Source organism: Genypterus blacodes, unplaced genomic scaffold (genome assembly GCF_046128005.1).
Source record: "Genypterus blacodes isolate CSIRO-AG114 ecotype Tasmania unplaced genomic scaffold, CSIRO-AGI_Gbla_v1 ptg000021l_1, whole genome shotgun sequence".
NCBI lineage: Eukaryota > Metazoa > Chordata > Actinopteri > Ophidiiformes > Ophidiidae > Genypterus > Genypterus blacodes.
The window spans coordinates 6,840,499-6,980,408 of record NW_027466834.1 but is presented as its reverse complement, the minus strand read 5'-3'; the positions used below and the strand labels follow the sequence as shown (position 1 = coordinate 6,980,408).

At 43.2% G+C, this 139,910-nt stretch overlaps 12 protein-coding genes and 1 non-coding gene across 20 annotated transcripts; 7 read left to right on the top strand and 6 right to left on the bottom strand.

The window, feature by feature from the left end:
* Nucleotides 1-43,989: 43,989 nt before the first annotated feature.
* Nucleotides 43,990-62,374, bottom strand: scaper (S-phase cyclin A-associated protein in the ER). Of its 3 annotated transcripts, none has more exons than XM_076142242.1 (31): nt 62,075-62,374; nt 59,262-59,379; nt 58,737-58,813; nt 58,327-58,524; nt 57,815-57,915; nt 57,359-57,475; nt 56,512-56,639; nt 56,093-56,379; nt 55,243-55,593; nt 54,137-54,304; nt 53,956-54,022; nt 53,750-53,867; nt 53,546-53,657; nt 53,193-53,333; nt 52,873-53,028; nt 52,394-52,536; nt 51,975-52,056; nt 51,734-51,886; nt 51,390-51,497; nt 51,008-51,144; nt 50,405-50,470; nt 50,130-50,256; nt 48,214-48,329; nt 47,898-48,021; nt 47,445-47,653; nt 47,196-47,351; nt 46,787-47,021; nt 45,833-45,982; nt 45,339-45,530; nt 45,023-45,065; nt 43,990-44,718 (listed from the first exon to the last, which is right to left on the bottom strand). In XM_076142242.1, the coding sequence occupies exons 1-31, from the start codon at nt 62,240-62,242 to the stop codon at nt 44,621-44,623; spliced, it is 4,446 nt and encodes a 1,481-aa protein (XP_075998357.1). In that variant the 5' UTR covers nt 62,243-62,374; the 3' UTR covers nt 43,990-44,620. The 3 variants fall into 3 exon arrangements, with proteins under 3 accessions (XP_075998357.1, XP_075998358.1, XP_075998360.1); XM_076142243.1 differs by lacking the exon at nt 62,075-62,374 and adding an exon at nt 60,747-61,206; XM_076142245.1 differs by lacking the exon at nt 55,243-55,593.
* A 656-nt stretch (nt 62,375-63,030) lies between these two features.
* Nucleotides 63,031-66,477, top strand: rcn2 (reticulocalbin 2). 2 transcript variants are annotated; one of them, XM_076141993.1, is made up of 8 exons: nt 63,031-63,095; nt 63,406-63,546; nt 63,648-63,750; nt 63,872-64,068; nt 64,149-64,262; nt 64,656-64,749; nt 64,834-64,973; nt 65,096-66,477. In XM_076141993.1, exons 1-8 carry the CDS (start codon nt 63,075-63,077, stop codon nt 65,237-65,239), a joined length of 954 nt encoding a protein of 317 aa, XP_075998108.1. In that variant the 5' UTR covers nt 63,031-63,074; the 3' UTR covers nt 65,240-66,477. The 2 variants fall into 2 exon arrangements, with proteins under 2 accessions (XP_075998108.1, XP_075998109.1); XM_076141994.1 differs by having other exon boundaries at nt 63,044-63,303.
* On the top strand, nt 65,846-71,252 carry pstpip1a (proline-serine-threonine phosphatase interacting protein 1a). Its single transcript, XM_076141992.1, has 15 exons — nt 65,846-65,971; nt 67,446-67,546; nt 67,636-67,710; nt 67,796-67,830; nt 67,909-68,015; nt 68,122-68,184; nt 68,659-68,763; nt 69,263-69,308; nt 69,600-69,679; nt 69,779-69,877; nt 69,982-70,078; nt 70,251-70,335; nt 70,451-70,527; nt 70,745-70,842; nt 70,934-71,252. The coding sequence occupies exons 1-15, from the start codon at nt 65,942-65,944 to the stop codon at nt 71,063-71,065; spliced, it is 1,230 nt and encodes a 409-aa protein (XP_075998107.1). The 5' UTR covers nt 65,846-65,941; the 3' UTR covers nt 71,066-71,252.
* Nucleotides 71,253-72,029: 777 nt separating this feature from the next.
* On the bottom strand, nt 72,030-75,783 carry tspan3a (tetraspanin 3a). Its single transcript, XM_076141995.1, has 7 exons — nt 75,566-75,783; nt 74,582-74,773; nt 74,343-74,417; nt 74,054-74,155; nt 73,788-73,940; nt 73,599-73,682; nt 72,030-72,891 (listed from the first exon to the last, which is right to left on the bottom strand). The coding sequence occupies exons 1-7, from the start codon at nt 75,635-75,637 to the stop codon at nt 72,799-72,801; spliced, it is 771 nt and encodes a 256-aa protein (XP_075998110.1). The 5' UTR covers nt 75,638-75,783; the 3' UTR covers nt 72,030-72,798.
* A 2,135-nt stretch (nt 75,784-77,918) lies between these two features.
* Nucleotides 77,919-78,455, bottom strand: ch25hl1.2 (cholesterol 25-hydroxylase like 1, tandem duplicate 2). Its single transcript, XM_076142025.1, has one exon. It carries the CDS (start codon nt 78,453-78,455, stop codon nt 77,919-77,921), a length of 537 nt encoding a protein of 178 aa, XP_075998140.1.
* Nucleotides 78,456-79,460: 1,005 nt separating this feature from the next.
* On the top strand, nt 79,461-84,330 carry LOC142992155 (uncharacterized). Of its 4 annotated transcripts, XM_076142472.1 has the most exons (12): nt 79,461-79,642; nt 79,769-80,353; nt 80,979-81,038; nt 81,150-81,202; nt 81,300-81,444; nt 81,547-81,932; nt 82,053-82,281; nt 82,426-82,540; nt 82,958-83,075; nt 83,152-83,263; nt 83,542-83,654; nt 83,739-84,330. In XM_076142472.1, the coding sequence occupies exons 2-12, from the start codon at nt 79,781-79,783 to the stop codon at nt 83,806-83,808; spliced, it is 1,974 nt and encodes a 657-aa protein (XP_075998587.1). In that variant the 5' UTR covers nt 79,461-79,642; nt 79,769-79,780; the 3' UTR covers nt 83,809-84,330. The 4 variants fall into 4 exon arrangements, 3 of the variants coding, with proteins under 3 accessions (XP_075998587.1, XP_075998588.1, XP_075998589.1); XR_012961019.1 differs by lacking the exons at nt 82,958-83,075; nt 83,739-84,330 and having other exon boundaries at nt 82,053-82,313; nt 83,542-83,658; XM_076142473.1 differs by lacking the exons at nt 82,958-83,075; nt 83,739-84,330 and having other exon boundaries at nt 83,542-83,658.
* A 144-nt stretch (nt 84,331-84,474) lies between these two features.
* Nucleotides 84,475-85,415, top strand: ch25hl1.1 (cholesterol 25-hydroxylase like 1, tandem duplicate 1). Its single transcript, XM_076142024.1, has one exon. The coding sequence runs from the start codon at nt 84,573-84,575 to the stop codon at nt 85,413-85,415; it is 843 nt and encodes a 280-aa protein (XP_075998139.1). The 5' UTR covers nt 84,475-84,572.
* A 696-nt stretch (nt 85,416-86,111) lies between these two features.
* kti12 (KTI12 chromatin associated homolog) lies at nt 86,112-88,643 on the bottom strand. Its single transcript, XM_076142263.1, has 9 exons — nt 88,412-88,643; nt 87,930-87,981; nt 87,791-87,843; nt 87,644-87,699; nt 87,476-87,555; nt 87,204-87,363; nt 87,052-87,114; nt 86,897-86,965; nt 86,112-86,325 (listed from the first exon to the last, which is right to left on the bottom strand). Exons 1-9 carry the CDS (start codon nt 88,560-88,562, stop codon nt 86,182-86,184), a joined length of 828 nt encoding a protein of 275 aa, XP_075998378.1. The 5' UTR covers nt 88,563-88,643; the 3' UTR covers nt 86,112-86,181.
* Nucleotides 88,644-90,195: 1,552 nt separating this feature from the next.
* znf592 (zinc finger protein 592) lies at nt 90,196-96,914 on the bottom strand. The gene is made up of 9 exons (XM_076142285.1): nt 96,616-96,914; nt 93,962-96,180; nt 93,682-93,860; nt 93,429-93,602; nt 93,143-93,302; nt 92,740-93,015; nt 92,477-92,589; nt 92,236-92,377; nt 90,196-92,156 (listed from the first exon to the last, which is right to left on the bottom strand). Exons 2-9 carry the CDS (start codon nt 96,158-96,160, stop codon nt 91,635-91,637), a joined length of 3,765 nt encoding a protein of 1,254 aa, XP_075998400.1. The 5' UTR covers nt 96,161-96,180; nt 96,616-96,914; the 3' UTR covers nt 90,196-91,634.
* Nucleotides 96,915-99,364: 2,450 nt separating this feature from the next.
* Nucleotides 99,365-104,275, top strand: slc28a1 (solute carrier family 28 member 1). The gene is made up of 18 exons (XM_076142625.1): nt 99,365-99,406; nt 99,651-99,724; nt 99,799-99,869; nt 100,170-100,261; nt 100,385-100,574; nt 100,680-100,821; nt 101,046-101,159; nt 101,643-101,717; nt 101,821-101,901; nt 102,023-102,103; nt 102,276-102,401; nt 102,581-102,711; nt 102,797-102,965; nt 103,080-103,277; nt 103,382-103,463; nt 103,544-103,642; nt 103,721-103,829; nt 103,947-104,275. The coding sequence occupies exons 1-18, from the start codon at nt 99,403-99,405 to the stop codon at nt 104,062-104,064; spliced, it is 1,956 nt and encodes a 651-aa protein (XP_075998740.1). The 5' UTR covers nt 99,365-99,402; the 3' UTR covers nt 104,065-104,275.
* A 440-nt stretch (nt 104,276-104,715) lies between these two features.
* Nucleotides 104,716-116,849, bottom strand: alpk3a (alpha-kinase 3a). Its single transcript, XM_076142023.1, has 15 exons — nt 116,606-116,849; nt 116,262-116,285; nt 115,755-115,876; nt 115,196-115,313; nt 113,582-115,070; nt 109,758-111,093; nt 108,528-109,169; nt 108,132-108,279; nt 107,509-107,636; nt 107,387-107,422; nt 107,025-107,299; nt 106,831-106,919; nt 106,531-106,748; nt 106,400-106,448; nt 104,716-106,312 (listed from the first exon to the last, which is right to left on the bottom strand). The coding sequence occupies exons 1-15, from the start codon at nt 116,743-116,745 to the stop codon at nt 106,012-106,014; spliced, it is 5,115 nt and encodes a 1,704-aa protein (XP_075998138.1). The 5' UTR covers nt 116,746-116,849; the 3' UTR covers nt 104,716-106,011.
* A 1,645-nt stretch (nt 116,850-118,494) lies between these two features.
* On the top strand, nt 118,495-125,526 carry malt3 (MALT paracaspase 3). Of its 2 annotated transcripts, none has more exons than XM_076142415.1 (15): nt 118,495-118,639; nt 118,877-118,944; nt 119,042-119,163; nt 119,304-119,442; nt 119,557-119,729; nt 119,948-120,041; nt 120,524-120,559; nt 120,698-120,901; nt 121,654-121,831; nt 121,924-121,998; nt 122,137-122,264; nt 123,512-123,661; nt 124,066-124,220; nt 124,740-124,856; nt 124,942-125,526. In XM_076142415.1, the coding sequence occupies exons 2-15, from the start codon at nt 118,902-118,904 to the stop codon at nt 125,257-125,259; spliced, it is 1,932 nt and encodes a 643-aa protein (XP_075998530.1). In that variant the 5' UTR covers nt 118,495-118,639; nt 118,877-118,901; the 3' UTR covers nt 125,260-125,526. The 2 variants fall into 2 exon arrangements, with proteins under 2 accessions (XP_075998530.1, XP_075998529.1); XM_076142414.1 differs by having other exon boundaries at nt 119,039-119,163.
* Nucleotides 125,527-126,173: 647 nt separating this feature from the next.
* On the top strand, nt 126,174-126,245 carry trnah-gug (transfer RNA histidin (anticodon GUG)). Its single transcript has one exon. It is a non-coding gene; the product is annotated as a tRNA-His (tRNA).
* Nucleotides 126,246-139,910: the final 13,665 nt, after the last annotated feature.

The following is a 139,910-nucleotide window of genomic DNA, read 5'->3' as shown; positions in this document are numbered from 1 at the left end:
GTCAAACACACGATCCATGCTTGGGACGCCTGAACATGAATGCTTCTTCTATCTGCAGGCCATAAATACAAAAACATAATAATTATAATATTAATATTGTGCATGATTTATAAGATTCACTATGGACTCTTGTAAATGGACGAACCCGATGAGATGATTGTTTTGCGTTTTTTTCAAGAATATAAGTTATTGTTATTTATTATTAAGGACGGGCATAAGCGATATTATCAATAAAACAATAGATCGAATCGATTGTTGCATGCGAATTTTATGTGCCACGTTTAGATTGGTGTTATTATTTTTTTAAAGGTAAATAATAATGCTGGTGCATTTAAGTGCAGACCCAGGCCCAGGTTGAGTTACGCGACTACTATGTTCGCAGTTATATTTCACTTTTTGACCAAACCCTGCGTGTTTCTCCTGGTTTTCTCTGGCGCCCTCTACGCATGAAGTCAATCCGCAGAACTTGAAAACCTGCTTATATTTAAACCTGCTTCATTTTCTTGAGCAAGTGGATCGATGACTGACGAGTAACCGGATATTATTTACCATTGGCCCCGTGTGTCAGAGGTCATTGAACTATACACTCTCACACACTCCCGCCGCCTGCAGCTTTAATTCGCCACCAATCCAAATCGCTAAAACGGACATTTCAACCCAACACGTATTTATTCAACATTTATACTTTTTGACGATTAAAACAACCGACAAAATCGAACTTATTCAGAGTATAACGTCATAATACTCTTGTCATAGCAACCCGACGGCCTGGTTACAAGTCTAGACAGAGGACAGGCAGCGGCGGCCTCTTATCTGCGTTTGGCATCACCTGCACAGGACGCAGTGAATGGACCCACAACACAAAGCTCCTCGGCTCCCCGGCGCTCTGGAGACTCCCAGCCCGCGGACTCATCCCCGCCGTCAGACCGCAGTTTATTTTCATTCCAGCAGGAATCCTCCAATGGCAAATAGCCGGCGGACAAGAGAGCACACAGGTCAAAGCAGGACCGACACACGACACCTTAACAATTTGTTGAAGGAGGATCGACTTTATCAGCGGAGGACGAGCGGAGTCATGGAGTCTCATTCAAAACATCCAAATCCCCGTTTGTCTGTGTGACACACTGAGTATTTAAGGGATTACTGGTTGAAGGAGTAAGAGATACTTTGGAGAAGAAAAAGGACACATGCATAGTTTATTAAAAAATACTTAAATAGACCATAAGGGAATTTTAGGTCTGAATATTCATAAATAAGGTTTTTGAACGTTAAACACTGAGCATAGTGTGCATACAGGGTGTGTACAGGTGGACATGGTTTGGTTAGATCAGATGTATAGAAACACATGAAGGTCTGCTTTCATCCAGATAAGAATAACACATCTTCATTATCTAAACTCAGTAATGTGTAGCAGTCACACATACAACATTCATCTGTGTGAAGTGGCCATCAGAAGCAGTATTTTATATTTAAAAAGAAACTATACAATAATATAAACTGAACAATTTTAAAACTTTAAGAAAAAAATTAGAAATTTCTGTCATCAATAAAAACAAACATATAGGAATTGAATCTTCATATAAAACTGTAAATAAAAAAACCATTACTGTAAAGTTAAAGTGCAAATTATGCTTTAAAAATCAGCGATACACACAATGTCACAATCGAAGTACAATGAAACCAGTAGGGATGAACGACATTTATTTTTGTGTGTTCTTCAAAAAACAATGACAATGTTGAGAAGAAATTGCAAGGCTGAGTTTGAGTGATGTCATCGTATCCCAGTGGCTGCAACTCTTGACAGCGAGGAAGAGTTCTATGATTAGTCTGTGGCAGACATTTCTTTTGTTTATAAACCAGACAGACTTTTACTAAACTGTGCAGAGAAACAGTCTTTGCAGTTACAAAATGTTGTTGCAAAATAATCAAAGTACTGCTTGAAATAAACCGGAAGAGACAGACTTACAAAAATAAGAGCTTTAATTTACTCAAATACAATTTAAAACAGGATATTAAATTAAACAAATTTGTGATGTATTTGCTTTTTTCATGTTCCATTATGTCTCATGTGAGTTAAAGGGAATTGAAAAATGTGTTACTGTATTGGCACAATATTCTTCATCTCATTTTAATACAATGAACAAAATCATTCCAACAAAATCCAGATTAACAGCAGCTTAACTTCACAGCCAATTCTAAAAACAAGCCTGATGTCTTTAGTGTGATGTGTGACAAAGAATCATCCTGGATCAAACTGTTTGACTGGGTGGAATGTTCACGGGGGTTAACTCAACAATGAGGGCATCGGGGCAGGACGCCATGCATTATTGCTTTGTTTGAAAGAAATGACAATGGCTTGTCTCCCTTGAAAGAAAGCTAATCTGTGTCTAAACAGTGGCGGTTGCAGAGTGGTGAAGGGCATGTTGTCAGAGGAAGATGAAGAAGACAGGCTGTTTACAGGGAGGTGAGCCAGTGGCAGGTAAATCCACTGTGAAGGAAGCAGTTTGTCTTTGTAATGAATGTAAGGAATCCATCACCGGCCTCTGCAGACGGGGGTTCTTTACACTAAAGATAGCTGGATTTGGATATATATGTAAAGATTAGGTCTGTGTTTATAATTGTAATTGTTTGTTTGTGTGAGGTTTACCTGCTGTCCTGCTGTTGTGGGAGTTGTTGCAGCAGACAGGGATGAGGGATGAGGGAGGAGAGGAGCACTGTTGTGAGTCCTGGGTCACCCGAATACCGGAGCTAACGGCAGCTGACACAGTTCCTGCCGCGCACTGGGCGGACGGCCAGACTGCACTATCACCTGGAAGAGGCACATAGCAGAGCCTGTCAGTCACTCAGCCAGTCCAGTCACTCAGCCAGGCACGCAGCCAGCCAGAGCGGTGGCACTGCTGCTAGTAAATCTCCAACCCGCGCCCCTCCCACATGTAAATCTACCGCTAAAACAACACACAAACAGTCATTAGGAGGAGAACTGGGGGGCACGGCCTCCTGCTATACAATTACAGGCCGTAAAACACAATGATGGCACGTTTTGTTCTTCCTTTGTGTCGCTTTGGAGGCGCTGTAAAAGAAAACAAGAGGGAAATCAGAAATGCAAGCAAATGTTATTAATGGTCGGGGCTTCACCTTTAAGTTTAGCTCTGAGCTCTGCTGACTGCCGAGATGCAGAATCAGGACCGTAGGAGTGAAGCTCGGGGTTGAGAGGGCGTCCGCAGTGCGAGGAGGGTGTGGAGAGGAGGGTGGGCGAGAGGCAGGGTGAGAGGCAGGGTGAGCAAACCTCCACCGACTGTGTGGCCGCCCCCACTTTAAGAAATGAGCAATACCATTAATGGAATTTTCACCCCGCCGACGACATCCTGCTCTCCGTCGCAGCCCGTCAATCACACACCAGCACATCCAGGCCGCCGATATTAAAACCAAATCGCTCCCAGCCTCATTTGATTAGAAGAGGGGGTCGTTCCCGAGGAAGAGGTCCTGTCCTAATGCTCTGGGCATCTCCCCTGAGCCTAGGAAGACCATCAGCACTTTGCAGAGAGCCCAGGGGGTCAGCACATTAAATCCCGGCTGCATTACTTTACAGGTACGCTCGACATGACTGAGGCTCAGCGTCAATGGGAAACAGAAGGCGAGGTCACTGAGATGCAGGGGGTTTCCACTGAGCTACGTATTGAAAAGTGTGCATTGGAAACAAACTCAAACTTTTAAAAAAAACACCTTTAATATTTCCAAAGCGTTCGCTGGTTGAGGTGCGTTGTGAGGCGAGTCAACGCAGGATAATTCCACAATGGAAACAGGCTTTGCGACTTAGTGGTTTGGACATGACGTCTAGTCTGGTTTGACCGTGAGTCACATGAAGGACGTTTGCCGAAGCATGTGGAGCGAAGAGGAGACTGAGGGTTCCACAAATGCAATTGGTAAGTGCTCAAGCAAAGGGAGGTGAAACAGCGAAGTATTGGGACGGTGGCTTCACTCGGCTCTGTTATCGACGCTTCAGGTAACGTAGACGTGATTCATTTAGGGCCTGATGGTCGTAGTGCGTCATGTAACCATAAACCTTGCCGATGGCCATTTCTCTCATTATAACCGAGGCGTTTGGTCCGCGAAAGACACACACACACACACACAGATTTGTTGATGTATTATCCACCAAGAGCTAACAGATCAAGGAGACGTCGGTCCATGTTAACTGCTTATGTTGGGGAATGAGAAATGCAAGGCTCATTTGCATAGCTTTACATAATGGAGAGCTTAAAGACGTTTTGCATTTGACCTTTGACTTTTTAATAATTCCACAATCAGAGACAAAATAACAGGATTTTAATAATGGACTCCAACACTTCATAATGGACTCTATGTTTGGTCCAGAAATAAACAAACGATAGTTCCTGTAACAATGTTTAAAGTATCCTGATTGGCCACATAAGAGAATATGAACCACATCTGAGCAGAATAACTCTTCAATGGATTATAAAGAGTATAAAAGCACTAAATTATTGTAGCATGTTCGTCTTTTTTGTGTCATAGGAATGCGGGGACTCGCTGGAGGAATTCCTCCGCTGAAGGAAGGAGAACATGAGCTCTGGTTGATTTCAAAAGAGGAACTGCTTCTTTTCAAAACGTGGAGTTTTCCTACCTCGTTTGACTGAATGCCAGGTCATCATATTCATCTTCTCTCGTTGCAACACCGCGCCAAGACAAAATGGCAATGGGTGGTCATAAATTTAAGACAGTGGCTTTTATTTCAGCTGGAATTTCGCGTTGGATTTTTTCTAAAAAAATTCTACAACGAATCCCCCGGCGATCTCATAATCCTCCACCATCCAAAGTTCCATCTTCTGCTGCCTAAACAAAGTGTCCACCCTCAAGTGCAGAAAGACATAAAACACAAACCTGGTGGCAGCAAACAGACGGAAGGTAAGAAACCAAAGGTAAGGAACAAAGCCTCTGCCAACTTTCCAGGCCTCCATGGGATGAAGAGCAACACCAGCGTTCCTAAATGGTGTTTCCAGTTAGGGATTATGCCGTAGCACTTTTTCTTCCAGTTTCATTTAAGTGTCTGCTCAAAAGCTTGGCGTCATAAAACTAACAACAAGCATCCGAACCCATGCATCAGGCCAAAGTAAAACTCAGAGCCCGTGAAGCCTCAAGTGCCTTGGCTGCTCTGTTCTTTCTTAAGTTCAGAGGACTTGGCTTTTTCCAAACAGCGCTGTGTTTTATGACGCTTCCATGACATAACTTCCCCGCTATCCACAATAACAACAAAGAGTGTGTAAAGTTAATGTTCTGAAACGCAAACAAATTCAAGGGAAAACCCCAAATGTTGGAGTAGAGACCAAGTTAAAACAGGGTTAAGAGCAGAAGAAGAAGAAGAAGAAGGAGAAGAAGAAGAAGAAGACGCTTCATTCAGACACACGAGGTTTAGAGTCACGTGGCCTTAAATTCGCAATGATGACGCAATTGTTCTTATTCTTATTATTACTGAATTTGCCATGTAAGTTTACTGACGTCTCTATAGGAGTCAGGTGAGATTGAGATGTGGGTTGTTTGATGTGTGATGCCTTGCTCAACAAAAAAGGCAGAGGATTAGACTTCCTATACCTATTAAAAATTAATACATTTAGTTTGACATTTTTCTATTTGAATCCTCAATGAGAGAGTCATTTTTTTCTAGGTACAAAAGATCATAAATGATGGCACATTTTCTGATAATTTTTCATTTTCTTCAAGTTCACTCAACCAAAACAAGATTTCATTCACTTTTTAGAGACGCGTGAGGCCGGAAAGCCTCCAAATGCTCCTCTAATCTCCAGGATGTTCATCAATCCACTGTAAGACAATTATTCCTTGACAGATGTTACACACAGAGGACAAGAAGCCGCGTTGCTCGTCTCCCTAAGAGCCGGGACGTCCTGCAAACATCGCACCGAGATCAAATCAGGAGGATCCAGCATTAGAGTGAGGCTGTATATCTGACACTTGAATCCACAATGTAAACCAGATGCATCACGGTCAAACTGCCTCGCTGATAAGCCCAGCGCAGCGCAGCAGGACACACAGAACAGAACACACAGCAGCCTACAGACAGCAAAGTGGGCCGAGTAACTTTACAACACACACCTTACATTTTACAATGGGTTATTGAGACGAGGATGCTCTGCGTCCATTGCCTCAGGACAATGGTATGCTGGTGATGCAGACATTGACATAGACACCCCAACTTGACTCTTAAAGCGATTGTCAGACGCTTTAAAATGTCACACAACACAAAACAAAAGCAATAACTCTTTATTATATCCTGATGAGCCGACCGCCGCTGTCATTCCACCCCAGATCCAAATCCAGATAGTTGCTCTGGAACTATTCTGATGAGGGTATTATAGACAAATGGAAACTCCTCTCTGAAAGGTTTATGGGGATGAAAATGTCCACATCTTCTCTGAAGTCACTTGGACCTGCGTTCACCCTTGAAGGAGAGCGTAAATCATCTGCAGAGTTAACAATCAAGCCCTCTCCTGTCAGTTAGTGGAGAGTGTGTCCGTCTGTGTTCCTCTCTCTCTCTCTCTCCCTCTGTTTACTCTGCTGGGTGATACAAAGTGTGCATTCCCCAGCGCTGGCTCCCTACGGTCTGCACGGGCTGCTCTTACCCCGCAGGCAGCCAGGGCTTGGTTGTCTTGGCAATAATGGACTGCTGAAGGGTGCGTTTCAACATCGGGTTAACAGGAATTACGGGGCCTAGAGCTTGGCGTGGGCCTGCGGGGCAGAGGAAACGCTATCATAGAGAAAGGGAAGGAGAGGAATGACCCCACAGATAAGGCTGAGCTCAAGATGTGTGTGTTGTGGGGGGGGTGAGCCGTAGCTCAGGAGATGCTTACTGCTATCAAGAAGACAGCAAAGAAGAGGCTCAAAAGTCAGTTTGGGCAAAATGCAGGTATCACATTAGAGGGGGGTGTTTGTATGTTTAGTTCACACACTATGCATGTGTGGGGCCGTTTTCCTTGGAAAAAAAAGCAGTTTTCGTAAGACTTTTGCATTTCCCTCTACTTGCCAGCGAGCAAGCAGGAACAAGGAGGGTTAACGTGTCAACAGTTTACAATTACACTTCTGTCAGCTTTAAGAATGCACAGATCAACGCTGCGGATGATTCACAAATGAATCACCGTATTCAAGAGTGGTAAGACGAGGAGATTACCGGCACACATCTCGTCACGGAAAAAGGGAAGTACAGTACAGCATCAGTTACAAAATAGGTTTCGTTTGTCCTGGTTTTTGTGCGACGGTCTCAATGGACTCACCAGAGAGACAATGAAGCATATGGCTGCACGGCTCAGTGGCCCCATGAGCAGAAACACACTTGAAAAACATACAAGACTACATATGTCACTCTCCCAATGGCTTTTTGTGTGACAAGGTGAATTATTCATGCCCCCACTGCAGAGGGAATACATCACTATGTATAGTGCTGCTTCAAAGATCTGCTCTTTATGAGCAGCCTTATTTCTAGAGCGCATATATAAACAAAAGCTGGTGTGCCGACAGTGAATCAGCAGTCTCTGTGACCGCACAGGCTTCGGGTCGGACTGCTTTTGTGTTCTGCCAATGCTTACATTAGCTTGAGAAAAGCTCAAGCTGCTCTAAATATTCTCCTTGACGCCATTCATCTCTGTACGGAACTGAATGGACACATTCCAGGAACCGGACCACTGGCAAAGATCAACTCCGTGAGAAGGTTGTGTGGGATATTGTTTTCCTACAATCTGTGCTATAATCTGATTTCTTACTAAATTCTGTTAAAAAATAAAACTAGTTAAATTTTTCTCCCTCCTTACAGGCGGCGTCCAGCTAGCAGAGGAGTGACAGATACGGTGGAGCGTGACGTTCTGTCCGCTCTGCTGTGATTTTACAAAGACGAATCATCTGTCACCCCCTTAATTTAATCATCACTTGTCCTTCAATTATTCAATACAACATGCAAATCTGCTCCACAATGACCAACAAATACCAATTCTGTGCATCAGAATAATTAAATTAGACGTGAACACAGCGGAGAGCTTAAGTGCCATAGAATGAAGGCGGATCCTTTAATTAGGACTAAAACAGATAAGGCAAATTAGAATCACTAATCAGCCTATAAATTGCCGCGAAGGGGGTTCGACTACAATTGCGAGACCATAAATGATATCTCAGGGGTTGAGACCGAAGCTGTGGCTGCTGCCTGTGTGGGTCAGGCTTAACATAATCAAAGCCCAGCCAACTGTGGCACGGCTAATCAGGGGCCCAGTAGACGGGGCCATGCATGACGGCCAATTACACAGCAGCCAAGTCTGCTCCGTGACATCCTGCTCGCTTTCATACGGCTCCCTAAGTAGTTGTAACACGGCGGCCCGCGCACGCTCGGCCCAGATCTACCGGGGAGGGAACAATAGGTCACTTTCTGGGACAATAGACAGCACAAAGAGCAAAGGCAGTAAGGGTGCCAAGGCATGAATCATTAAACAGGTGCTTTTTGCTACAATTACAATACTACACCCTCTTTCTGACAAATAATACATGGCCTCAACAATGGTGAGATTGTATTACTGAGGTGTGCCAGCGAGAGAGGATGTGGCCTAAAAGGGCTGTGGTGCTTTTGAAAGGAATACTATAGGCAGTTAAAGGGAGAATACGCTAATTTTACACATCAAATTGGGTTAATTGGTTTGCGGGAGCGTCATCCAGGACGTGAAATTAACCGCGTGAATGCTTTTGTGGACGTAGAGGACGCTGGTTAACGAAAATGTGTTTATACAGTTATAATCGTGGTGGTTTCAAACTGGTTTACCTAGTTGTCAGGGTGGTTAACACAGATGATGACTTCATCGCCCAGCTCTTCAGAGGGAAGGAGGCTTACAGGAGCTGATGGTGTGTCGGAAAGCTACAGACAGGACAGACTTAACACAACGCAGACAAATCACATCAGGGCGCACCACAGTAAATTACATATAAATTGCCTGTAGTTGTGATGAGGTCTGCGTAACAGTTACAATGTGACGTCGCAGAGGGTTTTGTGTTTTGCCGGAGGGAACTGACACGGTGTAAGTGTGTAAGCAACTCGAGCGGGGTCCCACCATAAAACACCAACGTCCCCCTCGGAGATGAGACGCTCAAAGACAGTATTTATTAAACATGTCAGCGTGACGGAGCGCCGTAAGATCATCACAAGAGCGCTGGAAGTTTGGGTGCGTTAGGTTTAGAGGTATAGACACATATACCTGAGGAATGAAACGCTACTTTCAGGCCCCCCCTGGTGACCCACACACGAGACATTGCAACATATCCATCAAAACCACCGATCCAGCTGCTGTGGAGCTTAAGCAAAACCACAAATATGGTCAAACAAAGACAGCATTGAATGAAAAGTCTAATACATTTCCAGCATTTTTGTAGATTTAAATGATGCTGCAGCAGAGTGAATTCCGATCACCTCTCCTTCCACTCAAATAGCGGCGCTGTGAGGTAATATGAAACACAAGGTATTTACAACTCCACGCCGAAAAAGACACATTATTTAAAATGTTCATAAAATTCAGGCAGTGAAACGCTTTCATTTCCAGCTGTTTCCAATCCCTGGAATGCGTCAGGTCAGCGAGGAGGAAGTTGCTTCAAAGCAATTACCAACAGACATTAAAATAATTAACAACAGTCTCACTCGCTCCTTTCGCCTTTACGTCTGTACGCAATGACACAGCGAGACGGTTGCCCTGGTGTGTAAAAGGCTAGATGACGTACGGCCCTGGATACAGTGCTAATCACTCCGGGTCCACCCTCCTCGCTGACCTGCCGGAGTCTCTGCAACCCTAACAACTGGCCCTGGGGTCAGAGGGCAGCCGTGTTTATATCCACGGGTCAGATTTATCCTGGGGAGAATAACTCCTCTTCTAGTAGCTCTTAACAAAGGAAATGGCATCCATCTGATTATGAGCTCAGATTGTTTTAATACAGGCAACGTGTTGTAATGCAATCCTGTGTGGCACCTGAATAGTTATTTCCAGCATATGTTTATTAAAATTTGGGGGGAAAAATAAAAAGAGACCCTGGCAACTGACTGTGAATGTGATTGAAACAAAAATAACGCTTTAATAGATCTATGAGGAATTTCTACGTAAATCCAAAACTTTCATTCATTTATATTGAATAGCTGTAGGGCAGATGGGTCAAACAGGGCAAACATGTTCAGGAAGTGGATACCTTGCAGAGCCACCTGGATGACCTCAGGGCTGTAAGGTTCCTGACATAGAAGAAACGCTGCAACAGGAGACAACACAACACAACACAGCAGAGCCACCAGCAGGTCTGAGGGCTCGAGCTGACCCGTATGGCCACAACACTGTACACAAATACACTGGGAGCACTGGAATATGAATGCTAATGCTCAGATTCCAATTGGAAGAAAGACTCACACAGACTGCATGTTTCTGCTGATGCTGTTTGTAAACATTAAAGCTCTAACAGCGGCTTAACAATGAGCACAGATGCTTTTGGATTTGTTCTCCAGACAAGGACAGAGATGTCTTCCCCCCTTAGAAAGCAGCTCTGCCTCGCTACACGGCTGCATTATGTATTATTAACCAGCTGAAGAGGACTGAGCTCAGAGCTTTTTGCATGTGTTGCTAAATGTGGCATTACAGCAGCTCTCTAAATCACCGTCTGCATCTAAAGCACCAAGAAAGTTGCGTCCTTTTTGTAAGCAACAAGCCAAGAAAAAGACGCCAAACACATTTTTGTTTTAACTGGTAAAACTCGCCGTCTGCCAGTCTGGTTGCGGGGTTGTGCCAAGGTTCAAAGATCTACAGCCCCGCCTCCACTGCGGGTACAATACACATATTACTGCAGTGATGTGAGGCTCACAGTGATGACACCATACTGGTGGATTGCACTGAGCTGCCTGACAAGGTGCTGAGTAGTGCAGCATATTTAATCAAGGCCTGTCTGAAAGGATTCAAAGTGAGATGTTTGGTTTGAACAAGACGCCACCCTGTGGGTTAAAGGGATTGGTAACTTCATCCATTCAGTGTATATCACATTTAAGTACAAAGACAGGAACGATGCAGAATGACTCAAGCCTTTACAAAGCCACAACTAAGCAACCTGCTAGGCATTAGAGCAGGAGACTTTACATACTTCAAATACTTGTCCTGCAAGTCCCCAAAAGAAGTGGGTTGTGAATCTGATCTGGAAAAGAAAAAACATCACACAAATAAGTAAACAACTGATCTATTCCACTGTATGACCGTTATAATGCAATACCGACACAAGTCCCAGTAAAACTCCCAGTAAGCTCTCATCAGACGATTGAAGACTGCAGCAGGACGAGCTGTGATTTGCAGCCACACAGAACCTCGGTGTGTGACCTCTGCGTGAAGCCTAGTGTGCGTGCTGATACTTGATGTTAGCCAACAGGCTCTGCATGAAAATGTGCTGCAAGGCAAGAACACCGTCTCGTAATGCCCTTATAATCCCCTGACACAGCAACTGGCATGGCCAAATATTCCAACGAGCCCGCTGCACATTCTCATCTGTGATACACACAGAATCTTGGCAGAACAGAGATAGTAGGCTGGATTATCTGTGTATTGATCATAACGCATAACTCTGCCCTCATTAAACCTGCAAGGTTCCGCACTATGTTTTCTCACAGATATTCAGTGACACTCATAGTCCAACGTGTCCTCTATCATGCCACTGTCAAGCAGCTGCTCACTGTTACGGCAGCAACCTACACCGGGTGACACTGACAACTCGGTGACAGGCTCACGGCGCCAAGAACAAAGAGGTAAAGTTGTTTTGAAAACCCGTCACCGGGTAGAATTGCTACCTGCGAAGTTCCAAGAGATTGAAGAACTAGACCGGATCTGTAGTCACATTTCAGTGTCATGACCAAAATCTCCTCGGTCATACCTCCATGGTCAAGATGTCTTTCCTCTAATTGAAGCGTTGTAGCGTTGATGTCCCTTGGTGTGACTGTGTGCTTAGCCTCTGTCAGCGGCACCACTGAACCTCTCTGAGTGGAGGTCACCTTAGCACACGTGGGTGGGCTCCCCCCGTGCTGCAGGCTAAGGTTTATGGTGAGTGACAGAGCGCTGGGGTCAAGTAGATCTCTATCTGGACCTGCTGTAACGACAGCTTAGCTAGCCAACTCCTGAAGGAAACGACCTGCTGGCTGATTGCAGAGGAGCCACAGTCTTTGTTTGAGGAACCATGAGCCTCTTCTTTATGGATCTGTCTGACATTACAGAACTCACTCACTGTCTGTGTGTGTGTGCGTGTGCGTGTGCGTGCGTGCGTGCGTGCGTGCGTGCGTGCGTGCGTGCGTGCGTGCGTGTGTGTGTGTGTGTGTGTGTGTGTGTGTGTGTGGGGCCCTTGAATCTCTCCCATACAGCTTCATTCATATCCACACAGTTGAGACAAATGCAAAAAATATTAAAATATGACATTTAGGGCCTGTAAGAGGTTTTAAATGTTAAAACATAAGCAGTATAAAAATATGATGTCAGGCATTTCTCCATCCCTGTGGCACCCTAAGGCTCTTGCTTGTACTTCCAAAAAGCTGCATTTGTAATCGGATATCCCAGCAAAGCCCTCCGCCCACTGCCACTCCACCCATTACTGTGATATCCCCAATTTGTCTTTGCCAATGACAGGTCTCCTGATCATGTTCCCTGTGCTCTTTCAGCCACAAATCACTCTTAATTGTGTCATTACTGGGCTTTTGTTGTCCCTGTGCCAACCCAACACGGAGCCATCTCCAGTCTGCTGACCTGAGGCCATCTCATCACAGCCCACTGGTCCTCCTCACTGCTCAGCCCACGCTGAAGGAGCCACACTGACGTACACACTGTATATCCTGGGCCCGGGCCTTCACTCCAGTTATATGATCACTATGAAGACACTAGCCAGCCAGCATCTCCCCCCCCCCCCCCCTCTCATTTATTTTGTTGAACCTGTCACTCAGTGAGGTGCTTTCAAAAGAGGTGATAATTCCTGTTTTCAGACTGCTGCACAGGTCATCTGACACTTGAACCAGAGCCCTTTGTTTTGACTTGAACCTCTTCCACAGCTTTTCTGGGTTTGAAACTGTCTCTCCTCACAATGGCTGCTATGTTAAATGCCTGTGTTGTATTTGACAAAACTACTTTATGATTAGATTTTGCACGTGCACTGGAAACATTTGCGTTAGCGGTGAAAGGGCTGCATGCACTACAGGTGAACCCAGGAGCCGATAATGAGTCGAAAGAAAAGGTGGTCTCCTTTTTATGTGCTGTATATTTAGGAATAATAGGCGAGAGTTTCAGAAGTTAGAAATCTTTTGATCTTGTGCGCTGGCTCACGACTATATACGTTATACGAGGCAGTTGAGGTAAATCTTCGGCTCTTTCTAGGGATTACCAGTCTGACGACACCATTTTTCTCAGGCCCTCCCCTGTCTCCAGGGTTACGACTAGGTCAGTGGATGAGAGTGTCGGGCCTGTGGAGCTGCTCTGACCAGATGAATCATGGTCTGTGGGAGGGATGGTGTAAAAACTGCACTCTTCCTCAAGGCTTCATCGGCTGGGCCTGCCTTTCATCACAGCCCACATTTCCCCAACAAACCCCCCCCTCTCTCCTACGGCGAAGACCAACACGGCCGCTTCACGGCAGGTTCAAGGAGACCTTTCAAATTTTAGGAGTGCTCTTTGTTTATGTTGCTCTGGGGACCCCCAGACACAGCTTTAACTTAAAATGCTGAATGATGTCGAATGTAACTGAGTGCTGAATGTGTGAAATGACTACAAGCTGGAAGGACGCCAGAATACACCCTCATTCTCACACTACTCCCATTCTAACAAGAAACCAGTTGGACCGTTTCCAAGAGATCTGACATTTTGCCAGTCTATTCTTTACTGAAGGCTGCGGAAGGTTAACCAACTCTCAACCCATTGAGGCAGAGTAGACAAGCGATACTAAAAGAGATAAAAAGGTTGTGAGGTTGGTGCCAAGGAGAACTAAGTCAAAGTGTTTTTAAAAAATTCGGGATTGAGTCTTTTGCATGACAGCAGAGGGTGCAGCTCTTGACCTTGGCATCCGGGGAAAATCCATACTCAGAGATATGGGACCCAGCAACTCTGGGATGGAAGCAATAACCTGCCGTAGGTCAAACCCTCAAATGCCTCTTTGTTCACACTGCACACCAAAATGGAACGGTCCTCACCTGGGGAATAAAGCTGCGTGAATGAGGAGACCAGGAGACTTTGAGGCCGGGTTAAATGTTCTATTTCAAAACAACCTGACTTATCAGAGACCCAATGATCTCAAACATGCAATAAACATTATATACCATCAGTTTATTGACATTTTTGTCTGATTAAAATCCTCACAAATGCAAAAAAATGTGCATAAATATGCTAAAATGTTTATATGTGCTTTGGAGGAGAGACTACTAAAGAAAATGCAAAAACATGAATTTCTAGGTCAACTTATATAAAAAGGCAAAAGGGTTCCAGGTTTAAGTATTTGAAGTATAGTGTCGTTATTTAATAAAGCTAAAACCAAAGTTACAAGCATCTCATTTGTTCTAATGGTCTGATGTGTGCTGACAGCAAAGGTAAATCCACAGACATTCTCCACAAATCTAATTAAAAGGGAACAAGCTCAGATGGCTGCGCTACCCCCACTCCCCTTACTCTACTGCTCACACACACGCATACCATAACACAGTTACGCACATAAATATACACCCGCAGTCAAACGCCTAAACACGATAACAAATGCAAAACGGTGAAAACATTAAATCAAAGAACTGCGAGTTAAATCACAACTGGGGGGAGGATGGCATCTGTGTGTGTGTGTGAGTGTGTGTGTGTGTGATTTCACGAGCGCCATTCTTTTATCAACATCTAAACTCTCAAAGTGAGTTTGTCTCATGCAGTGCTGCTGGATATGTCAGTCATCAGAGCAGCTGCTGGGATATGTTTTATATAAACGGAGGAGTACAGGCGAACCTCTCTCCCTGCCTGCCCCGAGGAAATATGACTGCTTTGGATTGGAACTCGGCACTGGAGGAGGAAGCCCCAGTAGAGTTCATGCATGTACCGCAAGCTCTGTATCTGTGCCTCGTCCCCCGTCTGTGTTGTGAGTGTCGGCAGCTTCGGCTAGCCGCCACCGTCAGATGTTTGGAGTGAGCTGATGTTTACAGGCCCTCTTACGGAGTGCTGAAGGATATTGGCCGACATGTTGGCCGCCGTGCCAGCCTGCCTGACCGACTGCAATCTCACATTCCCATACTCGAGAGGCATCTGTGGAGCGGCCGGGGCAACGATTTGTTACTCTGTAGTCTGTGTCTCACTCTGTCTTTAATTAACACTTTGACATAAACAGAGCGGCAAGAAAGGCTGGAGTTTCTCACAGCTCAAGCAGATGGATTCATAGCAAAACGACACGATACTTCATCTGATCACAGCTTTAATACGTCCAAACTTATTAAAACACATTCAGGAGACTAGAACACACACAACACACACACCACATGAGAATAGTGGTAAAGGGAGGGCAGCCAAACATTACTAGGGTGGTGCAGAGAGATGACAAACATAACTAATTACAACAACTACAGCTGCAATACCTGAAGACTCTCTGCTCCTCCCCAACTTATTTAAAGAAACAAGTGTGATGTGAAAGTGTAGCTCCAGGCACTGACAAGTCTATCTCCAGTCATCAGGAAGCTAAACACACTCCCCTGTATTTGTGGTTCCTTAAGGGTGCAGTTCATCTTCACAAGTCAAAAGTGAATCTCACTGATGGGATAAGCAAAAGGAAGCGATTTGAGGAATAAAACACTGATATCAGCTGCTTCTGTTTGAGACTCCCGTCCGCCTGAGCCGCCTTCACTGTGGCAGCCCGGGCGCAATCTGCAAATCTCCGTCCCATCTTGGCCCGAGATGGTGCGGCTTTTCCTCTAGAGAGATAAAACTGTTCCTCTCAGCGGCTCCTCGTAGCCGCCAGGCAGCCCCAGGCATCGTCCAGCGCAGAGCCAGCCGGCGTGCCTCTGTATTATGTCTGCTTTAAAACAAGCCTCCAAGAAGATTAATGCTTCAGATAACTGACCAATCGTTCTGCTATGACTGCTACTCCCCATCACCCCCCTTTCATCAGTTAATATTTTCTGACAACTGTATATTTTAGCCATTGGCGGGCTGGCGTGTCCTATCTGCTCGCTAGAAGAATGGAATCTGCTCCTCCTGTGCCTTAAGTAGGCCATGTTTATTTCAACTGGTAAACATTTTGATATCTACTGAAATGTTCACATCTGCTGCGTGTTTTCCTTGAAACCACGCTGGCAAAGTAAAGTAAAATAGAATAAACTGAGGCAGACCCAAGTCAGTCAATAACTTCCTCTGCTCTTTGCTCTGTTTGCTCGTGGGCACGTCCGCCATTTCCCTGCAGTGCAAAGGTGTCAGACATATTACAGTGTGTGTGTGTGTGCCGTTATAATGAGAGACACTATATTTAAAGGGATGGTATAGTTTACATGCACCTGAAAACAAAAACACTTAGCACTTACATAGCATATAATCCTCCTTACAAACTGCCAGCGTGGCACAGTTATACGTACTGAGAACCTTTTAGAACCTTTTAGAACTTAGAAGCCATTATTGTTAAGTGCAGTGAGTGAGCAGTCTGTGTGGAGGAAGAGGTGAGGTAACATGAGAACCCAACCAAACTCTGCTCTCAGCATCAGACTCTGATACTCCACTGAACACTCAGCTGCAATTTAAAACAGACATACCAAGAAGGATGATTCAGTACAGAAAACAAAGTTTATATAACTTTTTTATATATATGTATTGTGAAATGAAGACTTTGTGAGCTTCAAATTGAATTCCTGCATCAGAGAAGGATTAACTTAGGTGCCGCACGTCACTATTATGGAATGTACGATCATGTCCCTGTTGAGTAGAGCAGGACATAATGATAATAATAGGGATATCACATAACCTATTGTAGATAAAATGACAGGTCAGGACTGACTTGATTACTCACAGAGCTTTATAGAGAATCAGGATAAAGTTGGTCAGTACACTACAGTGCAGTACATTTGTTATTTTTTGTACATTAGTTATTTGCTACTGATGAATATTACATTTTAACAAAGATAACATGAAAGTTTGTATGTATTAGTATTATTATTAGTGGTAGTATTATTAGAAGTAGTAGTATAAGTATTATTAGTATTATGATTAATGCACTATTTATGACTAGTGCACCTGTACCTGTCTATTTTAACTCACCATGTAAATCTCATCAAAGGGGTGAGCATCAGACCCTTTAAGAGATTAACACACATAACTGATTTAATGTTCAGTTAATATACAGTATATATCTTCAGAGTGTGAACAGTGCAGAAGAAGGGAGAAAGGAAAGAAGGTTCGGTTTCAAGACGATATGTATGTAGACATTTTTCAAAATCGTAACACAAAGCAGTACAGTAATAGTTTCAGAGAGTTTAAGTCAAACCGTTCTTATGTTATTGCCTCTGGCCAAACTACAGTCGATGCTACTTAATCATAATCATCTTGTACCTTCCTCTAACTTCACCACCAACTCACTCAGCCGCGTGTGTTGTGTAATAAGCATGCAACAGCTTTTTTAAATAGCTAATCAGGCTTGTCACAGGTTGTGTCTGGACAAATGAACGGCCTGTCAGAGGCACGTCTGAGTTCCTCCCTTACACCGGCTCGTACAATGAACCATCACAGCGATCTGTCTTCGGTTTCTTCCCACCTAATTGAGCTTGGTTAGCATGACACCTGATAATCTGCTCTCTTTGGGAATCTCAGCATGTCATCACGCCTCAATGACAGCTCCAGTCAAAGATTTTGAGGAACAATTTGGTAAAGTACTACACTAACCCGTCTCTTGTTACGCAAAAGCTTGTAGGGACTGATGTGTGCCAGTCCCCACGACATTCCTTCACCTACAGCACAGAGGTTCTCATTAATCTCACAGATTATGCTCAGCGTGTCCCTATTATTCATCACTTTCCTTGTTTCCGTGTTCATCATCAGCTCTAGGGATATCCTGCATTTAAAGCTAAGCACATTAAATTGCTGTCATAAGCTTTGAATGCTGGAGGAATCAAGAATCTTGATTAATTGAGAGAAAAAAGCAAAATGTTAATAACAAGAGATGTAATCCACTAACCTACATTAAACAATTTAACCTCAGACAGCCAGTACCGTTTCTCCCTGTAAAGCTATTAAGATCCATAGAGAAATGAGGCCAAGAGGTAGAGGGATAGAGCACACCTGATACTGTCTCTCCCCCCCACGGCCCTCTGGGGCTCTGCCTGGGTGGCCAACCCAGGGACCCGAGGACCCACGGCCCTTAGAGGGATGGAGTCACGGCTTGGGGGGGAGGGAGGGGGGATTAGAAGCGCAAACATGACCTCGGATATAAAACACTCGAACAAAACGCCGCATTTTTACGCGATGCTGCATCATTTTCCATTGTACGGCACAAATTTGACCAAATAAAATGCAACAATTAGCAAAATTCCATCTGAGGAAGTGGAGAAACACAGTTATCATGGTGCAGACTGGAGCGTTCACAGCTGCTCCAGAAGCCCATTCAGCTCATTGAGTCACGAAAGCCACACACAACTACACAACAAGAAAATTAAGGTTGTTCTATGCATATTATTTGTGTTTGTTTGTCATGTAGATCTATTTAATCTCTGTGACTATAAATAAAGTGAAAAAGACGTGATTAATGAAAAAATATCTCAAATTTTCTTGAAAATTGAGGAAGTTAACGCTGCAAAATCGGTAATATTGATCTCAAAAGTCACAAAAGGAAATTGTGATAATCCTGGGAGGTCTGATGCAAGATTAACTTCATTTGTCCAACTGGCAACATGAACCGTGAATGTAACTGATCCAGCACAGAGATACTGTTAAAATCCCACATGAGATAAGCATTTGCAGTAGACAACAAGATGGATGTTGGCCTTTCCTGCAGAGAGCCGTGGCCATTTGTCACATTGAATAGGTACCTCTCAATTCAAATGACAACAGGACAACAAGCACGTAAAAGCCTCTTTATGCTTTTTGTCACTGGCTTTTGTTATCAAACCAGAGATCTTTGCTCCTCAACCTCGAGTCTCACATTTCTTGCCCTCTCTGTGCGTTTCCTATGTGCGCAGCCAAGCCTGACTGGAGCAACGCTGCAGAAATCTGACCAACTTCCAGATCAGGTTGAGTCCTTGCTTCTTAAACAGGGTAAATTTGTGTCCAGGGGTAGAAAAAGAATCCTAAGCCAAAATAAAAGGTGAGGAGCAAACCCATTTCCTTGTCCTGTCAAACAATCCCTTCATTCACTGCTATCTAAATGACATTTAATTTGATTCTGCTGTTGATCTCTCCGATACCCTGAACGCTTCCAAGACATCTACTCTCCCTGTTGTGCCACACTGGCCGGCTATGAAGGGAGGGAAATCTGATGAGCCGTCACACAGCATCATGCACATGAGCAAGCAAGGACACACACACACACACACTGGAAAACATCCTGAAATAAAACCACAGGTAGCAGGTCTGATTTCACAGGATATACTGGGTCATGTGAGACAGAGGTGGAAATACAAATTGGGTTAACACACATCCAAGGACTCCTCAAGCCCTCATAGAAATCACAAGCACAGACAACTAAAGTAATGCCTCTTCTTTAAATCAACTCTAATGGGTAATATAGGTCAAACATGGTCAAATAGAAACTTAACTATTGCCATGCCAAGTTTTATAAGCTAGAGACTCCTTGGGACAAACGTCTGTGTCCCATCAAAAGCATGAAGTGAGGACCGTAACATTGCTTCTAGGGACGTTTGTCCTCTTTTTCTCTCTCCAGTGACCCCTGTTGGAGGACAGGACAAACCAACTGCAGTTGTAGTCGTCCATCACTGAACAGTAGCGGCCTTGTATGTGTGTATTCATCGGCGTATACAGAAGATACGTGTGATCTTTGATCCAGTTGTCACCATTGAAGGAAGTAAGAAGGTAGGATGCATTCAGGAGTACTACTATAAAGTGGGACAAAGTGGTTTCAAAGTGTACAAAAGTGATTATTACGTTGTTGATAGTATAATGGTGGTACTATATTCATTCTATATATTGCTTAGATCTCGTGCTCACTGACTCAATCAATACACAGCAAAACCAGCTACTGATACTTTATAGACAGTAAAATATTATAATGCAGGTTTGTAGCTATTGCACCAAACTGGAGCTTCAGTTGGTGAACTGACTGACAGTGGCGGCACAAACTGTGTGTCCGGACGTTGCAGCGACCACAGGGTTACGCCAGGACATTAGCAGAGCCTCGCAGAAGAATTAGCTCATTAATGTAATGGTAACAAGATGGGATGGGCCTCCCTGGGGAGAGATGTGGCAGAAGCATCTCCGCAGCTGCCTTTTTTTCTTTTTTCTTTTTTTTTTGTAAATCACTCTGCTTATCTGGCAGGAGGAGATGATCAATACAGCAGCATCACTGTAAACAGATAATGTAGCGTACCCTGGGGTTAGCGTCTGTATGGCAGCCCATTAGGACACACAGCCATCCAGATGATGGATAGTGATAAGTAGACAGGCGGGCTGCGTCCTTGTGTTGCGTCTCGTCACCAGCTCGACTCCGCTGAGCTGACAGAACTACACCAGAAGGTTAAACACGAAAACGGTGCAAGAGGCTTTGGTGCTTACGTGCGGATTGTTGGTGTGATAAGTGAAAAGAGTAATTTATACACTGTAGTGAGGCGATTCTGACATGAATACGAGCTCTTTCAAGATTTGGTCCAGTTTAACTTTAATCGGGTTGAATGGAATGGATAAGCAGAGGATGAAAGACACGTCCAAGAGCGCCACCATCGGGTAGATTTCTTTTCTTTTTTTTTGTTTACATGAGTCATGAGATTCAAACTCATGATCTACAGCAATATATGGCAAATTATAGCAAAGAGTGCCAGGTTGGTCCAGACATTCTTCACGTAGAATTGTGTCAACTGACTTAAAATCGTACCGGCTGTTACAAATACAGTTTTGTTCTGGTTCTAAAACAACTTGATTGAATGCAGGAGTAACTTTTGATTCTATGGCTACCAGATCAAAAGCGATGGGCCAAAGCGTAAACGTGGTAATACCAGGTAAGACCATAGGGTTCTTGCGTGGATCATGTCCAATCTGTCCTCGTGAAAGTCGGTTCATAGGTTTGAAGCCTCACAGTCGGATGTTACAAACGCTACATATGCACAAACTTCTGGTGGCACTTGAGCCTTGAAACTACCAGGCACATATAGTGTAAACAAACTGGGCAAAGAAACGCCACGGACAAACACGACACACTGTCCATTTAAGTTAATAACATTTAGGCCAATTCAGCAGTCTGCTTGAAATTCCCCCAGATTGCAATGATTGAGGAAGAGAGGGTACAAAAAAAATCAATAAACATGTGATGCCCTTTAAAAGCCTTATAAATATAAGAAGCATTTGTCCATTAGTGGAGATTCAGAGACCAGTAAATGCTAATGAATGGGGGAGCGAGGCCATTCTGGTCCATTACAGAGTCCCACTAGTGAGTATGGACGCCTCTCTGAGGTTATCTACAGGCAAGCCATGCAAACGTCAGACCCACAACTCAAAAATACTCTGCACTCAAAATGATAAATGGGACAGATGTGCTTTTTGTGTTTCAGGGGAGAAGAAATGAACATAAATTGATTACTAAAATGGAAACGCTTTCCATTTCTAGAAGAGCAGCACTGTTACTCATTTGTGTATTTTTTGAGTATTTATCGAGATGATCAGACATGAAGTGGGTTTTAGCAGAGTTTAGCTCAGTCAATTTGTGCAACTGCAAAAACGAGTCAGAATGAAGAGATATGAAGCAGCGCTGGCACTGAGGTCAGCGAAAGGAGAGAGTCCAGAGCTAAATGACTGTGAAAACTGAATGTAACAGCTGCCGGGGGTCAGCCAATATACAGACTACAGAGACCATACACACACATTTCTGCCTTTCAGGGTTTACAAAGGGAAACATGTGTGAGGTTTGTTGAGTTCAATCAGAACTGCAGAAACCAAATCTGATAACCAAAATGTTATTATCAAAACGCTGGAATTGTGACTACACTTTGTGTTATTGTTGGGAGATAGAATACATAAGAGAATAGGCTTATGCTTTAGGGATCGTGGAGAATGTCCCCTGCTGAGAGGAATACTAACGTACGTCACACTAATCCAATCGAGACGTTGACTTTTAGCCTGAATTTACACCCTTAGCCGGGATCACAGTCATGACCACTGCTCTGAATAAAGGCAGGTTAATGAATGCTGATGGGTGGATCGTTCTGGTCTGAAACAGTCAGCTCAGCGTTTCAGAAATCAAATTGCACCAATCATAATCTAAAGAGATGGCTCACCCTGCTGGCTTAAAGAAGAAACTCGAATCGTGACAGTCAACTGTGGGACTTAGTTGGTCATTAGTTGAGCTGTGTGTTCAATCTCAGGAGCAAATCCCCGAGGACAAGCCACCAGTTCTTCATCAGTACAGTATGTTTACAAATGTGTAATATGTAAATACTTCAGTTTACTCACTTGAGAAGAATGCATTGAACTGTGATTGGAGTGGAGGCAGCAGTGACCAGCAGAATTTGTTCCAGAGCCAAGTGGCCTCCGCCTACATGAGAGGCCACCTGGTCTGCATTGTCCTTTAGAGAGGAGGGCAGGGGGAAAAAAGAGAGGGATTGATATATGCACAGAGAGAGAGAGAGAGAGAGGGAGAGAGAGAGAGAGAGACTGTCAGGGGACAACACACTACAGGCTGGACAGGGGGATTACATGGTCTCACCAGGGAGGGGATTCTGTCTTTCTCCTACAGGGGTGAGGGATTGAAATTTGAAACAAAGTGATCCCTGAAGTATTCCTGTTTAATCTCAAAAGTGCACAGCCCGACTCCGCCCCAGGAACAGTGGAGTTTCAGGGGAAAGCAAAAAAAGAAAGAAAAGCTCTGCAGGCTCCAGTTAGCACCGGGGTGGTCTGCATACTGAGCATCACACACCGACTGAAACGAGATGAGAAAACGCTGCCGTGCCAAACAAACAAGAAACGGGACAATAGAGAGAGTTTAGATAAAGACCATTGTTGCATTTGATCTATGGCAGCTTAGCGATACAGTATATGGGCGTATGGAGGACACCACACTTATATTGTGACGGCTTTTAGAGGAATTAAATACCAATGCAAGCAGATGATGATGATGAACATGAAGCTGTGTGTTATCCTGCATTTCTGGTTGCAGCATGTTAATCCTGTTTTTTGTTTGACACACTGATACCAGGATGAAGACTTTGCTGTTTAATCCATTGATCCATAGTGTCGTATCAAGAGTGTGAAGTACACAGGAGACTTAAACGTTGCTTCTGAATAGAACATCTGTAAATGGACACAGGTTAAACGTATTCAAATGGATGTATGATACCATCAGATGGACCAAGAGCCACGAAAACCTTTCCAGCAGTACAGCTTGATAAACTGGGCTTTTATCTTATATGTTATTATATTTGTATCTATGTATTCATTTTTAAAACACTTAGTTTTTTTAAACTTTTGTAGGAGAAGGACCATGGTGTCTATATTAATGTCATTGGCAATTTTATTCCTTTAGGACCTATGTGAAGGAAGGAAAGAAGGAAGGAAGCAAGGGAGGAAGGATGGGTGGATGTTCCATACCCAGTGTAGGATATTTATAATTTTTGATGTGGCAATTTAACCACTGATGCACTGAATTCTGTTTTTTTTTTTGTGCCTCTTTTAGAGTATTCTGTGGCAAAAAGTGTCGATTTAGCCCTTTGCCCCTGGATATTCACCACACTGTCTGTACACAAAATCTGCAAAAGAAGAACAGAGTACATTTCTTGTTTTGCACTTCATTTTGAGTGCATTGGTTAGAGAAAATGTGCACATTCAGGTTATGCATGCATGTGAGTTGGATTCTGCACTACCCTGTTGCAGTAATTAGCAGTGGGTTAAACACAGATTCTGAAAAGCCACATAAGAAGTCAAGAAGTTAAGAAGAGTAAACGCTGTTATCAGGCATGTCTGTGCCTGGGCCGACGGGGAGGAAACGGGCGGGAGGGGGAGGTGCTGACGGAGGGCCTTTATTCACACGACTGTAGAAGACACGGACACGTTACACACAGGTCACTCCTCCGCCTAATGAGGCTGCAGACTCCTGACTGCTGTGACAACACCAAAATCCAACCACTTCACCGCGCTTTTGTTCCACAGTTGGGATGCTGCCAACAAGCCCCAACACATTGAGAGAGAAGCGCTTTACCAAATTACAGATAAGCTCTTCATCTGTCATTCAGGCCCGCTGCCGAGGTAACTCCAGGCTCCCCGATTCCGGTGTTACACAAACACAGAGTCATGCTGAACAATCATTTTAAGGGGTTTTGCCACAAAAAACATTAACAAACATACTAAAGGCGGATCATAATGAGGAATGTCTGATAGAGCGTCTGGAGAGACTTCCGGACTTTCCTCTCTTCAATAGCCAGAACCCCCTGTGCCTAATCAATTAGGTCTCAGGCACTGATATTGGTCTAACCCCTCTCTTAACCCTCCCATCAACACACTGAAGAGCTTCCAGGGTAAATGAGAAAAAGCAGCTCTTTCATAGCGGCTTATCAAATAGTATTAAAGGGAGTAACTGGGACCTGCCCAGTCCTGACCGTCTCCTGTGGAAACCAGACTAGTCAGTGCCTTCTTCTGTCCCGCTGACAGACGTATCTGTTGTGATGATGGAACAATATGGTTGACGAGGATTAGGTTCAAACTACCTGACATAGTATCTTTAGGTGGTCCGCGGGAAACAAAAAGCCACCTTAGTGTTACTTTGAAAACATGCATTTCACCGGGAACAAGCAGCTTGTTTTGCCTCGTGCGAGTCGGCGAATGTTCCATGTCTTTGCTGTACAAAGTGGTTGTACTTCTAAGCAAACGGGTCGCTGCGTCTGTGATGATGGATGTTTTCTACATACCTCGCTGAAAAAAAATAAGGCAGCAGAAATCATGTGTGTATGTGATTACAATGACAGCAGTGTACACACACAAGCTGCTAACAGGATGAAAACAATATGTGTGTTTGTGAGAACTGCAGAAAGCACAAATTACATTTGTAGGACTGCAGGGTGCAGAGAAGCCAAATCCAGTCCAGTTCAAATGGGATGAACTATTGATTAAAATATAAATTTGGGATGAGATGCATAGAGAGTACACTTAAATAAGCATGCATTGTGTCTTGAAGTTAAATTGTGTGTCAAATCAAAAAAGCACGCAGAGAAACATTTCTCCATCATTACTATCAAACTCTCATTTCATATAATATACAAATAGTAGTAATTGTTTTTAAACTTGTTAAACTTTTGTGAATTTAATTGATTTAGACACTTTTCATAACAAAATTAGGTCAGACGGAAAAATAGGAAGACGGAAAATGACTCAGAGGAAAATAACACTTAATTAATAACACAGAATCCAGAGATATCAAAATGTAAAAATGGAATGTGAGAAAAATCTTTGGGGTAAAAAAAAAATCATAGGGCCCTGATAAATGTATGATATGAAATCTGTGTGATGTTTAAACAGTTTTTTGGTTCACATGTGAATGATAACCAAGCATTTCAGTTGATTAGTCATTTGACTTTTTGACGTTTTGATCGGATCTCTCCTACATTCTTCTGGAGCTTCAGCATTCATAAAGCCTCTGCCTCTCCTCATAGAAACCCTACAACGCCCCACTATCCCCCTACAAATAAAGACAAAGATCACATTCATTAAGTACATTTTACAATAATTTGTCCATTTGACTTCCCCAGTATAACGAGCAGCTCCTACATATGCAGCAGCTCACTAACACGCCTGCTTTCATCAGCCTTCACCTGCTACCACCCTCTTCCAATGATCATCCAGGGTGATTATTGGTAACCTAGACGGCCTGAGACAGCTGGGAAGTCCCATGTTGAAGCAGGCCGAGCAGACAGCACTTAGTTAAAGCAAACAGGATGGCACAGCACGAGTCATCACAGGCAAACAAGTTGACTGGCTCACGAGCGCAGCCTGACAGAGAGGGGAAAGGCGGATCGCTCCATCTTCATGAGTTTCATGGTGTAGAAAAGCCTGCGAGTGGTAAACAAAGCTCTGTGAATCCACTGTAAACCACAACAAGACTGCCGGAGTAAACATTTGGAGGTTGGAGTGTAAACTTGTGTGTTTACAAGACATTTGTTATTTTTAGTACGCTGTGAGTGCAGAGACAAGGCGGGAACGGATAATACGACAAACTGTGTTTATTCTCTACAATGAAACAAGATTAATCAAAGGCCGACCGGGCTCGAGATCAAACCGGCCGCAGGAACCACAGGCAGCCTGCAGTTTACACCAAAAAGCTGAGAAGCATTTCACTCCCTGTTGCTGTTGTGGTAGAGAAACCAAAGTGAGGAACTATAATGTGTGATAATGTAATGATTGTTTTCATTGTCCATTACTCGCTTCTCCTTTGTTATTAATCAGTTCCGAGTTACATCTGCACAAGTCTGATGCTTCAAAATGGCTATCAGGGAAATAGGCTGTAGATGTAATGAAGAGAGTGATGATGTATAATCAACTAAGAAATTAAGAAAATCTAACCACAAATGCCTAAATAATCAGATACACAAATGATTTCAGCTTTGAATAACATTGCAAGTCCACAGAACAATATCGTCACTTTTGAAATTTCATCAAAACAAATTGAAAACAGAACAATGTGTGAAAAAAAAACGGCCCGTAATGACTTTCTGCTGCCTTTGACAAAGGTCTGACAGTGCTGATCTGGTCTGTGTCTGTCAGTGCGTTAGAGGCCCGAGCAAGAAACGCTGTTAACGTGCCACCATATACACTTCACCAGCCACCCCCACCCCTCACCCCCTCCATGCCCCCCAGATACAACGCCTTACGATCCCATTGGCCGGCCCAACCACGGCCCTGACAGCTGGCAAATGAAAATGTAAATACAGTCTTTGCTTCTCACAGCAGCGTATTTCTTACTATTCCTCACCTGTAATAAACTCTGCGCTTTACTGGACAGGCTTCATTTCAAAGCAGCGGTAAACACTTTGTGCAATATATATATGTAAGTATACGTGTAGAAGACGACGGCGTATTTTCTAAAAATGGGAGCACATTGAGAAAACAGTATTGTTCAATCACCCAATAGTATAGAAAAATGTAGTTTGACACAAAACAAACCATTAGCAGTCACAGGGGGAGAAGCAGACTGGGGTCAAAGACTGGACTCAGCCCAGAAAGAGGCGGAGGGGGGGCGGGTGGAGGTGCAGGAGGGGAGTGTCGGGTGTTGTCTAAGGAATTAGCGGAGAAAGTGGAGACTGAATCAGATATGACGGAGAAAAACAAATGTCTAGGTGAGTCAGTGACATGAGAGATGCTTGTTAGGTCAAATAATCTAAACGGTCCTGACTTGGAGTGACTCAGGGGCCCCGGCAGCCACGCTGACGGAGACTCTATTTATTTGACTCTGTCCGGAGATTAGAGAAGTGGGAAGTGCCCCCCTGCCTCGCCGGGCCGATCGCGACGCGCCGCAGCCACACACACGTCTGGCCGGATATTTCTGCGAGAAGCTGATTAAGCACCGTATTTTGCAGTACAGTTTAATAATGTGCCTGGACGGCCTCCGTGTGCCTCCGTGTGCCTGTGACACCGGGGCTGAACGGAGCTCAGCTTCTGGCACGCTCACCTCTGACCTCCCACTGGGGGTGTGTGGAGCTGAGGGAGGAGGTCTAATGCAGGAGGCAGCTTGTGAGCTACTGACATCATGCTGGTCACCTCCTCTCCCCTTACAGGGTGCCGTGCCACCCACCTCAGCCACCTCTTTCTGCCTCCCTGGGGAAATCCAGTAATGGCCTCTGCAGCCCCCCTCCAGCGCTTTATTGGTGATGGGACACCATAATCTCTCCATCCTCACACTCATAACAGCGCACAGAGGGATGTTATGATGGCTTGAAACACATTTTGGCAGGGAATTTATGGCTTATTACAAGAAGTGGGCTGTATATTCTCCTCATCATAAACATGGTGACAGGTGTTTTCTTCAGTCCTGCTCTTACACTTTTACTGTCGGCAGAAAAAGAGCATATGAAGCTAAATCTCTCAGCAAACAAATGTTTCGAATGATCTAAACTTACAAATGCGGACCATCTGACAATAACATATGTTTATTAACGTGTAAAGAAGCGGCCAAAGAAAACATAAGCTTGAGGAAAAAGTCAAATTCCCTTGTGTTTGTTCAACAATCCACCGTCTGGAGATGCACTGCACTCATTATTGTGCCAGCGACTGACATCTGAGTCCTGCACAGACGTAGGACAACGCTTGCTCTCGTGCTAGGAAGCTCCTCTATTGCAACCATGTGTACAATGAAAACATAGTTAATCTGGTCCTCGTTAGCCTATAACCAAAGGCAAGTCGCTTTGGAGTAAATGATACTCTACGCTGCACCGGTGAGACAGAGGGAGCCACAGCCAAACACAACTCATCACTGCAGACGCATGCCAAAGGGCCGGCCTGACCCCGTACGCGGCTGCACAGTGTTTAGCTGACGGCGAGGCAACGTACATTATGAGCTTCATTTCTGCAGACGAGATACATTATGCAATTCAGCGGATGACAAACAGACATCAGACATAAGAAGACTCAAGTAAGGGAATCAGACAAAGACAACATTTGTAAATCTACAGCTGTGGGATCTCTCTGTCTGATCCATCTGATAATAACTGCAGAAATGGAACATCTATTTTCACTTTGAGCTTATAGCTTTTTTATGATAAGCTCAAAACTTATCAGCCAACCCTCGCACATGCAGCACAAATAGTGTTTGATACCTAAAAGGTCAAATTCATTATGGAGGCAGTATCTCTGTTGGATAAGCCCAACAGTCAGACACTAAGGAAGACAAATAATGTGTGTGTGTGTGTGTGTGTGTGTGTGTGTGTGTGTGTGTGTGTGTGTGTGTGTGTGTGTGTGTGTGTGTGTGTGTGTGTTTCTATCTGTCAATCAGGTATTCCCAGACAAGATAGGAAGTATTGATCAGAGGTAGATAGAGCTTCTTACGGACATCCATAAACTGATAGGATACAAAACTTCCTGGAAGAAGAAGGGGAATTTGTCTCTGGAGACGTGAATGAATCAAAAGGCCCAATCAGCAGATATGAACAGGTGCTGTTTGTTTCTGTTCTTTAGTGTTTTTCTATTGCTTCCTATCTATAGTGGCAAATTGAGTTGCAACATTTAAATCTTTGCTTATTCTCATCAAATTCAAGGTCAAAACAACTAAACAACCATTTTACAAGAACAGTGTTAGTGCTACACAAAGCAGCTATACAGACACACAATAAGATGCAGCAATGAATATCTGAGATACAGTAGAAATGATCAACGAGAAGCCTTATGATGGGAAAACAAATAGAATTTAATTTAAAGAAACCTTCTGTAAGTGATGTTAAATTCTATGAATGCAACTCTGAACTCATTTAGCTTCTCATTTAAACATTTGCCTTCGGTGAGATAAGTTGCATACACACTCACGTACACAACATACAGGAGTGTCTTTGTATACACTCGCGTGCCCCTGACGTACACGTACACACACACACACACACACACACACACACACACACACACACACACACACACACACACACACACACACACACACACACACACACACACACACACACACACACACACACACACACACACACACACACACACCTCTCTGTTCCCTCCTCAGCAACCCACAGGTCACATACACTTTATAATCACTCATCTTTCAACCAAAAACACTTTCATATACCAGAAAGATGCCTCAGTGACAGAATATGAGGATGAAATCACGAGTTATCTACTTAATGACAGAACAAAGTCACAAAGTTGGCGGAGTGAAACAGAGTGGTGTTTAATAGACACCATACAGTGTTCCAATGAAATGGCTCATTTCCACTCTGTTGTGGAGCAGATCACCTTCATGTGTTATTTATGACCTCTGGAAGCTCTTTCCCTTTGAGCGCTCGCACAGGCAGGGAGTGACAGAGAACAGAGTCCGATGATGTCGTCGCTCTCTCTGTCTTTCTCTGTAAATTCAAGCCTAACAAAGCCAAATACAGCAGCGGGAGAGAACGAAGCTGATTATTCTGCTTACAGATGACACATTGAGACAAACACACACAGAGACTGAGCTTCACTGAGGTTTTAGAAAATGTAACATGAGTTACGTTCCTTCCTCTTTCATGAGCCACCTGCCTGTGGATGTGCAGGGCTGGAGGTGTTGCTTCCTGTCTTCCCTGTCAGATGACTCCGATATTTCCCACTATGAGACAGGGGAATGTAACCCAATTTGGACGACATGATGCATGTGCAAGAGACCAATTACACCATTATCCAGTCATCTAGCACTCCAGGAGATAGGATGACCCTGCAGATAACGGCTTTCTATCTGGGTGTCTAGCTAACTTCAAGGTGGGACGTGTTATTCTTTGGTTGATGGTGTTGTTGGTGCACCTGCTGTCTGGGTTTTGGGGAAACAGGTGTGCTGAGGAGATTAACAGCACCCAGACTTCACTACAGGGCAGCACGTCATGATAAATATGTGTGAGGGTAGAATGATCTTGGGTAAACCATGTCTGAGGCTTTATGTAGAATAGATTTTAGAGATTGGATCGGGTTTGGTGGATCCATCAGGGTCCATTCCACGGACTACGAGTCTTCTTCGGCCTGGTGACTGAACACCACGTATGGTAAAAATGATTTAACTTCCAAAAAACATCAGTCAGTGACCTAGTTTAGAGAGAATTTTGTAAAATCTCAGCTGGTTAACATTAAGCTGTCAATTCCAGTCAAAATTCAGACATTTATTCCTGCTCTACCAATCATCATATTCCATTTCGTTTAACCAAGAGGCTCGTCTGAATGAAAGAGCAAGAGACGTTTGAGACAATCAGACTGGATGACAGACGGGTGTCTACCACTGTGCCACTGAGACAAAACAGCAAAGACGTCTGGCCTATGGGCTACTGCACAATACCACAGCCTCTGGTGGGAGTAATATAATACCGCTCTCTACATCTCTCTCTCTCTCACACACACACACACACCATAGATAAAAGGCAACCTACACAAATACACATTCTTAAGGATGTGTTCATACAACACCTCTTTTGTCGCTTACAAAGGACGGAGCGATAGGCTTTCCATTAGCCGTGAAACATACAGCTGTATTTCATGTTCGCAACTCAGCGGGATACAATGCTGCTCTGGATTGAGTTACTACAGTTCATACAACAGTTGACTTTTTTTTGTATTGAACTGGATCTGCGACATTTAAGGAGGAGGGTCGAGGCTTGACAGAACAAAACTGAAGGCAGAGAGAGGGGAGGAGAGATGACTTAGTTAAGATGGCAGCACGGGGGGAGGAAGAAGGTTCTTCAGCTTCAGGTTCTTCAGTCTGTTCAGCTCATCATGGTTCTCAATCTGTGCTTCAACAAGACCATTAGATCTGTGCAGCACCTTGGTGATTTTAGCTTTGGCACATTGAGTCTGACTCATCTCTCGACATTGATGGATCCCTCTGCTGGCCAGGATCGCCACACACTCTCACAGGCTCACAACGGAAATCACTCTGTTGTCAACATCTGCATGTTAGAAGCTTTGGCTCTTGGACACCATCAGCAAAGAGAATCACTTTGCACACACATACACACTCGAGCTGCAGTGCTGATTAGTGACAGCCGCACCGCTCAGCCAACCATTCTTATCTCAATTAAAACTCTTTCCCCGCAGAGAGAGTTATGGAGGTTTCTACTCTCTGTGGTTGGCAGCTGCATGAATGAAATAGTAAGACTGCAAATTGAACACAGAGATAAATAACAACCTAAACAAAGACATCAGAAGCAGAAGACACTTCTCATACATTTAGATGTGGTGCAAAAGTGTAATGTTTAATAACTGTAACTCATTTACAGCATTTAGGGAGGAGCTTGATGTTTTAAAAAGCAAAAACCCATAAAGATGTTGTAAGATGTTCAGGTAAGCTTTCAATGATTAGAATGAAGAGATGTGTGGTGGGGAAACAGTGAAGCATCGTTACCATGGTTACTGGTGATCACACACAGGGATATACTTCATATGTATTCCATATAAATATCAGCTTCTTCCCATTACTTTGTTTATTATTCTGTCAAAAAGAAGAAATTGACAAGCATTTAGACAGGACCTTAGTTACAGGAAGAGGATGAGAGAGTATCAGTTGTTCTCCACTGAATAAGCTTTGAATGAAGAAGGTGCCCGGGCCAAAGGTGCTGTGTATAGCACCGACAGTTGTCAGCCTCACAAAGAGCGCCGCTGAAAAGCCAATCTCATATTGCAGCCTGAGAGGCTACCTTGCATTAACGAGCTGCCTTCTCATGGAAAGCACTCCATGACAAAATAGCCTGGAGACAAGGGGGTGATGTCACCCCTCCACTGAAGCACTGAACCCTAACTGTGTACATTTCAAGGCCTATTTATAATCCTACAAAGCCAGAGACGGAGCCGTGACAACATAGACGGGAGACGCATCGACGATAATAATGGCCCTGTCATAAAACACAATCATGTCTCTTTGTCTTTTTTACATGATGCACGCAGCACCAGTGTAATGTAGTAGTGTATAGTGTGTGTGTTTGTGTTTGTGTTGTGTGTGATACGCACCACTTCCTCATCAGAGAGTTCCCGGCCCTGGATGCTGCTGCTGTCTCGTACTGCCTGCTGGTGTCTCCTGCCCTTGATGTGGCTGAACAGGTGAACCTCTGCAAACACAAACACTGAGGTCAAAGGTCACTGCTGTGGTCACAACGGAGACAGAAAGAGGAAAGGGTCACCAGAGTCCCATGACAGGCTGTTGAAACTATATACTACATTGCCTTTCACAATGGGAAACGACCTGAATCTACTCAACCTCTGTTTGATGCAGCAACGTCTGATAAATCTCCTCCTTCCCTTGACACCAGAAAACAGTTCAACCATATTGGGGTCACAACTGTTTGTCGGCCGGGACATCAGCACAATAAGGTTTGCATCAGGCAACTTGGTTCTCCATGCACTTTAACAAAAGCCCATCTAGGAAGGGTTGTGTGTTCAATATCATTAAATAAAGTGCTTGTTGCTGACCCACCCATGATCTATGATGTCATATGCCCCCCAAGGTCATGTAGCATTATTTTTCGGACCTGCACAACCTCGACTCTGGCCTGCTCCTCCTCCTGTCGCCTCCGTCTCTCCCCCCTGCAGCTCTTACGAGATGCCGCTCTTCCTCATTTAACTCACAGAGGACATTGTGCTTAAATCTACATTCATATATACACAGAGGAGAATCAGTTTGGCTCTCTCCAGCCTTGATATTGTAACTTCTGAAATGTGGGAGGGATGTTTAGGCTACACTCAGCGGGACTAAATATATCTCCAAACCTTACACCCATTTTTGAAAGACACTCTGTGTGACTGCATGAATACGCCACTAAGAACAGCCCACTTCACAAAATTCCCCAGCTGTCACACACACACACACACACACACACACACACACACACACACACACACACACACACACACACACACACACACACACACACACACACACACACACACACACACACACACACACACACACACACACACACATATGGCCTTTCAGGGGATCTCCTCCTCTATCTTCATCTTGGTCCATCTTTACTGCAGCTGCACTAAAGTCGCTACCGTTCCCGTTTCCCTCATCATCCTCTGATGTAGCGACAGTAACTCCTGACTTTATGCAAGGGGAGGAAAGAACAAAAAAAAAACATTGAGCAGAAAACACACACACACACACAGTGGATTGTCCATCTAGTCTAACTGCACCTTCGCCAGTGTGTTCATGGGAATATACACTTCACTTATTTCTCTGGCTAATCCTGATTTATTCAAGCACTCACTCATCTCGCCACAGCCTGGAGAACAAAAACAAACCTGATGAGAGACGGTTAATTTTGGCCTGGGGACTCTCTCTCCCAAACGTCTGTGGCCAGCTGGCTTGGACGACAGTGGGAGGGCTGTAATATTTAGCGATTCTATCAGCCAGTGTGCTGACAGAAACTCTCACTGTGAGCCAGGCTGCGCTGAGCTCTGGATGAGGTTTCTTCAGGGTTCCCTTTGCTACAATTTTAACTCTCTCTCTCTCCCAGAAGCTTTCTCTGCTAAAGCATCTTTTCCTCCTCCTGGAATTTGTCCCTCAGCTGCTGTTGAGCAAGACACTTAACGATGATTGGAAACTGGCTGTGCTGTCTAACAATTATCCTGAGCCGGTCACTGAGAAGATTGTGAGATTAGATTGAAAGCGAAGGAAACCACTTCCTTTCAGTCTCCAGGTGACTGTTCTCATTGTTCCCTCTGGTTAACTGCTCTCCCTCTGCAATAGAACTGGCTACTATCGCCTTTAATGCCTTCTCAAAATGGTTAGAAAGCTCCTCACTCTTGGCAAATAGCCCGGCCATGGCCTGGGCTTAAACACATCAGGTACCATATGTCGGATTTCACACTCATAGGGGACATGAGAAGCAAACCCTGAGGTCCAGAACTGCTCTGAGTTTTATTTTGAAATTGTTTACACACACACCTGCCAGCTCAGCTCAGCTCTGAGGCAGCCGGCCAATCAGATCAGCTGATTGAAACCAAATGTTCAGCCTAATTGTAAAGAAACAATACAATGCAATTATTACCTAATGCTCCCAATATCAGAAACACAGAAGTCTTTTTCTGTGCAGACAACTTAAGTGAGCATAACTGAAACAAGATGGGATTTTATTTTGGAGTAAAACTTTGTGATGACTTACTAAAGCACGTCTCCTCACAGCTATTCTTCACGGTCATTGGTGCTATGACAACACTGCACAGAGACATACAGCCTCTTTGCCTGCACATTTGGTCTGGTGGTTTCTCCAGACTGACTTTGTTTAGGCAATGGAGGACCCGGGGGGATTCCTGACCCCCCTCCCGTCTTCCCTCCTCCCTCCTCCTCCCTCCTCCTCCTCCTGCACCCACACACCCCCTGCTTCTGCTTCTCCATCTCTCAGCACTCACAGTAGAAAGCTCTGTGGGGTCCGGCACACTCTCCAGTTTCACCGCTGCCACGGGAGTCTCAGTCTGTCTGTCCTGGAGCAGATGTGCCTATGCTCCCCCCCCCAACCAAGCCTCCCACCCTCCCTGCAACAGGCGCACCGTCCCCCAAGGCCAATAGTGCACCATACCCATCCATCTGAAGTGGGTGTGGGGTAGAGGACCGAAGCAGGGACCTGAACTGATGCGGTGCTGGCTGTAAGTGTGACTGGGCCTGTGGACACACTGCCCCATGTCTTACTCTCCTCTCTGCTGGGGTCCGTACACAACACGAGCAAACCAACGTGTACGGTTTGGTCCGTTTAACTTAGTTTCCCGCCTTAGAATGATTTATCCATAGAACATTTGACAGATGCTATGAAAGGGTGGGAATGTTTCCTACCTAACACATCTTCAGATCAAAGCTCACATACAGCCGAAAAGACTGTAGGGGCAAATACCAGTTCTCAAGTATTAAAACTTGGGCCTTCGACACAAACTGAAAGCCTGAGCCACATGGCTTCCATGTGGCCTGAAGATAAGCAGAATCCTTTGTCTTCGGACAGAGTCATAAAACATCACCCACCGTACCTAGAGTCAACCCCTTTTTCACACCTTATCGGTGGGGAGCTATAAAGGTTTGAGTTGCCCTCAACACTCTCTCTCTGTCCAACTGCTCCACTGCTGAAGACGTCAAGAGACCTCTCTCTCTCCCTGAACAAAGGCCCAACCCTTGTTCAGTGAACATTCTTTTTCCCTCTCTAAACCCGTGGAGATCCCTTTTTGGTTGGCTCGACCTGAATCCTGACCACACCCGAGGAAAGAAGCGTTTCCTCCTGTTTTCTCCCAATTCCCCGTCGACCGAATACCAGGCCTTCCCACTGGGACCAGGAAAATCAAGGACTTGCAGACTGGCCCCATGATCAACTCATCAGCGCCTGAATCTGTTTAAACCCGCGACCCAACTGGATCTTCAACACCACGGACTGCTCGACTACCTCTACGGTGAATTACAATACGGACGTAATTCCACCAAGTAAGGCTTAGACGTCTGGGCAGACAAAGAGTTAGGAAGTGATATTATGTGCATTAGATATAGGATACCATGTGTTCTTAACTAAGCTTAATATTACAAGTGTGTTCTTTAATTTTTCCTCGGTGTTAATCAACACCGATTGCATGTGCGCCGTTCTCTCTCTCCCTCTCTCTCTCTCAATTCTTTGTTCTGGTAAACTGCTGATGTGCTACATCTCCGTGTGTTTGACTGTAATTTTGTGTATTGTAAGCCTTGCTTGAGCCTCTCAGCCTGCTTCACAAATTCACAAACCCAAGTCTGTCTCTGCCCATCTTCTGCCGCGTCGAGGGGCGGAGCACACTCTCACACACACACACACACGCACGCACGCACGCACGCACCAGTACACACCCACATATAGGGAGCTAGGAAGAAAGCCGCCATCTTGGGACCCCTCCCATTCACATGTGTTTAGCCGCCATTGCTACATAGCCTGCTTCTAAGCTAGGTCCCGCCATTTTAGTTTGATCCAGATCGTACTAGTGGGCGTGTTATAACTCTGCCACTTCCTGTGCATCATCCCTTCTCACACGCACACACACACACACACACTCGCACACACACACACACACACACTCCAGTTTGTCTTCCTTGTATTCAAATCTGTTGTTGCCTGAACTTCTTGAAATTGTTTATGTTTTCCGGTTTGTTTTATTGATAGTAATGACCTTAGTTATTATTGTGAGTAAATAAATCTTTTCATATCTTAACAAGAAGTGTCTGAAATTGTTTGCTCTGAATGTTGTATGATTATCAGCCTCTACGCACGTCAAGTCTCACCCTTCTAGACTGATTTCGAGCGCAAAACTAATCTTTAAGTTATTCCCTTTTTATTAATTTATTAATTAATCTGATAATTTTAATTGATAATTAAACTTATGGTGAATCTTTAAAGTTAGGTCAATTATCTGCTATCTTGGTTCCCTGTGCCAACAAACAGGGTGGTGCCCCGAGAACTTTAATTTATTAAAGTTATTAATTAATTATTTTTATTTTTACCTTCTTTTATTTCTTTTGATAGCAATCTTTGATAAAGCAATATTACCTACAAGACAAATCACCTAAACCCTTAAAATGCATTTATCATCATAATGAGCATACAGTCAGAGTGGAAATACAGATTTACAAAATCAAATCAAAAACCAATGACAAACAAATCCTTATGTTTTGCAGCGTGGACAGAGGATTCATTTCATGACAGTGAAAACAGGTTCTCTGCCACTGAAATGTCAGCGTACAATCAATCGCCTTAAAGTTGATATCCATGTCTGTGCAGTCTGTCTATGAATACCATGGAGCCCAAAACAAAAACAATGTGGCTGATAAAATGATCTAGTGTTACTCTTCTTCATGTGAATAATTGATATGCAGGGACTGATGGGGAGGAAGATGTCAGAAGGTACTGAAGCACAGGACCTCCATCATGGAGTTCTCCTCAGCACCGCCGTTGTCAGGGGGGATACTGAGTATGGAGACGCGTTCATAACAGGTTTGTCTACCAGGAGATGAGGTTGCGGGCTGGAAAGGTTTCAGTATTATTGTTCAATTGTAGCAATTAACCAAAACATTTAACCTCCAACTGTACTGCGTCCTCAAGACAGTTCAACAATCTGAAGACGATGTCCAACCAGCCGCACTTTCCACTCAACGACAGCACAGGACTGTGGAGGGAAACAGGCCTCCATCATGATCAATATCCATTTCCTGCAGCATCCGATTACAGGGGCCCCGGCTCATATCGACGCTTCAGCAGTTTTTAACTGACACGTTCATCCACACCTTTCACTGATTCTGTGTACCAGACTCAACAAATTGCATTAAACAAATGCTTATCGGTCGGCAATCGATTGCCCAAGTACGAATTCCAGTAAAGCCAGTAAAGTAAATATCTAATAAATATCTCATTGGGATGGAAATTTGAAATGCAACCACAGCAGTCAGGTACAGGTGCAGAGACAGAGAGAGACATTCTGTCCATTCTGAGGCGTCCCAAAGACATCTTATGTGTTTGACAAGCTACAGGAGTGAGATACAAATCACCATCACTCAACAAATTAATTTTTCTTTTGCAGCAATTTATACAAACGAGCAACAAGTAAATGTTTGCGGTTGTCCAGCTGATTAACGGCTCACTTTAAAATGAGGGGAAAAAAGGAGACAGGACATACAATTTAATTTATTTGTCAATTTACAGTTACAGTGGTCAGTGTGTTAAAGAGAAGCCAATAAACTCATGGATCTCTTTGAATTAAAGCCAAGGTTATTGATCCGCCCTGTTTGTGACTCAAAGCCAAAGACCAGTCAGTGACACTTCTGGTTTCACCTCAGGGAGCAATTGAAAACAGGGAGTGAATGAGAGGGAGACAATGAGAGGGTGAAGAAAGGAAGAGGGGGAGGGGGGGGGGGGGGGGGTTGTATGGATCACCTGTTCTGAGTATCTGCTTTCTCCTGTTTCCCCTGAAGCTGGATGCAGTCGGTCTTTGAAATCCTGTACATCTCTGTCCAATATCATCAACACCCTCTGGGATTAGAACGACAACAGGTTTACACAGTAGATATTCAGTATAAACAGGAAGTAGAGACTGGAGCTACACGCGGATCACTCATGGCTAATGATGGATGAGTCCACGCCAAATCTTCACCAAGTCTTCCAGATTGATTGATGTTTGACATCCTGTAAAAACTGTATTTACCCTATGAGATCATCACATCAATATCACTGAGGTCATCCTGGACTCTACACACACACGACTGTGCCATGTTCTCACAAGCTCCAGCGGCCGTGGCTCCCTGCTGTTTCAATTTCAATCTACTTGTGCCTCATATTGCCTATTTTACCTCAGGGTCTACGTCTCAAGTTTAACAACAACAATAATAATGATGATACAGCCTTCCTTGTTTCTCTTTTTCTCTCTCTCTCTCTCTCTCTCCTTTCCCCCCTCTTTCTGTATAACAAATGATCTCCAAAATATCCTATAACTGTATGCACACTGTCATGTAAAATGTTTCAATAAAAACAAATAGTAAAAGAAATAAAAGATTGGACCTCAAAGCAAGCGAGCACACATTGATTTGTATGGATATTATGCAGAAAGGCTTATTAGAGAGGTGCAGCCATTCCTCTGAAAGCAATATTAGATTGTTCAATACATACTTAGAGTAGAAAACTGATGTTCCATGAAGACAATTAAACATTTAAAACAATAAAAGGCAGACAGTAGTCCAACAACTTTACTTGCTCAAAACATATACAGCACAATTGATCAAAATGTAACGCCACATTTGAAACCAAACCCTCTCCTCTGCATTTGAACTGTTGCTCACAGAGATGCCATCCTGAGGCAGTGGGACGCTTTTCTTCCCAGAGCTCTAATGAAACGGGCCGGGCTGATTGATGGGGAGCACGAAGGGAGTGGTAATTGAGAGTAAAGCTTCACGGTGCTTTTAGTTAATAGACAAGTCAGCCCAGTGAAAGATGTGTCTAGCAGCATGTCTGATGATTAGACCTGGTTTACAGGCAACAACCGCTGCTGTGGTCCCGTGTTCATTTGGTAATGAAGGCAGACACAGACAGGAGGCCTGCTGCTCGCCTGACAGACAGATAAACAGTGAGCGGAGGAATTGTAAAACTCACAAAACACTAACATACTGTAAGATAAATCACATTTACCTGTGAATTGGTGATTTCCTTTCTTTTATACCTATTTTATTACATTTCTATACTTCCAGAGTGAGTTTTGTGTACGTGCAAATATACTAAATATACTATATATATGAACAGCTACAGCCAAAAGACTACTCGAAAGTAACTGAGCTTAGATGATAGATTCATAAGAAGGCAATAAGCAAATGTAAAATCGTTACGATGTCCAAACAATTTCGCTGAGTGGAGAAACTGTGCATGAGATTGAATAAAGTTAAGGGTCTCTTTCAAAACGACATACAGAAGAAGAACCTTCAACAGAACAACTGCACACAACCACCCAAGGGGATATTAGTTGGTGAATATCAGGGCACTCAGCTTCATCTTCAAAATGACTCCATAAGGCCCAAAGCAGCTGGGATAGGGACGATGAGCAGCGCCAAGCTCAAAGGCCAGCAGAGTGTGGAGAGATGAAACACACCTCGTAGGCTGAGGTCTGATATGGGCCGACTGGCAACAGGCTGATCACAACACGGGGGTGGGGGGGACAGGACAGGGACCCTCACCGCAGGGAACTGAGCTACAGCTCTGACCGCAGAGCCGTTCTCAACATAATGCAGCCTGACAGGAGAATCGATAAAACACATGCCAAGAAGCATCGTTCCAGGAAAGGCTGCGCCGAAAACACAACACACCATTCCACAAAGGAGAGAGGGGCAAAATTATGTGTTTACCTCAACAACAACAACAACAACAACAACAACAGTCCATTAGATGAGTTTTATTTCCTGTCAGCAAACCCCTGGTAACTAATACCAGGTACAGTATATACAAACATATTGCTTACAGTCTGTGATCGATATTCACTCCAGTCAGCTGAGCCCAAGAGAGAGAGAGAGAGAGAGAGAGAGAGAGAGAGAGAGAGAGAGTGAGTCCTGTGATGATTCTCTCACCAGCAAGTCTACATGACGGCCCCACGCAGGGATAGACTGGAACGTGAGCTGGCAGGGAGAAACTGTATTATTATCTCAATGGCTCCCTCTAGTGTTCAGTAATTATACCACCTCTCTGTCTCCCCATCTACAGGCAGGTGATCAAACCCGGTGTCTCCGTTTCCTCAAATAATGATTTTGATCATCTTTGCATTTTTGAGAAATTTAGGCAGTGAAATGGGAAAAAAAAACGTTCCTATTTTGTGGCACATATGCCGTAAAATAGGAAGGATGGCGTTGTGTTAAATTTGTATTTAATTCAAAGTGAAAAGCCTGATTTACTTGAAATGACCCAAGTGACCCAAAGAGGTGGATGAGTTATTTTAGTGTGTGGTGCCATCTACTGGAGTGAGGTAACACATGGAGCAGCTTTAACATTAGGTCACTGTTACCTGACTTTTGTGGAGATTTGTTCACTCAAGCCACTCTGGTGCTTTGCATTGCGGCTTGTGGACAGTGACAGCCGCTTCGATGCAAATGCTTTATCATTGGAAAGGAATTGGGGCTTCTGTTTCTCTATAGAGATGTTCTCCAACATGTTCTCAAAGTAGTGTAGCATTTCAACTGTGGTATCATTCATCATTCAACATCATGAGTGATGTCATTAACGACTGATATCAATAAAGAATTAATTACAGGGGAACAGGTTGTTCCATTCATGATGTCATCAACAGCACGTGATGTCATCAACACCTGTGATGGTTCCGTTCAATTTCTACTTTAATTTGGTGATGAACAAATAAATAAAACAAATGATATTTTAAATTGAATGAAACACACCCTATACATCTGTGAACCCCTGAACAAGGTTTGAACAGGTTTGGAGGTGATTGGAGGAATGGTGCATCTGGTTTATTTGTGTCCTAAACACAAATAAAATAAGTATGTAACAGTAATTTGAGCATTCATGGCAACAACAAAGTTACTAGTGATTGTTGAGCAAATGTTTAAACAGAAAAACACAAGGAAAGCCAGGAACTATATAGTTTTAACATTTAAATGAAGCTTCACAATTATTTGTTTAGAGTGTTTAATGTGTTCCATATTTATAACTTAATGTGTGTTTTTTAAGTGATCTACAGGATGCTTGAATTCTCGCAAGGGAATGAATATAAAGTACACATCTATCTATAAAAAAACAAAAACACAAACGAAATGACGTTAGACGTTAAGAAATGAGGGTTGCTGGCGTTGCTGGCGTCATTGTAACGCACATCCTTATTTAAACAGATACACTTTCCACTATGTCATGCCATAACCCGTTGTCGGGCTGTGTCTTCAGAGGAGATGGAAGACTATAACTACGACTTTGACCGTCGCAATACTTGGACGTGTGAGCACGTACATGAATGGAGCGCGTTCCATGACGTAACCATCTGCCCGAAATGTCGCCAGAGCAGAGCCTTTGTCACCTGCTTCTTTCCTGTGAAATGCACTCACTGCCAGCGGCCTGCGGAGAAGGAGTGTGTGTACTGCAGGGCGGGCTTCTGCTTCCGCCACTCGGAGGAGCACCGCGACCTGCCTAGTGGATCTCCGGGACACCTGTTGGTGCACATCAGAGACCTGCACAAGTGGATCTGCTCCAAGCATTGGGGCTACGCGACACACTACTGTGAGGATGAGAAGCTCCTCCTGTGCAAGCAGTGCGGGACGTCCGCCTGCCTCGAACAGAAGCACAGCGTGAGCGACCCGTATCGATACCAGCACGTCCAGGTCAGTCAGTCAGTCACACTTATTTCACACACTATTTTGTGCACTTTTGGCATTTATCTTTTCGGAATCTTAACTAGTAACGCGCAACATTCAACCAAACGCCTCCAAACTTTCCAAACACCTCAGCTGGGTATTCATCAACACACACACACACACACACACAATTCACTAGATTTATCTCCTTTCTACTGATTCATTTGTTGGTCAACTGCCATAACATTTGACCTGTAGATAGTCTGAACCAAGATGGACAAAATTTAAGTCTCAAATTTCTGATATTCCTTTCCGTTCTACAATAATTGGTTGCGTAAATGTTATTTTCCAGGATTTCGATTTGATGATTTCAACCTTTGTCAGTCTGAAGTGCCTCATTTCAGCTTTTTCAGCAATCTGCAACATTTTCCTCAGGAACTGCATTTCTAGTTCTTGTTACAAATGAACATGGATTGAAGTAATATGTCCTCATGTGTCTTCTGTCCACAGGCCACGATAATGGAGCCGTATGATATTCCAGTTCATGATCCAGCTGAGGATCCTCTCTGGCGCACACAAAGGCCACTGGCCACAGACAATTAATCCTTTCTGGTCCACAGGCAGGCTACTGCCCACAAGCAATCTACATCCAACTCACATCCATCCATCCATCCATAAATACAAATGAGATTGGATCATCCTCTGGAATTCGAACAGTTTGGCTTGTTTTGCTGCTAATAACAAGTGCCTTAACTGCCAGCCTGGCACTGACCTACCGGTGCTATTCATACACCAAAGATGACACAACACATTCAGGACATTTTTACCTTTCCAGCTATGCAATATGAGAATAAGGAAATGAAGACACATTTATTTCCCACTCCTTTGCCTCCTTACGTTTCATATTGTTTGTAGACATATTTGTTCCCAATTTTTAATAAATGAAGTGAAATTAAACTTAACATCACAATTTCTTCAGTTTTTGTTATCACATTTTGATATGGAATACCACTTCCACGTTTCTCAGATTTGAAAGCTGGCAGTTTGTGTCTTGACGCTGCTCTATAACGAATGAACTGTTTGACAATGACAAAGTAAAGCGATCACAGGCTCAGAAACGCCGATGGAGTGAGGTTTGATTAATCAAACTGCAGTAGGTAGCACATTTACAGGTGCAGGGGAAATGATGCAGGGCTTCACCGACTAATCCAGAGAGATTGAAGTGATGTTTCATGCAGCAGAGGTTTTTTACCCTGACACTGAGCTGTCAGACAAATCATCTCACACACACACAAAAGTATTTAACACGTCACCATACGTACTTTATTTCATGTGAAGGAAGGCAAATTAGTTCAACTTATTTTCTAAGTTCTTTCCAACACAGAAGAAAAACGGAACCATATACTGTAAACATGAAAATGTCATATTCTTGCACATAAACAATCAAGGCAGGTAATATAACCATTACAAAAATGGCATTTTGTAGACTTAAAGGAAACATTCTCTTCAGGACATTCACATTCATGAAATAAGAACAATTCAATAACTTTAACACAAACAGTACAAGGAAAAATGTTTGGAAAATTGTAAATTACAACATAAGAAAACGTTGAAGGTGTCTAGTATCTAACACAAAACAGAAAAAATGTCATTCTGTAGACACTAAACAATAATTGTGCACATATTACATTATAACTAAATGCAATAAACAAACGACATTCTGTGCAAATTCTGCAAAAACAACAACAGATTTGAATTCACAATGGAACTGTACCAACACAGGATGGGGCTATTGTATCTCTAGAAAACGTTGTATTTCTTCTTTTATACTTAAAAGTCAGAAGTAGAGCGGAAACAATCACAGACAGAAAACAGTGGATTTCCACGTCTCAAGTTTTGTTATGTAGTGTACATAATGTACTGATCCGTCGTGTTGCTCCCATCATTCCTCGTGATTCTTGAGGAAAAACTGCAGTGCCGAGTCCCACTGATCTCTCGGGAAGCGGTTAGAAAATTCACAGTAATCCAGCGGCTGTGAAACTTTGCATAGAAGACAAGGACAGAAATACTGAGTGTCATAAGTGTAATATCACACAGTTATACAGGATTTACATTCTTGACTTTGTTGTTCTAGATCAGGAGGGAATTCTGTGTCAAACAGCTGCCAGTTTAAGGAGTTACTGAATGATCTTGACTCTGTGTAATATGGAATTATTTATCTGACCAAACGTGTGAAAAGAAAATGATTTTTAGGCGAGGTGCATCATCTTGTCAAATCAAAGCATCATATCATCAAGAAATCAAATGTTTGCCATGCATTTGATACATTTTGAGAGCAACTCACCAGCTTGCTTTGCTTTGTCTGAATCCTTATTTGAGCCACAGTCCTGTGGGAAAGATGAGAAATGTTAGCGTTTTGTATTGGAGGCAGAAGTTTCTCATGCTTAAGAGATGTGACACCATAGATTTGTGCTTTTGGTTGTTTTGTTTTCCTTTCATATCAACCTGGGCACCACAGAATAAATGCATGTAAGGAATGTGTTTTCTCTCCTTCATTTGGTGAGTTGGTAGGGAAATGTGGGTTTTGGTTATAGACATTTTTGCTTGTTGAGTCAGTCTCTGTAATAACGACACACTGTAATGTAACTTTAAAGCTTTACCTGAATGAATGCGGTTAGCATCACGCAGCTCATGTCCTGCTGCAGGATGACCTTGTTCTGGGAGTTGTTGTAGCAGGCAGAGATAAGGGAGGGGAAGAGCACTGCGATGAGGCGCGGGTCGCTGAAATGCCGGAAGGGCAGCTGACAGAGTTTCTGCAGCACGCTGGGCTGACGGCCAGACTGCACAATCACCTGGAAGAGGCACAGAGCAGAAGCCTGTCAGTCACTCAGCCAGCCAGAGGGGCGGCACTGCTGGAAGAAACTCCCCAACCAGAACACGCACGCACGCACGCACGCACGGCTGGAAGAAACTCCCCAACCAGAACACACACACACACACACACACACACACACACACACACACACACACACACACACACACACACACACACACACACACACACACACACACACACACACACACACACACACACACACACACACACACACACACACACACACACACACACACACACACACACACACACACACACCTGGTTGTCAGGGTGGTTGACGGTGAAGTAGCCCACGCAGATGATGACCTCACTCAGCAGCTCTTCAGACGAATGCTGGGTGCAGTACCATAACAGGGAGCTGACGATGTGTCGGAAAGCTAGAGACAGGCCCTCTGCGCCGAGGACAGACTGAACAACACACACAAACCACATCAGTATCACACAGGAAATGAAATATAAACTGCTTTGACTTGTGACACGGTCTAAATACAGTTACAGTGATATAGTCGTAAAAGGTTTTGTGTTTTGCTGGAGGGAACTGACGAGCGCACACACACACACACACACACACACACACTCACAAGCAACTTATGCAGCATAAATCACTTCAGAGATGAAACGCTTGCAGCTGTTCCCTAACAGTGTTTACTAAATATGTCCGTGTGACAGAACGCCACAGGATCATCACAAGTACACTGCAGCGCTTCCATAAACCATGCTGCTCTAAGGCCGCCTCTTCTATGCACCGAGGCACCGCATCCATCAAGCATGCGGCACAATCCAACTCTAATGTCATGCTTAGGGGAACAAAAAGCAGAAGGAGGCTCAATGTACAGAGCTTGAGAACAGCTTGGTATTGGACAGCTGGTGGGCGGTGCCTTACAGCCCTTGGGTCGCTCTCAAATACAAGTGCCGCGTCAATTTTGAATTTGTTGGCTCCTTCCATACTGTGAAGTGCCTCTACAAATGAGCTAAACCAGTGAGCAGAAGCAGGAGTGGAAGAAAAGAGGCGACCAGAGGAAGGACAGATTCCCAGGATGATAGGAGGGATGTGCAACGTGTCCAGGGAGAGAGATTCTATTTGAAGTTACTACCGGCTCATATCAGGGTCCCACAGACGGATGAGGACCTTAAGATCTACGAGGGCAGGAAGTAGAAGTGTTTTCAAACAGACACCAACATTGTATACACACATGAATCGATGTTGGATACCTGGAAGGCAGATAGGTCAAGCAGGGCAAAGCTGTTGAGGAAGCAGATGCCTTGCAAAGCCACCTGGATGACCCCGGGGGTGTACGGTTCCTGACTTTGGGCCGAAGAGTCTGGCACGAAACTGTGCAGCAGGATGCAGTAGAGTGTGTGCACCACTCCCACCAGGTCTGTAGACTGGAGCAGAGCCGTGAGGCCGGTCGGGTCCTGACGCTTGTTGTCAAATATACCGGCAGCACTGAGGAAGAGAGAAACGTACGGCCGTGTCAACCAGACTTCAAAAGGGAAGAAAGACAAGACAAGAAAATGGCAACAAGACTGTCACTATAATAATATAATATAATAATAATGATGTGTGTGTGTCTCGAGGCAGCGCAGGAAAGTCCGAGGTGCGTAACAGAGTAATGCTCACCGTCCAGTTACACCAAAGCACAGCTTACAGATGCTGTATAGCAGAGCTGAGGCTTGCTGGAGTAAAGCAGCGATCTTGGGATACTCATCCACTGGGCCTTGGATGGACAGGAAGCACCCGTACAGCTTGTCAATCAATCCCATGTTTATGACATAGCTGAAAGAAACACAAGAACACAACATACAGTGATCTTTCGCTCCAGTTACTCTCTTTAGTTACACAGCATGTGGGATGGAGGGCTTATAATACCTGATGAGGTCATGTGCACGACTGTTGAAGGACTCTGTGGTTGAGTTCTTGACTTTGGCGCCTGGAGAGATGCCACACTCAGAGACGTTGGGCCTGAGGGAGCCCAGGATGGAGGAAATAGTCTGCAACAGGCCTGTGGTCAAGCCCTCGAACATCAATTTGTTGACACTTCGCCCGAACACAGACTTGTCTTCATCGGGGACATAAAGCTGCGTAGAGGAAGAGAACGATAGACTGAGTGAGTCGTGGTCAGGTTAAATGTGTTATCTTTAAACAGAGATACTGAGATGGCTGCACCTCCCTTCTCTACTACTACTTCTACACTGACACACACGGAGTCAAACGTACCAAAACACATTCAGCATCGTCTTCACTCGTATTTCACAGGAGTGTTTGTTTGTGGTCGTAAAGGAAGTTTTGGTCACGTTGGTTTTGGGGGCTGCTTAGACTTACTGTTAGTTGGTGATACAGCAGATCCATGAGGAAAGCTATTTTGTTGCTGAAGAGCACATAGGAGCAGTTGGACAGGCACTGGGAACACGCCAGGTAATAGGTGTTTACAGCAACACACAGGGATCTGAAACATGACAAAGCAGAATGTACTGAAACTCTCCAGGCCAATCCGCAACCAACAATACGGCTTGACAAGAGGAACCGCATTGCTGTGACGGATGATGATCAGCTGAGAGGTTTAGTAACCCATCCTAGGTTAAATTAACCACAGGATTCACTTCTTCACAGGCCACAGTAATGCATTACATGAACTCACTTGAGGGGAATGCGTGGAACTGCAGTCGGTGTGGACGCGGCGGTGGCAACCTGCAGAATTTGCTCCAGAGCAGAGAGACCACCTGCCACTTGGAAGGCAACCTGGTCTGCATTGTTCTGATGAGAGAACGACAGAGACAGAAAGCAAGTGTTGAAGTGGTGAGGCATAAGTAGGAGGAAGGGGGGATAGGGTTTGGGGTTAGAGGTATCTGGGAGGCTGTGGAGCTTTGGGCAGCCTGGGAATCCTGGAAGAAGAAGGAAGGCAAGGCTGGGCAAAAATACTCTAATCTGGATGACTACCAATAATGTACTAAATGTATAAAATAATTGTTGGATTGATGCATTTGAAAAGTGCCTGTGACGATCCAGCCATATGCACAGACACATGCTATAGCAATCTAAAGTTTGTAAAGCTTTATTCAGGTGCAACGGATGATTTTTACTCACTAAGATGTTATGTTATCATGAAATCTTTTCAAAAGCAAACTGGAGAACAGTGCTGATCTGGGCTGTGTCTGTCAGTCTACAGGAGGCCACTATACACTTCACCAGCCCAACCCAGTTCCAATTCCACTGGTTGGCCTAACCGAACCCTGCCAGCTGGCATTAAAATGTTAATGCAGTCTGCAGTTTGTGCTTCTCACAGCACTGTATTTCCTAAAAGCTGTGCTGTACTGGACAAACTTAATTTGAAAGCTGTGGTAAACAACGTGAGCATTATTTGAGTGCTCAGCAAGAAGGCAAGTGTGGATTTTATTCTATTTTTTCAAAGGGAGGGGGAAATTGGTGAGCACCTTGGGGAAACTGCTCGGCTCAATCACCCAATAGTATACAAAAATCTAGTTTGTCACAAAGCAAACATTAGTAGTCACATGGGGAGAAGCAGCCTGGGGTCAAAGACTGAACTCCGCTCAGAGAGAGGTGGAGGGCTGAGGTGCAGGTGGGGAGTGTCGGGTGTTGTCTGAGGCTTTAGGAGAGAAAGTGGAGACTGAATCAGATATGACGGAGAAAAACAAATGTCCAGGTGAGTCAGAGACACAAGGTCAAATAATCTAATCTGTCCGGACTTGGAGTGACTCAGGTGCCTGGCAGCCACGCTGACGGAGACTCTATTTATTTGAATGTCAGGGGATAAGTCAAGGAAGTTCTCCCCAGGCTGCTTCACTGGCCAGAGCACTGACAGCTGTCAGTCTCACAAAGAGCACTGGTGAAAAGCCAAACTCTTACTGCAGCCTTGAGAGGTTGCCTCCCATGGAAAACATTCAGTGACAATGTACTATGGCTACACACACATCCGCTTTGATAGCTCAGCTTCTGGCACAGTAACCTCTGCCCTCCTCATTGGGCGCATGTGGAGCTGAGGGAGGGCTAACATGGAGGCAGCTTGTGATGACATCACAGTGGTCACCTCCTCTGCCCTTATAGGGTGCTGTGCCCGTTTCCTGTTTTATGACTATCTACTTTTTTTATTGTACTCTTACTATTATCACTTTGTACAAGTATTCTCTTTTTATGTCTACAGTATTTTTTATACAGAAGGAAATGCAGAGTAAGAGTGTGATGTTACAGTGTAGCTGCCAGCTTCCTGTCTACACAGCAATAAGTCATTGATGTTGACTCTCTCTATGCTTGCACCCATAACAATACGGATGTTATTTTGGCTTGAAGCAGTGGAATGGTGAGACAGAGGGCGCCACTGAAAAACAAAATCCATTACTGAAGACATGCCAAAGACTTTCTACAGACTAGAACATTATGCAAGTCAGAAGATGTCAGGATGTTTCATTCCATTTATAATCCCCATCTATTTAAAACAAAGGAAAGGAGTATGTGTGTCAATCATTCCAAATACCCACATATTCTAAACATTAATTAAAATCCACCAAATAAAAACCAATGCAATGGTCCAGTTGTTACCTGTTTCTCCAAGATGCGAGATATCTCTCCTAAGGTTCTGTCGAGAGCAGACACTTTGTTGCTGGACCACTGGCCGCTGTCTTGGCCTTGCAACTGCTTCAACAGCTCTTTCACAAGGCGCTGGAGCCTAAACAGGCAAAAGTCAAAACTGTCATCACAAATCAATCACTTGTTAATCATACCACTATCCTACTTCTGCCAGACTGCATCTACCCCTGCCTTAAAAAGTTGCAGTAAAATCGGAGCGAGAGGTAAAAGAGGAATCAGAAACTTACTTGGCCTTGTATATGGAGTCGGAGACCTGTGCCTTTGTATCCACTGACAATTCATATTCCTTTGCCCTGTAGAAAGAGAAAAAAATAAGTGCTTGGATCTCAGCAAAGAACACAATGAACTTGTCAAGAGAGAGAGAAGGTTGCATCTGTGTCCACTTCAGTCGGCCCTCTGACACATTGCATGCCCTGCCAACAAACACAAAAAGAAGCTGTGCTCTTGGGCACACGCTAAACTGGCTGGTAATTGTATTTGCGCTGTTAAAATGAAGCCATGCGTCTCTGAGTGAGAGAGAAAGAGACAGATATTGGATGTGGAATTCTACATACATCCTGTACTCGGACGGAGGCTTCATATTTGGCGGTGCCTTGTCAGTGCCGTGGCAGCTGCTTCCATTGACAACTAAAAGCTCCCGTCCAAAGATCGATTTTCAATTATGTTCCCCAATCACAGAGAGTGGTTCTAATCATTAGTGATACTAAGTGTTCTGCTGCTGTCCTCAGAGAGGTCAGAGGAAGACAAATAAAGTGAAATAAAGAGAGTGTGTGTACAGTGTGTGTGTGAGAGAGAGAGCGTGAGAGGGAGCAGGAATATAGATTGATGACCTGGAGTTCATCCTGCTTCGGAGCTTCTTTGCCTTCTTCCGAGCTTTCTGTCTCTCTTCTGTATCCATCACACTCTCAGAGGAAACAGAGCTGTCTGTCACAATATCCACAATATACTTCTTCAGAGAAAGATGCTCCTGTGGAACAAAATCCATAAATCAGAGATATGATCGGCTTACTTATTCCACAAATATAGCCAGGCAAATAAGATGGTAACAGGCTAAAGGAAAACAGGATCATAGAAAAGACGTAGAAGAGCCGTGACTATATATATACGGGAATGCATTGAAGATATGATGTCTTTTTTACACGACACAAGCAGCACGAGGCTAGTGTAGTAGTGTACTGTGTGTGTGTGTGTGTGTGTGTGTGTTATACGCACCACTTCCTCATCAGAGAGCTCCCGGCCCTGAATGCTGCTGCTGTCTCGCACAGCCTGCTGGTGTCTCTTGCCCTTGATGTGGCTGAACAGGTGAACCTCGGAGGTGATCTACAAACACAAACACAGGGGTCAAAGGTAACTGCTGTGGTCACAAGGGAGACGGAAAGAGGAAACGGTCACCAGAGTCTCATGACAGGCTAGTAACTATACATTACAATAGGAAAACAACCTGAATCTACTAAACTGCAATCGAAAACAATAATTGACCTGAGGAAAAACAGAAGGATTAACATTTGTATTGGCAAGCAAAGGACTCCAGTCCGATGGGGTAAAACTGTACGTACCAGAGCGTTGCAGAGCGAGCACTGTTTCTTGCGTTCGTAGGGTGTCAGTTTGGGAGCGTAGTCTGTGTTTGCATGTCTACCACTGCTGAGCTCAGCAGCCTTCTCCTTCCTCTGTTCAATTTGCTCCATATGCCTGCGGCTGCTTTCATCATGCTATGGAGGAGAAGAAACCAACAAGAGGTCACATGAGCAGTCTATAAAGGAGCGAGTGGAGAATTGAGGTGGTTTGCTTTCACCCTACCTTCATTTGAATCTTCTTCTGCAGCTCCTCCATTGCCTCCTGCTGAGCAGCACTGAGGGCTGCCAGACGCTCTTCTCTGTCTCTTATTGAGCAAAAACAAGAACTGTATGTCACAAACTGTAAATCTAAATCAAATTTTACAAACAATTACAACTGCATTCCCTACAAGTTGAGATGTCTTAATGCTGCAAAGTATTGAAGAATTTAGGAAAAGAAGCTGAACAGTTCAAATTGTCGAATGCCAAAGGCGGAACAATCTTAAAAAATCTAAAAGTATGCTGATGATCGATGATTGAAGTTTGAAGAATGATGCATATAGACATACAAGAACATATGCTGTGATTTCTTCATTCGTCAAAATGAATTTTGGAATCAAAGGATTTCTGCATCACTTTCTTACGCTAAGGGAATTCACAAACCTGGCTCTCTCACGTGCAGCATCCTCTCTTGCCTTCTCTTTTTCCTGCCTCTGCTGTTCAATGCGGGCATCCTGCTCCTTCCTCCTCATCAGCAGCTCCTCCACCCTCGCTTGTCGCTCTGCCTCGAGGAGCCGCTTGCGCTCCTATAGGGGTGATTCAGAGTCGAGATAAGAGCATGCGGCGACTGCCAATGCGGCACAACGAAATGACACTCCACATTTGCAAGAAGCCAACGCTCTAAATGAGTAAGTAGCAATTGGCTCTCTACCCTTCAACCTGCTCACCCATCTGCAGTGTACTAGCCAAAATAAAATCCTAGCCAGGTCACAGCTCCGACAGTAACCCCGGGAAAATCAACCACATGGAAGAATCTGAACCTAGAACACCTAGAACCTACACATGATCTTTTTGTTATTTTATGTGCAAATACTATTTATAAGGCATAATGACATAAGAATAAAGAAATGAGCTCATTAGACCTGCACAGCCTCGTCCCTGGCCTGCTTCTCCTCCTGTCGTCGCTGTCTCTCCTCCTGCAGCTCATTGAGACGTTGCTCATACTCGTTTAACTTGGCCAGGACGTCGTGCCGCTTGTTCTGGGCTTCCAGAGTGTTGATGAATGCGATTTCATTCACCTGCACAGAGAGAGAGAGAGAGATTTTGCATGACAATATAAACACGGTGTAGAATGTGCACGTAAATGTTAACGCATAGCTACATAAATGATGATGCTTGGAGATAGTGAATGCCTCTAATCCTAATGTTGTAGCTTCTGATAAAGTTAAGACTCCTTCCATACCTTGGCCTCTTCTTCCTGGGCCTTTTTCACAATGGCTTGAAGCTGCAGCTCCCGCTTCAACTCTGCATGGAGCAGCTTTTCCTCCATCATCCTCCGACGCTGCTCCAACAACTCCTCCTTCCATTTACGCACCTCCTTCTCCTATGGAGTATGAGATGCATTAATAAGGTGACAATATGAAAGAGGACATGTACTTTCCAATACATACATTTATATACATAATATACATTAATGCAAATATACACTAAATGGCTTTTGTGTTATTAATCCCAATTTATCATGGGGTTCATTCACCTCACCCACACCTCATATACAAATTCTGCAAGGATCTATCAGGTGAAACTTCAACTCACTCTTTCCAAAAGCTTTTGCAGTTTGAGCGTCTTCTCCTCCCGAAGTTTCTCCCTCAGCTGCTGGGCCTTTAGCTGCTTTTCCTCATGTTTCTTCTTTGACTCAGCGATGGTTCTGGCAAAAGAAATATGGAAACAAATCATTAATATTATTTTATTTGCCAAGATTTGTCAGATTTGAGCAGAATCATGTCTAAAAAGTCATACCTTTTACGTGACGGTGAGGATAATTTCTCATGCATGTGAATCCCGTGTCCAGGAGGTCTAGCAGGTTCCTCTTCTACCATGTCTCCCCATGAGGTAGTCTGATGCCATGGCTCCCGCGCTAAAGGGAAAAGGATATCCAACTTAAAAAAACTGCCTTAAATGTGAGTTATATAATTTCAGAAGGATAAGGTGGATGACCTACATACCCTCATAATCAGCCAGCATGTCGCTCCAATCATTACTGAGACCACAACTTCCATTGCCAATGCTGGCCTGTAGAAAAGAGTTGCGTTTATACAAGTTCATACCCTTTTTGTAATATAACAAAAAGTTGCTGTCCAAACCAACAGATGCAGAGATTTATAAATGAGCAAAGTAAAATCTTACAGAGAAGTCACTTTCAGTGTCAGTCTCCAGGTCATTGTTCTCAGCCTGAATCTCCCTGGTCAACTGCTCTTCTTCAGCGATAGCGCTGGCGATCGCCTCCTCGTTGGCCTTCTCCAGGCGGTCTGCCAGCTCCTCTTTCTTGGCAAGAACCTCTGCCATGGACTGGGGCTAAACACAAGTCACAGGTACCACAGAGATACACAGCATTTCACACTTCAACTCCCAAAAGGGTTGTTCAAGTATCTACTATGGATTGTTTTATCAATAAATTGGATGAATATCTTAATTAAAAGAAAACATGCAATGTAGATTGTTTATGAGTGTCCAGACTCATTGAACTTTGGTGAATGATTTAAGGTTAAAAGGGAAACACCAAATCAACCCAACCAGTTTATACCAGAAAATCACCACAAGGGTCACAAATGAGGAAGCATTCAAAAGTCATGCAGGGCATGTTTACTGTGAGGATGAAGAGATGGTGGAAGGAGGCAACTGATTAAAAACAATACTGTTCACTGCTATTGCTTTAAAATAAATCTTGATAGGAAACTATTTTGGATTACGGATATTTTCATGAGATGGTGACAATTCAGAGACATAACCTCAAGGCAGTCACTGTTCTATACCATCTTAAAAAAAGAAAAGAGTTGGGCATAAATCTCTCGTCTGACGGAATACAAAGATTTGCGTTTATTGTAAATTTGAGGGCAGGTAACCACTGTTGAGATTTCACAGTATTGACTATGGAGTCGACAAACTGCCACCTAATAATATCAACACCTGAAATAGGGAGGGAAAAAAAAGGTCTGACAATGGATTTGATGATATCCAGAAGGTCAGTCCAGGTTACCTGGCTTTTTCTGTCAACAGAAACCTGGACCAATAACTAAAAGACATTATTTTTGGTCAAAACCTTGTTAACACTTACAAAAGCCATCTACTCACAGCTATTCTTCACAGTGATTGTTGCTATGACAACACTGCAAAGAACCATGTAGCCTTGCCTGGTCTGGATGTTTCTCAAGACTGACTTGGATTATCTGATGAAGGACCCCAGGGTATCCCTGATCCACCCTCCCTCCCCTCCTCCATCTCTCAGCACTCACAGTAGAAAACTCTGCAGGGTCCAGCACACTCTCCAGTTTCACCGCAGCCATGGGAGCCTCAGCCTGTCCTGGAGCAGATGTGGCCAAGCCCTGCAACGCACCCCCATTAGGCCCACTGTCCCCCAAGGCCAGTAGTGCACCATGCCCATCCATCTGTGGTAGATCTGGGGATGGGGAGAGGACCAGAGCAGGGACCTGGTCTGATAGGGTTTTGGCTGTAAGTAGGGCCAGAGCTGAGGATGTGGTGGGCTCTAGGGCTTGGGAAGGAGTGGGAGCTGATATGGGGGGAGGCACATCTTCACAGGGTGCGTCGACACACTGCCTCGAGTCTTGCACACTTTCTGTTGGGGGCTACACCGACAGTCACACACAAACACACGCAAACCCAATTAAAGACATGCATATTACAAGCAATTGATAAGAGCAATCACAAAAATCAAACCAACAAACACTCACACACAGTTGAGAACAAAAATCATGCAGGAAGGTTGGTACTGACATGCCCAAGACGGTCAATTATGATCAAAATTAGCATACACCAAATTAACGAGTGCCTTTAACATAGAGTACCAGTACCACATGTCATTTGAAGCATCAATATAGTTTTCATTTCATGAGAGTGAAAATGTTTTTCCATCTCTGAAATGCAAGTGTAAAATCATTTGCCTTCAAATCTAATAGTCATGTCTGGACAGTCTCTATATGAATACTATGGATCACAAAACAAAAACATTGCAGATGTTTTTGCAGTTATAATGACTGATAAGATGGTTTAGTGTTACATCTCGTGAATTATTCATATTCCAGGACTGCAGGGCAAAAGATGTCACAAAAAACTGAACCACAGTACCTCCATCATGTCCCTGTTCTCTGAATCTCCAACCGAGTCCGAAGGTGACGTGTTCACAGGGACTCGCTGCTCAGAGCCGGTCTGGCCACCTCCATTGCTGAGGGGAGTATGGAGCTGTTGCTCTTCATCTGGCACCACATGTGGCTGTGTGGCCATAACCTTTGTGCTGTCCCGCTTGGAGGTTATACGAGCTGAGACAGGACTGACATTAGCAGCTATTGTGGCTGAGCGAGGTTTGGCCGTGCGCCCTCGCTGGACAGTCTCCCAGCCTTCAGCGTCCTTTTTAACTGGAAAACACATTGAAATACATCATCATACTGTCAGTGGGGAAGACGATGCTGCGCTGTGGTCTCGTGTTGGAAGGAGATACACTCAGTGTGAATGCAAATTGTGGTTTGTATATCATGAAACATTCATACCAGGTTTATCTGCCAGGGATGTCATCAGCTGGCTGGTAGTCGGGGGGGATTGAGTGCACTTCACCCGGTCTGCCCAGCTGGGGCCTGAGTGGGAGAGCCGTCCTGCATTTAGCGTAGGTGGAGGACCTCTATGGGAGACAAACACACCTCAGACTGTGAGAGAAAGAATCAATTGGCCACCTGTGCAGTGAAGCCGATACAGTCGGCATGTAACATTCTAAGTGTTAATGTTCCATTGTAACAACTAACCAAAGTGTCTAGTTTCTGAGCAGCTGCTACTGTGCTGCTCCATCAAGAGCGTTCATCCGTCTGAAGACGATGTCTAACCACCTGCACTTTCCTCTATGAAACAGCAATGGACTATACAAGGTTTGTAACTGACACTTTCAAGGACACTTGTTTACATATTCTATGTAAGAAAGTCAAACAATTGCATGTAAGCAATTGCTAGATGCATCTATGAACTCACAGCATGATGTCATCTGTAACTCCAGGGTTATGTTGTCATAGCATGTCATCATGACTGGGCTGTGCATTGTCACTGTTACATTGATTCCAATTTCGCCTCATTCACATATGTATCACATATTTGTGTTCTCATTATTGTATTGTAGTTATTGTTTGTTGTTGTTGTTGAGTTTCTTTTTTCTTCCCCTCTATGTGTCTAAAAGCAATCTAAAAAATGTTTCATAACTGCATGCTCATCGTTTCATACATTTTCTTCAATAAAGAAAGCAATTCCTAGATACCATAGTCTGAATTCTAACAACCAGGGTCTTACAGCACAAACACATTTTTAATGACTAAGGACCCAATTTTAAAGAAAGCTATTTTGCACTAAACCCACCCAAAAGCGAGGACACGACGTGTGCCTGGAGAAGGAACCATTCTGTCTGCAGAGGGGCTGGGCATCACGTGACGTCCTGGAGACATCTTACGTACCTCCCACGCTAAAGAGGTGGGCCTGGGCAAACAAACAGTAGCAAACAGTAGTTCATTAATATTTATGACAATTCCTGGTGGCCAAACGTGCAGGTGAACTTGACTCGAGCTTTTAGTGCAATTTATGCAACTAAAAGATGTGGGAGTCAACCAGGGTAATTTCATTTCTTTGTCTAATCAAATCACAATCTGTCCTGCGGGCATTTACACCTTGACCTCATAAGCGGGATAACATATCCAGATAAGAAAGAAGAATAATCATGCAAAGTGCAGCTAGGGCTCTGGTCTTGCCTCAGGGAAAAACTGTACACGGGGAGAGTTTGAGACAAAAAGGGGGAGGGAGAAGGGAGAAGTACAGTACCTGTTCTGGGCATCTGTTTTCTCTAATTTCTCCTGAAGCTGGATCCAGTCTATGAGAGCTTTGAAATCCCGCACATAGTTATCCATCATCATCAGTGCTTCCTAAATTAGAAATTAGAAATGGATGGAGAGTGAGTGTACAGTGCATTTTAAGAACAAGCAAGGACAATAAAAGAAAACAAAAATCAAGTGTCAATGACATGTTTATGTGCGCAACACATTCACTTCATCACATCACAGGTCAAAAAGAAGGCTATGGCTAATTCTAGATGAATACGAAATATCCTGTTATCTGCACTGCTGCTGATTATGGTGAGTGAGTCAGTATCCCAGAGCTCAGCTGATTGATGGGGAGCATGAAGGGAGTGGTAACTGAGTAAAGCTTCACAGTGCTTTTAGATAATAGATAACAGTAAGTCAGCACAGTGACAGACAGCAGCAGGTCTGATGATTGATCAGAAGATTAAGATCTGCCTGGCTGATAGGGGCTTTCTTTAATGCATAGAGACTAACCTTGCATTCTACAACGCTCTGATCAGATTCACAGGTGACATAAATCTCATCCACAGCACGCCGCAGGTTGTCGAACAGGAACGCCCAGTAGCGCGCTTGTACATCCACCTTGCGCGGTTGCCTGGCTTTTATGGGGCTCTTCTCTGCCCCCTTATCCAGCAGGACGCCAGAAGTAAATTTACTTTCCACGACAGCATTCTGTGCAGACAGAGCAAAGACCAAACAATATGGTTACCAATGACAAACATATTACAGTCTCTTCCAAATCTTTGTACATAGTTGATCAATCGAGTAGATGCAAGCTTCTGTATACAGTAGGAGCTTCCATCTACTGTATGCATACAATGCTGATGCCTTGTACTTCCCCATGATCACAATGACCATCTCCTGGAAAAAGGTAATATACTAACCAGTTTCTTATTCCTCTGCAGCCCAGAATTGCTCCTCTGACCCCTGGGAGGGATGCTGGCATTGTTTTTAGACTTGACTAAGTAGAGAAGAGAAAAGAGGTTTAGTTATACGGGAAGAAAGGACAGATAATATGGTCCTTGAAGTAGCATTCAGGGTACCTAATACTTTTTCCACTTCAGTGCCAGTCCATTATTGACCTACTGTACTATACTATATAGCTATATACAGTATATTATATTACCTTATTGATCAAACACCGCAAATTAAGACTAAATGGCACTGAGTGGGCATGTCCTTCTTAGAGTTGGCCCCTTTGATGCTCCAAATGAATGACTAAGCATCCTTCACTAGGCCAAGATATGGGAAATGCACCAGAAAGCAACATTAGCCGCACCACTGGACAATAAAGCCCTAATCCAGTAACTTCCATATTAACCATTAACAGATTGTGTCAAGCATGCTCACAGCAAACACATCAGCATGTTGAAATGACTGCAGATTTGTTATGTTTGAAAGCCACCAACCTTCCTCCTCTTTGTTCTCCAGAGGTACGCTCCAGGCAATGAGGTTTCGAGCAGCACGTCCCTCTTCGGCCACAATCTTTCGCACCTTGTCATGGCTGTTGGACCGCTGAAAGGACGCCTGCAGGAGGAACAGAACAACCACATTTCTGCACTTTGTCCAAAAGCCTGAGCCATGCTTCACCAGTGAGACATTGGGGAACACAGTGTGAAGTGTGCTGGTTTCCTTGTACCTTAAGCACTCATTTAGAAGACTGACTGAAAATATGTTTGAGGGACAACTGTCAATCAGTCTGAAAGTGTATTTTTTTTATAACTTCTCTTTAATCTCACCTTTTTGCTGACCTTTTTTTCCCGAACCGTTCACACAAAATGAGATACAGTGAGTGTTAATACAGGATACACTGTACATCTCACAGAGAAATGATCAAATCACATTTTAGTCCAATGGTCTGTGCACTTATGTAAAGACTTAATCTGCCTCACATCCAATAAGCAATGGGAAGTACAGCTCAACTCTGCAAGTCAATGGTACATCTATGTGAACAAATAGTGCACTTGGAACTTAGTAGGTTATTTGTAGTTACGGTCTATCTCAAAATGTCTACATAACCACTCACTCACCCTTCCCTTTAAAAGCATAAAAGTCTGTACTACTTCTGTATAACTGCTGAAACAAGACCAAACACTGTTTCTATTAAGATTCAACAATATAGTGTTATCTGAAACTAACACAATGACATCTGTCATGGAGCAAATGATTCTCGTTTCCTTCCAATATAATCTATCTACCAATGCTACAAACAAGGAGAACAGACGTTTATATAAAAAACAGATAGTGAAAAATCTTTTTAATTAACCTTACATGTTAATACAATGATGGGAATATGGCTCGTGCAGAAACAGCATGCAGTAAGGAAGGGCATTGGTCTGCTACTACTAAATGTCCTTAAGGGAGATATCCAGCTGACCTACTTTTGGTAAGCATAATTATTTACATGTCAAGTAGCTTGGGCATCGTGCTGCAAGTAGAAAAAAGACTTAAGACAGACAACGATACTACAAGCAATACAGACTCAAGAGTCTCAGAGGTGGAACCCAAAGTAAATGTTGCAACTCAGCTGTAAATATTTACTGTTTCCAGTGTTTGACTGTCCACAGATGATGTTATGATAGCAGCGTTGCAGGCTGTGGCAAAAAGCATACAGCAAGGCTCACCTCAGGCCAATGATTTGGCTGTCATCTGTGCTACACCCCACAGAGGAATAGGACACATCTCGGAGCATAATCTCTGCTGTATTCTCTAGTCAGGCAATCCTACCCCATGCACAGGGGAGAACCTACTTTTCTAGATGGTGCCGAGTAAGGGCAAGTGTAAAGTTTCCCTTTGACAAGGTCTATAAACAGACACATGCAGCAAGACACTGGGTGAAATCTAACCAATTACGACACAGACACACACAAGGCGAAAGATTGGAAAATACATACAGAGTAGAAGCACTGTCTGTAAGCAGGTTCCTCGTCCTGATCCACCCCTGACATACTTTTTCAGCCCACTTCAGGCACCCTGTTTCTCCTCCCCAGCACTGCCACTCTTGCAAGGTGACATCGTCATCTGACGACAGGACCAAAATAGACTCCTACTGTCGTCCACACTGTTATAGCAACTTGCCCAGCTGTGTCAAATCCTCTACCAGTAACGACTGTGAGAGACAAGTGTTTAGTAGCACTGTCAGTCCTGCCTTTCACTTGTCTGTAATCTAGCCTCAGCCCTGTGCTGAGTTAGCAGCTACTACTTAGGCCCGACACAGTGCCTGCTGCTGTCTATCTGCCTGCCACTCTGTTCTGCTCTCCACTGCATACAGCTTTCTATGTTAACAGCTTCTCTCCTCTGCCCTCCCTGCTCTGCTCTGCATGCAAGCCTCCGCTCTTGCTTTCTCACTCTCCTTCTACCGCAACACTGTGCAGTCATGTGTACACAACAGGCCTGCCACTCTGCCCCCCCATCCAGTGTTGCCAGTGATGAGAGTGTAGCTGCAGGCTCGATGTGTGTGTGTGCTAATACAAGCCTGGTCACACAGCCTGATGCTAAGGATCTGATTGGATAAGCCATTCAATGAATCATGCAGCTCAGGGGTATGAAACCCTCACGCCCATGTGGTTCGTTTGCCTACAAATTACACTAGTGTAAATAATCTGCCAGAAGAGACAACTGTGGATTCAACACTGTCTTACAACAAAACATAACCCACACCATTGTGCTCAATTTTTTATTAGGATTTTACCTCCCACAAGGATTTGATATTTAATTACTTCTGTATAAGTATTACAGCTATGATAACAATTAATAATACAACAGGTGTGTGTGTGTGTGTGTGTGTGTGTGTGACTACTACTTAACTATCACCAAATCTGACTACTAATACTACCAGCACCATCAAGCTAGTACTTGTGTGACTACGACTGCTGCATACACTGATATTACGAGCGTCATCAGTTGTCGTAGTGGTAGTTTCTGGTTAAGTACACCTGTGTGGTGACTTCTACTACTACTGCTGCTAACACGACCATCACTAATCCCTGTGTGTAAATTGTCACTGTTACTATCTTACTTAGTACACCGTTTCTTCCCCCTGTCCCTGGGTGACCAGAAAACGTATAACCACACCTAAAATACTGCTTTGTACTGGAACTTCACCTGTTTAGTGCTATAATTATTTTCTACCGTCCAGTTACTTTAGCTCGGATACGTTGGGCGTGGCGCACCGGCATATTAATGTAGTTGAGCATTGAGGTATTATTAAAGAGCTACAAACCTTCATAGCGGTTACAGATGAATTCTTGTTTTTGCCTCCTCCGTGTGAGGAGCCCGAGCTGTTGCTACCGGACCTCTCCCTCCCGCCTGCACCTTGGCTAAGTCTTGGGCCAAGGCGGTGTTGTCCTGCGCCCCGCCGTCGTCCATCGTGACGACTGTCTTTGGACATATCTTTAGTCGGTGTGGAGATAAATTCTACAGACGACGGTCAAAATTGTAGTGTTTTTAGACCGGAAATAGAAACATGTCGGATAAATACATGATGATGACTGAGGGGACCTTAAAGACAACCTAGCCAAGCAGGAAGTGCGACGACTTGACCCCTGTGATGGACAAGAGGTTCGTCCAATAGCGTCGCAGTAGGGTGCACGCGAACTTTAGAAGAGCCAATCACATAATGTACAATATGGGTCAAAGGGTGGGAGTGATTTTATGGGGCGGGGTTAAGGCTGCCTACCATGGCAACCATACAGATTGGGCGGGATGTTCTGATGTTGTATATCGGCAACAGGAACAAGACCGGAGATTTGAATTTACCTTCAAAATAAAAGCGTTTGTGGCCCAACATAAGGAGTCGGTGATAGTCAATATGAGGTCGAATGTCGAGCTAAAATACAAAATGCACATATATTTTATGTATATTGACCATGGGTGTTTATTTTTATTCAAACAAAATAACAAGAAACAATTATGTCTAGATCAGCAAAGAAAAATAACACATTAAATAGCTGAAAAGGCGGTATATTCTCTTCTAGAGACAATCCGTGTAGACTGTGCAGTGGCAGTTAAGTTGAACACGACCTTTTGTAAAGATAAAATACAAAACTAAATCTGCAACCAACAGCCATGTTAATTGGCGTTTCAGTAAATAATTCTTAAATCGAATAATATATCCATCTATAATAGGCTTGGTTACATACAGAGCATGCAGACGATTTTATTTTGAAGTTTGTGACAGGAAAAGTGTCTGTCTATTGTACATGAAGTCACTGTGGTAAACGATGTGCGGAAAAGTTTTTACGGTATAAGAAATATGCGTCATTTACAGAAATCGTAATATTAGCACTTTATAGGTTTTTTTTTATCGTTTGTGTTTGCTTCCACTGGATCTGTTTCTGTGTATTACTAAAGTTAACGTCATAGCTTTGTCCGCTTCATCTCTCTTTCACACACACCCAGGGATTATTTACAGCATTTCTACGTGGTACTTTGCACTTTACACTTTACCAGGTATGCTGTATGTGCTTGTGGTTTTACCTGTATTAGGGTTTACATGCAATATGGGTCTCATTGTGAATCTTTGCTTGTTTTGTCACACTTGATTCTCCACAGATGGCATCCTCAGTGTTGATGACCCTGTTAGTGCTGCAGTTTTGGTTTGTGCAAAGCGCTCATAATCATTTACATGAAGATCATTATGTAGATCAACAGCACAACCCTGAACATGATCTGAATGTTCTACTGGGTGATGAGGTTCGCAAAAGTCTTGGCCTTTTTTCTTGCACTCTACTGCCAAATTCCTGCTGTTTACACATGAGCCCTGACTCCTATCCCTTCTGTCATTGTGTTTTTAGAACACAGATGAGATAAAGAAACTCAGCCCAGCGGAGCAGAAGGAAAAGATGATGCAAATTGTAAAGAAGATTGACATAAATTCTGACAATCTGCTATCAGAAGGTATGCTCACGCCTCTGTAGTATCCCTATGTGAAGCCTGTACATGGAGAGGAAACAATAACAGTTGAATTTGTGTAAAAGCATATCGTCATACTCAGTCTGCTCTCTTATTCTCTTGACAGAGGAGATCATTCTATGGATTCAGCACGTCTACAGAAAATATGCTTTGGAAGATACAGAGGAGAGATTCTCCGAGTTTGACTTAGACAAAGACGGCGTCATAACTTGGGAGGAGCACAACACGGTGGCTCACGATAAGCTCATTAGTTTTGATGACAGCACTATTGCAGGAGATCCGGAGCAAGAGTCTCTCAGACATGTGAGAATATTTCTATTGTCCCTTCCAACAAATCAAAGCAAAACAGTTTATAACTTAAAATTGACTTGTATCTCCATTAGCTCCACCTGAAAGAGAAGAGACGCTTTGATTTTGCTGATGTGGACGGCACCCTGGGCCTAAATGTCACAGAGTTTCTTGCCTTCACCCACCCGTCAGAAGTGGACCACATGGCTGTAAGACAAGTTTAGCAAAATTATGTAATAGTCTTGTACTAGTGTGTGTGTGTGCGTGTGTATGTATGTACTACACATCAATACAACAAGCACCATTCTCCAAACACCTCCAAACTTGCCAGAAACATTTGCATAGGGTGCTTTTCATTTCATTTATATGTATATTTTATTTTTCATTTGCGATAACAAATTACAGTAGTGGTCTCCCACTACTGTAATTTGAGCCACAACAGCGTGTCACAGTTGTTAATGACATCATCACCCTAGCATGTCACAGTTGTTAATGACATCACCACCCTAGCATGTCACAATTGTTAATGACATCTTGAATGGAATCACCCTAGCAACCCCCATAATGCCTGTGTGTAACAAACTGTTCTTTCTTTGTTATAGGATTTTGCTATTGAAGATGTGTTGAGTGAATATGACATGGATCAAGATGGATTCATCAGTCTAAGTGAATTCATTGGAGATGTTCGTGATGATGGTAGGACCATAGAGATTATTTTAAGTCTGTTAAGTCGAGCATCGGTAACCCTGTGTCTTGCTTACACTTTTTATTCTTTACCAGAGGAAGCTCCATCGCAGTGGGAGGTAGAAGAAACAATTCGGTTCCAAGAGCTCTACGATCAAGATAGTGACGGCAAGTTGAATCGAGAGGAGCAGCTCCGCTGGGTCGCACCGAATAGCTACGGATCAGCAAGAGAAGAGGTACGACACAGCTGTTCTAACAATAACAAAATTAACAATAGCTTTAGTAGGCAATCTATTTCATATTTCATTCTGCAATGACGTGGTACCATACTTATGTTCTGCACAAATGTCATCAACAGGCTCATCATCTGATCCAGGAAATGGACGGTGATTTTGATGGCCGGATCTCTCTGGCTGAGGTCTTGAAAAATCAAGAAATGTTCATGAACAGCGAAATAACAGACTATGGTAGACAGCTGCATGTGTCACACGATGAATTATAACTTTCATTTGTTTATGTGTAGAGTATTTCCTGTATTGTAATTTAACATTCTTCGTTTACTTCTTGTCCCTGGAATTTGCTTTATCCTTCATTAATACTCGTCCCCGGGTGTCACATTGTCACTTCCCTTTTGCTGCTGAAGGGCCTTAAACTATAAGGGAATTTGTGCTCTGCAATGAACCCTTAATTCATTTCAGGCTTTGAGAAAGGAAGTGTAATTTAACTCATCAAAGTAAATTATATCACAACCCACGGCCTGAGAAATGAGTCGATTCAACACGTCAATAACACACACACACAAACTGTCACAAACTTTGCATGTGTTATAACACACCCCACACATATGCACATATTTTGAAGAGAGGGAAAATCGGAGATCATTCTCTTACACTGAGAGTATATAGTTTTTCATAGCAACGTATATCCGTAGTTGTGTTTCTCTATAATGGAGTGTGAAAGAGGATAGACTTTGATGATCAATTGCAGTTACATAGCGGTTTTCTTTTAGCTGACATGACCATGAGTATGTTTGTGGTATGTGGTAGCGTGTTGAACCTCTTCCTCATTTAAGTCAAATGAGTTGAGGGTTTTAAGAGCTGGTTTCCTGGATGTGTCATTAAGTTTCACTTGCAACAAAACCAACAGCCAGTTAAGCTGTTGGGCTGAATAGAGAAATATCGGACTATTCGTACCAGCAGCAAGGATGGGGTTACAGTTTAAAGATTCATTTTGGGTGAGTTACAGTTTTGTAGAGTTTTTAGTGATGATGTTCTGTTATGTACTTACAAAATATCAGTTACATATCGATCCTGCCTGAGTGGATATATGTTCTTATCATCTGTTCTCTACTGTTTACTTCGAAACTTCACTAGTACAATGATATAAATGTGAAGTACTGTGTTTTATCTCTGCAACATTGATTAAATAAAGTTTGTAATGTCCATACAACGACATTTTTTAAAAGTGTGAAAGCAACAAAACCCCAAAGTAACTTTCAGCACAGATTGTACTGTGGTTTTAAACCGTCTCCTCCATGTCACTGCTGAGTGTTTCCTGTCAACGTCTTTGTGTCATTTTCATGTTTGCCTTGTCTTGACTGGGACGCAGACAGTAGGCAGCTTGTGGGTTGATTTGCATGGGACGGGTGCAGTGAGAATAACTCGATCATTGTGATGAACACGCATTGTGTTGAGCTCTTTGATATCGTTCATGTAAATAAATCCAAATGAATAAATGTTGCATTATTTAGTATGTCTGTCTCACAGGAAATCATCAGGGCCAATATTCTGGCCTCTGTATGAACGTGAACATTTTAAGTTTAGGTTGAGGTTTGTGATCTGAATGACAGGATTCCTACTAATGTTTACTGAAGTCGACAGATGACACGTCTGAACAAACATAACAGGCGTACATCCCAGCATGCACTCTGCTTAGGATAAAACTCGTTAAAAATCATTTTCTTCTTGTGTTAAGAAATCTTTGTGATGAGACTGGGAGGAACAATAGCCTTTGTCTCTGATAAGAAGGAAAACAAAGTAATGATTGTTCCTTTGTCCTAACTTCAATTTTACTGAACTTAACTTCCTAAACATCAGTGTTCAACTGATGTAAGAATCCTTCTATATCAGAGAATGAATCTAACCAGAAATGAATTCAGAATATGTTTGAATATCACGTAGCTTCATCTTATCTGAAGTGTTTTGTCTCAGTAAGTGATTTTGTTTTATGGGACTCTGCATACTCATCACATGAGCAGGTTTCAAATGAACATCGCAGATTACACAATCACAAATTCAAGTTTTGGGCAACTTTGTACTTTTTACAATGCTGCTCTTGGGTAGGATATCATTGTGTCTCACATCTAGATGTATAGGTGTGACTTTTTATCAACTGGTGACAGACAGTGACGTGTAGCTTTCGATTTGAGACAAGAGACCACAACATGGAAAGAAATGCACAGACATCAGAGCAGAATGTTCCACTAAGCACAGTTGAAAATGCCATGTAGTGCCTACAGATCCACAGAATATAATCCTTTGCGTATTTTCTGCATCACTAACATCAATAAGTAGGCATACAGTACAGGGAATTGGTATGACAATTACAGTACAGTGAAGGATGTGCAAATATTTATATTGTTTACTTTTTTCCTCTATTGCTGCCATTACTAGCATGCCATCTGATAAACGTACTGCATGTTTCTATAGGGAGTTGACTTCACCAGCAATATTGGATATGAGGCCATAGTTCAAAGACTAAATGATGGTCGACGGACATGCAAAGACATGGAGGAGCTCTTGAAAATGAGGTTGGTGCAGACATTTGTGGTAATGCATAATAAACTGGCTGTCCTCGTTATCACGTGGCTCAGTTGTTTGGTTGATTTGCTCCACGCAGGGCATCGGCAGAGGAGAAATATGGAAAGGATTTGATCACAATCGCTCGCAAGACTGGGGGTGTGTATGAGATCTGGTAGGCGTGTGTTCTTGAATTTGAGCATTGATACTCATTCTTTGCTACTACCACCTTCCACAATGTCCTGTGCTTATTCTTGCAGCACCTTGAGAACTTCCTTTGATGAGATGAAAACAGGTAAGGACTTAATTCAAGAAGCATTTACCCTTACCGGTTAAGTATATGTTTTTGATTATATATGTCGGTGCTACTCAGAATTGGAGAGCATTGGAAACATGCACATTGCTCTCTCTGGACAACTGAAGGAGGAGGTGAAGAGAATGGAGCAGTTCAGAGAGAGACAGAAGGAACAGCGGAAAAAAGTAAACATTTCAAGTTTCCTTTTTAAAATTGCATACAGGGGAAATGTAAGAACAGCTGCGCCTCCATTTCTTCCTCTAACATCGTTTTATTTCCCCTTTTCCTCAGTTTGAAGGCATCATGGAGAAGATCCAGAAGACAAAGGTCTCCCTCTATAAGAAAACAATAGATGTAAGTAATCTACATCATCAGTGAGTTTTTATTGTAGTTTGTATTGAGTGTTGCTTAAATGTAGCAAGAGGTCATGATAACATTTAGTATAGCTTTAATACGCCTCAATAAGCACAGCGCATGATCTACTTAATTCCTGGAAAAAATAGAGAACCTTGCTTATTGTGCAAGAGGAAGGTGGCTTCATAACCTTATATACTGTGAGTACACTTGCAAGGTCATCGAACAGAGGAAGTTTTATTGTATTTCAATCCTTCTGCTTGTGCTTGCTCTGCACAAAAACTCTCTCCGTTATGCATAAGCTGTCTCTCTCTCTCTCTCTCTCTCTCTCTCTCTCTCTCTCTCTCTCTCTCTCTCTCTCTCTCTCTTTCTCTCTCTCTCTCTCTCTCTCTGCCCCTCTTCCTGTAAATGGTCTCTCGCTGAGGGTTAATACGCATCCATTCACCACTTTCACATGGTTTCTGATGTCCGCAGTCGAAAAGATGCTATGAGCAGCGCTGCAGGGAGGCCGATGAGACAGAGCAAGCTGCAGAGAAGATGAGCAGTTCTGCCACGGCCACTCCTAAACAAACTGAGAAGGTATGAGCACTGTAAAACCTGCCCCCTTTAAGCTCCTGTGCACGGGTGATTTGATTGCTCTTTTAATTCATTACTATTCAGTAGATGTGTCGTCCTCTGTGCTCAGTTATGTTTTTAACCACCCACATCATCTGTTTTACTCTCTGACTTTCAGAAATAGTCATATTCATGTTAAGAGTATTTTAGAGGCTGCTGGCACCTCATTGTACATTGTTATAACATTTGTGTTTGTTTTACATAATTTGTTTTACTTGTGCTGGGAATCAGGTTTCTCAAACAAAACATAGTTCCTCCATGAGACTAACAGAGGTGGTGAAACATAATTCTCTTTGCCCTGTTCTGAATTTTGTTATTGCAGCCTCTTAAACAGAGTGATTATGATTATGATTATGAGTAATTATGTACCAATTTTACATGTACAAACTGTGTTTCCTCTGTAAAGTACAGTCTTACAGCTACAGAAGCAATGTGTAATTTTGTAATGTCTTTTCTTTCTCAGTTGCACAACAAATCCAGACAGTGCAGAGAAGCTGCAGTAGAGGCTGGTAAGGATAAATAAACAGTTAAGATAAATGCTTGTGTTATGGATATATGTTGTGAATATATGTACACTGTTGGTTAACCAAAGACAACCGAAACACTATGTGTGGATGGTGGTCACATCTTTTGAGGATGCCAAAGATAGCATGTTGACTTGAGTGAGCTCATGCGTTTAAAGTGAGAAATGGTTTGTTGACTGGCTTCCTGTAAAAAGGCAGAACAAACGCCTCCAATTCTTAATCCGTGCTATTGAAGATCTTGATTTTACTGAGTGGTATCTCTCTATTTTTCTTTAGATAAACAGTATAGATCAAACATTGAGCAGCTAGAAAACGTTCGTCAAGAGTGGGAGTCCACACACATCAACACATGTGAGGTAAAGTGAGGCCATAGCTACTGTATTTTAATATGTATCTGTCCAGGAAGTGATGCATATCATGGCTGAAACTTTCAACACACTGGGTGTAATTTGCAGATATTTCAGCAACAGGAGGAGGACCGGCTCGATGTAATAAGAAATGCATTGTGGGTGCATTGTAACCATTTGTCAGCGCAGTGTGTAAACGATGACGAGGTGGGTCCAGCTGTTCTTACAAATCAAGTTATCAAATATGAGATAGATTTCAATAATGGTCTGAATATATCTCATGCTCAAGCCTGTGCAAACTGCCCTTTCAGTGTTATGAGGGTGTGAGGAAAGTTCTGGAAAAGTGTGACATCATCACAGACAACAACGGCTTCATAGAGATGAAACGCACCGGCAGGACTCCCACAGGTAGGCGCTTACTCTGTAGCCTTCCTGGTTTAGATTTGAATATGTTCCCAGCTGGAACATATTCAATATTATCTTTTAGCTGCTGCTTAAAAACACAATGTTGCACAAGAGCTGTGTGTAACAGAGCTTCATGACGCAAGATTGATTCTAAGTTCAAATTGTCCTTTTACAGCTTCAATTCAGTATCAGAGTTACTATGAGGGGGACGCTCCTGCTGAGAGTAATGGAGGTGCTGGATTTGTGGGAGTCATGAAAAGGTCAGAATCACACAATGGAAAAACTCTTGTGCTTAATAATGAATTACTTTGACTATTATTATTATGATTACAAGTAGAAATGTATCATCTTGAAATGGCTGTTCTCGATTTCTAGGTTTTCAAATCTCCTGCAGGGAAGCACTTCATGTGGATCCAAAATAAGCCTCAATGACTCAGCTGTAGAACCCAGGGGTACGTTACAAAACTCTCTCAAGAAACATTTGCATCTTTGAGTTATATTGTTAAAACCATTGGGTTCTTGCAGCATAAAATGTGACAGCCTCTGTTCTGTCAGTTTATTCCTTACACCACCACAGGATGGCAGACAAACTCAAGAAATCCCCTGTCTCTCCCTCTCCCTCTCTTTGTGTGTATGTGTGTTTATGTATGTTGATGTCAAATCCCACAGTGGAAACAGCTGATGGAGTTTACGCCTCCATTCCTGGATTCTCTGGTCCCCAGCAGTGCAGTGAGGAGTACAAAGCTATGTATGAATATGAGGCTCAGGTTGGGTTCTTTGTTCTGCTCTCACATTCGTACTTTTCATTCAACACATTTATAAAACGTCTTGACTGGAGTGTGTGTATGTTTGTTTCAGGGAGAGGATGAGCTCTCGATATCTCTCGGGGATGTTGTGGTTGTCGTGGAACAAGGCACAGACGGCTGGTGGACTGTGAAGAGGAACGGCCTAACTGGATTGGTTCCAGGCTCTTATCTTGCTAAAGAATGACTTTGTCTGATAGTCATACGTGGGATTGTATGACTAATGTATTTCCTTGTATAATAATATATAATAATAACCTGTTAACACCCTTTAATTTCATTTTAATTTAGTGTTTATTCAGCATTACGTGTTGCTGACTGATTTGAGTTATATTTTTTTACATGGCTGAATGAGAATAAAGTTTGGCCCTGACTGCTGCTGTGTCATCATGATGAGAATAGGTGGGGAACTTTACTAATCTGTCACACATGGTGAATGATAGGTCTCCCTTTCTTTTTCCTCTCATTCTTTCTCATTTTCTTGACATTTCTTGACTCCCTGGCTTACCCATTTTCTAATTTTCTCGTCGCTCTCTCATTTTCACATTCTTGCTTGTTGTCCTCTCTCCTTTATAGAAACACACGCAGATATATAAAAATGTATTTCTCTATCTCTTGGTAGACTGTTCTCTCAGTGTTCAAATATACGGTTGAAAGGAAGTAGGGCCTCTCATTCTCTCTGTACGAGCCATTTAGTCTGACGTAGGTTATTTGCAAACACGGTGAGAAGATCGTACAGCAACAACACCGCAGTGTGAATTCATCCATGCACCCATGTGGCTGAGCAGTCCGATTACTTCAGCAGTGTCTTGTTACTCTAAAGGTGGGGGGGAGGTCTACCAAATCACCACACCAGTTTCCTTTATCCTCGCTTTGAATGTGTATGAAATTCCACAAAGGCTACTCAGAAAATGAAATGTTTCTATACCATCCAGCTCCCTGTGCGAACCCCTTACACGCCTTCATGGGAAACAACTGAACTTTGACCTTTCCTTATAGCGACCGAGCTGACATGCTTTTCCAGTGACAGCCATGGCATATGTGGCTTTGTCTGAGGGAAGAACAATAACAGATCGTAACCAAATGCAGAAATCTTTTCTATCTATCGGTAAAACTGTGAAGAATGATAACACACAAAAAGACAAAACAAGCAGATTTCCCTCAGGGTTTATTTACATTCTGAAGTGTTGCTGCTACATATCAGCAAATCAAACTCTTAAACCGACAGCAGTAGATTAAAACAAAAAAAACAAAACAATACGAGACAAATGCGTGGGGGTTCAGGATGCACGACAACTTGAAAAATCCCACATGCCAAAGAGTGTTTTAAGGTTTGATCCTAACCAGGAAGCTATGATAAACAAAGCCAAGATAGCTACTGGGAACACAAAACCTCCTGCTCACTGAGTCACTGACTGGACCTACATTCTCAACTGTACTATTTCCTTTACAGAATACTGCAAGACACTCTGAAAAAGTAGGATTCTAAACAAAGCTAGGTAGCAGTTTTAGTAGTAACAGGTAGTGTAGCGGTAGTACAGGCTGAAACAAAGACAAAGGACAAAGAGGACTTCTGTCATTCAAGCACACGAGAAATTTAAATATTTATAAAATACTTCAAAGCCGTATCATAGTGCAACCTGACGTATGATGGAAACGACCCCGCCTGCACTTTATTCCACACAGTACACGAGGTGTTGTAACCTCATTGCTGCCGGCGGAAAACAAAACAGTAAAACAGAATGCATGATTCTAGCTATTCTCATAGACCACTCGAGGTTTAGGGCAATCGATACTTCAAATATAGAACTGTTAGTGTGCAAGTTTAGTGTGGAGATCAATTCTCATGCCCTTAACGAAGAATAAATGTAGTTTCTGACAGTATGTGTGTGTGTGTTCTGGTGAGAAGGGGATCCGCCTCTACGCATTGGTGCCCCCTGTGATCAGAGGCTCGTAGGGGAGATCCCTGCTTCTGCGACACAGCACCACGAACGCACACAGCATCCCCAGCAGCTAAGAGAGAGAGAGAGAGAGAAAGCAACTTACTATCTGCATTGTGACTTGAGACAGTATTAGAGCAGACAAAACACCCACAGGTTTGATTGCATTCTCAGGTGTGTAAACGGGGGACATATTTGTACGGCGTGTTCAAGAATTTTCATTCAGGAAATGCTTTAAAATATGGCCAGTGTCTCTTCATAGTTCGCCGCTGAGGACGTTTCCTTCCAACATTTGCTGGCAATGCAGTGTCACAAACTCCTACGTCAGCACATCGCAGGGAAGAACGTGTGGCGCAACGACCGGGGAAAATTAGAACAAATATTGCAAAGGAAAAAAAGAAAAAGAAAAAGAGGCCCAAATGACAAAATAGTGGTTAGGAAATCAGAGAGACAAAGGGCCTCAAACACGGAAGGGGACAAAGCCTCTGCTCACACCCAGCACAGATGGCTGCCTTTAGTCAAATCAAAGGACTGAAACGGATTGACACAAGTGAACGTGAACGCCCTGAGAAGTGAAATAAAGGGATGACACCGCCTGTCACGGAGGCCGACTGCAACTGTTCTGATATACTGTTGTGTTTCTGTCCATAGAGAGCAAATGAAGGGACATTTTTAGAAAGAAAGAGTACTATCTGTGATTGCCTTGTCCTGTGGGCCTTCAGTGAAGCAGAGAAATGTGTTAGTGACTCAAATGAATGGATGAGGATAGAAGTGTAATACCTGTATGGTAGCAAACATCAGCGCGGTGCAGATGGCATACATCATGATCTCCTTTAACTTCTTCACAACCAGTGCTTCACAACCCTACGCACAGACACACACACAGTTAATATTCATACAAAACTCTGAGTCAGTTTCAAAAATAAGCACAGTTTAGTCGGAGAACTTGACAAATGTAGAAGCTTTTACTTCTTGGTAGAGATCTTGGGGATGGGTGAGGGACCCTGTGCAGACTCCTATGTTAGCTTTGCAACAGCTGATGGGTGCACTATTGTTTTTGGACTCTTCATACCAGTGTGTGTGCTGCCAGTCTGAGTAATTGTGGATCCCACAACACTGAAGCTGTGAAAAAGAAAACATCTCGCCTCGTCAGAAGACAATCTACCGCACAGGGAAAGCATGTATGCTCACATGTATGTGTGTTGCCAAGAAGTCATGGTTTGGTTTGTTCTCACCTGTTTCTGGACGTAGTCGATGGCACGGCTCTGAGCGTTGCTGTTGGTGCCGTTATACTCGTCAAACACTTTGTTGATGCTGCTATTGACGTCATCTTCAACCTGGCAAAAGTCAGGAAACAGTGTCATACCTCTCTCATCTCATCCAATAGTATAAATAATTACAATAAGAGCATCCTGGTGGAAAGGCTGTTGCTGCCCTGCACGGTGTGGATGTTATCTGATGCTGGATTGCAAAATTGAAGTCGAACAAAGCCATGAAATTCCAACGCCTAGCACACATTCTCACCTTTGCTCTGTAAACATATCCAAGAGCCACCACAGCCACTTCCATCATGAAGACCAGCAGCAGAAAGATGACAAACTGTGGGACGACAAAGAAATTTCTACACATTTTCTTCTCTTTGCACTGTTTTAATATCAAACCTCAATCAAAGCCTATATGAAAATTTCTTTGGACCCTTCGATGTTTCTGTATAGTATTATAACTAAACCAGCATATACATCCATGTAAACGTGTATACTGACCGTGATGAGGCCACAGTAGCTCTCTCTCACTATGGCACAGCATCCAATGAGCCCAATATTGAACAGCAGGGTCCCCACAGCGAGGATGATGACGGCAGGAATAAGAGTATATATGTCTTCAAAGAAGTGGTCATAGTCATCATATGTGATGAAGACATAGGCTCCGACGTAGTAGAAGATGCCAGCGGCAGCCTGTGTGGAGACAAGATACACACCTGATTCAACCAAATGTGTGGGTTAATGTCTGTTCATCTGCCACTGAACAGTAACACACATTCCTCACAGTACACATAAGCACTGAGCAGGACAGCCTCAGGTGTAACTCATAAGTTAAACAATAGCTCTGTGTTCCATTCAAGTGACCAAAACATACCGAGGTACACAAATATGGAATGCAACCAGGTAATGTTGGTAAGTTACTAGTTATCGAGCAAAATGTCTCCACTCTTATCTGATTTCAGCCCTGTAATGAACACCTTTGTCCCGTCGGAAAGTATGCTGACTTCCCGGTGAAGCCTTATCAGTGTGAGTTCAAGGCTATTGCATCATACAGACACAAGTATAGAGTTAAATTAAACATATGTTATGTATGTTATGTATATTATGTTCCAGAATGCACAACGTCATCGAATTCAGGTTTAATTTGACGGATTCAATGCAGAATCCCGAGGATACGTCTCGATGTTTTTCCATACGTATCCAGTTTCCAGCTAATCTCGGTAACCACATTCTCAGGGCAGGTAAAATGCGACATTATGACGGGTGTTCTCATTACAAAGCAGGCATTTATAATGCAGACATTTGTCATTTCTAATCATTCAACCTTTAAAATAACAACTATTCAATAAAGCACTACCACTCGTGCGGGTTTCTCTATCCTAATCCCTCCTATGACAAAAATAAACATCTGCTGCTAGGCTAGCTAGCTGTGCAGACATAGCGGTGTGACGCACGTTCAAGTCAAGGAGAAACGGTTAGACTTACCCAAAATATCAGATTCAGAAAGGCCAGTACGGTCTTTGAGGACGTAATACCGCACTGCCCCATCGTTGACATGGGGAGTGAATACCAATTACGTGTTGGAAATGTGCGAGAGTTTCTAGGCTAGCATGTCGCCGCCGGTTCCAGCGCAGCCTGCACCAAACTTGACCCCCCGGACTGAGACTCCCCGTCGGACTGGATTTGTTACTCGTGGCGCAGCGCCCCACCAACAACAAAACGCCTGGAGGAATGCGTGGTGAATGGGGGCTTTTGCTGACCCCTAGCGGCCTATAGGCGCCACTGCGTAATGTAATCAGCCTCGACCTGCTGAATCAAATGCAGGCCATCCATGCATAAATAATAGTTATGGAGTCTCAGTAAAGGTGACCTACTTATCCGAGATCCCCGTTCAGATAACATGAAATATAACACGCAAACTGATCCCAGAAAATAAACTTTAATTTGTCAAGTAATGTATGTAATTCTAAGGTACAGGTTACCAAAGTTAATACTAATGTGCACTTACTTTGATGTGATTCATACACATAGTTTTGTTCTACACTGACAGCACTCTAGAATGTGTCGACCGTTCAAATGTTGAAGTGAAACGTAATGAACTGACTAATGAACTGAAATCAAATCATTGAGACGTGGGACTGGTAAAGAGCGGTGAAAGTGGTTCAAACGATGTATTATTTATGGCAGGAAGACTGTAATTTAGGCCATGTCTGGAGTTCAGGATCACATTCAAAGCTGCGCAACCAGACACACTCAGATACAGACTCATCTAGGGCAGATGAGTCTGCAAAATTCAACCCTTTTCAGCCCAAGGACCCCTTGGACAAGAGACAAACAGAACAGGGACCCCTACATGTACTGTAACTAATTTATACATATTTTAAGCCTGGCCTATTATAACTTTTATATTTACTTTCTTCACCCTTTCTTTCACCTTATTGACCTATTTATTTACTGGATTATTAACCTATATATGTTTATGATTGATAAAATAACGTTCATGAATAATTATTATTGGTTATTATTATTATTATTGTTGATAAGGCTTATATTTTCTATTATTATTATTTTCAACAATGAAACATTTAGCATCATCTTTGAATGGAAACTGTTTCCATGTCACACAGCGTCACCACAAGCAACACAGACACTTATCAGCTGCATTGTTAAAACAGTAATTTCTCAAAGGAAAATGTTAGAAGAAATTCCAGAGGGTAAAGAAATGAATTAGAAAGAAAAGGGAAAGAATTCTTCACTGAGTGAAAAGTACAAGTGTAAAAAGAAATTTAGCAAAGAAAACAGCCACATTTAGAGATACTTTCCTTAAAATGCTGTTTACTCCAAATGTTCCATCTGATGGTTTTCATGCTTTGAATCTTCCACTTACTCTTCCAGTTCATCTCCACACACTCCTCCTTATAGCCGTCGTTGTCTGGCTGCCATCTGAAGAAGTCCACTTTGGTTCCATCATCCCATACGTACTTCCTAGTCCAGTCCTGGAAAGAGAAAGCAGCAACATATTTACAGGGACAGAATAACTGAATTCTCTGTGATTTGTTCCTTAATCAGAGTATGAGGAGAAGAGAATAAGTAGCAGTAACAGGGTATTCCAGTATAATGTACCGTAATACAGCCGTACTGATCTCATCTATATGCCACAATGAACTCAGTAGAACTAGAAATATGCCATGTTGTCGTGACGGTTGGGTTTCTGCTTGCTTTGTCCTTTGGACAAATTTGCAGCATTTTCACACGTGGCTTTCTGTCAAACATTCAATGATGAACAAGCTCCTAAAGGAAAAGTCAATGTGACTTCACTCTGAGTCGCCCCGTCAGGTTAATGCCTGTAAGGTAACACACACAAGGTAGAAGCACTAGTAGGGCCATTCTGTTACACATGACCAATCAAACAGTATTTACAGAGAATATACACAAGTCAGCGATCACAAGGGGGTGATGCCTTTGTGTGTGTGTGTGTGTGTGTGTGTGTGTGTGTGTGTGTGTGTATGTGTGTGTATCCGCCTGCAGGGTTAGTACACACATTCAACACACCTGACGGCCACTGGGCATTATTTATGGGTGTTTTTTGTTTTTAATTGTTTGTGGTATTAATACAAGCTTTTTATTACTATTTGTTTTTATTGAAGCAAACATTTTACATGACAGCGCGCATACAATTTTCGGACATTTTGTAGATCATAATCATCCACACTTCTTCATCTTTGGTCTGTTTAGTCTTGATCAGCTACCTGTCCCACCCATCCGTTTGCCCCGGCACCACTTATCAAGCATCAAAATGTGCTGCTCATGCATATGCTACTGCATCTGCCACTCTGAATCATCCAGTACACTGAGTGGCCAAAGCAAAGGGAGATGAGTAATTATGATGGATGGCATGAAACGTGACGTACAGCAAGCCGATCTTGTGATGGAGCAGGTGCCAGATATAGTACTGGAAATCAAAGAGCAGCATGTTCCCTGTTACTCCTGCAATCATCTCCAGCAAGGATGGAGCACGGTGTGGTAAGTCCACTGGAGGCCTCCATGCCCACTGGGCCACTGATGCTGGGAGCACAAGGAAGACATGGTTGTACAGGGTGACACCTGCACAGTGCAGTAACATAGAGGCTGTTGGGCGACGGCTTGGTTGGATTTTGAACTGCTGGACCCACGGCCATCTGTCCCCCATGACGTCACAGATAAGGAAAGGAAGGCAAAGGATAAAGTAGGAAGACACGGTCAGAACGACCGGGAAGAGTGGAGATCTCAAATAATCTGTATGGTTGAGCCTCAGGGAGTCCCACAGAGGCTGCAGCACAGAGTCGTTTCCTAAGCACCCTCTCCAAATATCTGTAATGATATCTGCAAAATCCATATTGTTGTCAAAAACAAAAGTTGAATATCTTCAGTATGTCTTGAAAATGCAAATGTTCCAGCTACAAAGGGAAAGACTTTAAGAGTGTGTCTGCACAAGTGCTCCTCACTATATGGCATCAACTGACACCTGCATGCAACAAATAATTCATATGCTTGGGGTAACTTAAGGTGGACACTTCATACACTATTGTTCACTATGGTGAGTTAGCAATTCAATTGCAGTATGTACATCTGTACAATCTAATGTACAATTAAATAAATGGATTACATTATACTGAGAGGTGCTTTTAATATTCTGCCACAATCTTGCACCCCTGATGTAAATCATTGGAAACAGTTGAGTCAGTGACACTCAGTTGAGTCAACTGAATCAATGTGGAAAATAAAAATTCCTGATTATCGATTATTTTGGAAAGAAATGAGATTTCGCTGTCTTTTTTGTTGAATATTTTTTATTGAAGAAAGCATTTGGCATGAAGATGAGCATGCAGCACTTATCTGTCCTAAAACATACTCCCTAGACTGAATCTAATCTCGCTGGAGATAAAAATTGAAGATGAAAATGTATGTAGGATTTTTTACAGTCATTATTATGGACTGCATTAGAGTTTTTTAGTAACTCAATAATAATAATAATAATAACTAAATAATCTCTTCAGATTTTACCCTTCCCGACATTTTATTCTTTGATGTCTTAATTAATAATGTACAACTAACTTCGTGGCAATGTATGGATAATAGGCAATCAATATAAATGCTAATCTAGAATACAATAAAATAAAGCTTAAAGAAAGAGTAGAAAACACATGTGTCATCCTGAACCATAGGGGGCGACAAAGCAAACTTTCCCCCAGTATGCTACAAGGGGACACTCACGAATCTGGTCACCAAACTGACTGTTACATTTGCACATGTATTTCTTATGGCTATAGCTTTCTGTAATCCAACAGAACGGATCATATCGTTCCCCTGCTGGATTCACCGTTTGCGGCGCATTGAATGACACAACTGCGCGACAAACCTTTACTCCATTTTGTTGTTTTTAGCTTTTGTCAGTCGAAAGCAGTAAACCAAGTTTATAGGTTCACTTCATCAGTATTGTGTCCAGAGAGTTTGTGCTTTTGACCAGTCACGGTCGCATAACTCCTCGGAATAAATTTGTCTACGGACTTGTTTGTAACTGAGGTATGTTACCACTCAACGACACACTCACTAATCGATACAATTGATACAAGTGATACAATTTGGAAATACAGCTCTTTGTGACTGCCGTAACGTAAATAATAAGAGTAACTGTATTTACTCGTTCAGGTGTTTAAAAAGATGGAGGAGGAGGAACCAGCTGTGACAGAATCAGTCCCACATACTCGTCAGCTATGCCGGTTCTTCTCTCAAGGGAGACACTGTAATTTTGGGGAAAGGTGCAGGTTTCAGCATGTAAGGGATAATGCCAACAAAGCCAATGGGAGACCCACCCTGCCTGAGATCACACCATCACACCTAGTGGGTCCAGGATGTGACGTGGACCTCAGAGGCCCAAACACCAAACCCAGGTCTGCCCGTCGCCCATGTCGCTACTTCCTCTCAGGTTTTTGCTCCATGGAAGACAGGTGTCGCTTCTGGCATCCACCTCAGTTCACCCAGTTTGATGACAAGCCTGCACCTAGGACTTACACACAACCAGCGCAGAGGAGGCCCCCTCCTGTCCCTCACCCCCTCAACCTCCAAGAGGTCAAACTGTGTGACCTGACAGAGGATGTCACCAAGCAGCTCCGGGACACTGAGATCAGGCAGATGAAAAAGCGTTTCCCCAAAGATCAGCTGATTGTTCAGGAGAGAAGTGACGGCCTAGTGACTTATTACAGAGCGACTGTAGAGGCCACTGATCCAGACTGGGTAAAGATATCATGTAAAAGTCTGATACATAAAGCTCAGAGAAATCTGTGAGGGGAAATTCACCCTAAATTGAATTCATTTGATTTCCTTGCCCGTTTGGGAAAACAGCAGAGAGAGAGAGAGAGAGAGCACCTGTAGTGAAATGTAAATTCTGTTTTAGGGTGAATTTTCTTTTTATAGGCACTTTGTAATCACGATTGACAATTAATTATATTGTAGTAATATCAGTATTAAAATCAGGATTATATAAGCTGCAGACAAGACAACAGGGGACCTAACTTAACCCTAACCTGTATCATTAACAATAATCGTAATACTTTGCAACAGCTGGTATTCTAATACTTCATTATTGATATTATTATATCATAAAGGATGATTGGTCATTTAGATATTTTGAAGATAACTGAAGCTCAGAGTTCTGATAATGCAATTGCAACAAATCAAATTTACTGCGCAACACCATACAAACAACAAATCAAAACAGGACAATTTAGCGATCCAAGACTTTGACCACTTGTAACATATTTACAGCGACAGAATCACTGAATTCTCTGTGACACACACACACACACACACACACACACACACACAGATGTGTGCTGACTGTTTGCTTTCTACCTCACAGCCTTTTGATTTGAAAGATATTGATGTCATGATAAGCTTCCCTGACAACTACCCCCAAGAGGTAAAGACCACAGCTTCCTGATACACTGAAAGCACTTGCAATACACTGATTATAAAACAGTTAAAGAGCTAACAGCTTCCTTATAAACCTTTGACCTTTTTTTCCCCTCAGATATTCACATTGGATATACCATTAGACCAGGATTTACCACCACTAATGGCAAGGTAAGAAAAATGCATTTTGTCATCTAGTTTGAATGTAAACCTTATCTGAGTCATTGACAGTGGTAGCGGTCATTTTGAATCATTTCTCAATACATAGGTATGTGCAAGAAGCCTCGTTAAAATGGCTCGAGGCAAAACACGCAACCAATCAGCTGTGTGGAAAGGTGGAGCTGCTTTTCCGGCCTTTTCTCCGTTGGTTAGATCGCAGTATGGAGAAACTGTTCACTGAAGGAGCCAGAGAGGTGAGACTGCAGCCTGCCTGAAAGAGAACACGCTTATAAACATGGTTGTTTCCACCACATTCATAGAGACGTATATTTTTTCTATCGTTAATGTTTCCACAGTTGAAAAAAGAAGTGGATTTAGAAAAAGCCGGATTGCAGTTTATCCCGTACCAGAAGCTCCAGACAACAGCCGGGGGGAAAGCGGGGAGCAGTGAGTCATGTGACCCCGCTGCTGCCGATGATGATGAAGGAAACGAAGCAACTGAGGGGACAGTGGAGGAAGGAGGGCATGTAGTGCAGCAGGAGGGTCAAGGTAGCGATCAGGAAGGGGAGCAGGAGGAGGAGGAGGAGGAGGAGGAAGCAGCAGCAGCCAGTCACTTGGTGGAGAACATTAAGATCAGTGACCCCCGCAGAGGCACAGAGGTGAAGCTGCTGGGACTCAGGCTGGGGGAGAACACAGCTACTGTAGTGGCCCAACAGATCACAGTTTGCCTTCAGTGCAACAGGTAAGAAGTGTCTCCTAGATTCTTACCTTCATCCGCCCATACAGGGCCAGCTCTGTCTTTGTTGATTCCTTTCGGTTTTGCTTTTAATGAATGAATTCAGTTTGACTGTGTTATGTGCAGGTGTAAGGTGACGGCAGACCTGACGCTGACCGGTAAGACGCTCTGCTCCGCTCAGTGTGAAAAGTGCAGCGCGAGCATCAGTGCTGGGTTTCGTCCCTGCATGCTGCACCATTACAGCGACGTCCTGGGATACCTTGACCTCCACAACGCCGCTCCCGTCGACCTCGTGCTTCAGGACTGTGAACTCGTCGTGGGCTGCCTCAGCTGCTCCCAGGACGTCCCTGTGGAGGTGATGAAGCGCTCATTATCTGTCATATCCGGGTAAAAAATATCACAGACTCCATGAAATGATAGAACGCATCTTAAGTCTGCAGTAATTTCCCCCCCGGGATAATAAACTTACATCTTATCTTATCTTTCATTTCTTTTTCAGAACCTTCCCTACGGCCAAACAAAGGAGTTCAATTGCGATCACTGCCACAGCAAACTCAGCTTCCTGGCTGACAGCACAAGATTCCAGTATATTCAGCCACGTGCTAATAAAACAGGTGAGACTGCTTCTGCCAGAATCAGAGAAGGTCGAACTCATGGAAGTTGTTGTTTTCGCTCATACCTACAAAATGAAACAACATGATACAGATAGATACTGAGTCGTGTGTCAAAATGTCTCCTTGGCCAATGCCTCCTCACGGTAAAAGGCCACCATACCTCCATCCGGAAAGAATTGGGGCCAAGCCAAATATTCAGTATGATGTTTTGGGCACAATCATGCCGCTCTACCCGTAATAACAACATGGTTCATCATGTATATTCATACATGGTGCTCATTCCCTCACAAAGCCACATCCTTTGGCAGTTCTCGGCTCATCTTGCAGTAAACACTGTGGTTCTCATCTGAAGGAATGAAAACTGATGTTGGGACAGAATGCTGAAAAGCTTTGACGGATTGTGAATTTGCTGTGCAGGTACGAGTGCTTGTTCACCTAATTATAAGACTATAAGAGATCCTGCTGTGCAAAAGGGGAAACCACTGCCAGAAAAGGGAACGTGCAAACATTACAAACAGAGCCATCGCTGGCTAAGGTAACTCCCCTCGCTGTGAAAAAGTCAGTTCGTTTGGAAACGATGTCAGCTAAGTGACAAATGTCTGTGGCCTCAGGTTTCCCTGCTGTGGCCGGGCTTACGCCTGTGACGTGTGCCATGACGAGGACCAGGATCACCCCATGGAACTGGCCAGCAGGATGATCTGTGGCTACTGTGCCAAAGAGCAGGTGAATGAAAGACACAACGTTGTCACACTCACACGTATCCAGGGTCGTTCTGATTCATGTGATCACTCCGGTAAAGAGAACAGATATCACTAGCGTAGCACCTTGACAAAAAAAGGAAAACGTGCTGGTTTAAATGAATCTGTGAACTCTCACTGTCTCACTGCATCCTCCATCGTAATCCGTCGCTTCTCAGTAAACACACATCATCACGGTGGTTAGTAGACTTTAAGGGAATGTGAACATTTTCCCTAATCTAGTACCTATGTTTGTTGTGGCAGCCGTACAACAACGGGAAGCCCTGCATCAGCTGTGGAAGCATGATGACAAGAGGAGCCCACACCAGTCACTGGGAGGGAGGACTGGGCTGCAGGAGCAAAGTCAAAATGAACCGGTAAGACATATTTAGAACTACTATTAACATTGGAAGAGCATTTTATTCATTATTATTCTAAGCGTTTCTCCCTTTCTCTCGCAGGAACGATCGGCAAAAATATGCCAACACGAACAAGACGATTTCACGGAAGGCAGCCGGTGACAAGAAGTAGTCGGTGTAAAAGAAGAGCGTTATTGCAGTCATTGGCAGTAAGAAATCATTTAAATCCACAGTGATTTTTATTTTTGCAGTCTTTCAGTGAAATCGTTTACATTCTTCCGATAAATCTTGTTATGATTATTGGCCTCCCTCTCTTAGTCTGATTGACTGACAGTTCATTATATATGATGAGGTACAGCAATGAGGAAAGGCATTTGATCAGATCACATTACTGTAATTAAAGGTAAGCAACAGCAAACCCTGCCAATACAAGTGATCAAGCATTCTTTGGCGTAATCCAGACATTTCATTTAATCCTCTTAGAATGAAAAACTGTAATGAATGGACAAGCACTGTGTTATGTAATCAATGGACTGTGGATGAATGTATTATATTCAGTTGTTTTCTGACTTTTTAAAATTGTGCACAGCTTGAAGAATGCATCATGAAAACAGACAGAAATATCAAATAAGTGTCCTTAAAATGTGCTGAACTGCATTGCATCAAAGTGAAATAAACTGGATTAAATCAGTGATTAGTTGTAGTAGTGTATTTTCTTTGTAACTCTTTGGATAGCAGACTGAAGTGTTAGCTATGTTGCTTGATGGAGTCTCAGGTTGTTGTGTTTGTCGAACGTTTGTTGTTAATCTTTAGTTTAATCTTTTCACTCGCTGGCCCCGTCCTGTTGGAGCACCTCGTGTTGACCCACTCTATATAAAGGGAGAAGTGTGTTGTGATTGTGCACCTCGCAGCAGCTCTGCACGTTACAGCGCAGACATGATGAACATCAGTGATCTGCCCGTGCAGCTTCTGTCCTCCAGGACCTCCGACCGACTCCTGCAGCCTCTCTGGGACTATTTGCTCCTTCACTACCGTCCTCTTGTCTCGTCTCCCTTTTTCCTGGTCCTGCTCGCCTTCTCCAGCTATTTCGTCTTCAGCCTTCCTTTTACTGCACTCGACCTGTTGGGGGAGAGGGCACCTTTATTCCATCGGTACAAGATCCAACCGGATAGGCGTCCAACTCTGAAAATGATGTTGAAGAGCTTCATGGGAGCTGTGTGGAACCACCTGTTCTTTGTGCTTCCAGCTGTTATGATCAGCATGTTCATCCTTCCCGCACCCACAATGCCGCAGGAGGCTCCCACCGTCTGTGAGGTCTTCATCGACGGACTGGCTGTACTTCTCCTCTTTGACACGCAGTATTATATCTGGCATTTCATACACCACAAACAACCCCAGCTGTACCGGTGGATCCACGCCATACACCACGAATACATGGCACCTTTCTCTTGGTCCACCGAACAACTCAGCATCCCAGAACTGATGACAGTGGGATTATGGAGCAACCAGGACCCTTTGCTTTTAAAGTGTCACCCCATGACAACGTGGTGCGTGACGGTATTCAGTATCTGGATGTCCGTGGAGGATCACATAGGCTACGATCTGCCGTGGACCCTCAACCACGTGGTGCCGTTTGGCCTGCTGGGGGGTGCGCCCGCTCACGACATGCACCACCAGAGGCCAAGCAGCAACTACGCCCCTTTCTTCAGCCACTGGGACAGAATCTTTGGCACTGCCGTCCCTCTGGAAAAGACTATCAGAGTATACAAGAAGAAATGAATGTCAAAGTTGTAAATATGGCTTGTTTAGTGTTATTTCTTTGCTTTTGCAGTGTGTTTTTATTTTCACCATTTCCTTTTCTATGAAATGTTTCTGTCTCAAACTTTACTTCCTTTTTTTTTGTAAAGCAGATTTCATATCTCAGGAGGCATAAACTGGCTATTGTATGCTTGAAACAGAATTAAAATGTATTTTCTATTTGTTTATAAATGTCCTTTTCTTCCCCAAGAGTTTTACAGAACATTTATTGATTTACTTTAAATAATTTCATATTGCACTGCAGCAAATCTAATCCTTATGAATCCTATTTGCAAGCTAAGCAGGGAACTCTGACTCACGTTCCAACAAAAAAAATCTGTTAACTTCCCGTTCTCACTTCTCTCCCAATCTGCTTACGTAAAACTAAATCTTTGGAAGAACATTGGAACATGACTTGGCAAATTCCACAGAGGAACAAGAAGCTTTCATGCAAACTGAGTATTGTTCGTCTGGCCGGTCACTTTAGAGTTCAACACAAGGGCAATTAAAGTTAACCTGCAGGACTCAGACTTAGTTTGGATTTAAATAAGTTATTCAAAAGCAAATATATGTATCGTAAGCAGTAATATGACACTGCTCCCAAAGATAACCCACTTTACTCTTTCTTTCTTTGCTAAACTAATAAGGAATCACTCTAATCACGACAAGAAGCACAGCAACATTCCATGATTATTTTAATAAATGTATGGCAGCAAATATAAAACAATGTAATAAGTGCTTTAAAACATCAGTGAAGACTTTTGTTTAAATATTGCACAAACATGTTGGAGATTTGTCCCGTGTTCTCCGTCGGGTGCATCTTGGTGTAGCTGATGAACTGTCGCCGCAACTTCCGTAACTCTGCCATGTTGACGCTCCTGGTCAGCTGGATGTTCGATAAAGAGTTAAGGGGCGTCGGAAATTGGGTTTGGACCTTCATCGATATAACCTTAACAAAATGCAGTTGATGTTAGTGGGTCCACCTGTGCTAGTCACACTACCACAAGTCCAAATGTCCACAAACGAAAGGTCGGCTGGACGGGAGACCAAAAGTATCTGAAGGTCACGGCGTCACCTATCAAGCGTCAGAGCAATATGATGAAGCCGCCGCAAAGCACTGGAAGTAAATCTAAATGAAGCACCTGTGTGTAATGTAATGAATGGTTAAGTTAGTTTGGCCGGGGGCAGAAGTGTTCAAAGGGGGTAAATCAAAGTCTAGGCTTCTGAGTCCAATAGTAATTGTGATTCTTGTCACAGGCCTTTAATGGTCCATCTGTTGCTGTGCCTCCAATTTAAATCCTTTGAAGCTGAACGGATTCGGACTTTACGCTCTGCCTTACCTCACTCCGGCCTGGGAATGCTACATTAGTTAGGCTTGGGATATAGCCAGACATAAACAGACAGACACAGACATAATAAATACATACATAAAGAGGGACATTGATGGAATATCTAAAGGATATCTTTTCTGACGTTCCTGGTACTGGTATGAGATCCCCGGGAACACTTGTCTTCTGTGCATTAAAGATCGCCTTGAGAAAAAATAATTTAAGTTAGAATTCAAAAGGGAAAACAAAAAGAGAAATTCAGGAAAGACTCAGGGAAGATGAGGACAAACCATTAACACATCTTGCGTGATCTTGTCCAGCTCGTACAGGAAGTTTGTTGATGACAACGGTTGCTGCAAAGGACAATGAGAAAAAACCAACAACTTAAAAACAAGCCAGGATGTTTGACGTACACGTTCACTCTGTGTCCAAACTCTCTTACACTCTGCGTAGACTGGTTGGGTGCCGGCGCTTTCCGTTTGAATATTGCGTCAGAGATTGCTTCAAGCGGTAGCGTGTCTTCTTTCAGGATGGTAAACAGCGGACTGTCCCATCGATTTCTAGAGTCTGGCGCTTCAAACCTCAACACTAAGGCGTCGAGGCTGGAAAACACAGGACACCAGGTGAATTCCCAAAACAAAAGCATTTTAAACCCCATTCAAAGGTCAAAGGTGCAGACAATCTTGTGACAGACTTCCTCTCTTTGACACTTACATGTCCTGGGTGTACTTCTCTGTGACATCTCTGCTGGAATTCCATACTGTGCTCTCCTCACCTGACGTCAAACAGTACACCTTTATGAACAAAAAGAATTGTGTTTTCTAGTGATTGCTACTGTTACTGTAGTTACAAGTTCAGAATTAATCGCTGTAGTATACTTACAAGGCAGTGTGGTGTCTGTGTGTGTTTGATGAGACAGTACAGCTCATATCGGTAGCCTGTAAGGTATTTCAACATCAAAGTTAGGAGTGTAAACAAATCACAATGCCTTGATACAGAAAAATCCTGCTGTCTTAAAGATCATCTTACCTTTAATGTAATTTAATGAGTCCAAAATTACAATATCATCCTTGTTGACTTTCCTGAAAGACAAATGAAGAAGTATTAAAGCGGATGTGGCCAAATATCAGTGAGGGTTGAAATTCTAGAATGAATCTGCACCACTCACCTCTCTACTGCAGCTTTCAGCGCTCCTCTGACATTTTTCTCCTTTTGGGAATCTGAGATATGTGCAACAGGGATCAATGACAGCAGCAGTAGTTCATATGGCAAGAACATGAAATCATGCTGAATAAAGAACAGTGGAAACCATCTTAGTCATCTGGAGTCGTTGGATATCAATTGTTCTACTTGTAAAATACAAGTAACATTGGTTCTTGTTTGTCCTAGTCTCTAGTCGATATAAACAGACTTTATTCTAGGAAACATGAGACATCCTTGTTGTAAATCTGTTAGTTTGGATGTCAGCTCGGTTGTTACTTTGTTTACTGCATGACATCACTTACACATTCATCACTAAAACCCCAAGTAGGAACACATGTATACTGAGGAGACTAAGACCTATTTGTTTTATTTTTCCATGCTATTTAAAAGAGGAATAAAGGATAAATGCTTGCGTCTATTGGTCAGACAGACACTGGCTCCACTTGCCTGCGTACACAGTGTTTCTCTCAACACCCATGACTCCATCTCCCACAACATGAACCTTTCGACCTCCGTTCTCCTCAAAATACACTTTCAGCTCCTCCGTCCTCCGTGTTTTACCGCTACAGGGGAATCCGCACATCACTATAAGAGGCATAGCTGCTCAATGTTTACTGGATTTAACCTAAAGAGAAAGTTGTTAGCTGAACATGTTGCCGGGTCTGAACCGGATATGAAAGCCGTGTTCCGGATTGATTCGTATCCACGTTAACTTGACGCGTTTGTGCTGTGCTGCCTTCATGGCTCCTCGTAAACCTTCTTTTGGCTCATTCTTGTGCTGAAGGTGGAGTGATTAAAAAAAGATGCGAAGTCGAAACAATTGTTGTTGCTCAGAAATAATATTTATAGTATAAACATGTAGAAGTGATGTGTGTGTATACCTCTGCAATACAATTGACGGATTAGTCGCTCTGTGTAATTTATGTAATAATTATCCACACTGACTATCTAAATTACTATTCTTGCCGCTGTGCTTTTAACGACGCACCCATAGTAAAACCTCAAAGGGGGGCGCTACAAACGCACAAAAAAGAAACTGTGAAATTGTGATTACAAGTACACAAGAACAACATAAGTATAATTTGATTTATAGAAAATAAACACCGTAATTGTGTACACTACAGCTTAATTAAAGCTGTGATAACAATAAATAAAATAATAAAAGTCTGAGTGATGTAGCTTTCACCACTCGTTTATTAATAGATTGCATTTACATCAATAATAGGCTGAAATAAGTTAATTGACACACCACTGTCATCTATACAAAGTGTCACTGATAGACAACACGTCACATTAAGAGAAACATACAGGGAACAGATTTATATGATATTGTCACGAGATTTCTAAAGTCTTCTCTCTTCTTTCTTCTTTTTATGTTGTCACAATAATGTAACAATTGATGGTGGAAATGGTCGTCAAACAGGATCCCCTCCCCTACATAAATGGAGAAAACTCTCATGAACTAAGGAAACACACTGTATATCCCCACAACAACCATCATAACAAATAATGAGAATAAGAATAATAACCGACGTGTTCAAAACCTGTCTCCTTGGTGATGGTCGGGTGTTCATCATACGACTGAGCAGCTCCTTCAGCTCCTCCACTGTGACCAGGGGTCTCACGGCTCTAAATTCAGGGGGAGCGTTTACATCTCCCAAAGCAGATTCCGCAAAGGAACTATCCACCACACTTTTCTTCCCCATGAAATGACCTCATGAACATAAAAAAAACACAGAATCTCAATCACAAACTATAACAAAAAGCTCAAAATACCTTGCAAAAATACTCTTGCCGCCCTTACCTGTTGCCCATAGATTCCCTCTTGGGTTCACCTTGATCTTTGACACTTTATTTCTTAGCTCAGTTAAATCAAGTGTCATTGAAGATGTCATGGTAATATATGCGATTAGAATGAAAGAAGACAGGAATCCTGCTCTCCAGATCATAGCCAATGTGCCTCTCATGCCTCAGATGTGTTCCCCACAATATGACATCAATTACTTAACCCGTCTCTGCTGTTGTGTTACTTGAGGGCAGGGTGTTATACTGGAAAGGATGGGCTTAATATTCTAATGTTATGAAGTCATTGATCGGTGGTTGGTCCCTTACTGAATGCACGTTACACATTGGAGAGTTACTACCAATCTGCTTTAGGCAGGACAAATAGTAATCATCGCAGTTTAACACTAAATCCATTCTGTAACATCTGACAAAAGACGAGGCAAATGTATAATGAAATGCACCAATTTATTTGTAAGTACTTTAAGTAAACATAACAGCAAGGCACATGTGCCACTGCATGCTGAATAGATGTAATGGCTTAAGAAATGCTGTGAAACAAAGGTTCATTGGCTATTGTATGTACACAGGTTACTTTCCTATACAAGTCCTTACAGTACATAGTATCAAAAGTACAAATATCTTTCAACAAGCATTACAAAAAAATGTTATGAAAGGTACATTTCCTTTTTAGACTGGTGATTTAAGGACTGATGCTTGTAATTACAGAAATAAAGAGCTCAAGTACCACTTACTGTATATAGAAAGTTCACTTGCCAGCTAAGTCAATATGACCGTATAGCATTTATCTCATTCCCAAAATAATTTATAAAATTGAATAATGTGGGATAATACACATTTTATAAGACTAATTTTACATTGCACTGAAGTTACCTGCAACTCCTCAAACCTTTCAATATTTAACGATTACTGCCATTTACAATGGAGGTAGGAACTGTCATGTATTCCATACAAAACAAGGTGTGCTGCTTTAGAAATGAGGATCCATCAACAGGACCACGGATCTGAGTCCTCTCATCTGTCGTAATTCATTTTGGCCTCATGACCAAACACCCATAACATGACCAGTGTCATCATACGGTCATCAGGTTATAAAACAAGAAACTCCCAATACAACCATTCAAACTTCTATTTCACTACTTTCCACGGACTTCCTCTAAAACAAGGTACCCTGATTTCCATCACTGACCTTTCACTTGCCTCAAAAATACACTTCTGGCAATTTGAGGTATTTTTCAATACTGCAGCAGCACACATTCAACACCTCTCTACTTTACCCACTCTTGCACTCACTCTCAGATTGCTCACATCCTTTTATTCTTGCTCTTACGTGAAGCCGAAACCGACGCAGGTTTGGCTTAGCGAGCCGTCTCCACACCTGTGACTCATCTGGTGGAGGAATACTTCTTTGATTAACATGATTTTGTTTAACATGACGGCTGAAGCACTGCTTTCTAATGAATACACAGAACTATAACATGCTTTGTAATAATGGAACTAAACCTCTAAATATGAAATCTAAAAATGAACTGCAACACTACATATTTATACTGTATTTATATTTGCAGAGCTCATCTGCCAACCTGAATCTCATTCAGGTTGTAGAGCTCCATTACAATCCTTCAAATTAAATTACAACTCAAGTTGTTAACCTCAACCTACACAATTCCGTGACATCAGTCAATAGCTGACATATAAACTGAGATTCCTGAGTCTCTTGTCCTCCGGCTTATGAAAATACTGTTTAAGAATTGTTAGGGATCTGTTCAACCTTCTCTGCGCTGACTGAACGACTTCACAAACATTTAGATTCACGTGAAAACACGACATATTAAAGCAGCTTTAAAAGGAGCTCGTGAGGAGAACGTCAATACTGGCGAGATGCTGCTTGTGTGTCGGTTCGGAGCTTCACGTTACAGTCCGCCGCCTCTTCTACCTGCGAGGGCTCAGTCTCTTTCCGCCTCGCTGACACGTCGTTTACCTCGACCTGTGTCGATTTGATCGGCCGATCGTCCTTCTCCTTCTCCCTGGCCTTTGCCAACGCCTCTCGGACCTTCTCCTTCTCCCTGGCCTTTGCCGACGCCTCTCGCTCCTCCCCTTTCTTCCCCTCCTCCTCAGAGTCTTTGACTTTGTGCACGATGAAACGGTGTCTGTTGAGAGACAGCACGGAGGTGAAACACAGGCCGCAGTGGAGGCACTGGGGAGTGTTTTCGCCCGTTTTGTGCTGAGGTATGTGCTGCTGGAACTGCGCGCTGTCCTCGGTGGTGAAGCCGCACTTTGAGCAACGGTATTGACTCTTGGGACGCTTTGCTGAGGGAGCGCCTGGTGTATTGCTGTGATCCGGTCCCTCTTCTTTCGTTCCCGCTGCGGTTCTTTTTGAAATAAGCCCCTGCGAATCAAGACGGTCACATCTTTAAGTAATTACCAATAAGATTTAGAACATCTAGAACATAGAACGTAAACCTTACCTCTCTCAGAGGCTTTTTCGATTCCTGTATGTGTGTTTTTGGCATCAGGCCCAGATCAGGATTCTTAATTCCATGCATGAGACTGATGTGATTCTTCAACATCACACTAGTCGCGTAGATCTTCTTGGTGTCTGTGCAATACCTGAGCGGGACAAATCAAAGAGGAGGAATTGGATTTGATTAAAATATGTCAACAGTCTGTTAAATCTCCCTCCTCAAAAACAAACACAACCAAACTCACCAGCAGGTGTAAATTCTCTTTTTGCCGTCGTGGTCGGTGCGGACGTGTCTTCTCAAACTGTTTGCGGACTTGAAAGATTGTTCACAGTGCCGACACGGATACCTCTTCAAAGACTGTTGGAGTACAGAAGAAAACATTGGCAAAGAGTCATGAAACAAAGGCAAGATGTGGCTGAAAAAGGTTGGCACGAGGTAGAAGAAGGTCAATAAGGTTCCAGAAATACACATGACTCAATGTTTCTATCTGAAGTGGCGCTCGCTCACCCTCCTGTGCTCTGCCTTCATGTGAGACACGTACGCGTCTCGCTCGGGGAACCGCTGCAGACACTCCCCGCACGTCCAGCCGCTGGGTTTCGTGCGAGGCCGGCTGCTCTGCTCCGCCTTTTTCCGAGGGACGCCGGTGTGTTTCCTGGCGCCGGGACCGTGCTGCTGCCGCTGCTGTTGAGGCGCCGGGGGGGGAGCGTCCTTGCTGCGCTCGCTTTTGTCTGCTTGCTTGCCGTTCTTCTCTGCGTTGGCTCTCACGTTTCCCGCGTGCATATTCTACAAGAAAAAAAGGAACAAAAATCAGTGTCACGTTTTTCAAATAACATTTCCTTTGGAGTTTTAGCTGTTTTGGTTTATTGAGCATTGAGTGTTCCTTTCTCATATAAACACGAGTGAGATTAACCTTAAAGTGCTGCATGATCTGCTGCTTCTGCGGAAAGACGGACGTGCATTCGGGACACTTGAACACGCACGTAACGCGCTTGGTGGCGTTGTGAAGGAAATGCTGGAAAAATAACTGCTTTTTCTTGAACACCGTCTCGCACGAACACTTGAAGATTAACCTGCAAAAGAGAGAGAGAAGAGACGAGAAGAGAAGAGAAGAGAAGACAACCCTGTCAAACACAACAAAACACAATCGAGAGGGCGAGAGACTGTGAAAGAAAAAGGTCAGGGTGTTGTTGACTCACTGAGGGGACATTTTGCTGCCGTTGTGTTTGTTATTCAGATGCACTTCACAGCCCTCGGAGGTCTTGAAGGCCACGGGACAGATGGAGCACTTGTAGAGGACGTTGCAGTGTTTCTCCTCGATGTGAGTCTTCTGACCTTGGACCGTCTTAAAGACCATATCGCAGTGGAGACACCTGGAAGACGAGAGAGTACAATGACTTTTTTTCTGTCCCGTTCGCGGCGAATCCACGTGTCCGGAACGCGCTCACTTACTTGTACCAAGCTTTGCGCGTGTGGTGCAGGCAGTTTTCCTTCACGTGCTTCTGTATGTCGGCCGAGCGGCTCAGGGCGCCGCACTCGGGGCAGCAGTACGGCGACTTGTGCGCGTGGATGCGTTGGTGAGCTCGGAAGCTGCACTTGTTGGGTAACAACATAGAGCAGACTTTGCACATCTGTATTACGAAACACAAGAAGAAGGAAACAGATCATCAATGCAATGTCAGCAAACACAGAGCTTTCTCAGAACTTCTAAGAACGGAGAACTCCTACGCACCAGTCCTTCCGTGTCATCAGAGAGACGCTGGTAATGTCCTGCCAGTGCTTTGTAGTCAGGCAGCTGCTTGTCACACTCCAGGCATCGGAGTCTGTGGCGGATGACGTTGTCTGGATACAGAGGCATGACGGGTTGGCTCTTGGGGGCGGGCGAGGGCGAAGCGCGGGACTCTACGAGCCCAGATTCGGCGTTGAGGGGCAGGAACATTTGCTCCTGTGCGATGGGCTTCATGTAGAGCTGCGTGCACTGCATCACCATGCCGCTGTTCTTGTGTTCCCGCGCGTGTGCCAGCAGCGCACACTTGTTGAAGAACACCAGCGTCTTGGAGCAGTGGGTGCACCCCACCTCGATGTGCACGCTTCTCCTGCCGTAATGATACGCCAGGCTCCTCTCCACCCCGAAGGCGTCGCCGCACTCCAGGCAGCAGTAGCCGCGCGGCGGGAGGTTGATATTGCATTCCGGAGGGGGGTTCAGGTCTGGCACGTACGTGGGCACAGGGTTGGCGTTGTTCAGCAGTCTGTTCAACGTGCCCGCCGCCGTGTTGGGGACGGAGGTCGTCGTCGTCGGTGGCGGCGTGCTGGCTGTCTTGATCTGATGCACCAGAGGGACGGTGCTGCACACCGGGGAGGAGAGCGCTGGCTGGCTCTGCTGGTGTGTGGCGGATCGGGCTGCGGCCGAAGCGGCGACGCTGTGAGGGACCAGGTTCAGACTCGCCAAGTGTATCGCTTTTGGGAGGAAGTTTGTACTGGCTGTTTGGCCTGGTGCAGCTGATGTCATTCTCTTTGGCTTCTGCCTCAGATGTGCCACAGACCTTTTCACAGGGCCGCAAGAATTATGGAAAATTGTGGGGGATTGCTTAAGGCCCGACTTCCGGGAGGCTGCTTCTGATTTGTTACGCACAACCTTCGATGAAGACGCACTAACTTTAGTTTGCGGCCCAACCGCGCTCTCGACCGCTGCGTTCTGAGCCTGATGGGGAGACGTGGGACAACACGAATCTTCACTCACCATACTCTGTGATGGAGACGACTCATAGGCAGACTGGACGTCATCCGTTTCTGAATCAGGTAATACGCTGGTGACCGTCCGCTTTATCTGCCCGGACATGGTTTTTATGGTCTTGATTCTGACCCTCGGTATGGCCGGCGGGGACCCTGACGCCATCGCCGGGGACGCTTTGCCGCTGCTGTCGCTACAGATGCTTACCGGACTGTCTGAAGGTCTCATTAGACGCTTCACCGCCCCCAGAGGACTCCTGGGGCTTCGCGGGGACACAGGCACCTTGGCAGTAGCTTTCACGCAATCGTTGGGAATGGCTGATATTTCTCTCTGACTCGTCGGCTCGCTGGGGTCTTTCCTGGCATTGAGAGCTACCAGAGCTTCAAGGCAGGAGGATAACTTAGATGCCTGCGACTTGCTGTGTGGATGAGAGGTGGGACTGGAGTTACGGTCGCCGTTTGGTGGGGGAAGTGCACCGTGTTCTGTATTTGCTGTAGCTGTTTGGTCGCTGTGGGACAGCTGCTCGCTTCTTGTAGTTTCTGTGGCGCTCCTCTGTGTGTTCTTGGGAATATCGGAGTCCTGTGGGCAATCATCAAACAGACTGAGGGACAGTTTCTTTGGATTGTCTGGAATACAAGGTTCCGCCAAAACTGAAGCATCTGGGAAAACGTGTCTGTCTTGCTTTGGGTGGATTTCATCTCTGCTACACTGAGTGTCTTCCGATTCCGGACTAGAAATGGGACTAAAGTGAGAAAAGGACTGGGAAAACATTGGCGTTCCATCAGGTTTAGGCTGAATTGGAGCTTTCCCAAAAAGCTCGCTGGGACTGTCCCCGTTCAAAGCCGTCACAAAGGATTTGGAAAAGTCCGAATGAGTCGATTCCTCAAAGTCAACGGAGGTCTCTTGTCCTCTGAATCCATTTTGCACTGCCGGTTCTGAGTGAAGTCTATCAATGAATACCTCCACCGAGTCCTGGCGACTTGTGTTCTTCACAATAACACTGACAGCTGGAACATCTGCTGCGGTGACAGTTTGGTTACCCAGCAGGCCGTCATCCAGGCACATCCCCCCGTGTTTCAGCTGACTCTCCGTCTCCTCATGACTCTCCTGGATGGACTCTTTTGCGTCCAAACCTGTAGCATCTGGGATGTCAAAGGCAGCCAGAAGATCATCGAAATCTGGGGTTTTCATGTCACCCATGACTGGACGCTCTCACGAACCTGTACAAACAACCACAACAACAACACACAGCATGAGCCTGTCATCTTTTACTTCCTGTTTGAGAGTGGCCACTGCAGGCTGAAGGCTCTGGTGTCAGTTAAAGAATCTGTTCTTTCGCAGGCTATCGGTCTCATGCTACCTGAAGCAAGCCAAGATGTGAGACTGAGCCAAAATGGCAATAAATATGTCTGCTAGATTATGATACAAGCAAATTAACGATCATTACAGACGTAACTGCGTTTAACGTATTACACAGAAGTCTAAGGACACGAGCGACTGTGTTGTTGATGTTAGCTTAGCTATACACTTCGTTAGCTCGGTAGCTATTCGAGCTGGCAGGTTAGCAATATGGCGTAGCTACATGCTACTGCGTAAGTTGTAGCGTTTATCGTTCAGCTATTGAACTTATAACACCGATGCAGTAGTGTGCTTACCATTTGATCCGGCTATGTTGAGCGACTCTGATGAAATAAGTCGCCAGTCGTATGCGTCGGTTGATGGTTTGTTTGTTTGTCCAGCTGGAGTTAGCTGCTGCAGGCTCTCACTGTTAGCTTGCGAGCTGTTAGCGCTAACTTGGCTTTTCCTTTTCCTGATGACACCGGGCGAAGAAGCCCTCGACGCTGTCTTGCAGACGAGAGGCGGTGCCATTGATGACTTCCTCCCACTCGCATTGAATTAAAATGTAAATAATTTGTATTATTTATTTATATATAATACGTGACTACAGTTGCGAACAAGTTTAAAGGAGTCCAAGCATCCTTACACGATCAATACGATAAGATAAAACTTAAGTAATGGTATGTCAGCATGGGGCCAGAGAGAATCTTTTGTTTCATGTTCCCACTATGAATCTTATTAGTAACACAATCTAATATACTTGGTTTTATAGACATACTTTGTTCCGTTGAGTAAGTCTTTCCAAAATTCCAAAAAAGAGGGTGCAGCATAATTTCTTTGGCTGCGCTATTCTTTGTTTATATTTGGTATTTTTTTATTTATCTTTTTAGATATTAAATCCCTTTGTAAATAAAACTTATTTGCATTGCAGTGCACAAAAGGTGCATAATCCACTTATCAACGGATAAACCTAGCATATATGACCACAGATAAACGGTTATAAAGAATTTATCAATTTTCCCATATACTTCCTTTCCATTTAATTTACATAGAATTACCTAAATTATTTTTTATTTGCAGTATTATAATTATGGTGATTGTGATTTTGATTCTGATTACGACTATTAGTAGTACTAGTAGTAGGAGTAGTAGGAGTATTATTGGCTGTGTGGCTCACATGTATTTACTATATATTTACAAAACACATAAACGTTTGTAATTGATTTGATTATGGGGTCATGGGGCTAAAGTGTATTATGGACGTTAACCTCCTGCCACCTTTCATAACTGTGTACCCTGTACATTGAGCTTGAGTTCCGTCACTTTCCCTTACCCACTGAGTACTATCTGCATCCATTCAAATACGGAAGGAGAAATAGTAAACACTGTTCAAAGTTCAATTTGGTCCCTGTTGTGAGTGTAGGATCTTCCTTTTTTTTTTTTTATCTCAATGCCTTTGTGGCAGAAACCTGTGTCAGGTTTCTGATGTAATTTGTGAATTTCATAGTTGGGAGAATGCAATTATTGCTACTATTCCATCATTTTATCATACATAATTACTCGATGGTGGAGAAGAAACACAGGCAGGCTAAATTAATTTGGTATCAGGGAAATAATTGCTAAATTTAAACCTAATTCGAGCGATGTAATGGATGTCCAGTTAAAGAGATATATCATTGACTATTCATCACTAATTGGAACTTAATGTAAGAATGTTTGGTTACTCCACCCATCCAAACTCTACCTGCTTATTTTATAATCCACATTTAAGTTAAAGCTGATGTATTGCATGGATTCAGTTTCTGCATTGTACCCACCCAAATAATCCTGAAGCAAGTGGATTCTCAGTTTCAGCCTTGACAGTGAACTCATAACCAAATGGAGTCCATTGACAAAACATTCATAAATAAAAAGAATATGTTTGTTTACTAAACCGTGCATTTAGTGTTCAGTTGTGAAATCTGTTGTTAGGCCATTAACCTCTAGTTCTATGCTCTATTCCAGGGTCTGCAAGCCTTACTGGATACTGAGTGGATAAGAATATAAGAATAATACATTTGAAATACCTATTAATGTTCATCAGTTCCATCCAGATGGCCTGAGACCTCATTGAATTTTATGAACCAACTGCATTTCTTTAGCTTTGCCAGGGAATCAGTGAGACGTTCAAGTGACGAAAGGAAATAAATGAACAGAAATGCGTCAAACAAATAGCTGCCATTAAATTTAATCACGTATCTTCACCCTGACATAAAATACAAATTGCAAGGCAGTAAAGTTGGTGGGCCCAGCAGAAGCAATACCTGATATAAAGCATGCGTGATAAAGCAACATAATTGAACATTTTCAACTTTGACGCATGAATGAACTGTTTGAGGGCATAAACAGCAAAATTACACTTTACTGGAATAATATGTGCTAAATTCTCTGCAGTTACAGGACAACATGTTCTGTTAAAATGTTTTCCACACTTTAGAGCATTTGAAGATAAGATGAAGGAAATCTGATACCAATAAAATACTAATCCTACTCCAATGTTGGTACGTCTGTCTGAATAAGGACTACTATCATTATGAGGAAATGGATACATGCACCTACATCTAATCAACATGGGTTCCACCCAAATTTAACCCATTTTCAAATCACCATCATAGTACAATATAATAAGAATGTGATTTTTAATAGTGTCCAAATCTTATTCATGATAGTGATTTATGTCCCACAGTGTTGGTTGGAGCACTGACAAGCTCATTCATGATCAATCCACTAATTATACTCTGTCATAATGTACTGGGCACATGGCAGTATTCTTAAAGCTCAAAGTCAGATCTTTAAATTTATATCTTTCATCCTCAGTCTGATATCTTATCTTACTTTCAAGCGGTTATGCTTAACAAGGAAGTTGATGACAATCAAATACTCTTTGATTGATTAAATAATAATCTTATTATCACATTTATACTGCAAAGCACTTTCTGAGAAATACATCAGAGCTGTGCGTAACATGTCTGTTAATTAATGATAACTAGTCTTATGGAGGGCAGAGTATATTCTCACTCTTTTTTACCGCACTGCATTTGTGACTGGAGTTAGGAGGAAGCACAATGAGTAAGCTATTTGCTCTGCATCGCCTTGAAATGAGCTGTGTCTGTGTTAGTTAGTTGAGGTGATATTTCTGTGCACAAGTTAACTACAAGGACACTATGGATTTATTCTTTATCTCACAGAGGAAACAAAACCCTTGTCCCTTTTTTTTAACATTCCAGGTTGTTACAGTTAAAGCTTTTTTTCCAAAAGCTGTGGAATACAACTGAATAGTGCCTCTGCTTTGTTATTGTTTTTTCCTCATCAGAACCTAATGACCAGATCAAAGACGTGTCCTTCACTCACGGCAATGGTGTGGACAATCAGGCCTTTGAGCTAGAGGTGAGTGTTCGCTTTCATTTCTTAAAAAAGTGTGAGGGTAAGATTTCCTGATTAAAATAGCTTTATTTTCTCAGGTGGACTACGTTGCTGATGGCAGCAGCGACGAAAGGAAGGAGACTAAAAGGGGATTGGGATCATACATGAGGTGTGTCAGCTCAATAAATATATTAATAAGGAAATACAACAATAATGGTATTGACTACTGTAGGTGCACTGTATACTGATACTGATACTGCTGCAGCATTTATCTGGTTCATTGTGTATACTAGCTATGAGGTATGTTTGTATAATTAATGTACATACAACTCAACACGTTTTGTTACAGAAATATGTTACATAAAGGGAGCAAACATGCAGTGCTCGCAGTGGAATCGTGATCAGTTTAATTTCAAAAGCAATAGTTTCTGAGAGTGAGTTTTTGCAATCTGTTCATTTATTCCATCAGCAAAGTTACCAAGCCGCTTACCGCCACAGAGGATTACGTCAAGGCTCACTCACAAACCATCAAATACATTCTGTTGGCTGTACTTGGAGCAGGTAATCGTAATACTCTGGCTCCAGATTAGTATCACTTGAATGTTGAAACAAAAAAATTGAAGTAATCATATGAGCAAATGAAATGATTAAACCTTTGAGAAAATGTTGTTTTGTGTCGTATAGGTTATGTGGCGTTCTTCATCGCAGCATGTGTGTTGGATTTCCAGAGGGCCATCGCTCTAGTGGTCCTCACGAGTTTGGCTGTTGTATCTAAAACGTACGACCTTGTGAAGGAGTATAAGGGCAGGAGCATCAGCGAGTGCTTCAGACCTGCAGTGAGATGCTTTAGATCAAATTTGAAATGGATAAAATGGTGAGTAGATGTCACATATCTTCACTGTAATGATTAACATGATGGATTGTGCAAATAAGCTTCAGAGTGTGTGTGAAAGAATGTCCTGTGTGTTTGTTTTTGTAGGGTTTTCATCTTGGTGGTCCTTGTCCTGCTCGTGCTGTGGCTGGTTCTAGACACGAGCAAGCGTCCTAAGCACCTCATATCATTTGGCGGTGTGTGCATGATCAGCCTGGTGGTGTTCCTCTTCTCGGCACACAGGACAGCGGTGAGTTTTGCACAGAGTCAGCCAGAGGATCCAGGCGTGGTCTTGACTCAGTCTGATTGTGACACCTGCTTCAACATGTGATCAGCTGTAATCTCTCAAGCTGCTGTGTTTTCTTTAGACTTTGGATATCGATTGGCCTTGTGCTTCTGTTACCTCAATGTTTACCTGAGGCACTTCCTTGTAATGACACAAGACTTTCCGGTGCTGTCGCTTTTTTGCTGTAGGTGTCATGGAGGCCGTTCTTTTGGGGGGTTGGTTTGCAGTTCTGTATTGGTCTTTTTGTTATAAGGACAGAACCTGGAATGATAGCTTTCCAATGGATGGGAGAACAAGTACAGGTATTATTCTTCATTTATTCTTGAGCTAAATATACATAATAAACAAATGATAGCATTAGTATTGCAAAATGTGTAATGACTAGTCATCATATCAGTCACATTAGGTCAAATTTTGTTTGGACCACAGACTTGTAAAACAGTTTTCTTATCTGCCAGTGAGCAATATTCGTTAACTGAGTGGAAATGCTTATCTTTAAAGCCTCTTTAATTAGGGTCATCCCTAATTATGGGTCATCCAAGGGTTGGACCAGCAAGATGAGCTGTATGTGCAAACATGTGGTCTGTTAATCACTTAGTGTGTAGTTCAGCCGAAGTTCAATCAATCTACTAAGCTCCTGTTTTAGTCCCATGACTTATGATGACTTTTAATTAAAAAATAAATAAATTAACGACTAATGGAGTGTCATAGATATTATAAAAGATTTGCAGACAGAAATGATCAGATTACATAATCTGTGTTTTTTGTTTCTCTTATATTTTCAGATATTCCTGGACTATACCAAAGCTGGATCAGGATTTGTCTTTGGGGACCTGATCGCAACCACTTTTGCATTTCAAGTGAGTGAATAACAATTCACATCTTCTGAAATATGGACTCATAACCGAGATTATCAGTGACTCATGTGGAATATATTTATTGTGTTTCTATTTTTTCCCTCAGGCGTTGCCCATTGTTGTGTTCTTCAGCAGTGTGATGTCAATCCTTTACTTTTTGGGGATAATGCAGTGGCTCATTGTGAAGGTAAACCGTGGAATTTATACCTTAAACTACTATACTATACATTCATGTGATGCTGGGGGTGTGTTGCCTATGATGTCAGAGACATATCATAACCAAGAGTCATGTGTTTTCGTTCACGCAGATCTCATGGGTTATGCAGATAACGATGGGAACCTCTCCCACAGAGACCTTGAGTGTTGCAGGCAACATATTTGTTGGACAGGTACTTCTGCCAAAAACACGATATCTTTGCTTATCTTTTGCTTCTTAATTCACACGTTTGACCTCAAAACTGCACAAACTTCTATCACTATACTAAAGGCAAGACAGCCACTATTACTATCAATTATAAAGGCAATGGGAAAAATGTTGTTTTTACCATGTTTCTCCATTAGACCGAGGCGCCACTGCTGATTCGTCCCTATTTGAAGGACATGACAAAATCTGAGATCCACGCTGTTATGACTGGTGGATTTGCAACGATCGCAGGCAGTGTCATGGGTGCATTTATCTCATTTGGGGTCAGAAGAAGTTGTTCTCATATCAAGAATCATATACAGTATAAGGAATACAAAAGTGATTATCACTCTACTGTAAAAGCTGACTACACTTGTTGTTTCCTGTTGTTATGTTGCTGATTATTTCATTAAGATCATGATAAATCCCCTCTGATAGAATGCTGTTTGATGATATTTCACAGATTGACGCATCTTCCCTAATTTCGGCCTCTGTGATGGCCGCTCCTTGTGCCTTGGCTCTCTCAAAGCTGTCATACCCAGAGACGGAGGAGAGCATCTTCAAGTCTGAGAAGAGCATTAAAGTGTCTTGTGGGTGCGTGTGTAGCTGCTGCTGCTTCATTATTTCTAAGTCTAGTTGTGTTTGCACGCACGTAATGCCTCCTTTAAAAAACCCCCAGTGATGAAAAGAACATTTTGGAGGCTGCTAGCAGCGGAGCATCTGCTTCGATCGGACTGGTCGCGAACATTGCAGCAAACCTGATTGCCTTTCTCGCCATCCTCGAGTTCATAAATGCAGCGCTGAGTTGGATGGGTGGCATGGTGGGATATCCTGAAATCACCTTTCAGGTAGGTTGTAACAGATACTGTAGGTGTTTGCATTTCACAGGGTTCAGCTCAGTAATTTCAGTCAGAGAAAGTCAGTTTGTATCCTCGTGACCCTTTGTCTTTTTTTGGTGTCAGATCATTTGCTCTTATGTGTTCATGCCTGTGGCCTTCATGATGGGAATACCGTACGAAGAGAGTTTCCTCGTGGCCGAATTAATTGGCACCAAGCTCTTCCTTAATGAGTTTGTGGCTTATGAGAAATTGTCTGAGATGAAGAACAGCAGACTGAACGGCCTGGATGAGGTGATTGGAGATGAAAGACAGTGGATATCTGTGAGTCTACTCTCCTGCAGGGTTTGAGTTCTTATGTTTCTACAGGAAATTGAATGTCACACATAAAACGGGAAGGAAATGATTTGTTGTTGTATGTGATTCAGGTCCGGTCAGAAACGATCTGCACATTTGCTCTTTGTGGATTCGCCAACCTCAGCTCAATGGGGATTGTGATCGGTGGCCTGTGTGAGTATCAACAAGCTGTGATGTCATCTGTAATGCCTCAGCACTGCTTTTTGCCTAACAGTGTTTCCCTGTCATTAAAGCCGCTATATGCCCATCCCGGAGAAATGAAATCGCCTCTTTAGTGTTAAGAGCCATGCTCACGGGGACCTGCGTATCTCTTGTCAATGCATGTATAGCAGGTAAGTGCTTATACTTCACATTTAAATCAAGTGGATCATGCAGTTTAGTTTGTAACACTGTAGCTTTCTTTTTCTCAGGAATCCTCTTTATTCCTCCGTCGGACTGCGTGAACATTTTCAGAGAAGCTGTGAGTTTCAACGTCACAGATGTGAACATTGAAACTTGCTGTGCAGACCTCATTGGAAGGTAAATGCATACATTTTACTTACAATGATGCCTACTTTACACTGGGTGTAAACTGCATTTTGAGACACACTGGTGCAAAGAGACTTTGTATCTAATCTGAAATGAATTCCTTTGCAGCACTGTGAACAACGGGACCATCTCATTTGAAGGGACGTGGAACACAGTAGCAAACGTCACTGTTTATTTCTCAAAATGTTGTGAGTGTTGTGGCCTTTCAGATTTGGTCTGTATGTAGAGCTCTGATTTTATACTTCAGTATCTTTTCATGTCTGTGTGCTTCTACGAATGTAAAAATGTGTAGATTATTTACATATCTATGAAGAGAAATTTGCCTTTTGTGTATTATATATTGCTGAATTCGAATGTCACCTTTTATGTTAAATATAAAATACCTCAGGAAACTTTCAGGAATCTGATGAATGTACTGTAAATACTCTAAATAAAGATTGAATACACGTTAAATTTGTCATAAATAATTACACAATTAACTGAGATGAAAATGTGTATCATGCCTCGACACAGATGTTTTACACTTTTATTTAAAAAAAACAAAACAGCTGATGTGTTACGGAAAGACAACACATATTGTAAACACATTAATTATTCTGACTCACTTGCTCACTCACTCGCTCGCCTGCTCGATTTCCTCTCACCTTTTTCCATCTTTGACCCTTTGACGTCATGTACACATACACACAATACCAGAGGTCGCTCACATGGCACCACACCTTAACATTACAGTGCCATGGCAATTGTTTCCTTATCTGCTGCCGAGTGCACATTTGCACTCCCTATATCAAATACATCAAACAAATGGTCCATGCAATCAAGCTGAATTTGTAATGAGCAGTGGCTGAAATGGGTATTTGGATTTTTTAGAGACTCGTTGATCATTAATCAAGAATTCGTATGGGAATTTCTAAATATTCCACATCAGTTAGTCATTTGTAAAAGGGAAGTAAGTACTATTGAAATTAAACAAAACTGCCTCTGCAAACAAATGAGGCAGCAGAATCACTTTCATATCACCACCCATGTTTAAGTTCTATGCTGGACTTTGTATCTTAGATATAGTTCATAGGTGTTGCTGACAATCTGGTTAGTGCTGACTGGGGTTTAGTTGTTCAGCTGTTGCTCATTGCTCACTACCCTTAAAGTTTTACTGTGTGTGTGATCAATAGGCTTCTGAATATCCTGAACATGCTCTTCTGGTTATTTTGTTCAACGTGCCTTTATCCCACAGTCCATAGTTCAGGACCAAATAAGTGTAAAATGAGCATAAGAATAAGAATTCCATAGTTAAAGAGTTTATTTATGTAAGCCCCTTACTCCGTGTCAGGGCTCATTACTTTGGCAGGGAAATTCACCAATGTTAATTGGATAGCATGAAACAAGTCCTTTGACAAACAGATACAAAACAGATTCAAAACTACTAAAAAAAGTAATTCCATAAAAGTGCACACGAGAATCTTTGAACTAATAACGGCGCTGCGTTTTCACAGCATGAGCTCAACTTTGCTGTGGCTTTGTAGGACATAAACAAATATTAGCCGTTATAACTCTAAAGACAAATGTCGAGAAAACATGTGATGCCCCCCCTTTTCCCACACACACACACACACAAACACACACACACACACACACATACTTAACATCATACGTGACATGGCAGACAATGCACTTCTTGCACAGTGTTTCATATTGCGTCACACAGGGAGTCCTCTGTGGTTAAAGTGATGTACATTTATCCTTAACGGTTAACTTTCACAAATACTGATCGGGTCATTGATTGCCCACTCAGAGCTGATACGGCTCTGGGACAAGTGTGTCAGACTGATGCGCTGTTGACTTCAAAGCATTCAGGGCTAAACACATGGACTGAGCCTCACAGGTTCCATAACCTGTACACTCTGATCTCTGAACTCACTTCCTCATAAACCTTTAAGCCCGGCAGTTAACTGACTAGCTGGAGGATGGATTTCGTTTTTTTACAGCTGAAACAGCAGTTGAGAATTTCTCAGCGGATTTACATAACAAGTCAGGTTTACAAGAAGGTCAATGAATTATTCCCTTCTCTTCAATCAAACTCTTCAAGTCCAAGATGGCTTTTGGAACTTGAAAGAAACAGGTGATACGAAGCCATTTCAATCGATAAAACTGAAGCAAAATGTCGAACCATTTTCTACCTTGCTTCAGGAACAACAAGAGTTTCTGAAGGTTTGAGTGTGACATCTGACTTATTGTTCTCTGTCTCCTGACCCTTTCTAATCACCTTTGGGCTAGAAGTCTTTCTAGTCCACTGAGGGCTCTGTGCTCCTTTCCGCTGCAGCTGTGGGCTGTACTTGCGGTTGAGCAGGGGGCTCCTGGAGCCTTTTATCTTCATGGGCCGCAAGCCAAGAAGTCCACAGTAGTAGTTGCACTGATGCTGCGTCACAAACTGTTCAATGATTTCAGGAGAACCATGCTCAGTCAGTCCCTGATACCTGAAAAACAAGGGACAAAATATAATTGGAGCTATTTTCATATCAAACAAGTCATTATGATTTGAATATGCGGATTCAGATACAAACCCTTTTGACTTGGTCACAACTTTAATATTAGTAAGCTTGGTTTCAACACCTACAAAGATAAAACACAGAGGATCATTAGCATGTTCGTCCCCATGCAGTCAGTATATCATGACTTATATTTGCGGCTTTACCCTCTAGACGAGTGACCAGTAGATTTCCATGTGTCCACTGATGGATCCAGTGCTGGAAGGTGCAGCATTTCTGCTCCACCTCAGAAACAGCCAGGCTCGTCAGTTTGCCTTTAGCATCCATCACACAATACTTGACAAGGGGGGCGTTTAGATCAACCTCCACTGTGGCATATGGCACAGAGTTTGCAGGCCGGTACAGCAGATACTGAGGAACCACTCTGCGGGTATCACAATAAACCATGAGGTAAGATGATATGACATATATAACGTTTACGTTGGGGTCATAATGGTCATACTTACTCAAGTGAAAAGCCAAAGTTCTCACTATCTCTGGCTTCGGCAGCAAATATCTTACAGTATTCCCGAATCATGTTTTGAACTTTGCATTCCTGGGAAAACAGATACAGCAGATAAATGAAGTAAAGTGAAGTAAATAGAATAAAGCAGTGGATCCACTTCTATCCATATCAACTAAACAATTCACAGGTGTTTACCTGCTTAGTGATCTCCTGGTTCCTCTCAGTCAGGTTACTGTCCTGTTTGGTCCCATAGGGAATGGGGCTTTGGACTTTGATGATGCAGAGGCTTCCAGAGTCAAACACAGGATCCAGGCCGTAAATAGCTTTCACCCTGCTGGCTTTATGAGCGCAGCCCTCGCCGATGTTGCTCGTCTCAGTCATGATGCGGCCAAAGTACTTCTCACCCCAGCTACCAGATTCGGACAGACCTTTGGTGAAGGTCATTGGGGTCATCTCTATCTCCTCTCCAACTATAACGGGCAAAACACAAATATCCTCAAAAATCATTTAGCCTTAAAAGTATTGAATAAGTATGAACAAAATATTGAAAGATTTACCTTGAAATTCCTCTCTTAGTAGTATCTCAGACAAGACTGTGAAACAAACACAAACAGTCATCAATGTATGAATGATATTATTTATTATTTCTGTATTAATAAGTCCTCCAGGCGTAACTTACTATCCTCGCTGAGCAGGTAGTCGGTGGTGTCTGTCCCATATTCGTTCTTGATCGTGCAGCCATACACGCCGCAGTCTCGGCTTGACGCCAGCACAAATGCCAGAGCGACTTGGCTTTCATCTCCTCCACTTCAGAACAAACAGAAACATAGGAGACATGGAATCAATTTGCTCCTTTGCTTAAACTTGGATACGTCACACCTCACGAATTCCCACAAGGGGTCGCTATGAGACAGATGGTAAGAGCAGCCTGCTGACACAACAAGCACAAGCACATATATAGATTTTTAATGCCCCCTGGAGATGGTGAAATTTTGTGTCAGGTTACAGCGTCTGTGTCTGGCCAGAGATTCGCTTCTCTGTGTCACAGCTGTGGAGTTCACAGACACATGAGCTGCACATCTCTACAGTGAGAATATGTGAATGATGAGGCCACGTGATACAATCTGTGGCCCACATAAATACTGTTCTTCCGTTATAATTTCATATTTGAGGCTTGTCCAAGCAATAACAACTGAGGACTGGTTACTGGTAGCTATGTAAATGCCTACAATAAGTTGAATCATATTACAGCGATTAAGAAAAAGTGAATGTGAGAAGTTGTGAGCTGTCAAGAGCATTTACCTTCGTTTCACCTCCAAGATTTCCTCCTCATCTCTGTACCATTTGATGGTGGTGTCACCGAGTACATTAAAGAACTGGCACCAAAGCTTCAGATGTCCAGAGGCATCTGGGAAAGGCTCACCCCTGATCTTACGGATGACCTGAGGAGCTGGTGGAGCACAGAGGGGCGAGGCAGCAAAGAGGCCAAAGTAAATATATACTGTACTGGAGAGTGAAGACTTTCTAATGTTTCCACTTCCTCACGTGTCAGTACACAGATTATCCTCTCTTGTATACAAACTTGAAAAGTACGCCAACGCTTTCCCAGAAAGTATTTATGTAGTCACATACTCAGACATAAACAAGTTCCAACCAGACCCCCATGCTGAGATTCTGGGTCAAGTCTGGGTATTTTACCTTTCAGTGGGTCCAGCTTCTTCTCAGCAGGCTTTTCATCTTTCTTGGTACTGGCTGGTACCTCTGTGGGAATCTCCTCCACGACTTTTGGCACATCCAACGTGGCCTTCCGACGGCTCAGCAGGGGAGAGCGCCTCTCCATTGGAGGGGTGTTTTGTCCCGGAGAGGGCTGTAGTAATGCTGCTCTGCGAGCCTGGCTGGGGGACATGTATGGGGTCTCTTTCTTCCCTTGAATATCTAGGGCCCCTAGACTTACTGCTATTCCCTCTCCATCTTCTCCTTTAGTTTTTGGGATGAAGATCTTGCGGCGAGCCCCGGAGGCCAACTCCTCAGGTGTGGCCGAGCGTATGAGCGACAGGCTGTCTCTTCGTTTCAGCCGGGGGCTGCTTTCACAAGAGAGGGACGATGTTGGCGTTGACCCCCCACTCAGATCTTCTTCTGCTTTGTCATTTTGACGGTCACTCACTGTGATGGCACGGACACCCGTCACGGCATCTGTGTCTGAATCTGTGGCAGCTTTGGACATAAATCTTCGGAGACTGGCTGGACTCAGAGGTGGATGTGTTGGGGATTTAACGCCCAGTCTCTCTACAGAGGATCTGTTTCTTTGGAGGTCCTCAGCAGACGTCTCTGTCTTGGCTTCTTTTAGAGGTTTTGTTTTCAAAATTTCAGGGACAATGTTTTCCTCTGTTGTTTTACTGAGTGACATTACACTACTGCTTATGTTTGGCCGTAGAGCTTCATATGGCACAGCAGGGCTGTTCTCTACTACATTCTTTATTGGTATTTCGTTAAGTTTCTGTTTTGTAATGTGAGCTTTTTCATGGTGAGTGGTCATGTTATTGTCAGCGTCAGACTTCTTTCCACTCACGGTGAGAACTAAGGTTTCTTTTCCCGTCGACTGGCTCGTAATGGGCAGCAGGAGAGGGGCGCTTTCATGACTAATGACAGAGACTTGTGGAACAACAACCAATGGCAAGGATGGTGTGTCAGATGACTGAGGTGAATGTGAGACAAGAGTCGGCACAGGTGCATTAACAGTCGCACTGGGTGTGACGTCATCGCTACATGAAACATTTATAACAGGAATTGATGCAAACTCCATCTGTGGGAGCTGTCTAAGGCTATTGGCTCCTGGCTGCTTGTGTTCAAGCAATCCTGGCTCCTCATCTAGTTGTGCAACTTCCCTTACCTTCTCTGTGGGTAAAAGGTTATGATCCGTCCTCATACCTCTCCGCTTAGGCAACAAGCCGACAGTAACAGAATCAGCCACTTTGTGTTCTTTTGTTGTTACCTCGCACACGTCAGCTGCATTATGATTTTCCAAAACAACGGGCGGCTCTGATTCAGGCTTGTTGTTTACCAACACAGTAGTTGGCAGAATCTCAGGCTCCATTACTTCGATTCTTGGTACTATAATTCCATCTGGTCCAGACAGCTTAATATCTGGTATGTCATCAATAGTAGATATCTGGATTTGTGGAATACCTTGTATGGGCCAAACTAAGTGACTGCCATGTGGATTTGCAACGTTCATGGGCTCCCCAGACTCGTTCACATTGCTGCCCTCACTGTGTGCCTTTGAGGGGGCGATGGGATGAATGAGCTCCTCTACTTTTATCTCAGTCTCCTTTTCATCCTCTACCTCAAACCTTTTCTCAGTGGAGATCATCAGTACATCATTTGCTTGTAGATTCTTCTCTTCATTTTCTTCAGTGCTCTCAACTTCTAAAACGGCCTGATCTTGTATTTTCAGATTGGTACGTGACTTCACTTGTTCACAGCTTGTCTCCATAGCAGGACTGCATACCTGTTTCACTTCACCTTCCTTCTTGTTTCTTTCCAAAGTTGAGTCATAAGTTTGTTTTGCACTGAGATGTTGTCCTTCTGTACTTTGTGCTGTTATAGGAGTGTGGGCTTGTGGTATTTTTGGGTCAGCCCCCTCTGAATTTTCTGGGCCTGTAGTGGTCAGAGATCCTACATTCATTTCCTGAATAGGTGGAGTACTTTTGGTGTCTGCTTTCAGATGATCTCTCTCAACACCGGATGGTGCTGCAGTCGACTGCGGTGAAAGCACCTGCTTTGGTGTTTCACTATCGCGTGTCCCTTTTCTCTCTTCTTTAGACGCTGCTATTAATTCAGTAACTACCGAGGTGTTCAAATCTGGGTACGACTGTATTTTTGATTTCACTTCAACTTTCTTTTCCTCACATAACTCGCTGGGAGAATGGCCCTCTTGTGTGTCAGGTTCTCTTTCTTTGCTGATGTTATCAACATGCATCTCCTCCTCCTGCCGAGTTTCAGTGGTTGCATCATCAAGATAAGAGATGAGAGTGCGAGTGGGAGCACAGCTATCTTCAAAGCAGGTCAGGGGGGATGTGGTGGAGCGTTCTTCTTCACAAGGGGCTTGAGCCTGTGGGAAGACAGATCTATCTTCTTTCACTGAGAACTCATCCGTTGGAGCCTGATAAATAGTCTCTGGTGAGACTACAAGGATAGTTGGCCGTTGCTGAAGTATCGGAACAACTTTGAGAACAGGGATTGCCTGAGCCTCTTCCTCCGTAGCCTGAGGAAAAACAACAATAAAAGATTTTGGTTACAATTTGCACAACAGAACAAACTTTATACAGAATATGTAAGGCCCAAGAACATCCAAAAACATTACGTGTTATTGTGACAGAGTTACATGATAACAAGATAACTGAGACTGCAGTGACCTTTCCTTTGACAGTTTTACCTATGACACTTTTAGACTGAGGAATAAATGTCTACCAAAAATCAATATTTTTGTTTACCAATTGAGAGTTCCAGTATATCACACATGCAGTGATAAGAGACATTGGTATGTAAACAAAGCTCCCCGACTGAGAGGACTTTATTAAGCAAGTAATATAATTTAAAATATGTAAAGAAAGTATTTTATGCTTTATGACCTGTCAGCTTATTTCAGGAACTCCTCCATCTCAAAGGTCACATGTAAGCTAGCTGCAAACATGTTTACACACTTCAAGGATCAAATTCACAATTTAAGATTACACATACTAACAATCTGTGATAAATGATTTTCTCTTTTAGTAAACACAGGATATCCAGTTTTCCTACATATCTTCTGAATTTAAGAATGTTTATTCGTGATAGAGACAAAGCTTTTGAATAAGATTTAGCCCAAAGGTATGAAAGTGCTTGTCTTCTGTTAAAACAAGGGCAGGGGAATTCCCTCGTGTCTGAGACAGGTGTGCTGTTTATTCATTGGCCATGAGTGAACGATTGCTTGTGTCTTGGCGAGGCACTGTAAACTCCACATGTATGAGTCACATAAATCATAACCGTTGTGGGAAATGAAATTCAAACTGACAAACACACAATGAGAAGCTGTAAACTCAAAACCGGCTCAATCTCACACATGACATTCCTGCGAAAAAATGGTGCACTTTCAGTTCAGCAAACACTGAGAGAAAACAGGAAAAGAAGTGTACTGCATATGGAAGTAATGTTAGGTATTTCCCCCTGTACTAACTGTGTCGGTGCTATTCATGTCGTTCAGTCTTATGCAGAGTGAAGCAGCCACGTGACAACACACTTGCACAGGACAGTTAGAGAAAAAAGAAGTGGCTACTTTAGATGTAGAGGAACTTTCTGTCAGATTGAACACATCGCTCAGAAGTCAGTCTTACGTATTCATTGAGTTGACACTGAATAATTTTGTGATTCATGATCTGACTTCCTCAACAGTCTTCTAATAAACGTCACGTTTTTTCAGCACAATGGAGAAGCGGCAACTGCAGTTCCGCATTATGGACAGATGACAGTTCTGAGTGAATGGTGTTTTACCTGTGATAGTTCAGGTCCCTTCCCTGCTTGTGCAACACTGTGACCCACACATGTGCCAAACACAGCTGACACACTGTGAAACCTCACTGTAAAAACATCCCTGTTACTGAACACTGCAAAACACGGAACAATACAAATCTAGTAAACTAGATCTAGTTCTAATAGACTGAAATCCATTATAGAATTGGATTCATATTGTACTCGGCCACAAACACAACTTTCATATAACCAAAATCATTCAAAATCTCTAATTATACAGTCGTAATAAAAACTGTTGGTTAATATATAAAGATTAATTTGGTTGAGAACTCCAACTGACCCTCTAACAAACTGACAGACAGGTGAAGCCAAAGCCTCATTGGTGGTGCTAAACAGCAGTGTTATAAAGTACTTCTATCCAATACTCGCGCATGGTACAAATGAATCACAATGGCACGGCGATCCAAAATTCTCAAATATTAACCACATTGAAACCAAACTGAACGCACACTTGACAGAGGTAGTGCCTTCCTCTCTCTCCTCTAGATGAGGAAGAGATTTATTTTAAGCTATGGGGACTGTGAGAGGAATGTGTCCAGTGAGACAAGTCCGTCCTTTCATGCCGAGACCTGCTGCAGACCCCTCCTACCGCTCGGTCAGACAGACCACACAGCCACCCCCCTTCGCCATTCAAAACGCCCTGTTTTTAACGCGAGAGATACTTCTGACATTCAGGTTTCATCATGATCACTGACGCACTGTTGTCGCACACATATACACACAACGGGTGTGATATTCCCCACTCTGTCGCTACAGTATGCTCTATATGAGTCTGTTTAGATCCACAACATCCCCCACCTCCACATATTTAGGTTGAGTTCAAGTTGCCCCTTTGTGTGAGTTCCTTATTTTCTCTCACGCTATCTAATTGTGGCATTTTCAGTGTGGCCAGGCTGGCTCACTCTACCACTACAATATTTGATGTTGTATATTTCAATATGATCCCAATGTCCTATACTTTGTAATACACTGTATGTGCTCTTACCATGAGCGTGTATCTGGAATTCTCAAGGCTTCTGCTGTGAACTCTGCCTTGTTTAAGTATAACCTTGAGCAACTGTGCATACATCATAGTTGACATAGTGTGGGCTTTAGGCCTGAAGTAGCTCGTCTTGTATCTTGCGCCACAAACACACTCAAGTTTATTTATAACTCTCAAGTGGCTGCCCTCTGAGACCACTCACCTCAGCGGGAGGTTGAAGCCCAGGCGCTGATATTTGTCCTTCTCTCTCTGCCTCCACGGACACGTCCATCGCCCCCACATTCGCCTCCTGGACTCTCGGCCCTGCAGGTTCCACAGAGCTCTCAGGCGGTTTATGAGCTGGTGTGAGATGATCTACGTTTAAAACTCCATCTTCATACTCATGTGGCTTCAATGGCTTCACTGATACTGAGTGTTGCTCTGTATCCTCAATCACTGAAGGCTCCTTTCGCTTATCCGTCTCCATTGGTATGATTTCTTGTACTGTAGGCTTGCACACCTCAGGTTCATGCCCATGTTGCACCTTGAATATTGGGTGTGTTTGCGGTAGTGGATGGTCAGGCTGAGTCGAAGTCGGCTGGTACTCTGCCTCTTTCTCCTCCATTTCAGTGTGATCATGAGAGTCCTTTTTGCCTTTACCAAAGAAGAAATCTTTGACTGAGTGGAGCATAGAGGAAATAGAACCTGGGATGTGGTGGTGTTCATGATCCCTATGAGCCTTGTTGTGATGTTTGGCTTCTGAACCATGTTTTGCATGGGCCACAGTATGCTGCAGCTCAAAGTGTTTGTCTTTCTCTCTCTCTTTAGACAATTCTCGTACCCTCTTTTTATCTCTCTCACGCTCCTCTGCTGGTGATTTACCCTTTTCTTCCTTCTCCTTTTGCTTTCTCTTTTTCTCTGTCTCATCCGTCTGCAGAAGTTTCTCCAGTTCAGACAATTTCTGTTGTTCCTCCAGCCGAGACAACTTCTGTTGCTCCTCCATTCGAGACAACATCTGTTGCTCCTCCAATCGAGACAACTTCTGTTGCTCCTCCAGTCGAGACAACTTCTGTTGCTCCTCCAGTCGAGACAACTTCTGTTGCTCCTCCAGTCGAGACAACTTCTGTTGCTCCTCAAGTCGAGACAACTTCTGTTGCTCCTCGGTTGTCTGGGCTTGGAGGGTCTCTGCCAGAAAATGTGCCAAACTGATTCCTCCATCATAACAGTTTTCACCCCCATTCCCCATTGTGTGGCTTCTGCTGCTATTGTTAACTCCATCATCTACACCATTGGAGATCTTTATTTTCTTTGATGGAGATGTCTTCTTGTCCACATCACCATCAATGGATGTCACAGGGACTGTTTCACTGACTTCAGAGCTAACTCCATTAGCTTCTGCCACCGGCCCCATCTGGTCCACAGCCTTAGACTGCTGCACCTTCGGGCTCTCCTCTGGCAGTGCGACATGCCGTTTCCTTGGAGGTGGTTCAGGGCTGCCCCGTGCTGTCTCTTTCTGAATGTTTTGTTTATCCTCCTTCTTGGTCTCCAATTCTCTCTTCTTTTTCTCTGCTTTCTGTTTCAGTTTGTCAAAGAACCTCTGATGGATCTGGAACTCGTTCATTGTGCCAACCTCCAAAACACCAGAGCAGGAGACAATACCTTTACTGTTGCTGGCTGAGACCTGATAAATGGCTGCATCATCCAACGTGCATCTGAAAACAGAAAATATTTTATGTTGGACAACTGCAATATGCACTCTGACATAAAAAAAACAATAGACTGCTTTTAAAAAATGTCTTAGATGTAATTGCTAGGTTACTACTGTAGTTATACTTACTTATAAATATGAAGGGTGTGCACTTTTCCATTACGGCGGATTTCGTATTTGGGGAGTCCACAGTACCGGTCCATTTCCATATCATCCTTATACCATTTCAATTCTGGAGCTGGATAACCTATGAATACAAATGTAATGTAATAAACAACACATTGATTCCACACTATATAAACATCACACTTCAGAGCCACAATCTTACAGGCATCACATGTGATATGCAGCATCTAGAGATACAGTGTTTGGTCACATACCTTGCATATGGATACCTTGTTTGAAAATGATATACACAAGTTATGTAGTAAGCTTCAGAAGGACCTCAATTTAACCTTTGCATCATTTTTGCAATGTCTAACAGGAAATTGGCTGATGCTGCTGATATGCCAACCCGAATCTCTACATGCAGTAACATAAACAACATCAAAACCAGCTTTGTTATCTTCAAGCTCCCTTTTGAGTCATCACACACGGTTTCTTTACATTTCTACTGGAGATATGCAGTTAAACAAACAGCAGATAGAGGCACATAACTGAGCAGGGCAGCGGTTAAGATGATGCTTACCTGATACCATGCAGGAGAACTTCACATTACAGTTTTCTGACACTGCTTTTGATTTCAAGGTGGTTTCAAAAGACGGCTGTACGTCTTCTGTGAGCTGAGCCATGACGCTGCATAATGTGCTCCTGTTGGGAAATAACTAAAGCATTAAGTCATCCTGTTTTTCATTTTTTTTTTTTTACAAGCAAATGGTAAAGATGAAGACCTTATCATCTCTGGGAAGAACATTCTTGCGTATTGTTACTAAAGGGAAAGAATGTTAATGGAAATGTGTGGTAGTGAAGACAGTATACAAGGGTATTTGAAAGGGTGACATGACATAGTGCATTGTGAGATACCAAGGAAACACAATTGTCAAACTGATGCTGAAGGCGAGATTCACTTCATCACTGAAACCGAACACAAAACCGGACAAAAACACAGCACAGTTAAAAGGAGTAAAGGTTTCATTCCTGGGTAAACCGTGGTTAAAATGTTAGTTGGAAGGAACGTTTTAAACGTGTGGATTACCTCATAGGCCTGTAGTGAGAATACCTTGAATAGCTATTAGGAAAGGAGGCAAATGAAGGGAACTCATCAGTCATGTCAATTGAGAATTGAGATCTGCCTACATGGAACCCATGCTTGGTGCTTCCATATTAAAACCAAAATGCATAGAATTTAGATGAGAATGGGGAGTATGTTTGACAAGCCTCTTATGTTATGTTTTTGTCTTTTGTTCAATCTTTATCTCCCTGCCACAAGTGCTTTTTCTGTTCTTGACCACATTGCAACACAGATCTAAAAGACTAATTTGTTTTCGGACAGTCAATGATCAATGTGCTGTGTTGATACATATAGAAGAGGTGATCTACCTGTTTTCAGGCCGGACGTTTGAGAGGTAAGTAGTGCGACTTTCAGAGCGGCCATTGGAGGTGCTGCTCTCCTCTTCACTAAAGCTGCTTGTCCGTCCATTGCCAGAGTAAGAGCGAGTCATTGGTCTTCTGGAAGTCATTGTCCAGGGAAGAATGTCTCAAAAAATGTATTTACAAAAAAATATATCCCACAAAGTCAACTACTCCTGTCCACGTCCACAGCTTGCCAAAGCTACTTCACAGTTTGGTTGTATTATCCATGTAAAAGCCCCTGGGAAAGACAAAATGAGTATTAATTAGGTTGTAAGATACAGATAAAATGTTGTTAAAAACTCTTGGTCATTTCTTCACACAGAAATCAAACACTCAACTCAAAGTCTCTGCTTGTCCTCTCCCACCAAGCAAAGTAATGGAGTACGTTATAAATAGACTCGGCTATCAGGTCGTAGAAGAGCGGTTAGTCAAACATTACATTAAAAGAACTTAAAAGAGTTTACCATGTAATTAATATATTTCTACGTCCACACAAATCTTAAACTTTTGAACTTACCATTGAGATGTTTTCTAAGTTGCTTGGGGGCCTGAGACTGAGGGGCAAATCCCTGCAACTGCCAATCATTGACACGCATGTGTTGCCAGCAGGCCCCTATTTATAGCAGGCCCACAAATAGGTGCAAGTACACATAGTTTTTTCCGCAACTCTTTAAGCTGAGTCCTAAAGCTGAGATAAATTTAATCTATAGTAAAAACTAAATATATTTTAAAAAACGCGTACTTAAAAAATTAATCATTTCATGGATGTCACTGCTGTTCTCTGCTCCATTGTTCAGTGTTAGAAACGGGTTGTCCTTTAATGCTAAGACAAGGCAGATGGTTTGGTGTGGACTTGCAAAACATGTCTATAGGACTTACTTTATGATGTAGCTGACCTATGATGTGTAACAGTATGACCCCTCACCTTTATTTGCAACACATGGTTAACAAATAGTGACCAACTCCTCAAGTTTCACATCAATAACACAAAAACATGCTCAACCTCTTGTTAACATTTTTCTATAAAAAATAGATACAGCCTTGATGAACCTAACCTTTTCTGAAAAACAATTATAACATAAAAATACAATATAAATACAGTACATTTAGTGTTAACATTTTTTTATATACTGTATATATTTCATCGTATTTATGTATGAACTGTAGATTTTTTTCTAGAGTGTAAACAAAGCTATCAGGCTGCCTATATCTGGAACCAGCTTCCAGATAGTTCAGGTATGTTTGCTATCAGGAGCTTCTTTCAAAGCTTAAACCAAGGGGGGGGGGGGGGTCCTGCTGCCCGTGATTTTCACCTGCACCCACACTTACAGGGGGTGCCGGCGCGCAAAACTGGGAACCGGGAACGTTTGCCGGCACATTTGCGGGTGAAAATCACGGACAACACGTTTTCGCTTTTAGATTATTTCCGGCCACCGGGACCACCGTCCGCAACTACCAGTGTGTCTGGCGCCTCTGGTTACAGGGGAGTTGCAGGGGGAAACGATATTAAACCGGTTTTTTTTTTATGCACGCGGGCGCCGAAAATCGCGGACAACACGTTTTTGAAACGAAAAACTTATGATCATCTATAAAAGGGGAGCGCGAAAGAAAAATTTTAAGAGAACCACTGGACTAAATTTACATATTGATATCTTTGCCTTACAGAATCAACCTCAGCTATTGTTTTGATTAACACCTTGAAAAGTGGCCGAGTTGCATATTACCGTAATGGCGATAATAAGGCCTCACAAAGCTATCGCCGCCATTCAAACGCATAATATGCGAGTGGAGTTTGACCAGTACGTCGTTTTGCAGGCTCCTCTATTACAAACTTAGGGGTAAAAGCGTGTGTGTATGTGCGTGTCTGTGTCTGTGTGCGCTCCTGTTCCGGGAAAGGGAAGAGATTTGTCTTATTTAATAAAAGTAGAGAAGCTTGTCCGGCAGTACAGCCCCCTAGTCCTAATCCAAGTCCAACTCTCGCTCCGCTCGTACGGGTCTGAGGTTCGTAGTCATTTTGTTTTTCTTTTCACATTTCCTAACAGTGCGAACATTTTCAGTCGAACAATTTCCCGAGAAATGAAAAGTTAACAGCATAGAAATGTAAAATTTAAACTCCGTATTCATCGACATGGACCGAGGTTGCAGATTATACACGAAGTTTCCAAATAGCCTAAATCTGGACATATTTTTCTTTGTTGTTATGTATTTTCTCAGTCTGATTTTTGTTGAATGTTGCAGATATAAAAGGGTGGAAAATGCTGTGATGACTGGATACCAACCCGCACTCCTTAGAATAATGATCGGAAGTATGTAAACTGCAGATGTGTAGTATTTACACACACACACACACAGTCTCGCTGCAATAAATGACAATGTGATTTTATTTTTGTTTTGTTTCAGAAGTTGTCATAGTCCGTCATCCTTTTTCTGTGTGTGTGCCGGTGAACCATAAGGTGACTCTGAGTGTGCGTGCTGAGGGGACAGGTGTCCTCAGCTACCAGTGGTTCACTGTGGAGGAGAAGGAGGTACAGTTTATATGTCCAAATTACTTGAGGAAAAAGCTCCTTGTCTCTTCATGTCGTACTCTCAGATGTTATTTGTAGTATTTCAGTATTGCCATGGTTGTCTCGCTTCATACTTAATGTCATTATTCTGCGTTTCCAAGGTCCCTGGTGCCACTCGAGCAGAGCTGACCATCAGAGCTCAGAACACTCAGCTCTATGTGTGCAGAGTACACGACCAATTCCGTAACTTTGTGTTCAGCGAGTGGGTAAAAGTGAAGGTGTTGGACGTTGATAAACCAGGTATTCAGAGCCCCACCAAGTCAGATCACTGATGTATTTAATGCATCCTATCTTGTGCTTGTTCTCTTATTGCTTTGAGTTTAACAGTATTCTTCTTCCCACCAAAACTCAAAGGTCTTCCAGGACATTGGCAGGGTCAGCCCCACATTGCTGTCAATCCGAAATCCCAGGCAGTGCGACCGGGAGAGAAGATTACCCTCCACTGTGCCGCCTTTGGCATTCCACTTCCACAGTATCGATGGTACAGAAACGGACTGGAACTGGACAAGACCACCAGCACTCTGCAGGTAAGCAGTGTTTACTTACCACAGCTCTGATGGTGCTTGCACTGACGTATATTTACTGTGTCATCCCAATAGCTTGGAAACACAACCTTCAACCACAGTGTAAACATGACATGTATTTTAAAACTGCAGCTAATATTTTGCCAGAGATTTGACTTGCATCAAGGAATAGCGAGATGGACAAACAGTAACAGGAACATGATCTGTTGTGGTCCTCGTAGATGGACCATGCTACAGCTGACCATGGAGGAACATACCTGTGCGCAGTGTCTAACGTGCTTGAAGAGACATGGACCGAACCTGTTGATGTTATTGGTAAGTCAAGAACGTCTCACTCAGATGTGAAACTCCAGATAGTGTTTCTGTCCTTTCCACATTTTAGCAATATAAGTTCCTTTGATTTGACTTCCTCCGTTTCCGAAGAATGTCTTCTAGTTGTATCATTATTTTCCCAGGCCTGTCAGAGATCACACTGATTTAGTAGTTAAGCATCAGGTTATTGACATCATGCTTAGGCCTGGGGGTACTTTCCCATTTCTACAACCTAAGAAGGAAGTGAACAGACTCCTAATAGTCTTCAGTCTGAGCCATAGATGCACAACAGGAAAGTGATGTAAAGTGAAACTAGTTCTTGCAGTGTGTCTCCTGTGTGCTGCTTTTGTTGTGGTGCGTACATTGCACAATCTAAGACACACTTGACAGACTATAACTTAAAATGAAATCAATGAATAGCTATTAAAATCGATGAATAAATCTAATAATAATAATGATAAATCTCTCTTTTTCTTATCTGCCAGTTCAACGTGAGCAGATTCCCCCTTCTACACCCACAGGTACAGATTTACGGAACAAACTCAATATCAACCTGTGCTATATTTGATCTATCAGTAAACAGGAAGTTGTTTATGAACATCCCCATGTTACTATATTTAGATGTTGATTGATTGATTGATGTTGTTTTTTGTATTTAGCAACCGACAAGGTTGCTCTGCTTATAGGCAATCTGAATTACTTGCACCACCTGGACTTGATGGCTCCCATTATGGACGTACGCGAGCTGGCCAACCTCCTCCAGCAGCTCGGCTTCCGAGTGGTGTCACTCCTGGATCTTACCAGGGAGGAGATGCTGGCGGCCATAGAGAAGTTCATGCAGCTCCTCGACAAAGGAGTATACGGTTAGAGCAATATACATACATTATTTTGTTCAAAGTCAAGTTTTAAAATGTATTCTTGGATATAATTATATATAATAATATAGACTATTACAAGGATGATATAAATTTTGATATAAATCCTTTGTGCTTTCCATTGGCCAAGTCCTCCTCTTCATTGGTCATGAACTCATCACTGAGTCAACCTATTTTGGTTTGCATATACTGCTGAGTGGGCAGATGAAGAAGAATTGTTTGCGTCTTCAATGCTCAGAGCTCGCATTGCTGTATATAGTGTAGCATTGTCTGACCACAAGTATTTTGAGATGGTTGATTTTAGATTGTATCGACAGTTGGGGTTTGCAACCTTACGTGTTTCTCTCAACGTGTCACAACTAATTATACACTGTTAATTTTAGGACATGGAAATATGAAATGAGTAATGAGATGAACCTACTGTAAATACTTCACAAGATTGTATTACCGTATGGGTGGAAATATTGTAGAAAGTACACATCTTAATCACTGAGCTGGAGTAACTTATACTATTGATGACCAATAACAACCTTTACTGTCCTCTAATTTATCTTACTTGTAATGAAACTGGAGACATCAAATGTGTTTACAAACATACTGTACAAGATAGACCTCAGGTATTCTGATGCTCCCCAGTATCCTTTAAATATTATGATACATCTTGGCTTATGGAACAAAAATGTGATGATTACATACTAAGGATAATGCAGTAGTAACTTAATATTTATTTCTCTTGACAGGCCTTTTCTACTATGCAGGCCATGGGTTTGAGCGCGCTGGAAGGAATTACCTGGTGGCTATTGATACTCCTCAGCCGTACCGACCTGAGAACAGTGTGTGTGTGCAGAGGATCATGCTCAAAATGCAGCAGAGAGAAACTGCCTTGAGTGTTATTCTGCTGGATACCTGCAGGAAATGGTAATAACACAACAGTTGATGCTGTAAGTTTAGATCAGAATTTCGCAAGACTTCTCCATTGTTCTGAATTTTAAAACTTTTACTTTCTCAAGGTACAACCAGCATTGCATTCCATCAGTCATCATGCCATTAGGACCCAGAGGAAATACTGTTTATGGTTATGCCACGTATGTACTTTTATAAATCTGTTAATTTATAAGTGATTCATCACAAGGATAGGAAATCTATGCCCTTATCAACTCAATGAAACAGAGGTGAATCATTTGTGTCCATGTGTCTTTTTGTTTTTGTTTATACCAAAACAGCTGTGAAGATGCTGAGGCTTTTGAAGTCCAGGATGGAGGCAAAAGTACAGGAATCTTTACCAAGTACTTGAACAAACACATCCTTCAGCCTGAGAAGGTCACGCACATCTTGGAGCAGGTGTCAGAGGGTAGGTGTATGATAATGACTGCATATTACATCAGTCAAATAACTCTCTTAAGTGATGTATCATAACATCAAGGTGACTTCATGGTGAACCTCATTGTTGCAACAAAGTTGTGACTCATGTGAAAATGACGTGCTTGTAAAATTCCTTTTCTCTGAGTTCAAAAACAACAACTTTTGGGCTTCATGTTTTTACCCATAAGGTCAGGTGAGAATTCTTGCATGTCCAAGGCAAACAGTTCTGACGGGAACAAGTCAATGACACCCTTTCTCAATCATTGACTAATCATTTTGGTGCTCTGTACTCTGGACTTCTAAGTAGCTGTGACTGACCAAGGCTGGAAGTTATCATGTTGTCCCCTCTTGAGAGTGTGTTTGGCTGTTTGACGGATCCCTGGTAACGTACTTTCTCGAGGTAGCATTAGCGTGTGACCTCATTCTCTGGAAATTAACACTGTTGGCGAGAGAGAACAGTCAGAAACCCGAGAGCCAGACAGCTGCTCTGCCGTTTGTGGACCCCCTGCCTCTGCTCCCATGGGTTCACTCACCAATCAGTGCTACCAGGAGTATCTTGATGTGTGTTTAATACTGAAAATAATCTACTGGAAAACAATAATTTACAGCGTTATTGCTTTTTTATCTCTTTGTTTTGGTATGATGCCAGCGGCTCATTATGACCGGTGGCTTCCCATGCCTTCTTTGTTGACTTCTGTGCTCTGTAGAAAAGGACACAGGGATGAACTACTCTGTCCTCATCCATTATGGGGAAAATAGTGAAGACAGCTTGTCTAAAATACCCCCGGGGCAAAATCCTCGTGTAGCATAACTCTGTGTTTGCGGCCTTGAATGTCTTTTGTCTGTCCTTTGTAAACTTTTGTGTGTATTGAACCCTGTGAAGTGGATCCAAAATTCAGTCTGCTGATCTTATAAGCACACAGCTCTCTAGATTATTGTGAATATGATCACCTATCACATTCCACATTTGACTCAGTTCCCCATCACTACACATGCAAAGCTGTTCCTCATTCCCTGCTATTGCAAAACGCAAACAGTCCCATGACTAAATGAGTGTGAATACACAAACAGATGTGGTCAGTTAAGGTGTCATCAGTAAAAAAACAAAAAGAGCTTTGTCAGTAGAGTGACTGATGAACTTCTGTAACACCTAGAAATCCATCAGTATACAAACTTGCTGTAGGTTTATATCGATATTGACCGTATTTAAATACATTTTCCTCCTCTCTCCACCAGATCTCAGCAAAGACCCTCTAGTTACCGACAAGCAAGCTGTAGAGATCAAACACACTCTGAAGGAACCTCGGTCCCTCACAGATCCTGTTCGGGCCTCTGGACACACCAGGGAACTACACCTGCGAGACGTCTGCTGGAGACAAGCAAATGGTGACTTGAGCAAAATCTCTCTGACCAATCTGATGTTTTTTTCCTGCATTTTTAGTTAAACGCTGGACATAAGTAATGGGGTCAATATAATATGTAATGATGACGTGATAGCGAAAGAGGGAGAGACTGTATTGTTTCACTCTTCATCACACCTCCTACACGGTGGCATGTGATGGATGGAGTGCAGAAGCTGTGGTTTAACACCATCTTCCTTCCTTCATTCATTCGTTGTGGTTTGTTAAAATAGAGCAAATGGTTGTGTTTTAAATGTTGTTTCTGTTTGGCAGAAGGAAGTCCTAGTTAGTCACTCCACGTCTCTTAAATGTACATTTAGCCCTTTTACTTAAATTGAATATAGCTGCCATGTGCTCATGTTTTAATATGTTTTCTAATATCCCCTTCAGAGATACCACGGAAGAGGACACTGAGGTTTCTTTGTGGAGTTGAGGTGGAAATCTGCTTCGCTGCTCTGTTCTCCAATGTCATGGCGGCTTTTGCGACAATAAAGACCACAGGACCCCAAACCCAGGACTGCACTGTGACTCTCAGCAGCATACCTGTAAATATTTTAAACTTTTCGTTGCAGTTATCGCAAATACACAAACATTTTCTCTAGGATTTCACCATGGAATATGAGGTTAAAGTATAGGATTAAAACCTATGGCAGAAAGATATATAAAATGTGCAATTCTGTCACTGACCACTAAATTCTGATTTGATTTATCAATTGCAACACTCAGCATTTGGTTTTAGAAATAGGTTTTATCTAGATCGTGTTGCTCACCATAAAAGCCGGTCACTTTCCGTGAGTCAGCAGGAATTTCTGAGTAATGAACACTCACCCCCACATTCTGCGTGTCTGAGGATGTTTTGCCCATATTTGGACTACTGCCTGCTGACACTAACGGTCTGCAAAAAGGCAGGAAGTCTCCGTCAGTGTTTTAAGATTAGTGTAACGCTGCGGTGCTCTCAACCACCGACTCTATGACCACACTGACATCTAGTGTTCGAGCATTAAAAACCATCATGTTGTACTCAAGCAGGAAGTTTCACTGACAATTCTTTTGCTTGCATCTAGTCAATGGAAGACATATTTTCTGGGTCTGGAAGGTGCGAAGAGATGGATTCTCTGATACCTCCGACATTTGATAGCCCAGATGGAACTCTGCGACTCTGTGCTCTTCAAAAAATAAAGGTATGATCCCCATTCTTAGATTGGTTCCAGTGCTGTCTATAGATGATTATCTGAAACTTTCTTTTGTTTTGTGTTTTTTTTAAAGGAACCGGTGGTTATCAACGTAGATCTACACTATACACATTCAGACAGTAAGCTGCGCCTTACAGAAAGCCAAAGGGTGGAAATAGGAAAGCCTCTGGTGGCATCCTGTGACCTCTACCGGAACATTCATGCTAACACACAGGAAGGTGCCTCTGCTCAAAGTGTGGACAATATTCCTGTGCTGCCTGCGACTGTGGCTGGTCCATGTCGCCCCTTCACCAGGAATGCAGAGTGTGTTCCTCAGGTCGCAGACGTCAGGAGCAACGAACCTGAGGAAAATGATGAAAATGAACTACACAACTTCACTCTTAGACGTTAGGCCTTCCTGGTTACGATTATGTATATATCAAGTTGATTGGTTGTGATTTACTTGTGTGATTTCAGAATTGCTGAATTGATGGTAATTTATGTTACTGTTGTGAGTGAGAGAATGATTGAGGTAGTATGAGTGTGCTTTGTGTGTATTTTACATGTTTCACCAGCTGCTCTGGTTTTTAGCTCAACACTTAAGAGACATGAACACTTTTCTTTACAACTGATGTTTGCGTAGCACTTGCTCATTCCAAATAAAGGGGACCTATGATAATTTTCAAAGATGTATTTTGTTATTTTACTAAACCTAAAGGATTTCTTCATCAAAATGTAGAGACTATGCCCACTTATGAAACACCCGCACAGCTGTGGTCAATTATTCTGAGAAATATAGAGTTTTCACAGGTTATAGAGGTCATGTAGGTTACATCTGAATATAAGAAAACATCTGTATGGTTTTGCAGTTAGCCCCAACTGCCGATAGAGAGCGCATTTGAGTAGTTCTATGGTCATAACGCAGCATTAAGATGAGTCTACTCGACTTTATCAAAGAACGAGGATCCCAAATGGAAACGTGCTTGACGGCTGAAAAGTGGTCCGCTTCCTCGGTTGGCGTTTTTTATTAACAAACATGAAAGTCGGTAATGTTGTTAAAAGTTGTTCACATTTTGTGGTACGCAGCGGTGAAAATGTGTCAATTCTCTGGCAGAGGTTTGTGGTTATTTCCAAATGAAGATTCGCTAGCTTGCTACTCCCTTGCATTAATTATTGACGATTATTTAGCTAAGACTTCTTGAGTTAACTGTTTAACCAACATGATATAATTTCATTTCATTCGACCCTAGCCAGCCTTGCGCTTGGCACTATAACGGTTTTATAACACCAAAAATGGCGGACATGACGCCAGCCCCGGCTTAGCTCGCCGTGATCGTATAGTGGTTAGTACTCTGCGTTGTGGCCGCAGCAACCCCGGTTCGAATCCGGGTCACGGCATGGCGACAAATGGCTTCAATTTTCCATTTTCTATGTTTTATTGTCAAATCCCGTTCAGTAACACCTAATGCGGAATTTACACTATTTCGTAGTTTCCTCGTCCAACTTTTCCCATCTTAACCAAGACTCAACAGCCACGAACATATACCCATCTGAAAACACTATCTCCCCCCTGACAATGGGCCTAATCAAAACAGAATTGCGTTTTTGGGTGTGTCATTCCACTGCCCTAAAATCATTTATACTGAATTTACACACCACTGTTAAAAGTAATGTAGATACCCGCTGCTTTAAGGCGCGCTTACGAAGGCTGGCCTGCAGGTGGCAGTCAAACACTTTCCAGCCCTCATTCACCAATATTGCATCGGGGCAGTTGTGATAAATAATTTGAAAGAGATAATTAGCATAGTAATTACTTGAAGAAAACAGCAACATTATAACATTATGACACGGGGGGAGCAGCAGCATTAGGCCAGGCTGGTACGGGCTGCCTCCCTTTGCAGAGGGTGCTCATGAAAACAAATTGGAATGTCTCCCAACAACATTTCTTTTTCCACGCTATTAATATTTGGTTCTTAAATTCAGGTATCAGATAAGGGGGTATTTCTGTCATATTTAAACTTTATTTTATTTTTTTTTATTTTTTTTTACAATTTATGGATTTTATGTTCGTTTCTTCCTCACAGATTGCATTCAAAATGGGTAAGCATTGTAGTAATCTCTGAGTACTTTAACAAGCAGTAGCTATAAATGAAATATCCACATATTTAGTTGTAAACCGGAGAAGAATGTCTGGCAAAGTGAGGTTAGTTTGACAGATTGGGCATCGCCTGTAGGGAAACTAGAAGAAAAACGACACACATTCTCATTGGTTGATTTTGACATCACTTTTCGTTGGGACCCGCCCGCTTGCTCTGCTGGGGTTGGTGAATGGTGAGGGATTATCCGCGTCTTGACCACAGACGCACAGCACGGCACAGCAGCACAGCACAGGACCGACCTGCCTTTGGATCTGGATGCGGGCATCCCTGGATTCTGCTCTTGGCATGGGCCCGCAGCTCGGAAACTTAACGGGACAACAATGCTGCACGCCTCGGTGTCTCAATCCGTGGCTGCTGCTCGTCTAGGGGACCGCGGAATGTGGTCAATGTGACATTCCACTCGCAAGCTGGCATTGAGTTTATTGTTCTGGTCGTAGGCGCGGAGCAGCGATCCTCCTGAGAAGATGTTGAGCCGATTCATGAGTGGCAGCATCAGGAATCTTGAGAGGGAATACAGCTGCACCGTGAGACTGCTGGACGATACGGAATATACATGCACCATTCAGGTTAGTCACCTGTGTCTCTGCCTGTTTATGTCTGCACAGCACAAGAACGTCGCTGCAATTGTGTCTGAGCTGGCAAGAAAAGGCAGTGGGACAGCAAGTGGCCGCATGTCCCACTGCTGGTGGCTGCCAGGAGCGTTTGTAACCCCCCTGAATAAGGATGTGTAGAGTTATTTTTGTCCTCCTTTCATAAACCGAGGATTGCTAGGACATCTAAGTGAATTTAGTAGCAGTTTTTTCCAGGCACCAGGGATCACAATTCCCTTAAGCTTATGGCTGATGGGACACTGAAAGCACACGTTTGGGACACTAAAGGAATTTTAACCGGGTTATCTTTCAATTGGCCTCTTAGGTTTAGACTGTTGCTTGCAGGGTTGTTGCTTGTTTGTGCCTAAATCATGCATTGTGCCCTCTCATGCAGTTTCCTATTAACCCCTGGCATCAATAATGCACACAGGCTATCCTATTGCCATGTGGAAGAATTGAACTGAACGTGCCAACTAAGTCACATGATGTGGTCCTATAGTGGAAACATGCCAAACCGTCACAGTGGAGAATTAAAATGTCAGTTGAGACAAATTGCTTATGAAGGTACAAACAGATTGAGGCCCAGATATTAAAATGCCTGTCCTTTCTTTTGGTATCTTTGCGGCACACCTCGCTTTGATGATGTTGCAGTTTTGTGTTCATGCTGATGTCATCAAAAGCAGGTGAGGGGCCTTGTCACATCAATTGCCACATGTTTTTTTTTTTTATGTTTGTGAACGCTGACACGTGTAAGAAGGCTTGTAAAGGAATCCTGAAAGGAACCTCTGACTAGTCATCGACAGACACATTAAAGCCTCTATGTGAAACGATGTAACATTGATGAGACATGTATGCTCGTTGTCACTTTAATATCTGTTGTTCTCAGCAAAGCTAAATTGCCATCGCACCTTTGTTCCCACAAGGCATCTTGAAATAGATACTGCAATTACTGTAGGATCGTGACTGTGTGCCCAGGATGTAAACAGACCTGCATTTCTGCTTGGAGGGCTGAGCCAGAGCTGGAGCTGGTCCAGGTGGACTGTGAAGCCAGCAGGTGTGCTGTTTGCAGCAGAGTCTTGTGGTCTGGTTTGCTGACGTCAGCAGGCTGGAAGGAGGGGAGTGGAGTGAGAGAGGAGTTTGCTCCAGCTCTACTGTGACTGTGTGGTATCGTTCTGTCTATCCTGGCTCTGGGAGGAAACAGTCCACCTGACTGGCCCACACCACTGAAGTGTGTTCCTTATTTATTTCCAGCTTTATCCGTCCTTCCAGGCTATTGACCTGCCTAAAACCACAATCACCCAGGATTCCAGGACACTTAGAGCAGGGAATGAGAAGCAAGAGGCATAACTAGGTCAGATATCGCTCTCACTGTCTTTGTCTCTGTGTTTCTCTCTTTTCCCCTTCATCCTTTCACCCTCTTATCCTGTTTTCATTGTGTCGAAACTCAAGTCCCGCTAGACCTGTTTTCATCACACTGATCTCCCAAAATTAGATAATGTCCCCAAATTCAAATTCGCCCCAAGCGTTGGGTAGATTCTCTTCCTCTTCCTACTCTACTCTACTCTTCCTGACATTGAACCAGGTGGCAACATCTTCATTGTCCTCAACAGGGACTTCACTCTGACATCCATATGCACCGTCCAGCAGAAATGGAACAAGGACAAAAACCACAAATGGCAGAAATATCCTTGTTTTAAATGTTTTCAAAGCAGTGGCAGCTGTAATGCATGACCTTACGCTTTGCTTTACTCAATCATAGATCTTTCTCTTATACTTGCAAGGGTGAAAATACCACAAGCTCATCATTATCCAGATTTATCTCGTTGATAGATGTGCCTGAAATTGTCTTTTGCCCTCTGGCCCGTTGAATGGAGTCAAACTGATTTGGAGGCACATCACATTTCTGTCACATCGGAGAGATAAATCCCATATCAGTCATGCAGTGGATCTGTCCATGTAATTTCATACTAATGGAAAAGCTTTAACATGAGGTCGCTCCTGAAGCAGACTGGAACAGTATCGTATTTGGATTCTGTCAGATGCACGGCAAAGTTTACACGCCAGATTTTCTGAAGTATCTCAGTTGTTAAGGCGGTTGTTAAAGAAAGTGTCTCCTCTCATGGGGAAACTGTTTTGGCTGGGACTTACTGCTGCCATTCATCTGGTCCCACTGTGTCGCATTGCTTCAAATTTATAGATTTTCCTCATTGTTTTTTTCCTCAATTTACTTATGATACTCAACTATACTGAAGTAAGAGCCAGGTTGTTCTTCAATTCCCTTCCACTGCTGCAAAGCTTTTACACACCGGGGAAACCAAAGTTGTGTTTTTTCTTCTGCACTTCCAATTAATTGGATGTCTTCGCACATCGTCTTCATCAATTCAATCAGAAAAAGGAAAATTAAAAAGCATGGTGTGAAGTTAGAGCCATGAGAAAACAAGAGTCGGTGCAGGACCTTCTGCTGCTGCTGCTGAGGTCCACTGACTTCTTAATGAATAGGCATTCAGTGTGTGTGTGTGTGTTGAGGGCAGCTTACTTCGAAGGTCTGTAGCTGTTGCTACGGTGACTCCACAGTTACTCTAACAAAATGTGTGATCGTTCTGTTCAGGATTTCCCTTTCCCAAAGCCCTGACAAAGAGGTGGACGTTAGAGCACACAGGAAGATAATTTACTCCCAGGCTGCCATTGGCGGCGGCTGGTGATGAGGTGACCGATGCCACGCCCACTCCAGGAGACTGTCAGACTGTCCCACTGTTCATCTGACACACGTTTAAACCTATCATGATGTTGATTCTATCCTTTTATTTGTCAGTAGTGACTTGTTTGTGCTTTGTTCTCTATATTGATAAGGGGAAATAATAGTATTGCTTCATTATAGCATTGTTGTTGGTGTTATGTGGCTATAGTGTTAAGTATGATTGCACAGAGGCCAATAATGACTGTGTGTGTGTGTGTGTGTGTGTGTGTGTGTGTGTGTGTGTGTGTGTGTGTGTGTGTGTGTGTGTGTGTGTGTGTGTGTGTGTGTGTGTGTGTGTGTGTGTGTGTGTGTGTGTGTGTGTGTGTGTGTGTGTGTGTGTGTGTGTGTGTGTGTTCAGAGCTCACGCCGGCTCACATGTTGCTTTATATGAATGATTAAAACGTGTGTTAGGTCTGCATTGTTCATGAGAAGTGATTTCAGGTTTATCGTGTTTGCACCTGCCCAGCGATTGGCTTAAGTCACGGCGTGTGGCTGCGTGGTTGCGATTAAGGATTACGTCACCGCTGTATGTAGAGCAGCAGAGTAATGACTGGACAGCCCCGGCATGCGTCCCACTCTTGTCTCTTTCATGGGGATTTGATCTGTGGGAGCAGCCACTTACCACTTAAACTCTCTCACTCGCCATCGTCTCGCTGATGCTGACAGTGCCGCTGTAGTGTTTCAAGGTTGCTGCATTTGGATTGGGCCCTTAACCTTCCCCCTTTGTGTTCCATTGATGACTTTCATCAGCTCTGGTGTTCCAGCTGGGTATTACTGGGAAATTAAACTCTGCCTGACCTGCATTGTCACACAGGGGGATTTGACATATTTTCACATTTTCTCTCTGTTTCGAAAATGTCATCAGCACCGCAGCGTCAGAAGGGCGAGAGCAGGAATGTGATTGCAATGCTTTGCTTTGTTTGGGGCGGTCAAAAGGAGAGATCTGTTTGTTTCCATATACCCCAGTGAATCTTTGTTAATCTGTGTGTGTGTGTGTGTGTGTGTGTGTGTGTGTGTGTGTGTGTGTGTGTGTGTGTGTGTGTGTGTGTGTGTGTGTGTGTGTGTGTGTGAGTGTGTGAGTGTGTGAGTGTGTGTGTGTGTGGAGAGAACAGGCTGGCAATCTGTCAGTGCGTCGGTCGCAGTCTGCTGTGCCGTCCATTGTGCTGCCCGGCTGTATTGTGTGACAAAGGGAAACAGAGGGGCCTGAGGTGATGCTCAGCATGGAACCATGAATATTAAACCCCCCTGAGTGGAGCAGCATAACCCTGTGCTGATTGGTCAAAGGAGCGAGGCAGACGTTCCGGTTCCGCCGTACGGCTCCACTCAGGTCCAGGTGGTTAGCTTGACAAGCAGAACAAAAAGTTGAATTAAGTTTGTAAAATTGCAGGAAATGAAGGTTGCTTGTAACTTCATTTAGATTATTGATAGATGTACATATGCAGCATATACGATGTACACATGATGCTGCATGTAGAAGATGGGGAACAAAATACTGCGAGGGCGGTTATGTTCCGTCGTGTGTCGGTGGTTGGTTGGTTTGTCATTTCTTCTCCTCTCTTTTAGTCGGCATGGTGGTGGCACTGTTGCCTCATAGCAAGATGGTTGTGAGAACTAGTCCAATTTTGTCTGAGCTTGTTCAGCTGGAAGACATCTGCGCTCTTATCCTCCTAGTGATCATGTATTTCTATATTAAGCATCTTCTACCAGGGGTCTACAATTTTAATAGACAAATGTCACCTCACAGCTTTCCATGAATATCGTCTCATGCCTTCTTCCTCATTATCCTGGTTCTGTTTGTGTTTGGGCTTTGGGCCTCTCTGGTCTTTTTAGTGAATCCAGCCTTTGTCTCGTTCTCTGCTGCAAGGCCCACGTCGATAAGATGGCACCGCTCGCCGTAAACAAGCGGCAGAATGGCAGTTTTTGTTGATTTTTAGGTATAAATATAGAAGCTTTTGTTGACGGGAATGTGGGATTCTTATTGTTATATCAGATTTGTGGTTGTAGTCTGAGACGTCTTTTCACACGCATAGCTTTTAACAGACAATGCTGATATATGTGAATAATCCTCAGCCGTGCTCCTCAAAACAAACAGGGCTTTATGAATGAGATTAATACTAATGTGTGTGTGTCACTGGCACTCAGGTCAGGTGCAGAGCTAAAATCAGATGCGCTTCGACAGCCGTGACGCAGGCCAGACGGGGAGAGAGAGAGAGAGAGAGAGAGAGAGAGAGAGAGACTAATAACAGCTAAAGTGCCGTCTCATTTAAGTTTGATGCGACTCAAGGGAACGTCTTTCCTCCAAATGAGAGGGTTGTATCTATGATACACGCAGCACGCGTCCCCGTCTCCCCTTTGTCCTCTTATCTCGTCCTCCTCTTGCCTCAGTCCTCATCTGCTCCACAGGTACCGCCGGGGCTCAGCGCTCTGCTTCACTGCAGGGTTTTTGAGCTAATGACTGCCATCCAACCCTCCACTCTGATACTTCTCTCTCATTCTCCATCCCTGTCTCACTTTCTGGTATAGATCTTGTTTATATAGATCCTGTTTCTTGCTCTCCCACACTGTTATCAGGCAGACATTAGTGTAGATTGCTGCAGAGGGGCTGAGTGACAAAAAGTGGTTGTCCTGCTCTCCTTCCACTGCGTCGTAAACCTTTGTTCCACTGCTCTTTTGTTCCTAGTCGCCGCTAAAAGAAAGAAAAAGAAATCTGCATCTCCAGGTCATACCAGTCAATTTGATTTCCAACCCAACAACAGTTTGATTGATGCTGGTGGGAGAGAATTGTAAACACACAAAAAAATTGAATAATACAGTGCACAACCTTTCCATTTTAGCTCAAAAAGACGACGCAAGCTTCCTCTCTAAAGAATGAGAAGATAAGGAGAATGAGATTTGTGGAAATTGGAAAGATGAAACGTGGGAATTGCTTACGTGCTGCGATGGAACTGCACACTGACTGAATCCTCGCTGATGCGGACGGTGAACAGTGTTTTGTTGGAACACATTGCACCCTTTTGTGACAAATTATAGTGCACGTTTAGACATTGTTGCTGGCCGAAAAAGAATGATTAATATATAATTGCCACTGGTAATGAAATGAAAGGCAAATTGCAGCACTTTAATTAACCTTTGTGGTTTATTATGGGGGTACATTAAATGTTATCTTTTATTGTTAATGGAGGCTGGGCAGAATGTGTTGTTTACCAGGAGGAAATTGGTTGATCCTGAGCGTCACATGTAAAAAGTGGTCACTAAGAAAAGCTACTGTATTTGCACTCTAACAAATGGGTGTCTGGCCCCAAGAGAAATATGAGATGCTCTCATCATTGTACAGAGGGGCTGGGAGCCTGTGAAGAGGGTTACTCGAGCGGCAGCGGGAGTACAAGGTCTTTTCATTCTCAACGGATTTCGCTCCTGTCTCTCCTTCGCCATCTTTTATCTCGGCGTTCAAAAGGGTGACAAAGCAGGCATTCTCTCAGGTGTGCTGTGGCGTACACAGTTGAACAAACCTGCTTATGAGAACTGAGAAAGGCAGAGTTTGAAGCCGCGTGAGCCGGAATAACGCATCAAGCAGAGGCGGACTTGTTGTTTTTAGACTTGTTTAGTATTTAGACTTGGAAAGAAAACCTCCCTGTGATGTTTAATTCATCAAAGTCTTAATTTGCCACCCACATCTGATAATTTTCCTCCTGAGACGGAGTTGGGTTTTTCACAGACGCTGCTCTGCTGTACGGAATTCATTTTGTGTGCTTTTTTGTGCTGCACATGTGAGCGTTGGTCCCCGGATACATATTTGCATACCCTATCAGTCCTCCATCATTTTTTTTTTATTCCATCTTACTTTGTAATAAAGGCTGGGGTGGCTTCTGTTGTCAAATGTGTGGCTGGGCCCCGAAGATTACACTTAACAGCTATTCATGCATGCAATCAGTCTTCTTTTCCTTTTGTGTGTGTGTCAGCACAGCAGTGAGAGGAGATGAGTGTCTCTTCGGAGGAGATAGATGAACACACACAGTAGAGACAAAGAGGATGGCTTGTGGAAATGCATAAGCCACAGCCTCAAAACCAGCTGTCAGCTTGTGTGTGTGTGTGTGTTCCTTCCGAATGGTCAAAACCCACATCCTTTTGCCACGGAGAGGGTGATGTAGCTATATGTTTAGTGAAATTTGTGAATAATCAAATCTGAGAATGAAGGTTCTGCCTTCGGGAAAAAAAGTAAATTTCCAAATCCAACCGCTGAAAGTGCACTGATCCTCTTTGCACATTAAGATCACTATCAAATAAAGTCTTGAGTCTGAAATACAAGTCCTGTATTCAGACAGTTGGTGCATGAATCTCTGATGTTGTTGCCGAATTCCACCTCCAGTTGTATTTCAGTATAGATTTCTACATTGGACTCGTCCTTGTGTTCAAAATAGTTGCGTAAGCAGAGAAAAAACTTGCAGAATATGAATTTCAATATCCCAGCATCCCTAAGGGTTTCAAACTGCAGAGGTGTTTCAAGATCATATTTTTAGGTGGCTTTGCAAAACTTGAAAACGTTGTGTAAATGTTAAATGTGTTATTATTTATTTGAATTTGCGTTCTGCTATTTGTTCCTGTAACAAAGTCGTTTAAAGGTTCAAATTCATCCCAGCTCAGCCTGAACAGAAAGAGAAGGTACAGATGTCACGGTCACTCAGTCCTCCTCCATTACAGCGATCTGGGTTAGTCCTGTTGAATGCATTAGTACTTGATTCAACACTTCTGTGGGGTGTATTGTTTAGTCTTCAATGCTCTCCAAGCCACTTTAGAAACAGAGGGAGTAGCTTTATACTGTAGCAACATTACTCCAACAATTGTGGTTCTAGATTCCCTCCTGAGAATGAGCAACTAAGATTATTATTATTATTGTTATTCTGCCTACTAGAACACATTCTTCACATGTTCAAGTGTTTTCCCACCACAACATCTGCCAGAAAGCAATTAAAAACATACTTTCTCATTATCCCCGGTTCATCAGATTGTGAATGCCTGGCTATGTAACACAACAAGCTAATCTAGTTACTTATAGCTCTCTTCTCCTCTCTTCTCCTCTCCTCTCCTCTCCTCTCCTCTCCTCTCCTCTCCTCTCCTCTCCTCTGTGACTCACTGATTGTGGCTGGGTGAGTACACAGGCATCTTTTCATTTGCTTCAGATAATAGCATTTTATGCAGTGTAATTTTAATAATTGTATGAAGAGACTAGCCCATGACAGTCACATTAGGAACCTATTAAGCACCGAGCAGCTGCATTTTGTCGCCTGTGTTGTCTAGATTTTCTATCTTATTGTGGGTCCCTCAGCTCTTGTGTGTGTGTGTGTGTGTGTGTGTGTTTGACTAAGCCACATTCATGGCACAGTCATGGCACATTAAAGCCACAATGTATACCCTGTGTTTATGAAAAATGACCTAATAATGAGGTTTTCACTATAAGGAAAGAAAACACATCAGACATTATGTTTAAAAATGCTCTCTTCTCTGTTGACCTGCAGGTTATGGTTATGTTAGCAGTGAAAATGAACAGCAGCAGCAGCAACAATGTGTTTCTGTGCCTTTTGTTTTGGCTGAGCACACAGACAGAGGTGTACCATATGGCAACAGAATAGCAGTCTGGAGGGGATTGTTACAACGGCACTGCTTCAGTCTCAATAAATGGCGTTCGCCGAGCTCTCCGTTGTCCCCCCGGTGTGGGAGACAGGTGCTGCGAGGGGAATAAAGGGGCTGTTTGCAGAGCTACCCAGCATGTCAGTCACCTAACTCATTTGGAAGGGAAGAGTGATTGTTTGCCTCAGGCCTCTTTGTGTGCGCATACCAGAAAAGCTGATTCAATATGCTTATACTGTATGATACAATAGGAGGAGAGTCCAAAAACCAATTTACAACCATTTCCATTTTTTTTCTACCCCTCAGCAATTGCAAATCAGCCAAATATTCAGCTATAATGTGTTTTGGGCCAGAAAATTGTGTCGATGTCGTGCAGTGATTTTTCCTTATGCGGCAAAGGTGGTGAGATCATTATGAGGCCAAGCTGAGAATCTAAATCGCAAATGGGGGCTTGTTCCCCCCCACACCATTACGCCTCTCGTGTCACAAAAGCCAACCTAATTCAAATGCAGCCGGCATGGATTAGTCCAATCAATAAGGACGATCAGTAAGCATCCTGTAGGCCGTGGGATGCCGATGGAGATGCTGTGGTCCGGGCCCGCGTGGTGAGCGGAGCTATTTTTAGCGTTAGTCATTCCTCACAGCGGAGGTATAGAGGAGAAACTCTACAGCGGAGTTGGCCTTGGCTCCTCTACCCACACGGTGCCTCCAGCACAATGCAAAGCTGAGGAATGGTGAACCCATTCTGTGACTGTTATTATCTGATCTACAAATACTTTCCTCTGGGAAGATTGGATACAGGATAGCTGGGTTTGATTAAACCTCTGATACACGCTGCAGCTTTACAGCCTTTTTTACGCTTTGAGTCTGAAAAGTTGACCGCGCTGCTTCCCTGCCTTCATAGCCTTTCTCTTCTATATGTAAATTAGCTTACCTCTGAAGAATCTGTTTTTTAAGACTGTTAAGTTTTTGAATATAATAGAGATCTTTAGCTTTTTCTTGTTCGATCAGCTCTGACTCATGGTCTTTATTATTCCTTTGCTTCTATAGCAGTGTGGACATCCTCCTGTTTGTGCGTCTGTGTTTCGTTGTCCTGTGTTGCCAGCTCACACTGCTGACCAATCAGAGCAGAGCAGGCTTCCTTTTTAAAGGGGGAGTACCTTAAATTGTCTACCTGTTTCACTCAGTTTGCACACCGATGCTACCGCAAGCAAGTTGAATCTGTTGAATCGGTTGAATCTTAACAGTTTGGTGAATTTCCCGGCTCCCCACTGCTTGTTTCGTACAAATCTTCTAATCGCGGAAATCAGCAAGTTTCCCACCTGAATGAACATTGCTGCAAAGTCTTTCTTCTTCGTGTCATTTGTCTTTACACCTTGTGGGTTTCCCCCGGAACCATTTCTTGTAACAGTAGGCATTAAATGGCCTCTGGTAATGAATGGGGTGAGCTAACAGAAGAGTGGAGAGCAGAGCTTTATGGAAAACCCCCAGGAGTGTCCTTTAGAACATCCCATTACCCCCCTCCTCATTTGGGAGCAGCCTGAGTGTTGCTGCTGGCTTGTTACTGCCGTAGGAGGAAGTGTGATGCCGCTCACATCTTATCAGTGTTTGCAGTCTGTCAGAGCAACACAGACTGGCGGTAAATGTAATGACTTCATGAGACATGTTTTTACTACATAAACCCTGTGGTGGAACCTTTTCACATTTGTCGGGGGCCGTCCTTAGTAGGATGAAGCAGGTACGACACTCAACACACACTCACTTCAGCTGCAGAGGAAGTGATGAAAGTGTAAGATCACGCGGTGCTGCGTCTGTTCTTTTTCATTATCATGGCCTCAGCTCGACTGTTTCTTCAAATTGCAAGAGGTTAAATAATAGATGAGTGAATGTATGAATAATGCATGTTCTACTGTATACTGCAGATATCATAGAATCATATAATAGAATCATTTACAGTTAGTTTGACGCCGTATTATGTGTTTAAAACGGAACATGGCAGAAACGCCATGCGTAACGCCTGAACGCCTGAATCTGGAATTACTTGAGCTTTCAGCTGTAGTGCAGGCGGAATGCGTGTGTTTGAGGAGTGTTTGAGACTTTGCCAAGGCTTTGCCCTTCACCGAACAGTGCAGTAATTACCAGCCAGCTGCCAGGCCTCTGTTTGGCCCGTGACAGCTTGCCACACTCTGGAGTCAATACCCACACTGCCCACTTCATTCACCGCAAATATCCCCTTCATTTGATTTATGTATCACCAAGATTTCCAGCAGAATTCAGGACCTTATTAAAGAGCTCCGTTCTCCGTGTGTGTGTGTATTAAACAGTAGCTGATGCATTTAAATATGGCTGCTCATTCATTCCAGTGAAATCTGCTCACCAGACCTCAGCAAGTGAGAAGCAGTTGTGATTGTGGCCGGCGTCGGCTTACACCTCTGATACGGAAGACAGTTTGTACGATCTGTTATCTCTAAAGGTCAGGAATGGTTATTTTAGATATTTCAGCACGTTATTTGAAGAAATTGTTTACGCATACAAATTCCTTCTCGCTGTAGCAAAACATTTTTTTGGCAGTAAAATACACACTGCTGAATACTGCGTCGGTCCCTGAGGATGGACGGGTGCAGGGCGGATCGCACTGCTCTGCTTCTCCTCTGTGTTTGTTGTGGCACACAGAGGTGAAGTTGTCTTTTGTTACAGTTTTGATGGTAATACGTCTGCATTTCAGTGCAAATATAAAGGAATCTGATATTTCACAACACTTCCAAATGTGTGAAACGCACGTTGATCAGCAAGACAGGTGAATGCCGCACCAACCCACTGGTTTAAGATGCCGAGTGTGTGATGCCTTGGAAGGTCGGTTTAAACAGCTTTGTAGAGGTTATCTGTACGGCTATGCTGAGTGAGGGGCTTTGAAGGTCACTTGTCAAGGTTATTGGCGTATGAGTAACTCCGGGGGGGGGAGGCACTAAGAGAAAGGAGGCTTGGCAGGAAACTGTCATGAATCTGTCAGTATGTCAGCCCTGCGCAAAGACGGATGCGTGCCTTCCTTCCTTTAAAGAAATAAGGTCACGGGAGGGAGTGGAAATCAAATCAATAGCGTATGAAATCAGGGTGAAATTGAGGCCAGATATCAAGTGTTTGTACAGTTATGGGAGATGGAAGACAAGTGTTCCTGTGATCAAATCACGTGATGATTGCAAATGTAGTAGAATGTCCTCTGAGTGTGAGCAGCGCAGGAGATTGAGGTCAGTTACATCTGTTCAGGTCTAATCCAGGTCGTCTGTGATGCTGTGTGCTCTCCCATCTCCACTTCCTTCCGCCCCACAGTCTGTTAAGTTCACCCACTCTGCTGGTTTATATCACCCTGACCTCAATCTAGCATCCAGTAGTGGATTATTTTCGCGCAATCAAGACGTTTTATGCAACGGCCGGACCCGGAGGATTATAGATGAAACGATGTATTTAGTAGCATGAGCCGTGAAGATGCCGCTCCGCTTCCAGTCGTAAATAAATCCTCCTGGCTCCATCGCTCAGATATTTAATGTATGTGTAGGATGGGAAAAGCAATAGGCTCAAGCATGAATGACAGACTCGTGACCGGTCAGCGGTTTTCTCTCAATGCATGCTGGGATAGATCGTGCCCCAACACGACGTATCAAATGCGTTAGAGAGAACATGAATAAGAGCATTTCTGTGATTTATTTCTGTTTCTTCCTGAGTGGCAGCCAAGGAATAAAATGACATTTCCTCGTCCTTGGAGTTCTGGGATGCTGTAGCACCCGATCACCATGGCAACTGCTGATTTCGTCACTGCTCCCCAGGTGTGCTGTGTAACGTGTGCCCAAACACACTCTGCTCCCGGCTATGTTTCACCTCCTACTGCACTTCTTCGCTCACCTCAAATGACACGAGTTCCACGTTGATCACGCCGCAGAGCAGAGCAGCGGATGTA

What these genes read in the sequence shown, in the direction of transcription:
- rcn2 (XM_076141993.1), top strand. Translation starts at nt 63,075, where the DNA reads ATGTGCGGAAAAGTTTTTACG. An exon ending in TGACAATCTGCTATCAGAAG is followed by an intron (nt 63,751 to 63,871) that starts GTATGCTCACGC and finishes TTCTCTTGACAG; the next exon opens with AGGAGATCATTCTATGGATT. An exon ending in AGCAAGAGTCTCTCAGACAT is followed by an intron (nt 64,069 to 64,148) that starts GTGAGAATATTT and finishes TATCTCCATTAG; the next exon opens with CTCCACCTGAAAGAGAAGAG.
- LOC142992155 (XM_076142472.1), top strand. Translation starts at nt 79,781, where the DNA reads ATGGAGGAGGAGGAACCAGCTGTGACAGAATCAGTCCCACATACTCGT. An exon ending in TCACTGAAGGAGCCAGAGAG is followed by an intron (nt 81,445 to 81,546) that starts GTGAGACTGCAG and finishes ATGTTTCCACAG; the next exon opens with TTGAAAAAAGAAGTGGATTT. An exon ending in GCCACGTGCTAATAAAACAG is followed by an intron (nt 82,541 to 82,957) that starts GTGAGACTGCTT and finishes TTTGCTGTGCAG; the next exon opens with GTACGAGTGCTTGTTCACCT.
- tspan3a (XM_076141995.1), bottom strand. Translation starts at nt 75,637, where the DNA reads ATGTCAACGATGGGGCAGTGCGGTATTACGTCCTCAAAGACCGTACTG. An exon ending in TTCTGAATCTGATATTTTGG is followed by an intron (nt 74,774 to 75,565) that starts GTAAGTCTAACC and finishes GTCTCCACACAG; the next exon opens with GCTGCCGCTGGCATCTTCTA. An exon ending in GATATGTTTACAGAGCAAAG is followed by an intron (nt 74,156 to 74,342) that starts GTGAGAATGTGT and finishes GACTTTTGCCAG; the next exon opens with GTTGAAGATGACGTCAATAG.
- alpk3a (XM_076142023.1), bottom strand. Translation starts at nt 116,745, where the DNA reads ATGACTTCCAGAAGACCAATGACTCGCTCTTACTCTGGCAATGGACGG. An exon ending in TCTCACTACAGGCCTATGAG is followed by an intron (nt 115,877 to 116,261) that starts GTAATCCACACG and finishes ATTTCCCAACAG; the next exon opens with GAGCACATTATGCAGCGTCA. An exon ending in ACTGGTCACTCGTCTAGAGG is followed by an intron (nt 106,449 to 106,530) that starts GTAAAGCCGCAA and finishes TTATCTTTGTAG; the next exon opens with GTGTTGAAACCAAGCTTACT.
- pstpip1a (XM_076141992.1), top strand. Translation starts at nt 65,942, where the DNA reads ATGGGGTTACAGTTTAAAGATTCATTTTGG. An exon ending in TTTGTGGGAGTCATGAAAAG is followed by an intron (nt 70,336 to 70,450) that starts GTCAGAATCACA and finishes CTCGATTTCTAG; the next exon opens with GTTTTCAAATCTCCTGCAGG. An exon ending in CTCAGCTGTAGAACCCAGGG is followed by an intron (nt 70,528 to 70,744) that starts GTACGTTACAAA and finishes CAAATCCCACAG; the next exon opens with TGGAAACAGCTGATGGAGTT.
- scaper (XM_076142242.1), bottom strand. Translation starts at nt 62,242, where the DNA reads ATGTCCAAAGACAGTCGTCACGATGGACGACGGCGGGGCGCAGGACAA. An exon ending in GGAGAACAAAGAGGAGGAAG is followed by an intron (nt 58,814 to 59,261) that starts GTTGGTGGCTTT and finishes TTCTCTACTTAG; the next exon opens with TCAAGTCTAAAAACAATGCC. An exon ending in CGTGCACATGACCTCATCAG is followed by an intron (nt 47,352 to 47,444) that starts GTATTATAAGCC and finishes TGTTTCTTTCAG; the next exon opens with CTATGTCATAAACATGGGAT.
- malt3 (XM_076142414.1), top strand. Translation starts at nt 118,902, where the DNA reads ATGACTGGATACCAACCCGCACTCCTTAGAATAATGATCGGAA. An exon ending in CTTGGAGCAGGTGTCAGAGG is followed by an intron (nt 122,265 to 123,511) that starts GTAGGTGTATGA and finishes TCTCTCCACCAG; the next exon opens with ATCTCAGCAAAGACCCTCTA. An exon ending in CTGCTGGAGACAAGCAAATG is followed by an intron (nt 123,662 to 124,065) that starts GTGACTTGAGCA and finishes TATCCCCTTCAG; the next exon opens with AGATACCACGGAAGAGGACA.
- ch25hl1.1 (XM_076142024.1), top strand. Translation starts at nt 84,573, where the DNA reads ATGATGAACATCAGTGATCTGCCCGTGCAGCTTCTGTCCTCCAGGACC.
- ch25hl1.2 (XM_076142025.1), bottom strand. Translation starts at nt 78,455, where the DNA reads ATGGATTTTGCAGATATCATTACAGATATTTGGAGAGGGTGCTTAGGA.
- slc28a1 (XM_076142625.1), top strand. An exon ending in ATGAAAGACAGTGGATATCT is followed by an intron (nt 103,278 to 103,381) that starts GTGAGTCTACTC and finishes TATGTGATTCAG; the next exon opens with GTCCGGTCAGAAACGATCTG. An exon ending in TGTGCAGACCTCATTGGAAG is followed by an intron (nt 103,830 to 103,946) that starts GTAAATGCATAC and finishes ATTCCTTTGCAG; the next exon opens with CACTGTGAACAACGGGACCA.
- kti12 (XM_076142263.1), bottom strand. Translation starts at nt 88,562, where the DNA reads ATGCCTCTTATAGTGATGTGCGGATTCCCCTGTAGCGGTAAAACACGG. An exon ending in CACAGACACCACACTGCCTT is followed by an intron (nt 87,556 to 87,643) that starts GTAAGTATACTA and finishes TTGTTCATAAAG; the next exon opens with GTGTACTGTTTGACGTCAGG. An exon ending in TACCAGGAACGTCAGAAAAG is followed by an intron (nt 86,326 to 86,896) that starts ATATCCTTTAGA and finishes TCTTTATCGAAC; the next exon opens with ATCCAGCTGACCAGGAGCGT.
- znf592 (XM_076142285.1), bottom strand. Translation starts at nt 96,160, where the DNA reads ATGGGTGACATGAAAACCCCAGATTTCGATGATCTTCTGGCTGCCTTT. An exon ending in ACGCGCAAAGCTTGGTACAA is followed by an intron (nt 93,603 to 93,681) that starts GTAAGTGAGCGC and finishes CTCGTCTTCCAG; the next exon opens with GTGTCTCCACTGCGATATGG. An exon ending in AGATCATGCAGCACTTTAAG is followed by an intron (nt 93,016 to 93,142) that starts GTTAATCTCACT and finishes TTTTTCTTGTAG; the next exon opens with AATATGCACGCGGGAAACGT.